Genomic DNA, 116,474 nt, shown 5'->3' on the forward strand with positions numbered 1-116,474 from the left:
GAAAACTGAGCTAAATTTTCCTGATTTCAGCTACCAAACGTTGACAGGTGGTTTTGCTAATTTTTTAAAAAATACATGTGCTGGCAGAACTCATGTAAACCCTTTTTTTTTTTTTTTTTTTCCCTGTAAAGAGATGACATCAGCGAGGAAAAAGGAGGAAAAAGCCTTTGAAATTTGCTTTTTTAAGGGCTGCAAGGAGCAGGTTTGGAAGGATAATTGTGGGTTTGGTGCTCGGTGAGGAGCTGCAGGCAGGTTCCTCCCCGCTGCTGCCCTGGAGGGTTTTTTCCATGATTCCTCCTGGCTGCTGGAGGATTTTTAACTCCTCCAGCTGAGGAAGGGATTTCAAGAATAATGAGAAAACCCGGAATTCCAGAATAAAGAGAAACCCCAAATTCCAGACTGAAGAGAAAATCCAGAATAAAAAGAAAAACACAAGATTCCAGGATAAAGAGAAACCCCAAAAATCCAGAATAGTGATAAAACCCAAAATTCCAGAATAAAGAGGAAACCCAAAAGTCCAAAATAAAGAGAAGAATCCAGAATTCCAGAATAAAAATAAACCCCAGAAGTCCAGAATAAATAGAGAACCCAAAATTCCAGAATAAAGAGAAAATCCAAAATTCCAAAATAATGATAAACCCCAAAATTCCAGAATAAAGAGGAAACCCAAGAGTCCAAAATCATTTTTAGTAAGTGAGGATTTCTGAGCTCCTTCACCTTCCCCAGCTGGAGGAGGTGGGGATAACTCAACGGAACATCCATGAGAAAATCAGGATCCGAGATGGCTCCTGGAGGGGTCTGGCAGCAAAAGAGGCCCAAGGTTGGATGGGATCCGTGAAAAACAGAGGATTCCAGGAGATTGGGCACTGGGAATTTGGAATTGCTGGGCAGGGGCAGCAGGAGGGGGATCTTCATCACCTGGAGGGGCTGGAGCAGCAGGAATGGAGCTGGGAAGGGTTTGGAGCAGTGGGAACAGAGCTGGGATGAGTTTGGAGCACCTGGAATGGAGCTGGGAAGGGTTTGGAGCACCAGGAATGGAGCTGGGATGGGTTTGGAGCTGTGGAAACGGAGCTGGGATGGGTTTGGAGCTGGGGAGTGGAGCTGGGATGAGTTTGGAGCACCAGGAATGGAGCTGGGATGGGTTTGGAGCACCAGGAATGGAGCTGGGATGGGTTTGGAGCACCTGGAATGGAGCTGGGATGGATTTGGAGCACCAGGAATGGAGCTGGGATGGGTTTGGAGCACCAGGAATGGAGCTGGGATGGGTTTGGAGCACCTGGAATGGAGCTGGGATGGATTTGGAGCACCAGGAATGGAGCTGGGATGGGTTTGGAGCACCAGGAATGGAGCTGGGATGGGTTTGGAGCAGTGGGAACAGAGCTGGGATGAGTTTGGAGCACCAGGAATGGAGCTGGGATGGGTTTGGAGCTGGGGAACGGAGCTGGGAAGGGTTTGGAGCACCAGGAATGGAGCTGGGAAGAGTTTGGAGCTGGGGAATGACCTGTGCAGGGATCAGGGATGGGGATCACCTGTCCAGGCATCCCTGGAAGTGTCTGGGCCAGCCTGGAGCCACCTGGGATGGTGGGACGTGTCCCTGCCCGTGGGACTGGATGGGATTTGAGATCCTTTCCCACCCAAACCATTCGGGGATTTTAGGATTGAACCCCTCTCACGCCTCCTGCACCAAAAACGGGAATTTCCAGCAGATTTCCCGAGCTGCTCCCGGGGGACAAACGAGGCCCCAAACCTCGGCGTTTTGGGACAATTCCCATTTGTGCCTTTTCCCCTCAGCCCGGCTCACAAACCCTGAGTGGATTAAAAAGGAGAAAACCAAAGCCCAGCGGTGACTCCCTGACACAAACAGCGCGTGATGGCGTCACCCCAGCGCGCAATTAACGCGGCCCGCTAATTACCCCAACCACCGCGGGTGTGTTAAACGCGGGGTGAAACCTCAGGAAATCCTGGAAATTCTCTCAGGCTGCAAAAAAAGCTGTCCCAGGACACTCCAGAACAACTCTGTTTAATTGATTTTTTAATTTCCCCAATGGAATTTCTGGTAATTTCTAGAAATTTCTATTGTTGTAAATAAGGAATCTGGAATTATCTCATTTTTTTTTTTTTGGGGGGTGGAATTCAGGGGTGCAATGAACCCAGGAGGATTTATGGAAGTGGGATGTAATTCCAGGGAAACATTCGGTCCAATTCCAGGGAAACACAGGGGGAAAAAATAAAAATATTACGGAAAAAAAATAAAAATACTGGGGGGAAAATAAAAATACTGGGGGGAAATAAAAATATTGGGGAAAAATAAAAATACTGGGGGAAAATAAAAATACTGGGGGAAAATAAAAATATTGGGGAAAAATAAAAATACTGGGGGAAAATAAAAATATTGGGTAAAAATTAAAATACTGGGGAAAAAATAAAAATATGGGGGAACAATAAAAAGACTGGGGAAAAAAACAAAAATATGGGAGAACAATAAAAATACTGGGGAAAAAATAAAAATACTGGGGAAAAAAAATAAAATTACGGGGGGAAAAATAAAAATACTGGGGAAAAATTCCTTCAGAGCAGCTGCAGGTCTCTGCTGCCATCGCATGGGAGCTGCTTTTGGAGCAGCGAGGGAAGGAACCTCTCCCAGGAGCTCCAGCTGCTGCCCTGGGAGAGCTCTGCAGTTCCAAACCAGCCGCTCCTGAAGCGGAATTGATAAAAAAAAATTGATAAAAAATTGAATTTTCAAGGCGGTGATGGGGCAGCGCGGTTCTGCTGAGGTGATGGCGCTCCCCGGGGTCACCCCGCTGTGCTGGGCTCCCGCCGGCAGCTCCGCGGGGACAGCTCCGCACTCCTCCAGGGCTTTGGGTGGAAGGGACCTCAAAGGTCCTCCCGCCGCAGCCCTGCCAGGGCAGGGACACCTTCCACCCTCCCAGGGTGCTCCAAACCCTGTCCAAGGGGGCCTGGGACACTGCCGGGGAGCCAGGGGCAGCCACAGCTGCTCGGGGGAGGATGAGGATGGACATGAGCGTGGAGATGAAGGCTGGAGGTGAAGGCTGGAGATGAGAGGTGAAGATGAAGGTTGGAGATAAAGGATGGAAATGAAGAATGGAGATGAGGGATGGAGATGAAGGTTGGAGATGAAGGTTGGAGTTGAATGTTGGAGGTGAAGGTTGGAGATAAGGGTTGGAAATGAGGGATGGAGATGAAGGTTGGAGATAAAGGTTGGAGATGAGGGATGGAGATGAGGGATGGAGATGAAGGTTGGAGATGAAGGTTGGAAATGAAGGTTGGAAGTGAGGGCTGGAGATGAGGGATAGAGATGAAGGTTGGAGGTGAAGGTTGGAGATAAGGGTTGGAAATGAGGGTTGGAAATGAGGAATGGAGATGAAGGTTGGAAGTGAGGGCTGGAGATGAGGGATGGAGATGAAGGTTGGAGGTGAAGGTTGGAGATAAGGGTTGGAAATGAGGGTTGGAGATGAGGGATGGAGATGAAGGCTGGAGATGAAGGTGGGAGGTGGGTTTGTGGCTCTGGGCTCAAGTAGAACCACTGTGCAGGGTGTGGGGTTTTAGGTCCACAGGCCGGGGTCCCAGTACCTTACAGAGAATCCCAGCGCCCTGCAGGTGCCCGTGCTCCCATCCCTGAGTGATGCTCCTGTGGGATCACACCTGTGGAACCCCAAAACCCAGTGACACCCCCACAGCCCAGTGACACCCCACACACCTGTGGAACCCCAAAACCCAGTGACACCCAACACACCTGTGATACCCCACATCACCTGTGATACCCCAAAACCCAGTGACACCCAACACACCTGTGGAACCCCATTCCGGCAGCACGCACACCTGTGGCACCCCATCCCTGCCAATCCCACATCCAAGGTGACCCACACCTGTGGGACCCCACACACCTGAGCCTCCCCGCCCCAGGACACACCCACACCTGTCCTTCCACCCCACGTCCCCACCCGCGGGGCCGGGCCAGCCCTGCCCTGAGGACACCATGTCCCCCCCAGGGACCCCCGATGTCCCCTCGCCCCGCCGGACCCTCCCGCCAAAACACATCAGATCCCTCATTGATTATTCATGAGGGGGGCGTGGCCGCGCGGGCGCGTAACAGGCGGTGCGCTCTTCCCGTTATGGTGAGGGGGCGTGTCTTGTTTAAATATTCATGAGTGGGGCGGGGACATCGCGGGCGGGAAAAGCCGCGCGCGAGCCGCTCGCGCCCCGCCCCCGTCCCCCCTCCCCCTCGCGCCGAGAGCAGGCGCGGGCGAAAAAGCGGGAAAAATCGTTATTACCAAAAATTCGCCTAAATTCACCTAAAAAAGGGCCGGAGTTGCCAAAAACACGAGCGAAACACCGCTGAAGGGGCACGCTGTTGTCGTCCGTGATCATTTCCTCCCTCCAGCGCGTCTGTGGCCACACTGGCAGCTCCCAAATCGAAAGTTGCTGTGTTGGTTTTTAATATTTGCCAACATTTCTGCTCCCGGCTGAGGCTCCCGAACACAGCTGTGCTGCCTGTACACACCCGCCTCTGCTCCTACGACCAGAACGCCTTTTAACCCCAATAGGTAGCAACATTTGACTGAAATAAGGCTTTGAAGAGTTGAATTTAAATAATAATAATTTTTAAATGGCGGTTTGGGGTTTCTTTCCCCCTCAGGGAGGTTGGTGATCCCGCACCCCCATCCCCTGCTGCTCCCTCAGAGCTCGCTGTGGGCGCCCGGCCGGGGCTGTTTGTGGAGAGGGGGTTTCCCTGAGGTAAAAAGCGGCTGATAAAGTGTTTTATGTGAGTACCATCAACTGTCAGACATCCTCTATGAATTTTCTGTAGGTTTTTGGGGTGCAGGTCCCCCATTTCAGCCCTTTAGCCACGAAGTTTGGGAGCTTGGGGGGGAGAGGGCTCATGGCAGAGGACACAGCCTGGCCCATCCTTTGGCCTAAAGCCTGTCCAAATCTGACCCAAAACCACAGGTAAAAGGCCAAAAATAACCAAAAACAACCCGTTTCATCAAATATTGAAGCCTGAGGAGCAAATCCAGCCTGGAGTGAGGGAAAAAGGGGCAATTTTTAGTGTTTTCCTCCTCTGTTGGGAGCCAGTCCCCTCACACAACCTGGGCGCCATCAACAACAGGGCCAGGAACCCTCAGCTCTGCTTTATACTCACATTATTCTCCAATTTAGGAGCTTTTGGGACCGATTTCCACCATCAATCTTACACAGAGCAGTTATAAATAAAACCACTCTTTTTAAACAAAAGTTTTCAGTGTAGGTTAAGGGTAACAAGGTAACTGCATGGGTGCACTCAGTGTTCTGTCATCCTCCATTTCGCCTTGTGCTTGAAAATGATTATTTTATTTACTTCTATTTTCTTCCACTCTATTTTATTTCCTTTTTATACCATGAAAGACGAGAGAAAAAACGGGAAAAACAAATGAAAACCCCCATCGAGTTAATATTCAAAGCCACTGGGTTTATGCTCGGGGTGCTGAGGAAGGGAAAGGGAAACATCCCAAACCCATCTCCAGAGTAAACACCTTTTTTGCAATAAATGTTTGCCAAATGTTAACACAGGGCTCCGAGAAATATCAGGACTAAAGTGCATCCATTAGCAGGAGTTTAGCGACTGCTTAAGGCCAACGTGGGTGGAAGTTGATGCTTTCTGCCTTGTAAACAAATTAGTTTATAGCCACAAATGAGATGACCCTTCTTAGCTAATATTATGAGTTTAGCTTGTTAAATATTTAACATTTACCTTTCAATTTCCAGTGTGGATTAAGCAGTTCTCCAAACACTGGTGTCCCCAGCAGCAGCTGGAGATGCACAGCCCATTGCCCCGCTCTGGCTCAACTCCCTAAGAAATAAAAACAAAACCACTTTAAGTCAAAGAGGAAGCAAATGGGAGCTTTCAGGAAAGGCTTTAAAACTGGCTGTTTGCACTCCTTTTTATTGACATTAATTTTATCTAGCTCTGCTCTGCGTCAAAACAGCGATAATCAAGTTAACTTTGACCAGATTGCACAGAAACAGACAAATATTAGACAAATCCTTGCCAAAAACCTCGCTGGGGGCAAAATATTTTCCCTTCCACAACTGGAGAGCCAAGGTAAGATTTTTGAAAAAAAATCACAGGAAAAAAAAAAAATTTAAAAATATTTTTAAAAATCCCCACAGCTCCAGACAGAGAGTGGAAAGAGAAGAAAGTATTTTAGGATTGCAACTTTATTTCTAAAGCCTGGATCAGAAATATGCCCCAGATTTAGCCAAGTTTTGTGCTGCCTGGTCATAAACAGGGAATGGGCTGATTTTTATGTGGCACACAGGGGATTTCTATGGAATCCACAATTCTGTGTGTAAAAAATCCCTGCTTTTAGAAGAGAAACATTTTAAATATAATTTTATCTATAGGTGATTTTTCTTCAAGGCCTTTTGTCAATTTCCCCCTCCTAAACCCCTCAACCCACTCATTTTAGCAGCAGTCACAATTCCTCCCAAGCCCTGTGAAAGTTTCCAGCTGCTTTAGCAAGCCAGAAATGTCCCCAGCTAAATTAAAAACGCTCCCAGCGACACAAAGAATTCCTTAAATATAGAATTCCCAGTGTCCCCAGCTCCTGCCAGCCCCGTGTGTTTTTTCCCCAAAATTCCCTGATTTCTCAGCACCAACAGAGCCCTCATTGTGGACAGTGAAAACTTATTTATTTTTCTTTTTATCGAATAAAAATAAAAATAAATTTTTAAAAAATAATAAAATAAATAATAAAATAATAAAAAATAAATAAATAAAAATAAATAAAAAATAAAAATAAATGTATTGAATAAATTTAAATTAAAAAAAAATTCTTTACTAACTAAATAAACGCCTTTCTTTTTCATTTCTTTTTATATCACATTCCATGAGATGAAGCCTTGCACCGACTCGGTGCTGCAGGAAAAGGAGGGTTTGAAGAGTCACTTCAGTGCTTTTGATCTTTGGCTGGCTCCTGCACAATCAGGAATTATCACTCTGAAGGGACGGTGCTGATCCTTTCAATAACAGCATTCTGCTGTTCTGTTGAATAACGAGTGTGACAAATGAAATGTGAATTCCCCCCCAGAGCTGCTCTCCTCACTTTCTGTGCCCTCAGTGCTTTTGCCTCTTCCTCCCCCAAAATCAGCTGAACCCTCCATTCCCCTAGACATTATTTATGTTTAGTATTTCTTTATTTACATATTTCAACACACTGCAATATTATTATAAATTATAATAATTATATTCGTCATATTATTTATTAAAAATACATAATATTTATTATACATATATACATATTATACATATTTATTATTCATATATATATGCAATAATATATAAAAATGCATAATATTTATTATACATATACATACATATTATACATATTTATTATACATAGATATGTGTGTATATATACCATAATATATAAAAATACATAATATTATTTATTATATTATATATTTTATAAGTTTATATAATATAATATAATATAATATAATATAATATAATATAATATAATATAATATAATATAATATAATATATAATTATTATAAATATAATATATATTTATAATATATATAATATATATTATATTATAAATAATTATAATATAATTATTATAAATATTATATTATGTTATATTATATAATATAATATAATATTATATTATATTATATTATATTATATTATATTATATTATATTATAGTATAGTATAGTATAGTATATTATATATATTATATTATATATATTATATTATATTATATTATATTATATTATATTATATTATATTATAGTATAGTATAGTATAGTATAGTATATTATAGTATTATGATGCATTATCATATATTATTATATGTTACATATTGTATATTATTATTAATATATATTATTCTATATTTTGTACTATTTATGCTATAATATATATTTATCTCTTATTTATTTTATATAGTTTATATTATTATTAGATATTATTATATATTATTGTTATAAATGAGTTAGAACACATTTTATTCTTCACGCACTCAAAGTTATTCAGCAGATTGCTTTCAGTGAATCCAAGCAGTTCATCCCGCGGGATTTTCACTCTCAGTGTCTCCCAGGCAGTCGTTTCCTCATTCTGGGCGCCTTTCCCTCCATTAATCACATTTAATGGGCACCGTTTGGTCTCTCCCCAGGCCCGGCTGATGGGAGCGCAGCAATGACCCCGAGCGCGGGCAGCGGCCGCGCCCCGCTCCCCCGGCAGGGGCCCAGGCGGAGCCGCCGCCGCTCCGGCCGCGCCCCGCGCAGCGATTGCCCGGCCCTGGCCGCGCTGGGGGACTTCCAAACGCTTCCCTTGGAGATCTTCCAGATGGTGTTGAATTACCTCTCAGGTGAGGGCCTGATCAGAGACATCAGCACCTGAAATCTACCTTTTAGCTATTTATTTATTGTAAATGTACGTAGCGCTATTGTCACTTTTAGGTCGTTAAAATAATTTCATGTGGTTTCAGATTTTCAGCTTTTTAAGTATGGAAGAACAACCGACCAAGAGTGCAATGATATTTGAACAATATATATTTGGCAATCTATTTGAAGTTGTTTTCTGCCTCTCAAATGTGAAAATTACTCCTTAGATCTCTCAGTTTCTAATCACTCCAGTTCGCTGGCAAAGCAAACCAACAGTAATTAATTTCGGTTTTATTTATAAATCTCATTTCTTGGCCTTGTTCTTTTGAAGCTAGACTGGTGATCAGCACTTTTTCCCTTGCAGTGGGGATTTAGGAGTGTCCTGGGTGTGAAAAACACCAATCACTTGTTTTTTAAAAATCTTAAAAGTTTATTAGTAATAAAATAGTTATTTAAAAAAATAGTAATAAAATTAGAGTAATAAAAATTTGGGCGATGAGGATTAGGACACCAGGAGACAATAAAAAGCAAAGAATTTTGCACGTCTGGATGTTTTTGGGCACTGAGCTGCCAAAACCACGCCTTGTGAACAAAGGAATAACCCTTAAAAGCAACAGCCTGTTGCATATTCATAGATCTCATACCTCATGCATAAATTCCTTGCAAATTAAGATTTTTTTCTGGTTTTTGTCAACTCCTTCCCCTTAATCCTGGTGGTTCATTGGAGAGAAGGTGGAAGAATGTCTTTTCCCATAAGGAGGCTGCAACTCTTTGGGTTTCCTGTCGCTGTTATCTCTGTGCTAAGAGTTTCTTGTTTACCTTTTCTTGAGCTAGTAAAAAAAATATCTCACATCGCAGAGTTTCTATTTTAACATTATGTTATAACCTAAAACTACATTTAACACACTACTTAAGAGAATCAATACAGCACAACTTTCTAACATTACACATCGAATATTCATTGTAATATTTATGAAAATATTTGTGAAAATATTTATGGAAATATTTGTGCCAATCATAAAAGATGCGTTTTTTCACACACTGGGCTTTGCTTTTGCAGTGAAGGACATCAGCATGCTGAGCATGGTGTCCAAAACCATCAGTGGCCGCCTGATTAATTACATCTCCACCTCGTCAGGGAGCCGCCGGCTGCTGCTGCAGGACTTCCACCAGGAGCTCCCTGCCAGGAGAGGAGGAGCCTCCATCCTGGAGCACTACCGAGCTCTAGGTGAGAGCAAAACTCCCTCCAAAGCTGTCTCCTGGCACGTGTATGAACACGGGAATGCTGAGGGTGTGGCCAAAAAAAAAAATAGAGGAGAAAAAAGAATCCCTTCCAGCACTGAGGAATTGCCTGGAATTCTTCCATCATTTCTGAGTTATGGAAAAAAAAAAACCAAACAAACAAAACTCTGCTTGTCACGCCCCTTTGGGTGTCTCAAAATTTCTATGGAATTCACAATTCTGTGTGTAAAAATCCCTGCTTTGAGAAGATAAACATTTTAAATATAATTTTATCTATAGGTATATATTTTATCTATAGGTATATATTTTATTGAAAAAACCCTGCTTGTCCCTCTCCTTCTGAGAGTCCCAAAATTTCTGATTTATTGAAAGAAACCCTGCTTGTCCCACCCCTTCTGAGAGTCCCAAAATTTCTGATTTATTGAAAAAAAACTCTGCTTGTCCCACTCCTTCTGAGAGTCCCAAAATTTCTGATTTATGCAAGAAAACCCCTCGTGTCCTGCCTCTTCTGAGTATCCCAAAATTTCTGATTTATGGAAAAAATCCCCTGCATGTCCCACCTTCTCCAGGTGTCCCAAAACCTCTGATTTAGGGGAAAAACACCAGCTTGTCCTGCCCCTTAAATAAAGGCATTAAATACATTCAATAAAGGCACTAAAGACATTAAATAAAGGTGTTAAAATCCATTAAATAAAGGCATTAAATACATTCAATAAAGGCACTAAAGATTAAATAAAGACATTAAAATATATTAAATAAAGGCATTAAATACATTAAATAAAATCACTAAAGACATTAAATAAATGCATTAAAATACATTAAATCAAAGCATTAAATACATTAAATAAAATCACTAAAGACATTAAATAAATGCATTAAAATACATTAGATAAAGGCACTAAAGACATTAGATAAAGACATTAAATACATTAAATGCATTAAAGACATTAAATCACACAAGGTAAAGGAAAGCTGTTCAAACAATTTCGAATAAAAACCTATTGTAAGCAAACCATGGAGGTTTGGAGGTATCTTAAAGTACCTTTTAATATTTATCTGAGTATTTCCTCTTTAAAAGGAAGCCTGAAACCTTGTAATTCTTTAAAAGAAATCAGCATTGCTTTGTAGTAATCTCACCCAAAATGGCACCTTGTTATTTAAATGTAGGTGTGAGCCCACCCCTGCAGCAGCTGTAGAACACAAAACACATATTTAAAAATATATATATATATAAAATTTTTGGCTGTGTCACAGTGGGAGGCTCAGGGGAAGGTTCCTGGTAGGGCTGGCTGCAAAATCAATATTTACACTGCAGCAGGAATAAACTGCTGGCAAAAAAATCACCTTTGGCTCAGCCCTTTCTTGTCCTCCACACGGTTTTCCCCTGGTGGATGGCTCTGGTGTGGAGCTGAGCTGTCCTAGCAGCTGCTCCTCGGGGAGCTCTCCAAAGCCTGAGCCAGCCCATAAAAAATGGACTTGGCTGAGCTTTGGGGCAGATGAATAAATGATGGCTGTCTGCAGGAATGCTGACACGCTCTGAGCCAGGCGAGAGTCACTTCAGAACCACAGCAAATCCACAAGGTGCTTTCTGACCTTGGGAAAAAATGATGGGGTTTTAGGATTTTTTTCTTCTTTTTTTGAAAAAAATATTTTTTTTTCTTTCTTTCCCCTGGGAAACTCCAGGCTTTTCAGTGCATTCCTTGATTAATTAACAAGCAGTATATATATATTTTATCCTGGTGAAAGGCTTTGAGTGCAAGCTGTTAACCCAGTTTCTGTCAGGAGTGTAGAAGAAATTCTGCTCAACAACCAGCTGTTCCTCAGCATAATGAGCTCCAGACTCTGACATGCCAAACACGAGAATAAATTTCCCTCTCTGCTATGTTTTACATGAAGGAATTTCAGAATATTTGCTTCTTAGAGCATGTGGCTACCCCGAAAAAAAACTGGGGGATGATGTAAGGGGAAAACCAGCACAGAGGTGCAACAAGTTAAACATTCCTGCCAATATTTTGAACAGCTGTAATTCCCAAACCAAGGCAGGAATTTTAATACAGCTCCAACTGTGAGTAACAGGGGCTTTAAACACCACCACGGACAACTTAGAGCGGGTGCAGGGAGCTGGGAACTCCCTGCAAATATTCCTTTGGGAAAAGAAGGCCCTGCTACCCCTGCTCCAAACAAAAATCCCTGCTTCTTCACCCCGTGTTGGGAAAGATGAACGTTTGACAAGAAAGTTTCACAGATATGTGTGGTGTGGGTTCTCTGCTTGTTTTTCCTGCCTCTGGCAGGGTGGGGATTGAGGCACTTGAGAGGATGGTTTGTGTTCACACTCAGGTGTTCATTGTTCCTTCTCAGCGTTCCAGCCTCACAGCACTGAGTTCTGCACTCTCTCATTAGCAAGGCACAAAATGGCCAACTGTCTCTTGCTGCAAGGTCTTTTAAGGCTAAACTAGCCAGTTAAGAAATGACACCTAAATTATTTTCACTTTTAACCCAATCCCAATTATTTTAACCCAATAACTGACCACTCAAAGCCAGCACTGTGGACTTCTCTGTGCAGTTACAAAACACCACCCAAACCCACGGAGAAGAAGGAAGAAGAAGGTGATGAAGAAGGAAGAAGGAGGTGAAGAACAACCTGTCTCCACCCTAAAACCTCCATCTCACCCCATATTTATTTCTATATTCTAAAACCCCAAACTCTACGTTTCCCACCCTGTGCTGTCTCACACTCCTAACCAACTCCACACCCGTAACCCCAGTGCTGTCAGTCAGTTCTGGAAGCTTTCTCCACAGCCTCAGGTCAAGTGCAGTGCTCTGCTGTGGGTCTGTGCCTTTCAGCACAGAAAATTTAAAATTCTCAGCATCCAGAGCTCCAACGGTATCCCAGAAAGATCCCTGGGTGTAGAGAATAGAGATGGAAGCAAGTTTTGATACAGAAGAACAATAAATGCCTAAATTGACAATTCCTGAGCCAGTCTTGCTGGACAACTAAGAAAGCAAAGCTTAAATCGAGTTGGAAGGAGGTTTTATGACCAGAGCAAAGAATATGTTGGCCACAAAGAAAAAAGATGTTTTTACCAAGCAGAAATAGGTCTTAGGAAAAGCAGAAAGATACCACAGGCAAGCAATCATGTTGATGTGGCAAGTAGAAAAAAAAGGTCTAAGAATTTACCACTGTAAGAAAAGAGAAAAACAACTTAAAGCTTAAAGTGTAACTCATGTGATTGGACAATATTGACCATAATATGGTAATGATAGTAGTTGTGATAGGCTAGAGGTAACAGTAACGGGATTGATTGATTGATTGATTGATTATGGATTGAGATGCTCAGCAAAGGAAAATATGTCATGCAATGGAACCAAAACTAAAGGGTCTTCAGGCTTGCCTATAACTGCAGTTAGATATGTATACATGGTTATATATAGGCAAGTTTTTAATATATATATATATAGTTATATATAAGGGTTTTTCCTCCCTGAAAATTGAGGGTTTTCACCCTTGAAAATGAAGATTTTCCTCCCTGAAAAATGGGGTTTTCCTCCCTGAAAATTCGTCTTTTTCCTCCCTGAAAATGATCTTTTACTCCTGGAGTCCCCCATCTCTGGTCACAGGCTCTTACAACCTCGGAGCAGCAGCATTTTCTCCGTATTTGCATTTTCAAGCTGCATTATTATTTTTTTAATTAGTTTAATCTCTGTATCTCCATTTCCAGGCTGTATTACTATTATTTTTTTTCCCCTGAGGATGCTCCAGCAGTGTCTGAGCACCCCCAGAGCTGTGTGTTGCCCCCCTCTGCCACAGGGCTGCTGCTCAAGAGGTGCACGCTGCTGCTGCCCACCAGGGACAGGCTCAAGTACGTGCACAAGGTGCTCTCAGGGGTAAGTCTGAGGCCAAGATGGGTTTTTTTTACCTTTTCTTTTATATACCTTTCATAGAAATCTTATTATTATTTTATATCCATATTCATTGTATTAATTTTATAATTAAAATTCCATTATTTAAAAAAAATTTAAATTTTAAAATCCTTTTACAATTTATTTATTTATTTTAATATTGATTTAATAGTAATATTTACATTAATATTTACATTGATCTTCACATTAATATTTATATTAATGTTTATATCAATATAAATATTAATATGCAATCCAACATTTATATTAATTTTTAATTTTATATTACTATAATAATGTACTTTAAATTATAATTGTCATTATATATAATATATATAGTTATAATAATTATAATTATTAATTATATTAATATTTTTTTAAAATCAGAGATTTGGCCCATGCAGGGGGGAATTCCATGGATTATCCATGAGATATCCATGAATTATTTGGCCCATCCAGGGGGAGATTCCATGGATTATCCATGAGATATCCATGAATTATTTGGCCCATTCAGATGGGAATTCCATGGATTATCCACAGAATATCCATGGATTATTTGGCCCATCCTTGTTAGAGCTGCTCATTTGTAAGGTCTATAAATTTATTCTCCATCTATGGCGTGTGTGCATTTTGGTGCATTCCACCTTGGTGAAGTGGATCCTTATTAAAATCCTGAGGTAAAACCCCCTTATCCATGTTCTGGTGCCTTTGGTTTGTTAATTTGATATTTTGTTAATTTTGAGATTTTTTTTCGGGTGGTGTATTCATGAGTGTACACAAATTTTTGGGTTTTTCCTCCCTGAAAATTGGGGTTTTCTTCCCTAAAAATGGGCTGTTTTGTCCCTGAAAATTGGGGCTTTCTTCCCTAAAAATGGGCTTTTTCGTCCCTGAAAATGGGGGTTTTCATCCCTGAAAACTGGGTTTTTCCTCCTTCAAAACTGGGCTTTTCCTCCCCAAAAATGGAGGCTTTTCTCCCCGAAAATTGAGTTTTCCACCCTGAAAATTGGGTTTTTCTTCCCCAAACCCTTTTGTCACTGCCAGTTTTGACTCAAACCCCTAAAGCACCTCCCATAACCCATTCCAGTACCTCATTCCCACAACATTCCCATAGCTCACACCGAGAGGGGAGGGAATCCTGCTGCACCTCTCTGAACTGAGGAACTCGAGGGCCACGGAGCATTTCCAATCAGGGCAATTAATGATTGACTAATTAGGACAAACCACGGCTCTTTTTGCCCTTGCAGGTTTCCTGTTTCAAGCTGAATGGTTGTGCCAGTCCCCTGCACTGCCTGGGGCTGCAGTGCTACGGGGTCTTCTTACAGGTACAGTATCCCCATGCACACAAGGCAAGTAGCACGAATAAAAAAAGAAAATTCATCCATTTTTCTAAATTATTCTGTGTTTTGCAAGATTTTTTTAAAGCATAAACTGGTTGGTTTTTTTTTTTTTTTTTTTTTTTTTGTGTGTGTGTTTTGGGGTGATGTTGATTCATGCAGTTCTCTGGGTTTTCCTTCCTGTGCTGGAAGTTGCTGATTTGACTGCTGAGGATTTCTTGGCCTGGATTTCACTCCCAGCCAGTCTGGGTTTTTTTAATTAGCAATTTATTACCTAAGAAGACAGGGGAGAAAGGGAGAATTTTATCACACAGCCCCAAATTCACTGGTCAAGAGCAGAGATGCTTTAGCTTCCAGGGAAATGGCTCCACACATCAAAGGCCAGAACAGTTTCTGCTTGTGGTAGCTTAAAATGAATGTAAACCAAACATAAAAATTAAAATCCTGTCTTAGAAGAGCAGGGGATTATTAGTGCTGGGACATTTTGTAGCAAACCCCGTCCACATAAAAGGCCACAAATCAGATTTTAGGGCACTCTCAGCAGTTTTTGATTCTGGGAGGCATCAGGCTGATGAATCCCTGCTTTCTAATGCTTCAAATCATATTAGAAAGTTTATTTTCTGGCCAATTTCACTATCAAATCCTTAAGCACCACCTGATGAATCCCTGCTTTCTAATGCTTCAAATCATGTAAGAAAATTTCTTTTCTGGCCAATTCCAAGTAAGCACCTCCACTCAGGTATGACCCAGCCCTCCCTCTCCTGGGAGACTGCAGGATAAAATTGGGTTTATCTGCTGGGAGTGATGGCTTCGGGAACGGAATTTCTGCTCAACCTCCTCAATTCCAGCCCGTTTCCCCTCCAGATCCTGACCGCGGGCTGGGATGAGCTCGAGTGCCACCGGGTGTTCAACTTCCTCTGGGAGCTCAGCAATTTAGCCCGGAAGGTGCAGACGGTTGTCAGCAGCAAACCAGGTAACTCCGAGCAGCCAGCAGCCCCAAAAACCCAAAAGCGCCAGCTCGGAGAGGGGGAAACGGCTCCTGGCTGTGGGATTGAGGGTGGTTTGGAACTCCCTGACCCCGCTGGGAGTTCTGTGGGCATCCTACAGCTTCACCTGATGGACACGGCTCCTCCCCAAGAGCAGCTTTTGTCTCTGAATTGATTTGTCTTGAGAGGCCTTTAGGGATTTTAAGTCATCCCGTTATCAATGCAAAGCGCCGCTTGTGTCTTCACGTCGGTTGTGGATTTGAATCTTTCCTACCCTACAACAATGAAGTCAATGGGAAAGGAATTAGAGATAAAAATTAGCAATAAAATGAAGCATAAAAAGTGAGGTTTAACGTTTCTGAAGCCCAGCACGGATGGGACAAATGCCTCTCAAGGAATTCTCCCATTTCCCAACAGAGAACAAGGGATTTCTGAGGAACCCTCCATCCACAGCCACACCACCCTTCCTCCCACTGCCAAACCCCAGAAACCAAACCCCGCAGGGGAAAACACCAAAACCCAGGAAGCGAGAGACAAAACCCGAATTAAGCACGTTACAAAAACCCCCTCCTTTCCCTGCTGTGCAGGGAGGCAGGGCTGGGGAAGGGCTGAGCGCCGCCGGTGTTTTCCAGGCAGTGCCCGGCGGCTGGAGCTGCGGATCCGCCTGTTCTGCCGGGGGGTGCTGCTGTCGCCCGGGAGCCGCCGCAGCGACTGCGCCTTCTGGCTCACTCGCATCCTCAAGCCCTGGCCCATGGTCAACCAGGCCCGCCTGCTCTACATCATCTTCGGGCCCGTGTCCTCCCGCGATGGTGAGCAAAGGGAGCGCCCCCGGGAGGAGCTTGTCTGGGCAGGAAAGCCCAAAAGATGGGATTGTGTTGGAATGGTGGAGTCGTGGAATGGCTTGGGGTGGGAAGGGACATTGAAGCTCATCTGGTGTCACCGCGGCCGTGGGCAGGGACACCTCCCACTGTCCCAAAGCAGGGCTGTCCCAAATGGGGTGCTCCAAACCCCATCCAGCCTGGCCTGGGACGCTTGCAGGGATGAGGCAGCCGCAGCTGCTCTGGGAAATCCATCCCAGCCCCTCACCACCCTCACAGGATCCCCCCGTGAGGATGGAAGGGAAGGAATTCCTTCCTAAAACCCAACCTGAACCTGCCCTCTGTCCATCTTGAAGCCATTGGAGCCAATGCATTGCCTGGGAAAAAATTGTTCTGCTCAACCAGACATCACTTACATACAGAAAATATATTTATATAAATATTTAAATATCTAATAATAATATATTTTAAATTATATGTTTTCACACAGAAATTATATAAATTATGCACACAAACACACATATCTATAAGTTACAATTCAATGAAGAAATGAAATGACACCTCTGTTCCTCTCTTCTCCCTACTTGGGGAGACTTGACTCAAATCCATCTCAAAGGAGCACCCATTTCCCTGCAGGAAAACACGTTTTTTCACTTCATTATTAAACCTGGGTTTCTTTAAGTTGGACTCACTGTCCCTACTGAAGTGACAGATGGAAAATAATCACAAAGCCTCAGTGGTGTCACCTGAATTCCTCTCCTCTGCCTCTGCTGTGAGGCTCAGTTTAGCACCTTCCTTGTTTAAAAACTGTCACTCACTAGCAGTTGTGATTGATATATCACCCAGGACACGTGGTCTGGCAGAAAATGATAGAAGGACCAACAGACGAGACCAGTCTGAAGGGTTTAGCTGATGCAATTAAGCTGCTGTATGGTACAGAAGCTAGAGAATGGACAGCAGATGATGTTATCAGTCTTGTGGATGAGCTGTCAGGTGTGTTTTTGCTTTTATCATTAATCCCTGGGATTATGGATCCTCACGTCCTCCAAACCCAGCTGTGTGCTGCAAAATTCCTCTCAGTAGCTGTGGCTTAGCTGGAGAAGTCATCACACTGGGAAGCCAGGCTGGGATGAGACAAACCCAGTTTGTTTTACACATCCAGGCTGTCTTTCCCCGTGGAGAAATCTTTTAAGAACCCATGCAGACCTTTAAAACTCAAATCTTGCCTTGAATTATTCAGGAAACGTTGTCCAAACACGGAGTTTGCTCAGGCAAAATTCTCCTGAGCAATTTTTGCCAGCTACACTGAGAGTTTTGGCTGTGTCCCAGAGCTGGTGGGGAGAGCTCCAACCATCCCTGGTAGGGATTATTTGTGCAATTTCACTGCTCCTTTTCTGCTCAGAGGTTGTTGGACTATACCCTTTTCTGACCCAGAGATGGAGCAGCTGAGAGGTGTTTTAAGAACTTTTATTCTATTTTTAGTTTCATGAGAAGGGTGAGACAATACGGGTGGTATAATTCACCCCATTACAATTAGAAGCCAACTACTTCCTAATTAAAATACACTATAAATGTTTTTTACCCTATCAGCTTTAGCCACACTATGTTGTAAATGTCTTAAAGCTAATTATCTAAAATTACTCCTTGTAGGTCTTGGTACAAAACATCTTTGGTAATTCCATTTCTCTAAAATATCTGCTCTTATAAATAAGACCATCCTTCAAAACTTATTTCTAGTTCCATTTTTCTCTCAGCACTGTCTTATTCTATAGCATTTCTAAGTTAATATTCCTTATCTCAAAGTTTGCATACAAACACACACTATGTAAACCTTCTGTCAAGTTCTGAGCATTTTCTCTAAATCCATTTGGCTGAAATCCTCTCTCCCCTCGCTCCAAAGTCGTTCCCCAGGAGTGGCTGATGGAGAACAACGCTCGGCTGCTGCTCCTGAGTGGGAACAGCATCTGCTTCACCTTCATGGCCAGCAAAGCTGTGAATGGCAGGGCTGTGGAGCTGGCCAGGCTCATGGTCTTCATGGTTCTGGTGAGTACAGCTCAGCCTCTTTGCCCCACATTTGCTGCCTCAGGCTGGAAAAATCTTTCCCTCACTGCTCCCATGCCGCACTATGACACAAAATAACTCACACGCTCACGCTGGATGCAAAAGAGGGGGAAAAAGAGGAAGTTTTATTTCTGACTGTGGGAGTCCAGGACATCCCTCTGCCTGCCCTGGCTGGCTCGAGACCCTGGCACGAAGGCAAAAACACCTGTGGCTTTGATTTTAGCCCGTGGAAAAAACTGCCAACTCTGTGTGAGGAATTACAAACCACAAGGGTTTGAGCAGTGTGGTAGTTGAATTAACAAAGGGTGGAAAAGCAGAATTTTGGGGCTTTTTAGAATGGGGTTCAGGGGACAAGATGGAGAGATTTGGGCATGTCCTGACCTTCTTCTCCTTTTTGCCCTCCATGTCTCGCTGTGCTGGTGACACTTTTCATTGGTTTAAGGCACAGACACACTGTCCAACATCAATGACAGATATTGGCACGTTACTGTAACCACAGCACACGGAGTTTTTGGTATAAAATGTGAACACTGCCCTGAGGGCAGACAGAATGCCATGGCCGAGCTGCTGGACAGAGCTCAGCAGGGCAGAGAGAGAATGTTCTAGATAAAAACTGTGGTTTAAATCCTTCCTCTGCCCTCCAGGTGTGTGAGAAGGACTTGTACTGCATGGACTGGGCAGTGAGGATGATGCAGAAGGTCTGCAAGGTTTTCAGCTCTCCCTGGGAGAGGAACAACTTCCTGCAGTGCCTGGAGAACTCCTTTGCTCGCATGCTCATGGACATGCTGCAGGCAGTGCTGGCTGGTAAGGCTCACTTTAGCACCAGGAATGTGCCCCTGTTGACACAGTGACCAAATTATCCTTTGGCTCCTTAAAAAGGCAAAAAGCCCCGAAGTTTCTCTCCTCAATTTGGTAAAAAGACACCTCATAAGACCTTTAAGGCTTCACCTCAAACCTGAGGCTTGGTCCTTTGGCCAATTGGACAGAGGCCAAAAAGTCCCACCTCAGTAATTCACTAAGAAAAGAAGAAAACAAAGGAAATTATCTCTTTTGTGGGGTGTTTTTAGCAAGAGCAAAACCCTCTTGTCCCTAGTTTGGTTTTTCTCTGTAAGAGCTTTGTTATTTTCCCTTTTATTAAAACCTTTTCTGTTCCCAACACTACCTCAAAAACCATCCTAGTGGTTTGATGCCATTTGAAGTAGCTGGGCTATCTCAGATGTGGTAAGTTCTCTGAGAGCTCACAAGACCCAGCTTGAAGAAAAACTTATCCCTGGAGCAGTTCTGGAGCAGTTCTGGAGCAGTTCTGGAGCAGTTCTGGAGCCAGCTGTGGCATCCAGAGCAGCCTGGAACCTCCCTCCCTCCCCAGGCAGGGCAGTCCTGCAGAGCCTCAGGGGTTGGAGAACTTAAAATGACAGATCTCCAGAATTTCAGAGTGGTTTGGGTGGGAAGGGACCTTGAAGTTCATCCAGTGCCAGCCCTGCCATGGCAGGGACACCTCCCACTGTCCCAGGTGCTCCAAGCCCTGTCCAGCCTGGCCTTGGGCACTGCCAGGGATCCAGGGGCAGCCACAGCCAATCTGGGCAACAAAAATAACCAAGCAAGTGTCATCTTTGGGAAGAGATATTTATTTAAAATTTATTTTAAATTATTATATAATTATTATATATTATATTTTCTTATATTAATTTTAATATATTTATTATATCACTAATATTATTATTACTCTTATTAATTTTAAACTTATTTTAAATTACTACATTTTTAAGGGATTCCTGGTGCCACGGATGGTGAAACCAGCAGTGGTTTAAAATCTGTCCCACCACAAAGCTGGGCCCAAGGTCCCTTTGGGCTGAGCCTAAACCTGCACCAGCTGCAGCTGCTGCCTGTCCTCAGCCCTGCTGGAGCCTCAGGGCTCAGCCCAGCTGAGCTGGAGTGAGGAACACCTAAGGGAGCTCAGCTCAGCCCAGCCCAGCCCAACCCAGCCCAGCCCAGCCCAGCCCAGCCCAGCTCAGCCCAGCCCAGCCCAGCTCAGCTCAGCCCAGCCCAGCCCAGCCCAGCCCAGCCCAGCCCAGCCCAGCTCAGCTCAGCCCAGCCCAGCCCAGCCCAGCCCAGCCCAGCCCAGCCCAGCCCAGCTCAGCTCAGCTCAGCCCAGCCCAGCTCAGCCCAGCCCAGCCCAGCCCAGCCCAGCTCAGCCCAGCCCAGCCCAGCTCAGCCCAGCTCAGCCCAGCCCAGCCCAGCTCAGCTCAGCCCAGCCCAGCCCAGCCCAGCCCAGCCCAGCCCAGCCCAGCCCAGCTCAGCCCAGCCCAGCCCAGCTCAGCCCAGCCCAGCCCAGCCCAGCCCAGCCCAGCCCAACCCAGCCCAGCCCAGCTCAGCCCAGCCCAGCTCAGCTCCTTGTCCTGGCTCTTCCAGGAGTTCCTCCTGTGCTGCCTGGGCCGAGGCTGAGGATAAAGCCCAGCCCAGAGCTCAGGCTGCTGCCCCCCTCTGCTGGGAGCTGTGCCTCGGGGGGATTCACCTCCTGAGCTTCCCTGCGTGAATTCCTTCATTTCACTCCTCCTTTTCTGTGCCCTGCCAGGGGACAGGGATGAGGAGGACAGCAGCTTCCTGAACCTGTTCCACCTGATGAATGCACAGGCCAGCTTCCACAAGGAAATCCTCTCCGTGGCCATGGGCAGCAGCAGCAGCAGCACCTGAGCTCCACGGAGCCCTCCTCTGTCCCTGCCTGATTCCTCTTGCTTTTCCTTTGAACTAGTGCAGAGAAGTCTCGGGTTATTCCTGACATTCCCATCCCAGTAGGAGCTGGGGTGGCAGAGGTTGGGCCCATCCGTGCCAGGCCAGCTGAGTGAGCTCATGGAGGGCTTGGGGAGTGGAATTCCATTCCCTGTGCTCTTCTCCTCCAGGGAACAGGGCTGGGAACACAATCTGCATTCTTTTCCCACTGTGCATGTTTGCACACACAATAAAAATGACATGGTTTCCACAGCTGATGTGCAGACACCAGCTGAAGCTCATGTTGTCTTAGCTCAGAACCCAAAACATTCTGAGCTCTTAAATTTCTTTTCTCTTGGGAATCTGAGGAGAAAGGGAGGGATGGGATTTGAGGAGCTGCATTTTTCCAAGGTCTCTGACTCAGGCTCTGTGGCAGAAATGCTCCGTAGTTTGTACATTCAGCTTTGGGGAAAGGTGATTTCTGAAAGCAATTCCAGTGCTTTGATCAACCAAGGCATTTCCTCCTCTCAATCTCCAGGTTTTATAAAGCAAAAGAAACTTCAAATCTCTCCCCCTGCCCCAGGTAGCAACTGTTGAAGTGTTTTAGGATTTAGCCAAGTTGAAGACACCCATTAAACACATTAAATTAGAACACTGGTTCATTAATGGATAAATGTTTGCTGCTCAGAGAAGGGTTTGATTTTCTGCTCTGTTGCCTTCCAGACAAACCCCTGTGCTGGCAATAAAAGGCTCTCACGCTCTCTGTGCTGTTTGCAGCCTCCAGGTTCCTGAAGAGCCGCCTTCCCCACCCGAATATTCCCTTCCCAAGCCTCCCAGGCTTCCCTCAGCACTTCCCACATTTAGCTCGGGAATTGCGGGAACAGCTGCAGCGGGGCCGGTTTATCCCAGCTGCCCCCACCTGCCCCCATCAGCCGCAGCCTGGGAGCAGCTCGGGAACTGCTCCGAAGTTGGTGCGCTCAAAATCCCGGCGGCGTTTGTGGAATCCACAATTCCAGGCAGGATCTGGCTCCGGGACATCCCTCGGCGGTGGTGCCGGTAGATGGCAGAGGTGAAACCTTCCCTGAGCGCGACAGCTGCTGGAAAACGCTGCGAACATCCCTTTTTTTTTTTTTTTTTTTTTTTTTTTTTTCCCTGGCTGCTCGAAGGTGACGTTTTAAGGGCGCTGCAACGCTGCACGCTGTACGTGATTTCTGAAGCGAGAGAAATTCCAGGCTCTGCTTTCCACCCGGGGAACCGAACGTGTCCGGACTCATTCCCAGTGAAGCCGAAATTTGAGGATAAAACAGCCGCGATGTGAGGCCAGCGACGGGAAAACGCCGCCAGGAATGTCCAGCCCAGATCCTTGTCTCTCCCTCCATCCTCAAGAGCCGCTCCCGGTCAATAATCCCGGATGGGAGCAGGAGAAGGAGCAGAGCCCGGCCCTTTGTGTGTCCCCGTCCCGCCGTGTCCCGGGTCATTCCCGGCCAGAAGCAGCCAGAAATTCCAGCCCGGCACAAGGGGGGCCTTTATGAGAGCTCAGCCAGGGGAAGAGGGAGCTCTTTGATTCCCTGGAGCAGCCGGCGGGGCTGGAATGTCAGCCCGGCTGCTGCTCCTGCTGAATTATTGATGGCTTTATTAATTGTCATTAACTGCTCTGGCTCTGGCACTCCCAGCGCCTCGGGGAGGCCTTGGGCTGCCTCGGAAGGGACATTAAAGCCCATCCAGTGCCACCCCTGCCACCTCCCACTGTCCCAGGATGCTCCAAGCCCCGTCCACGCTGGCCTGGGGCACTTCAGGGATGGGACATCCCTGGTGGCAGTTTTTTTGCCACATTTCCAACAAACAGGACTTTCCTTCCCAAAGGAGTGAAGCCCAGCCCCGCTCCCCTGCCCAGTTCGGGGTGAACTGGGAAATGCCCCCAGCCCTGCTCCCTCCTCTTCCAGCTCCCCCTGGATCAGCCCAGACACTGACAGGATCTCAGGCGAGCTGGGATGGGGGTACTTGAGAAAAGGGTGATTTTCCTCTTGCTGCCAAATTTTTATCTGCTGCAGAGGAGAGTGGGTAAAAGGCAGGGCCAGGAGCAAATCCCCCCGTGCCAGGGGCTGGGCTGGATCCCGGCTGCAGCCTGAGCTGCGCACGGGCACTGTCCCTGCCCCCTTTGGCTGCCTGCAAACCCCTCTCCTGCCCTGGTCGCCTTTTCCCACCCCTCCCCAGCTTCCAGCACGGAGCTGGCGGGTTTGGGGCCTGCAGGAAGGGATTTCTCTGCAGAGCTGGCAGCTCTGCGAGGCCTGGGAGCCAGAGGAAAGGATCGTTCCTGCTTTCACACTCAGCTGAGTTTCCATTCCACGCATTCCTCCTCACTCGCTCTGCCCTCATCCCTGCAGATGTCGGCTCCCGAAGGACGGGAGGTTATTGAGAAGCCACTTGTGCCTGCAGAAATTCCTCCCGGAATATTTCAGGCTCCCGATTCCCGGCTATATTTGGTGCTGGAGAGAGGGAGCAGCGCTTCCTCACCTCGGGGGCTCAGCGGGAGGGATCACCCTGGGCGGCTCCAGGAAATCCCCAGCCCGGAGTTTCTCTCGGGACTTTGACTGACAGGAAATGGCAGTGTCGAGCATTCAGCTGGCAGCGCTGACCACATCCAGCATTCCCAGGCTCTGAAATCTCTCTTTTTTCCCCCCTCTCCTGAAAGTCACAGCAGCCCATTCCAGCATTTCCTGGCCCCCTGCTCTCCCTGGATCCCCTTCTCTCACACGCTTGTGTGGTGCTTCCAGGGATAGCTGAAGGGGCACAAAGTTTTCCCCATTATAGATATTTCAGGTGTTTATTGCTTAAAAAAAAATAAAACCCTGGGAGACACCAGGAATGTGAAAATTTTGCCTTCTAGGAGGGTGAAACTTTCAGTCATTGCCTGTGGGAGGGCAAGGATGGATGCAGGGCTTCAAAAAAGGACAGGAAAAATCCTCCTGATGCCCCAAACACCTCCCCACGCATCTCCAAAGGGGGAAAAATGAAGCTCTGAAATGTTCTTTCCATCCCACAGAAATTTCCATCGTGCCAAAAGTGTTCCTTTTCCTATCCAAGGCCTCCTGGAGCTTCCCCAAACACCAGGGAGGGACCTGAGAGAGGGGTGGGGAGGCTCAGGGAGGGGACAGGCTGGAGCAGGGGGACACAGAGGTACCTCAGGCTGGATTTCGGATCTTTCAGCATTCCCGGGATGCCCTGGATCCCTCTGCACTCCCGGGCTTTGTCCCTGGAGCCGCGTGTCCCCCACCCCCATCCCTGCAGTGACACCAGAGCCATCTTCCCTCTCCTGTGTCATTCCTCTTTATTCCACTCCCTGAAGCCACTTCCTAAAATTAAGCCCAGACGAGCGGCCTCGGACCGAGGGGACACGACACAAGCGGGGGGACAGGACCCCTCTCATCCCCCTGGGGACACCGCGTGCGTCACCGGGAGCATCGCAGGTCCCGGCCGCGGGAAGGACACGGGTCCTGACAGGGGGAAGGACACAGGTCCTGACAGGGGGATCAGCCGCGTCCCGGCAGCGGGACAGCCCCTCGGAGCCCCCTCCCGTGTTCCCCCATTCCCGTCCCCGGCCCCGCCGGCTCCGTGACCGCTCCGTGCTCCGCGCCGGGCTCGCAGGGGTTAACGCTGTTCCAGAAGGCTCCGAGGGACGCGCACCGGGCGGAGGCTGCGGGAGAGGAGAAAGGAGAGGCCGGTGTGAGCCGGGCCCGAGCTGCGGGAAAACAGGGATGGAGCAGCTCCGTGCGGGAGAACCGGGATGGAGCAGCTCCGTGCGGGAGAACAGGGATGGAGCAGCTCCGTGCGGGATCTGCGGGGATGGAGCAGCTCCGTGCGGGAGCTGCGGGGATGGAGCAGCTCCGTGCGGGAGAACAGGGATGGAGCAGCTCCGTGCGGGAGCTGCGGGGATGGAGCAGCTCCGAGCAGGAGCAGCCGCCCCCGGCCCCGGGAGCCTCCTTTGGCTCCTTGGGATGACGCAGCCGGGATCCCGCCCGGCCTCTCCCCGGAGCTGCTCCATTTTCCCCCGCTCAGGAGCCAAAGCCACCGGGCCGTGCTCAGGAGCGGCTTTTCCAAGCGCGCTGATCAACCCGGCAGGGAGAACCCGGCAGCAGCTGCGCCGTGCCCGGGGCTGAGCGGCCTGGATTGTAAAATCACCCCCGCGTCCCCTCCAGCCCAGGCGGCCACAGCCAACAGCACCGACCCCCAACCTGCCCCCTGCCCCCCTCCCGGCACTATCCTCCCTGGAATTCGCACCTGGAGGGGCGAGGAGCTCACCTGGCCGCCTCTCGGCTGGCGAGGCCGCTGCTGAGCCGCATCTTCCTCGGCGGCGGCTCTTCAGAGCATGTAAATGATGTAGGACAGGACCACCAGGCCGATGATGGCGAAAAACATCAGGATGAAAATGTCCAGCATGGTGAGGGAGGGAGGGAGGGGGTGGCGGAGCAGGGGCTGCGGGGCTCCGGGCAGGGCTCCGGGAGAGGCTCGGGGCTCCGGGCAGGGCTCCGGGAGGGGCTCGGGGCTCCGGGCAGGGCTCTGGGGCTCCGGGCAGAGCTGCTGGGCAGAGCCGCCCCTGCGTCCTCCCCTCCCCGCCCGAGCGCGGCTCGCTCCGCTCAGGATGCAGAGACGATGCCGGAGCTGATGGAGCCGCGTTCCTGGGGGGGATGAAGGGATAAACCCCGGCGGCAGCCGGGCCCAGCCCAGCCCTGCCGCTCGGGGCCGTCTGTCCCCGCGGGGGTTGTTCTGTCCCAAAGCGCTCCCCACTTCAGGGGGTGCCCACGGGGATGTGTCCCCCGCCCCGTCCGCAGCTGGGAACGGGCCCATCCTTTGGGGAAAGGAGGGAAAATGAGAAAATGAGCGCGGCCCCATCCTGAAGTCACCTTGGCTGGAGCTCCTGGGGTGCCCCAGCACCGCCCTTCGCCTTCCCCGGCACTGCTGCTTTGTTTTCCTGGCTTTTTTTACCGGAGCTGTTGATAAACAACACCCGTCCCTACACACCCGCCAGACGTTTATTAAACACCGCTGGAAATCCCACCTGCATCCCCAGGGCTCCACGGAAAGCCCTTGGCTGAGGCGGGGGCTCCAAAACACATCCCTGGCCTTTCCAAAGGCAGGCGAGGAGCCCAGGAGCTGCAGCCCAGGAGGATCCCCGGGGATGCCGGCGTGTCCCAGCTCAGGGGAGATGAAAACCCCAGCTCTGGAAGCTTCCCTGTCCCCTCCCCAGCTCTGGAAGCTTCCCTGTCCCCTCCCCAGCTCTGGAAGCTTCCCCGTGTCCCAACCAAGCAGGAAAAGCGGCTGCAATCAAAGCCAGCACAATCAGCAGGTAAAAATTAAACTTTTATTTTCAATCCAAGAGAATTGGTCGGGTTGTTCCATTCCGTGGGTTTTCTCTTTTTTTTTTTTTTTGGATAAAAAGGCCAAATAACTTTTTAATTTTTTTTTTTTTTTTTACTGGTGGGTGCTCAACCCAGGCAGGAGGACACAAGGACAAAACCCCAAAAGAGCGACGGATCCCAAGGAAAACACGTTCTAAGCTCAGCACTGAGACACAACCAGGGAAGCTGGGATGGACGAGGTCTATTTTACACGTGATGAGAAGCAATTATTCAGCTTTTTAATTGTTCTTCCTCCTTGTAATTTTTTTTCTTTTAAACTCTTTTATTTATTCATTTATTTTAAATACAGGTTCAGGTGCTTTTCAGCTATGAAAAAAAAAAGGCAAAAAAGTGCATAAAGTTGAGAGAAAAGGCAGAAATCAAGCAGTAAGAGGTTTGTTTCCCATGGTGGGGGTGAAAGGGGCACGGGAGGGGAGAATTTAGGGACAACGGTTCCGGGGGAGGATTAAAAAAAGGTCTGTATCCCAAAAGGGAATTTCCTGTGTTATTTGGTCCATTAGAAAAGGATTTATTCACATTGATGCTCCCCCCATTCCCAGACAAGAACGTGATTAAGAAGAGGATTTAGCAGGGCGAGGAGGCTCCCCCTGCCCTTGTGCTCCCTGTTTTAGCACCAGCCGGGATTCCCACCCCGGGCAGCCCATCCTGGCTGCTCCTGCCCCGGTGTCACCCCGAATCCCTGTCCCCATCCCACCGCAGCCGGAATTCCCTTTTCCCGGCGGGTCTCCGCCCCCGGCCCCGCTGTCCCCAGTCCCAGCCCCCGAGGAAGGGAGGTGTCCCCAAGGGTTTGTCCCCGGCAGGAGCAAGGAATGTCTCACTCGGCCGCTTTGGTCCCTTATTCCCGATTTTCCTGCGGGAACAGCAAAGGCGGCGCTTCCCCCTGGGAGCCTCCCGGCCCCACAGCGCAGCCAGCGCGGGGACACCGCTGCTGTCCCCGGGTCCTGGCAGGGGGACACTGCTGCTGTCCCCGGGTCCTGGCAGGGGGACACCGCCGCGGTGCCCGGGTCCTGGCAGGGGAACACCCCCGCGGTGCCCGGGTCCTGGCAGGGGGACACCGCCGCGGTGCCCGGGTCCTGGCAGGGGGACACCGCTGCTGTCCCCGGGTCCTGGCAGGGGGACACCCCCGCGGTGCCCGGGTCCTGGCAGGGGGACACCGCTGCTGTCCCCGGGTCCTGGCAGGGGGACACCGCTGCTGTCCCCGGGTCCCTGCTCCTCACTCCCTGCTCGGTTCCAGTTTGTCCCGATCCCGCCCCGAGGCCTCCGGAGCGCGGAGGAGAAGGGGGCAGGGACGTGCTCGGTTTTGGTCCATGACGTGATCCCAAAGTGGTCCCAAAAAGCTGCCACCAGCGCTGGGAATGAGGTGCGGGGTGGCTCGGGGTGCCACAGCACCTAGGGGACAATCACCCCGGGCGGGCCCAGAGGGGTGGCAGCACTCAGCAGCAGCAGGAGAAAAACAGGAACATTCTGGGTGGGGGGAAAAGCTCCCCCAGAGGACCCCCAGACCCCAGCCCAGAGCGAGCTGGAGCTCTGGGGGGCTCATCCCAGGCTGGGGGGCTCATCCCAGGCTGGGGGGGCTCATCCCAGCCCAGCCCTCCAGCCAGAGCAGCCGCCCCCAGGAAAAGCCCCACGGCTGCTCTGCAGGGCTCGGGACATCCCAGCCCGAGGCAGGAGCAGCCAGAGCTCCTCGAGAGCTCGGAACGCCGAGCAGAGAGGTTTTGCTGGGGGTTTGAACCGAAGCTTTCCTGCTCTGAGCACTGAAGGGAGCGAGGGTGGGCGGGAAGCAGCGCCGGGAGCAGCCGCGGGATGAGCCGAGCAGGGGGAGCTGCCAGCCCTGCCAGCCCACCCCGAGCCCCGGGCACCCTCGGGGTGGGCACCCTCGGGTGAGCCCCCCTCGCCTCTCCTACCCCACAGCGGGAATTTGGTCCTGATGTGGCCTCTCCCCCCCTTTCCTGGGATCCCGGTGGCTGCGGAGCTTTCCCTGGCCGGGAGGGACAGGGGGGACAGAGGGGACAGGGGCAGGAACGCCCTGGGGCTTTGATCCCCACCCCGCACAGCCCCGCAGCCCCCTCGGGGCCACCACGGAGCAGAACTGGCGAGAGAAGCTGGACCCAGAGGGGACACGGGGACACGGCTCCGAGGGCGGAGCGGGCGGGGAGGGGACAAGAGACGCACACACGGGGAGGGGACACGGGCGGGGCCGTGTCCCCGGGCTCAGATGGCCTCCACGTAGTTGGCCGGGAGCATGCCCGTGTCCCCCGTGCGCTCCACCGTGCCGTACATCCAGCCGTCATCGATCTGCTGCACGTTGATGATGGTGTCCCCGTCCTGGAAGGACACCTCGTCCTCGTCCGCCGCGTTGTAGTCATAGACGGCACGGAAACGCTTCTGTGGGGACACGGGGACATTGTCACAGCCCCAGGGGACAGCGGGGGGGGTCATTGTCACAGCCCCAGGGGACGGGGAACAGCCCCAGGGGACAGGGGGGTCACTGTCACAGCCCCAGGGGACACGGGGGTCGTGGCACAGCCCCAGGGGACAGTGGGGGTCACTGGCACCTTTGGTCCTTCCCCAAGGCCAGAGGGGTCACAGCCCCTCCCCAGGGACAGGCTCGGAGCTGGATCTGGGCAGTTCCCAGGGCCCAAACCGAGCCTCCAAACCCCCCAAAACCGAGCACCCAACCCCCCCAAAACCGAGCCTCCAATTCCCCAAAACTGAGCACCCAACCCCCAAAACCAAGCACCCAACCCCCCCCAAAACTGAGCACCCAACCCCCCCAAAACTGAGCCTCCAAACCCCCCAAAACCGAGCACCCAACCCCCCAAACCGGTTTCTCCTGGGGCTGAGGGAGCACAGGGACCCCCGGGGTGGGAGTTGGGGGCTGGGCTGAGCTCACCCCCCCTCCGGCCGGGGCGCTGCGCTGGGACGAGGCCGGAGCCGCCGGCTCCTTGTAGCCGTAGGACTGGGATGGAGGCGGCTGCTGCTGCTGGTAAACTGGGGAGGGAAAGGGAATGAACTGGGATGGGAGGGACAGGGGGTCCATGGAGGAATGGGGATCCTGATCTGGGATGGGGAGGGACAGGGGATCCTGAACTGGGATGTGGGTGGATCCTGCACTGGGATGTGGATGGATTCAGTCACTGGGATTTCAGTGGATCCATGAACTGGAATTCAGCTGGATCCTGCACTGGGATTTGGATGGATTCACTGGGATTTCAGTGTATCCTGCAATGGGATTTGGGTGGATCCATGAACTGGGATTTGGGTGGATCCTGCACTGGGATTTGGGTGGATCATGCACTGGGATTTGGGTGGATCAGGCACTGGGATTTGGGTGGATCAGGCACTGGGATTTCAGTGTATCCCGCACTGGGATTTGGGTGGATCATGCACTGGGATTTGGGTGGATCATGCACTGAAATTTGGGTGGATCATGCACTGAAATTTGGGTGGATCATGCACTGAAATTTGGGTGGATCATGCACTGGGATTTGGGTGGATCCAGGCACTGGGATGTGGCCGGATCCTGCCCTGGGATTTTGGGATGTGGGGGATGCAGAGCAGCCCCGGGGCTGTCCCCACCCACCTGTGGCTCCGGGCTGGCCGTGGTGCTGCTGCTGGGGCTGCTCTGCTCTCCGGTAGCCGCCGCTCTCCTGGGAATTGCGGCGCTCGGGCTCCGAGCCCTCGCCGGGGCTGGGGCCCATCCGGCTCCGCTCGAACTCCTCGTGGTACTTGATCTGCAGGGAGGGGGGCACGGCTCAGAGCTCGGCCCTGCAGCTGCTCCTCCCAGGGGAGAAGGGCTGGGACACGGAAACGGCCTCAGGGCAGGCTCGGATTGGAAATTGGGGAGAATTCCTCCCAAAAAGGGAGTCAGGGCTGCCCCGCGGAGCCAGCGTGCCTGGAAGGGTTAAAAGCCCACGTGGGCTGCTGCTGAGGCAGTGCTGGGCTCATGCTGGACTCGGTGGCTTTTCCAGCCTGAAGGATTTCGGGATCCTGCATCCCCTCATCCCAGCTCGGCTCTTTTTGCCACCCCAGGAAATCCTGGGGGGCTCCTTCCCCACCCCCCAGCACAGGGACACCTGCCCAGAGCACCCCGAGGCACAGAGGGGACAGGACAGGACAGGACAGGAGGAGCTTCCCGAGGCACAGAGGGGACAGGAGGAGCTTTCCGTGCCCTGGGGGTGGGCTGAGGAATTGTTCTGGGATGAGACTCAACCCCCAGGAAAAACCTCCCATTCCCTGCCCAGGGTTTGGTGAATCCATCACACCCAGGGGATGCAGGGAGCAGCACAACGGGAGCAGAAAAGGAGGGAATAAAAATCCCTCTCCTCCCACCCTGCTGGGGCTCCCTGGGTTTTTGTGTGAGCTCTGGCTGTGGCACATCCCCCCCCATTCCAAGGAGCAGCAGCAGCTCCCAGGCAGGCTCTGTGTCCCCTGGGCAGGGAGGCTTGGGGATGGAAAAGCAGGAGCAGCTCAGGGAGCAGCTCAGGCAGCGCCCAAGAGGTTCCTCAGGGAGAGGAGTGACAGAGCAGGGAGAGCCCAGCAGGAGAGGCCAGCCCTGCAGCTGCAGGGGAATGAGCTCCCTCCCTGGCTGGGAGATTTTGGGCAGGGGCAGCCACGCCCGCTGCTCCTGGGGATCCCAGGGCATCCCTGAGCCTCCCTGTCCATCCCAGAGCATTCCTGAACATCCCAGAGCCTCCCTGCCCATCCCAGCACATCCCTGTCCATTCCTGCCCATTCCTGCACATCCCAGAGGCTCCCTGATCCTCCCTGTCCATCCCTGCACATTCCTGAGTACCCCTGAGCCTCCCTGAGGATCCCTGCAAATCCCAGAGCCTCCCTGACCATCCCAGAGCCTCCCTGTCCATCCCAGATCCTCCTTGTCCATCCCTGCCAATCCCAGAGCCTCCCTGTCCACCCCAGAGCACCCCTGCCCGTCCCTGTCCCTCCCAGGACTGCAGGAACCCGTGTCCCCAGGCTGTTTGTCCCCTCCCCGCTGCCCCGGAGGTCACAGCAGGGACGAGAGGCCACTCACGTTGCTGATCTGGTCCTGAGTCTTCCTGATCCTCTGCAGCTCCGGGGTGTCGGCCACCACGCTGAAGCCTTTCCCCTTGTTCTTCTCAAACTCCTCCTTGTAGCGGATCTGGGGGCAGGAAAAGGGATTGGAACAGGGCCAGAGGAGGGACAGGGCACAGCTGGGCCTGCCCAGCCCCCACTGCCACCCACCACGGCTTCCCCGGGGCAGCAGCTCCTGCCAGGGCTCCTGCCTCGCTCAGGGGCACCCCCTGTGCATCCCTGAACTTTCCTCAGCATCCCTGAACATTCCTGAGCCTCCCTGAACATCCTCGATCATCCCTGAACATTCTTGAGCACCCCTGCACATTTCTGAGCCTCCCTGAACATCCCCAAGCCTCCCTGAGCCTTCCCAGGGAATTCCTGAACATCCCTGAGCCTCCCTGAACATCCTCGAGCATCCCTGAACATTCCTGAGCCTCCCTGCCCATCCCTGAGCCTCCCAGTGGATCCCCAGTGAATCTCTGCACATCCCTGCCCATCCCTGAGCCTGCCTGCACATCCCTGAATACCCCTGTGCCACCCTGTCCATCCCTGCACATCCCTGCACATCCCTGAACATCCCTGAACATCCCTGAACATCCCTGAGCCTCCCTGAACATTCCTAAACATCCTGAGCCTCCCTGCACATCCCCAGTGAATCTGGTTTTTCACCCTGCTGATGTTCAGGACACAGGAATTCAGCCCTCAAAACCCACCTGGCAGCATCCCCATGACAAGGACAAGAATAATTTAACGAATTAATTAACCCCACACTTCATTTTCCTGGGGGAGCTGCTCCCTCTGTGCCGTGACTCCGAGTGCATCCGTGAGTTATCCAAAGGGAGCCAGAAAAACCCTTCAAAAAACCCTTCACACAGCACACCCTCCCCTTTTTGTCCCCAGCACCGAGGTGACACTGCTCCCAGAGGGGCTGGCACAGCAGGGACAGGAGTGGCACTGCCACCCCCACACGGGACCCTCGGGCAGGAAGGGCCGTGCCCAAATCCCACCCCGGGAAAGGCTCGGAAAAGGAGCCCCAGGATGGGAACCTGCAATTTCCCTGCCACACGTGGGCTGGGAAGAGCAGCCTGTGGGCACCAGGGTGGCACTTTGGGGACACTTTTGGCCTCACAGGACATCATTATCCAGCAGCTTCCCGTGAGCGGAACGGGAGGCGCCTGCTCGGGGACACAAATAGAGGGGACAGAGGAGTGGCACGGAACCACTGCTGCCACCCACCCTGTCCCTGGCACCCTGCCCCTGCAGGTGTCCCATCCCTGTCACCGTGTCCCTGTCACCCGTCCTTGCAGCTCCTCGTCCTTGTCACCCCATCATTGTCACCCATCCCTGACACCCCACCCCTGCAGGTGCCCAGTGTCCCACCCCTGTCACCCATCCTCGTCACCCACTGTCCCATCCCTGCCACCCCAGTGTCCCCGAGCCTGGCAGGCCCCGGGAGCTGGGCACACCTGGCACAGGGGCTGAGCTGAGGTGACCATGGAACAAGAGCCACCCTCCCTGCAGGGCCGTGCCCCACCCAGCTCCCGAGGGGCTGCGAGTCCCCCCGGGCCAGGAGAGCCCAGGCAGAGCTCAAATCCCTCCCCAGGCAGAGCTCAAACCCCACCCAGGCAGAGCTCAAACCCCACTCAGGCAGAGCTCAAACCCCAGCCCAGGCAGAGCTCAAACCTCAGCCCAGGCAGAGCTCAAACCCCACTCAGGCAGAGCTCAAACCCTCCCCAGGCAGAGCTCAAACCTCAGCCCAGGCAGAGCTCAAATCCCACCCAGGCAGAGCTCAAACCCTCCCAGGCAGAGCTCAAACCCTCCCCAGGCAGAGCTCAAACCTCAGCCCAGGCAGAGCTCAAACCCCACTCAGGCAGAGCTCAAACCCTCCCCAGGCAGAGCTCAAACCCCTCCCAGGCAGAGCTCAAACCCTCCCCAGGCTCTGCTTTCATCACCAACACCCCAGGAAAAGCCTGGAGACTCCAGCACTGGAGCAGCAGCAGCAGCAGCTCCGTGGTTGCCATGGAAAAGCCACGGTGTCCCCCTTGTCCCTGTCATCCCCTGTCCCTGTCATCCCCTGTCCCTGTCATCGCTGCGTGGACACAAATCCAGCCCCAGGCTGGGCTCAGCTCTGAGCCTGAGCCAGGGATCTGCTGGGCCGCTCCCAGGGGGAAGGGCTGGGACAAAAGCTGAGCTTTGGGGACAAAAGCTGAGCTTTGGGGACCCCGTGGTGGCCCCGGCCCCGCTCCCCCATCCTCCCCCTCCTCCCGGATGCATTCCCATGGATTGGCTCCTGGCACTCTCAGGATAATGGGAAGAGAAGGAAGAAGGTCACAGCATCCTTCAGAGCATGGCAGGCAGGGATCTGATCCCAATCCCAAAAACCGACTGGAAACAGCAGGGAAAACCCCAGAAAACAGCACGGGAAATCCCAGAAAAGAGCATGGAAAAGCCCAGGAAACAACACGGGATAACCCCAGAAAAAAGCACAGAAAACCCCAGAAAACAGCACGGAAAAGCCCAGAAAAGAGCATGGAAAACCCCAGAAAACAGGAGGGAAATCCCAGAAAACATCACAGGAAAACCCCAGAAAACAGGACAGGAAAACCCCAGAAAATCCCACCCCATCCCGAGCTCTCCTGGCTGACAGGGTCGCCTCTGGATGGGATTTTTGGGCTGGCATCAAAGCTCACCCACGGCTCAGGAGATTCCAGAGCCCAGGAAAATGTGGAATTGTTATGGCTGGAAAAGCCCCGTGAGCTCAGAGTCCAACCCTGCCCCCATTAACCCACTGGGGCTGGCTGGGGACATTTCCAGAAATCCACACTGCCCCGGGCAGCTCCTTGCAATGCTGGACAACCCTTCCAGTGAATGCTTTTTCCCTAAAATCCACCTTAAACCTTCCCTGGAACGACCTTCCTCTCATCCTGTCAATTTGGGGAAAAGCCTGACCCCCAGCTGGCTCCTCCCAGGGATTTGTGGGGATTGGGAATTCCTGATCCTCTTCTTCCAGAGCCTTTTTCCCATCTCCCTCAGCCTCTCCTGGTGCTCCAGCCCCTTCCCCAGGCAGGCTCACCCCCTCCCCATGCCCATTCCTGCACTTCCAGCAGTTTTCCTACCAAACTGATGCTCCCAGCCCTTTCCCCAGAGCTCTGGAGCAAAGGGAAATCCGGGATCACCGCAGGGACAATCCCAGGGCCACCTGCAGGGGACAAAGCAGGACATGCCTGGCCAGCAGCCTGTCCCCCAGGCTCTGCTCTTCCCAGAAAAACCAGGAATTCTCCTCCAGGCCCTCTCCAGCTGTTTGTTTCTCCCTGTGAAATTTGGTTTTTCAGGAAACATTTGGAGGGTGCAGGTGGGAAATGGATTTTGTGGGAAATGGATTTTGTAGGAAATGTTTGAAGTTTGGCAGAGCGTGTGCCTGTGTGTAAACTCTGAGACAAGAAATGTTGGCTTTGGGAATGTTATGGAACAGGATTAGGAACAGAATATTGTTGAGAGAGAAATGAAATTAGAAATAAGCTTTAAAGGAGGGTTTTGTAAATAAGGCTAGGTACTTTGGAGAAATAGAATTATGAAAGATGTGGTAGGACTTACAAGGGGTACTTTTAGATGATTGGTTTTAAGGTATTTATTTTTTTAGTGTGGTTAAAGTTGATAGATTAAGAAATGTTTATAGTGTAATTAGGAGATAGCTGGCTTCTGATTTATATATGAATTTATATTCTGATTTACATGGATTATACCATCTGTCTCACCCTTCTCATGAGACTGAAAATGGAATAAAAGTTTTTAAAACACCTCTCAGTTGCCCCATCTCTGGGTCAGAAAAAGGCCTAATCCAACAGGTGCACACCTGTCCAGGTGAGGATCCTGCCCTTTCCCACCTGGAATCCAGCCAGGAGAAGGCAAATGGGAGTGGGAGAGGCAGAATCCCCCTCTGGGAACAGCAAACACAGGTGAGGCCTGAGAGGAGGGAGCTGCACCCCAAACCTGCCTCTGCCTTCCCTGTGGGAAGCACCAGGGCTTGGGAGGGGTTTGGGAAGCAGCCAGAGAATCATGGAATTGTCAGTCATGGAGTTCCAGTTGACTTGGAATTGTCAATTCCAAGGCTGGGAGGGCCCCTCAGGAGAGGGAACGCAGAGAAATCCCAGAATATGGAACCCACTGAGACAGAAACACAACAGGGAAAGGTCAGGGTGGGATTTTCCCATGGGAATTTTGGGAATTTGAGGAGCACCCAAAGAATCCAGGAACCGTCAGGGCTGGAAGGGCCCCTCAGGAGAGGGAACGCAGAGAAATCCCAAAATATGGAACCTTCAGAGACAGAAACACAACAGGGAAAGGTCAGGGTGGGATTTTCCCACGGGAATTTTGGGAATTCGAGGGGCTCACCTGGCTCTGGAGCTCGCTCTGCTGCTTTAGGCGCAGGTTCTCGGGCGTGTCTGCCACCATGGTGAAGGATTGCTTCGGGTAGTGTCTGCCGAGGGAAGGACAGGGTTAATGCCACTGTCCCCTGGCCCCACCTGCCCAGGTGCTCCAGCAGAGCAGAGCAATTCCCACCCTGGAATTGTGGAATTGTGGAATCTTTCAGGCTAAATTCCTCAGCTGTCTTCCCAAAGCTGGGGGTCAGCACTGGACACAGCACTCGAGGCGTGGCCCCAGCAGTGCCAAGGACAGGGGAAGGATGAAGGGTGACCCCCACCCTGCTCCTGCTGGCCACTCCATCCCAATCCATCCCCACCCTGCCAGCCGGGATCTCCCATTGCCATGGCAACCGCATCCCTGCCCATGGCAACCGCATCCCTGCCCCGGGCACTGATAACGCCGAGCAGAGCAGCCAGGCAGAAATCCAGCCCTGTGGAGCTCAGGAGGGCTGGGAAAGGCAGAAATCCAGCCCTGTGGAGCTCAGGAGGGCTGGGAAAGGCAGAAATCCAGCCCTGTGGAGCTCAGGAGGGCTGGGAAATGGAGAAATCCAGCCCTGTGGAGTTCAGGAGGGCTGGGAAAGGCAGAAATCCAGCCCTGTGGAGCTCAGGAGGGCTGGGAAAGGCAGAAATCCAGCCCTGTGGAGCTCAGGAGGGCTGGGAAAGGCAGAAATCCAGCCCTGTGGAGCTCAGGAGAGCTGGGAAACCACGGGAGGAGGAGGAGGGGATTAAAAAATAACCCAGACAACAACAAGCAGCCCGGCTGGATTGAACACAGCGCCGTGTCCTGCTCCAGCCCAGCCTGGGGGAGCAGCAGCCAGCCAGGGATGAAGCTGGGATTAGGTTTCCTTTGGATTGTGAGGAAATCTCCCAAGGATTTGAGGCAGCTTTTGCTCAGCCCTGAGTCAGCAGGCAGGAGGGATCCATCTGTGCCGGGTGTGGGATGAACAAAATTCGGGATCCTCCCCCGGGATTGGGAACCCCAGCTCCTGGGGGCTGCTCCCTGGGGAGGAGGCATTCCAAAGGCATTTGGGAATTTGGGATTCAGGATCCTCCAACAGGACTGGGCACCACTTTTTCCCCCAGCTCCCTGGGGAGGAGGCGTTTCAGCCCTTCAGGGATTGGGGACAGGACCTGGGATCCAGGGTGGGACCCAGGTTTTGGTGGGTGCTGGGTTGGTGCTGCTGAGGCTGCTGCAGTGCCCAGGGGGGTGTGAGGAGCCCAGGGCTGCTCCAGCACCGGCCAGACACGGATTATCCCAGGGATTGATGGAGAGGAGCCAACAGACTGCAGGGGGGACTGGGTGGGGAACCTCGGGGTCTCTCCTCACTGCTGGCATCCATCCATCCATCCCTCCCTGCAGTCTGCACACAATTCCCTGATGGAATTGCTGTCCTGTAGATCCTAGGGACACACAGGGATGGAGGAGCAGGAAAACCCTCCCTGAGCTGCAGCTCCACAGGATCCCGGGTGGGTGAGGAAACCTAAGGAAAAGTCACCTCTGGATGCAGCTGGAAAAGTGAGGGGAGACTCCTCAGGGGCTGCAGCTCCGATCTCTGTGACAGGGACAGCACAAGGGAAGGGCTGGAGCTGTGCCTGGGAGGTTCAGGCTGGATTTTGGGAATTTTTTTGTCCCCCCAGAGGGTGCTCAGGCACTGGAACAGCTCCCCAGGGAATGGGCACAGCCCTGAGGCTGCCAGAGCTCCAGGAGGGTTTGGACATCGCTCTCAACGACAGAGTGGGATTTTTGGGGTGTCTGTGCAGGGATGGGAGCTGGATTGATGATCCCTGTGGATCCCAGAGCCCCAGGAATGTTTGGACAACACCCTGAAACAGGCTGGGATTGCTGGGGGTCCCTTAAACTCAGGATATTCCAGGATTCCACACACAACAGCGCAGGGCACGGCAGGGACCCCAAACACCCCCAAAACCCCACAAATCCCCACCAAACCCCGGCTCCTGAGCCAGCAGGGGAGCCCCGGGAGGCCCAGACCAGGCGGCTTCTGTGGCGCTGCTAAATCAGGTCAGAGGAGTCTGGCGCCGGCATTAGGGGCGGGCTGAGCCCGGCAATTCCCGGGGATGGAAATTCATCCCGGCAATTCCCGGGGGGTGGGAATTCATCCCGGCAATTCCTGGGGATGGAAATTCATCCTGGCAATTCCTGGGGATGGAAATTCATCCCTCGGAGCCCAGCAATTCCCAGGGGATGGAAGTTCATCCCTCGGAGCCCAGCAATTCCCAGGGGATGGAAGTTCATCCCTCGGAGCCCGGCAATTCCCCAGGGGTGGAAGTTCATCCCTCCAGGAGAAGGAGAGGGCTGAGAGCACAGCAGCTCCCAGAGGGATGGAAGTTCATCCCTCTTGGCAATTCCCCGGGGGTGGAAGTTCATCCCTCCGGGAGAAGGAGAGGGCTGAGAGCACAGCCATTCCCAGAGGGATGGGAATTCATCCCTCCAGGAGAAGGATCCAGCTGCTCCCGGCAGCCCCACGGCCACCATGTGGTAAAGGGCTCGTTTGGGGGCCACCAGCAACTCCTGCATGTCCCCAGGCAGGGAGAGAAATTCCATAGGGATGTCGGGAAGTGAATCCAGACCTTCCTTCCCACAGCAGCACCGTGCCTGCTTTCCATGGGATCCCTATTCCCTGTGTTCCCACCTTCCCTGCCCCACAGCAGGAGAGAATTTCCAGATCGAGGTGAATCTCCCAGCACTCGCACCCCATTCCATCCCAGTCCTGCCCTACAAGCAGCATTTCCCCCAAAACCTCCCATCCCAAGCAGCAGCACTTGAGCTGCTCCCTTTGGAGCTTTTCCCAGGCTGGAAATGAGGATAAATCCTGGAACACCACTAAAAACTCCTGGGAGTGCAGCCTGGCATGGCCCAGCTGCTCTCCTGAGACAACTGATGGAATTTGGGAGCAGACTCTGCAACCCCAGCACGGCCCAACCCCGAATCTGATCCCAAAAAAACACCAGGGATGATGTGACAGCCGCCAGTGTTTGGAAAAACCTCGGGAGCTCCGAGTGTTGCTTATATTGAGGCTTCAAACCAGATTTTGGCAGACTGGTCCATCAAGGAGCAGCCCTGGATTCAAACATTCCCTGTGCCTGCAGCTCCCAGGGGTGACAGCCACCCCCCAGCTGGGGCAGGGATCCGGGAACCATTCGGGAAAGATTGGGCAGAGGAGATTTGAACAAAGGAAGCAACTGGCTGTGCTCTGCCAGAAGGCTCCGAGGTCACATCCTGCCTCTCAAAGGGCTGCTGCTCCTGGGGACGAGCTTAAAAAACAAACGGAGCCTTTGTCAGCACCGGAATCAGCCCCAGCCCGCAGAGATCCCACCGGGAATGGGCGCAGGGAAGGGCTGGGATCCTGCCAGGATCCCGGGATGGCTGGGGCAGCCCCCTCCAGAGAGCCCAGCAGCAGCCTGGCACAGGATTTCTCCAGGATTTGTCCCAATGTCCCAGTGCCAGGGCTGCAGGGGGCAGGAGAGGCCAATGCCATGGCCAGGCCAATCCCAAATCCAGGAACCACAGCAGATCCCTGGGATCCAGCAGGGAAACAACTCCAATCCCAAATCCAGGAACCACAGCAGATCCCTGGGATCCAGCAGGGAAACGACCCCGATCCCAAATCCAGGAACCACAGCAGATCCCTGGGATCCAGCAGGGAAATAACACCAATCCCAAATCCAGGAACCACAGCAGATCCCTGGGATCCAGCAGGGAAACAACCCCAATCCCAAATCCACAAACAGCAGCAGATCCCTCTGATCCAGCACAGGAACAACCCCAATCCCAAATCTAGGAGCAGGAACAGATCCCTGGGATCAGGGAACCAATCCCAACCCCAGAACCAGGAACAGCAGCAGATCCCTGGGATCCAGCAGGGAAACAATCCCAAATCCAGGAACCACAGCAGATCCCTGGATATTCACATTTGAGCCCTCATCCAGGATTTTCCAGGTGGGATTTGTGCTGCACAGGGGGATCTCCCTGATCCCTCAGCCTCAGCACAGCGAGTTTAATATAAAAATATATCTTCATATATAATATCTACTTTAAAAAAATTATATATTTTATAAATAAATACAGTTCTATATTTATAAACTAGATGTCTATACCTATAAAATCTAATTTTATATATTTATAAAATACGATTATGCATTTATAAAATATGATTATACATTTATAAAACATACACTAATCTATTTATAATATAGATGTTAATCTATTTATAAAATAGATGTTAATGTATTTATAATATAGATGTTAATCGATTTATAAAATACATGTTTAATATAAAAATCTCTATAAAATGTGTCTTTGGGAGCAGCTGGAGCCTGCAACTCCAGCCTTGCCTGTCTCTTGTATCCAACTTTTCCCCACTTTTCATCTGGAAAAGCCTCAGGCTTCCTTGGATTTTCCCTTCTTCCACTTTCAGCTCAGTCCAAGAGTGCAGCCCAGCCCTGAATGTCACTTCCAGTGAGCCACCAGTGCCACCAGTGCCCAGCTGGAGCCAAGGAGGGGACAGCGAGGGGGGTGGGGACTGTCCCATCTGCCTCCAGGCCATTCCCAAAGATTTCTCCTGGATTTATGGCTGGGGCAAAGGCAGGGCTGGAGGAAGCCCAGCCCTCTTCCTCCTGCTCTCCCAGAAGAAAGAAACTCAGGAATTTGGCAGGGGCCCAGGGCTGGAACAGAGAGGAGCCTGTTTGGAGCAGCAGCCTCTCCCCTGCCAGGATAAACGTTGCTTTTCCACCCCCTTCTCCCAGCACGGAGGATCCTGTCCCTCCAAACCCGGCAAATTTGGGGATTTATTTTTGTTTTTCTGCGCTCTTCCCGGGATGTCCCCAGCCAGGCACATCTCTGCTGGAGTTTCTGCTCTCCCAGGATACTCCTGGGAGCAGCTGAGAAGGAGCCAAGCCCAAATCCAAGCCTGGAGTTTTCCCTGCTCTCCACATCTCAACCCCCTGGAAAATCCTCCGGGAACTCCCAGCTGCTCCCACTTCCCCTTTTGGTTTATTTTAGACAAGGAAAATGGGAAGAACAAAAGGGTTTTGGGGGCAGTTTGTGTGCTCAGTGCCGGGCTGGGAAGGGTTAAAGCAGCAGCAGCATCAAAGGGAGCCCCGGGAGAGGGGGGTGAGAAGCCGGGCTTGCGCAGACTCCTTGGAATGTCAGGAATTTCCCATTATTATCCCACTTCCCCGGCAGGGAGAGCACAAGAACAGGACCCTGAGCCTGGGGATGGGCAAATCCCACGGCCCAGGGGGGAAAGTTTTGGGTCAGGACACTCGGGACAGTTGGGGAGGGCTCAAAATCATCACCCCCAAAGGCAGAGCCCGCCTGCCTCAGCACAAACATCTCCCCCGTCAAACGACCCCAAAATTTCCTGCTTTCCCCCCAAAAGATGGAGCTCCAACGGTGTTGTTCGCCCACAAAAAAAAAAAAAATTTCAATCAGTTCTTTTCATTGTCACCCTGGGGGAGACCCCAAGAAAAGCCATTCCCTGCCCAAATTGGGATTTAACAGATTTCCTCTCAAAATTCCTCTAGATTTTGGATGAGCCACAGCCACCCCCAGCAAAAACCACCAAAAAAAAAGGAAAAAAGAAAAAACCCCACGGAAATGGGAGGGTCTGGCCAAGCCCCGCTCTCACCACTTCTCCTTTCCGTGGAACTCAGAAAAGTCAAATTTAAAGAGCAAAAGTAAAAACTTAAAGAGAATAAAATCAGGAATATTGGGAAGAAATCCCTCCCTGGGTGTAAGCCTGGTTTTACACCAGTATTAACTGGGGTGTAAGCCTGGTTTTACACCAGTATTAACTGGGGTGTAAGCCTGGTTTTACAGCAGCACTACCTGAGCCTGAGGCTCCTCCAGGCCAGGCCTGCCCTCCCTCCCGGGGCGCTGTGGGTCAGCGGGGCAGAGCTCCTGGGGGGCTTGGGGTGCCCCCAGAGCCCGTCCCAGGCTGGGCACGGGGCTTGGAGAGGGGAACATGCAGGAGACCCCACAGGATCCCCCACAGGATCCCACAGCAGAGCCCACAAAATCCGACAGCAGACCCCACAAGGATCCCCCATGGCAGGAACGCCCACAAAATCCCACAGGAGATCCCCCACCAGAGCAGGAAGAGGATCCCCCCACAAGAGAGACCCCACAGGAGGATCCCCCACAGCACAGGAGAGGCCCCACAGCAGGAGAGGAGGCCCCAAAGGAGATCCCACACAGGAGGGTCCCACAGGAGGAGATCCCCACACAGGAGGAGATCCCAAAGGAGGAGATCCCACAGGAAGGGATCCCACAGGAAGGGATTCCCCCCCACACACACACACAGGAGGAGATCCCCAAGGAGGGTCCCCCACACAGGAGGAGATCCCACAGGAGGAGATTCCCCCCCACACAGGAGGAGATCCCACAGGAGATCCCACATGCAGAAGGAGATCCCAAAGGAGGAGATCCCCCACAGGAAGGGATCCCCAGGAGATCCCAGAGGAGGAGATCCCCCACAGGAAGGGAATCCCACAGGAGGAGATCCCCCACAGGAAGGGATCCCACAGGAGGAGATCCCCCACACAGGAGGAGATCCCACAGGAGATCCCACACACAGAAGGAGATCCCAAAGGAGGAGATCCCCCACAGGAAGGGATCCCCCGGAGATCCCAAAGGAGATCCTCCACAGGAAGGGATCCCACAGGAGGAGATCCCAAAGGAGGAGATCCCCCGGGAGATCCCAAAGGAGGAGATCCCAAAGGAGGAGATCCCAGAGGAAGGGATCCCCCGGAGGTCCCCGGGCCGGCACTCACGCGTTGCAGTACGGTTTCTTCTCGTAGCCCTTGTAGTTCTTCATGTTCAGGGTCATCTTGCAGGTCTCGCAGTGGAAGCAGGATTTGTGCCAGAACTGCAACAGAAAACCCCAAGCATGAGCAGCAGGGACCCCAAAACCCCGCTGGAACCCCACAGCTCCCAGCACTGCGAGCCCAGGACAACGGGATTTTCCTGTGCTACAAAAATGGGATTTCCGAGCTCGTTTTCGGGTATTAAGAAATATTTTGGCTCCACAGAGCTCGGGACCGGTCAGGAAAGGGGAGCACAAATCAGGATCCTTCTGGATAAAGGGAAAAAAAAAACATTGGAAGGTTGGTTAAATGAGCACAGGGAATATCCTGGTTAATTTAGGATCAAATCCCATCTCTCCTGATCTTCCCAATGCATTTATCCCAGCCAGGGGAGGTTTTTTTCCCTTCCATAAATCCAGGAATTCATGGATAGGAAAAGTTCCTCCTGCGAGCGACACCTCAGCAGAGGGAGCAGCTGTGTTTGAAGGTTCAAAGCTGCTGCTTTGGGTTTTTATTTTTATTTTATTGCTGCGCTTTGCCTGGTGCCAGCCAGAAGAGCAGGTCAGGTGAGGCTGCACGAGCCAAGCAGGAAAAGGTTCTCATGGGAAGCAGACATGGATCCAAGGTGAAAGAGACACAAAATCCCCAAAAATCCAGACCCTGACCCCACACCCTGGGCTCTGACAAACCCTAAAAAAAGAGTTTGATGCTTCTTTTTTTAGGGCTGCTCCTAAAGAAATTCTTCCCACCTGGCTCTGAGCTGGGAGGAGCCTGAGGAGAACAGCTCAGAGCTGGGCTTAAAGGTCAGATTTGGTGATCTGGGAAATCTTTTCCAACCCAAATTATTCTGATTTTGTGATTCTGAGGCGGCACAGACCAAGTTCAAAGTCCACTTTTCCACGGGGATTTGTGGGCTCTGGCGGGAATTCCCAGGGCACAGAGAGGAATGGGAATTTCCTCCTGGAGCAGGGGAAGAGGGAAAGCACAGCCTGGAGCAAAACCTTCACCCCTGGCAGCCAGCTCTGCCCTAGGGCGACCCCCTCAGCTCCCAAACCACCCCAAAAAATCAGGGAAAGCTCCGCCAAAAGCCCAATTAGCAGCTCCAAGCACTAATTAGAGGACAGGCAATCGTCCTTTGACACTCAGCCAGGGTGCCCAGCTGCTGCTTCTTGCTGGGATTTCCACTTCAAAACCTCCAAGAAGCCGATTTCCCTCTCCAAGCCCAGCCTGGATCTGTGTCCCCGCAGGGACCAGGCCCTGCTGTCACCTCCCCTGGTGCCACACCCCGTGCACAAACACTGCCAGGCTCTGGGGAGTGACTCAGCCTGGAGAGGACAATTCCCCTCCTTTTTAATTGCTCTCAGCAATGGATTTGTTCCTCCCCTCTGCTCCAGTTCCTCCAGCTGGAGGGGCTTTGCTCCTCTGCCCCTTCCCAGCTTTTGGGCTCCTGCAGGATGGAGCAGCAGCTGTTTCCTGAGTTTTTGGGGTTTGTTGGAAGTGCCAGGCTGTTGTGGGGGGGTGAAGGGCCCCTTCCAAGCCCTTCCCAGCAGGGGCTGCCAGGGGTGAACTGAGAGCCAGCACAGCCCCAGAGCCTTCTCCCCAAGGAATGTCCCAGCTCCCAGGAGATCTGGCACAGCCAGCAGATCCCTGGGATCCAGCAGGGAAATAACCCCAATCCCAAATCCACAAACAGCAGCAGATCCCTGGGATCCAGCAGGGAAATAACCCCAATCCCAAATCCATGAACAGTAGCAGATCTCTGGGATCCAGCAGGGAAACAACTCCAATCCCAAATCTGGGAGCAGCAGCAGCAGACCCCTGGGATCCAGCAGAAGAAGAACCCAAATCTCAAATCCACAAACAGCAGCAGATCCCTGGGATCAGGGAAACAACCCCGAATACCAAATCCAGGAACAGCAGCAGATCCCTGGGATCCAGCAGCAGAAGAACCCAAATCCCAAACCCAGGAACAGCAGCAGATCCCTCTGATCCAGCAGGGAAAGAACCCCAATCCCAGAACCAGGAACAGCAGCAGATCCCTCTGATCCAGCAGATCCCTCTGATCCCACTCCCAGCCCAGCTCTGTTCCCATCCCAGCATATTCCCAGCACCTTCCTGCCCCATTCCCACCAGGGATTGCTCAGCAGTGCCATTCCCAGCCTGAGGCTCTCCCCACAGGATCTGGGATGCCCCTGGAGCACTTTTTTGGAGCACTTTTCCCTGGCCCCAGCCTCGCTGCCACCGCTCTCGGGCTCACAAAGAGAGTGGAATTACTGCTGGATGCACAGAATCGAAGGCAGTGCTGAAGGGAGGCTGGAGCAGGGCTGGACACAGGGGACCAGCAGTTATTTCAGCTTCCAGGAACGTTCTGCTCGCCGTGGAAAGAGGACAGCACCCAAATGGGGTTTTAGAGGAGCATGAACGCCCTGTGCTTCCCAATCCTGAGCCTGGAGGTGCTCCCACATCCCAGCAGGCAGGATTTTATTTCTAGGTGTGAATACATATTTTGGAAGCTCTTCTGACCTACACATCCTCTCTGGAAAATCAGAAATTTAAAGGAAAACAGCTCTAAAACTTCCCAGGTTATCCAGGTGAGTGGGTCAGAGATAATCCATGCTGGGGAAAGAAAGGATTCCTTGGATTTATAATCATGGAATGGTTTGGGATGGAAGGGACCTTCAAACTCATCCAGTGCCACCTCCTGCCATGGGCAGGGACATTTCCCACTGTCCCAGGCTGCTCCAAACCCTGTCCAGCCTGGCCTTGGACACTTCCAGGGGCAGCCACAGCTGCTCTGGCTCCCACCTGGCAAAGCCTTTGCTCCACACCTGGGGCAAACCCCACAACCCCTGGAGAGGGCAAACCCCACACCTTGGGGGCAAACCCCACAGCCTGGAGCCCCCAGGATTTGAGGACAACACCCAGAGGAAGCCCTGGGCTGGAGCAGACAAGGCCTGGGTGAGGCTCAGGGCCCTGCAGAGCTCAGGCTGAGCCCAGCCCAGCCTCGGGTGTCACTTCCCCTGCGGAAGCCAGAGCCAGCAGTGGCACTGTCCCCGTGGGGGCAGGGACAGCGATGTCCCCTGAGCCACTTGGGCACCTCGGGGCTGTGGGGAGGGGGCCACGCTCCGGGTTAAAGGGGTGAGTTTTCCATAAATCCCAAAGGGAAGCGGAGTTTCCCTGGTTCTGGGGGCAAAGCCACATCTCAGCCACCCCTGTCCCCTCCTCTGCCAGCACGGCCCTGCTGCCCTTCGGACTCTGCCCGGGGTGGCAGGGACAGGGAGAGGAACTCCAAGGGCTGGGAAAAGCAGGGACAGAGGAAAAGCAGGGACAGAGACATTCCAAGGGCTGGGAAAAGCAGGGACAGAGACATTCCAAGGGCTGGGAAAAGCAGGGACAGAGGAAAAGCAGGGACAGAGGAATTCCAAGGACCAGGAAAAGCAGGGACAGAGGAAAAGCAGAGACAGAGGAATTCCAAGGGTCAGGAAAAGCAGGGCCAGAGGAATTCCAAGGGCCAGGAAAAGCAGGGCCAGAGGAATCGCAAGCAGGAACAGAGGCACTCCAAGGGCCTGCCCAGGGTTTTATGGGAACTGGGGCAGCGTTCCGGGAAAAGGGCAGCCGGAGGCGCTCCGGGGCGGGCTGAGCTGCACCACGAGCCGGCCGAGCCTCGGCTGTTCGGAAGAGGAAGTGGGTGAGGAGCCCGAGGAGGACAAGATGGTGACTGCGGGCTCCTGCCTGCTCCCCACAGCTGGAACACAGCCCCTCCCGCTCCCCACAGCTGGAACACAGCCCCTCCCGCAGCTCACGGAGCCCACGAGCACCAGGGAGCCACGGCTCATCCCCTTCCCTGCTGGCAATCCTGGGATCCCCCTTCCCTCCCGGGTCAGCCTCAATCCCAGCACCCCTTTCCCTTCCAAATATCCCCAATCCCAGCACTCCCTTTCCCCTTCCTGTGAGCCCCAATCCCAACACTCCCCTTCCCTTCCAAATAGCCACAATCCCAACAATCCCAAACCCCTTTCCCTCCTAAATATCCACAACCCCAGCACTCCTTTTCCCCTTCCAGTTATCCCCAAACCCCTTTTCCTTCCAAATTTTCACAACCCCCAAACCCCTTTTCCTTCCAAATATCCACAACCCCCCAAACCCCTTTTCCCTTCCAGTTATCCCCGAACCCCTTTCCCTTCCAAATATCCACAAACACCAAACCCTTCCAAATTTTCTCAGTCCCAAAACCCCCCTTCCCTTCCTTTCATCCACATCCCCCAATCCCCTCTTCCCTTCCAGTTATCCCCCAACCCCTTTTCCCTTCCTGTTATCCCCAGTCCCAACACCCAGCAGCTCCTGGAGGCTCGCAGGGCGCAGAGCCACCCGCAGCCCCAAATCCCAGGATTTAGGGGTGATAGTTCAGCTCCGAGCCATTCCCGGCCTCAGGAAGAAGCATCATCCCCTAAAAATGCGAGCAACAGGGTCTGCCGGAGCTCAGGAATGCCGCTGGAGAGCGGAGCCTTCTTCCCAGTTACTTTTTTTAGTCCCTAAACTGGTTGTCCCAGAAGCCTGGGAGAGGAGGGGGAGGAGAGGAAAGGAAATCCCATGGGAAGAGCAGCGGGAATGGAGCCCCACCATCACCTTCCCCAGCTCCAGCTTCCACCAGAGCTTTGGTTTTGAGGGGAAAATACTCAAAAAAAATATTCCGGGTTAAGGGAGGCAGCCCCGGAGTGTAGGGATGGGATTTTGGAACAGAGAAGTAGCAACTAGGATGGAAGATTTAGGGAAAAAAAAAAAAAGGGAAAAAGCTCGATAATGGAAACCAGATGAGGTTCCCGGCTTCAGGGAAGCGTTAACTGTTGCTTTCCTTGGGCCTCCACACGGATGTGCTGCCTTTGAATGGGAGATATCGCAATAAAAAGAAATATTTGCCATGGAAGGAAGAGCTGGGGACGCTGCCGGAGCCCCCCGGGCAAAGAGCTCCAGCCCTGTCCCCTCCCTGGGGACCCTCGGGACCCCCAGGACACGGGGGGGGAGGGCAGCGTGGAAATACCCCCGGGAAAGGTGGGGGGAGAGACCCAGATTCCCTGGGGTCCCACCGCCAGGGGATCCAGCGTGGAAATACCCCCGGGAAAAGCGGGGTTTGGAGTGGGAAGCGCGGAAATATTCCCGGGAATCGGGCGGGGGGAGAGCGCCCATAAGGAAGTGGAACCCGCCGGGGGGGGTGGGGGGGCTGGAATCCTACCAGAGACCCCCCCCAAAATAACGGGATCCCGTGGAAAACCCCGCCGGGAATGGGGGCGAGGGGAAAATCCATCCCATCCAGAGGGGGAGGGGGGGGGGGGGGGAAATTCCCAAATCCACGTCGCACTCCCCACGTGCGACCCTGCGGGACTCACCTTATCCAGGCAGTTCACCTTCTCCGTGGGGTACACGATCTTCCCGCAGCGCGCACAGTTGGGGTTCATGGCTGAAAACTCGCGTGGAGGGGAAGGGAGGGAGGGGGGAAAAGGAGAAAAAAAAAAAAAAAAAATCACTCCCACCCTCCTCCGCCGCCTTCTTCTTCCACTGAGCCGCCGCCCGCGATGTCGCGACTTTAAATAGTCGGGAAGGGGGAGGAGGCGGTGGGGAAAAGGAAAGGGGAGGGATCGCGGGGGCGGGGGCGCGCCCCTACGCGTGCGCGCACACGTAACGCGCGCGCGAGCGCGCACACGCCCCTCGGGGGGCAGCGCCGAGCTGAGACACCCCCAAAAAGGGCGAAAATCGGCGTGAAAACCGCAAGAAATTCACATTGAGGGCGCGGCGGGATTCGAACCGGCGACCTCCGGGTCCGCGGCGCCGGTAGAGCGGACTCCTGGCGGGAGTACGCGGTGGGCGGGGGTATAGCTCAGTGGTAGAGCATTTGACTGCAGATCAAGAGGTCCCTGGTTCAAATCCGGGTGCCCCCTCAGCGAGTGTTTTAAACCTTTTTTTACCCGTTTTTGTCGGGTTTTTACCCTTTTTTTTTTTCCGTTTTTTTTCGGTGTTTCCGGGGGAGGGGAGGGGGATTTGAGACAGACGGGTCGCATTTGCCGAGCAGGCGCGGAGTGAGCCATAAAGGATCACCCAGCGAGCAGGTGTTTGCAGCGGGGGTATAGCTCAGTGGCAGAGCATTTGACTGCAGATCAAGAGGTCCCCGGTTCAAATCCGGGTGCCCCCTCATTTTAGTTCTTTTTTTTTAATTTTTTCCCCCCTTTATCCCAAGTTTTCTCGCCCCAATCATCCCGGGTCGCTCTTTCCGTTGCCGCCGCCCCCTCCCGGCGCTCCCGGTACCGGTGAGGGGGCTCGCGTTTCCCGCCGCCGCTAGGGGGCGCCGCGCGCGGAGCGAGGCGGGGCGGGCGCGTCACGTGACATCCGCCGCCTCTTCCGGCGCCAAGATGTCGAAGCGAGGTGAGGCGGGCGCCGCTCTCCGCCGCCATCCGGCTCCATCCGCCGCCACCCGGTGTCCCCGCGCCCGTCCCGGCGCAGCGGGGACCCGGCGAGAGGCGCCTGAGCCCGGGCGGGAGCGGATGTCACGGGTGATGGCGCCGTCGCCCTCCCCGTGAGGCGCAATCCCGGGGCCGCGCTGGCGGCGGGCGCTTCGTGAGGCGGTACCGGACTCTTAACGCTCTTCTCGACCCGCAGGACGCGGAGGTTCGTCCGGGGCCAAGTTCCGCATCTCCCTGGGGCTGCCGGTGGGGGCCGTGATCAACTGCGCCGACAACACCGGTGAGTGCGGGGCGGGAGCCCCTCGGGAACGGCCCCCTCAGTAACCCGAGGGTGAGGCGCCAGATAAATTCCCAAAGCTCCGTTTTCCTTCTGGAATCTCTGGTAGCGGCGGCGCTGAGGGGTGTCCCTGCTGTGGGACGTGTCCCCGGTGTCCCGGGATAACGGCGGCGCTGCTCCCGGCTGTTAAAAATAAATGAGAAATTATTGTGAAATGGTTGATAGTTGTTAGTTTGGTTATGGTAGAAGGGGTTTAAAGGGGCGGTTGTCAGAAATGCGGCACTCTACATACCATAATACACCTAAGTATAAGCGCACCACCCCCAGGCCTGGACAGAGCTGTAACGAGCCAATCAAGCGCCTTAAACCTTCATGCAAATGAAGGATCCAAAAAGAAACCAATCCAGAGGGACAAAAACCAGGATAAAAGGGGGGCTCCTGACCCACTGAACCCGTGCCGCTCCACCTGGAACGTCGGGGACATCGCTGCTCAGGAGACCCAACAATCCTCGATGGCAACGCGCCTGCTCAGCCCTTGCTTTAGTCCTTTATTTTATGACAATAAATGCTGAAATCACTTTTGTTCCCGGGAGCGTGGTCCCGTTTTTAACGCGGCTCTCCCGCAGGGGCCAAGAACCTCTACATCATCTCCGTGAAGGGCATCAAGGGCCGCCTGAACCGGCTGCCGGCGGCCGGCGTGGGCGACATGGTGATGGCCACGGTGAAGAAGGGCAAGCCGGAGCTGAGGAAGAAGGGTGAGTGGCACCGCTGCTGTCCCGAATTGTCACCCCCCAGCCCCTTCTCTAAAGCACTCGTTGGGTCCCTGCCGTGGCCCAGGGAGTTGTCGTGGAAGGGCAGAGCAAAGGCGCCGCTTTTGGGTGAAGTGGCAGCTGCTGGTGCTGTTGATTTCAATCAGCGGTGGGACAGCGGCTTTGGGGATCCTGGAGTGGGCTGGGAAGGGACCTGCCGTCCCATCCGTGGGCAGGGACACCTTCTGCTGGCCCAGGTGGCTCCAGCCTGGCCTTGGACACCTCCAGGGATGCAGGGACAGCCACGGCTGCTCTGGGTAACCCGTGCCAGGGAGGAATTCCTTCCCTAAATCCCCTCCTGAGCCCAGCCGTCCGTCAGTAAAAGAGGAGTGATGTCACATGGATCTGTGGAATTAAAAATTATGGAATGGGGAAGGAACCTTAAATCTCATCCAGGTTCACTCCTTGCCGTGGGTTTGTTCCTGCTCCAGAGGAGTTTTTGCTGAATATTGTTTGCGAATTAATAATTCATTTCAAAATAAAGGTGCAAAAGTTGGGAAAACCCTGGATTTTCCAAGCGTAGGTGCAGCTGCAGGTGTTTCATGGTCAGTTTCAATGGGACTGTTGACTATAAAGTGTAACTTCAGAGTAAAACACCACAAATACAAGCTGCTAACCAAAACCCACCCCGAATGTGGGTGGATTCCTGGGGGATCCGTGTGGAATGTGCTTGTCCTGAGGGCTGTGTCGCTTTTCCCTCGCAGTGCACCCAGCAGTGGTGATCAGGCAGCGGAAATCCTACAGGAGAAAAGATGGGGTGTTCCTGTACTTCGAGGACAACGCGGGAGTGATCGTGAATAACAAAGGGGAAATGAAAGGTGAGCCTGGGAATTGTGTCCCACAGGGGGAAAGGACTCAAGATTCCCCCCCAGAGAGTGGAATTTTTTGGCTGGGAAATGCTGCCCTGAACCATCTGTGAGATCTAAATCACGGAATTCCAGAATGGTTTGGTTGGAAGGGAGCTCAAAGCTCATCCCAGGGGCATCTCCCACTATCCCAGGGTGCTCCAGCCTGGCCTTGGACACCTCCAGGGGCAGCCATAGCTTCTCTGGGAATTGCATCCCAGCCTCTCAGGGATGAGGTCAGCCTCAGTGACCCTGTGGTGTTGTCCCTGTTTTCCAGGCTCAGCCATCACAGGCCCCGTGGCCAAGGAATGTGCAGATCTGTGGCCCAGGATCGCCTCCAACGCCGGGAGCATCGCCTGATCCCCATCCTGCCCCTGGCCAGGGACACAAAATAAAAACTCCTTGTAGCAACTCCGTGGTGTTTTCATTGCCAGCCAGGAGCAGGATTGTGCTGGGAAGTGTTTCTATGGAGCTCCAGCTGGAAAGTGGGATTGGGCAATGATTTAACAGTTCTGGTTTTCAGGCAGGTTCCTGAAGAATCCCTGGAATAGGTTAAATTTTAGTGATCCTCAATTGATGCCTTGTCTGAGGGGAGCTGGGAGGGGTCTGTGCCTTTGTGCTGGAGCTCCCAGAATTGGAGAATTCCCAGAATTTTCTTCCAGAATGGGCAATTGAACTGTTCACAGTGAAGTAGTGCCTGAGGCTGAGCTGCCCTGGGAGCTGCAGGGTTCCTGCAGGACAGGGGGACCTGAGGAATGTCCCTTGGCTGGGGACAGGGGGAGGCCACTGCTGTCACCTGGAGAGCCTGGGCTGAGCTCGGGATCTGCTGGGAGCCTTCAGCAGAGTGGGAAGGGATGTCCAGGGAGAAGCTTGTGCTGTTTGTTCCTGGAGCAGAGGAAGGAGAGGTTTGGGTGGGAGCTGTGATTTCCTGGCCCCACAGGATGGGGGGAGCCTCATCCCTGGACCCACAGGACACTGGGGTGGCTTTGGGGCCCTGGTGCCTGGAATTCCTGCCCCGACCCCAAATCATGGCAGGAGGAAGGAGCTGCTCCCAGCACTGCAATTCCCACCTGCAGCTGGCACCGAGCTGTTCCCTGCTGCACTTCTGGAGATTCCCGATGTTCCTGTGCCACTCAGGATGATTTTGTGCCACTGTTCCTGTGCCATCCCTGATGCTGTCTATGCCACTCCCGATGCCTTCTGTGCCACCCCCATGATTTTGTGCCATTCCCACTGTTCCTGTGCCACTCCCAATGCCTTCTGTGCCATTCCCAATAATTTTGTGCCATTCCCGACATTCCTGTGCCATTCCCGATGATTTTGTGCCACCCCCCATGTTCCCGATGGCCTCTGCTCCAGCTCAGCCTTCTCAAGGCTTCACCCCAATAAAGCCCACCCCAGTAAAGCCCCAGTAAAGTCCCAGTGCAGCTGCTCTTGTTTGGTGTTGCACTAATTCCTGAGCCAGGCTGGGCACACCCTGAGACCAAACCGAGCCTGCGCCGACACTTTGAAGTCAGCGCTGGAAACGTTCCTTTCCTTTGGCCACATTTGGGGTGTTTTTAGAGGGAATCAGGTGGGAATTCAGGACCTGCCTTACCAGGAGCGTGGTGAGAGCCCTGGCATGAGGGCTGAGAGCAGCTGGCACACGGCAGCCATCCCTGGCATGTGACAGAGCCATGTCAGTGGCCACAGGAGCCTCACCTGGCCACAAGGAGCCTCACCTGGCTGCCCTGGCCAGGTGGGGGTATAGCTCAGGGGTAGAGCATTTGACTGCAGATCAAGAGGTCCCCGGTTCAAATCCGGGTGCCCCCTTCTCTTTTCCGTCTTTTTATCCCCAAAAAGGTGGGTGGGAGCCTGGAATTCCCAGGTTTCCCCCCCCCCCACCCATCTGCGTGCAGGCCCCATGCTGATTCCCAGCAGGGCAGAGCAGCAGCAGGGAGCGTTGGTGAGGAAAGGGATGAGGATTTGGGGGGGATGTGGGTTTTGTCCTGGGATTAATTAGCTGGGATGGTAATGAGCAGGGAATTCCTGCTGGGAATGCACATGGGAAGCTCAGGGGGAGAGGAGAGCGTTTGCAGATCAGGAGGTCCCTGGCTCACCCCCAGGTGCCCCCTCTTTTCTCCTCCTTTTCCTCTTCCTTCTGCCCAAATCCTTCCGGGGATGGTTGGGGAGCTGCCGTGGGACGTGGGGGTTGTGCTGGGCAGGGAATGTGGGGTGGGAGCAGCGAGGCCCGGAGGGGAAGCACCCCCGGGAACCCCTCCCAGGAAATCCGGGCCTGCCTCAGCCTCCCCTGGGCTGAATTCTCTGTCTGGGGAAATTCCGTCGGGAATAACAGGGAAAACGGAACCGGGATCTGGGCTGGATTCAGGGATGGGGAAAACCGGGACAGGAATCTGGAATGGGGGAAAAACTGAACCTGGATTCAGGCTGGAATTGGGGATGGGGGAAAAACCGGGACTGGATAAGGGTGGGATTTGGAATGGGGGAAAACCAGGACTGGATCCGGGCTGGAATGGGGAATGAGGGAAAATCTGAACCTGGATCTGGACTGGAATCCAGAATGGAGGAAAACCAGGACTGGAACTGAGCTGGAATCTGGAATGGGGGAAAACCGGGACTGGATGAGGGCCAGGACACGGAATGGAGCAAAACCCCAAAACCCAGACAGGATCAGAGGGGGATACAGAATGGAGGAAAAACCCGGACAGGATAATGGCCAGGATATGGAATGGAGGAAGACCTGGACTGGATCACAGCGGGATTTGGCCTGGAGAAAAACCTGGACTGGACAAAGTCTGGAATATGGATTTTTGGGGAAAACCTGGACTGGATTACAGCTGATATATGGACTGGGGGAAAACCCGGACTGGATTACGGCCAAGACCTGGAAGGGAGGAAAACCTGGACTGGATCACAGCTGGAATATGGATTTGGGAGAAAATCTGGACTGGACTGCAGCTGATATACGGAATGGGGGAAAACCTGGACTGGATCAGGGTGGGATATGGTAGGGAGGAAAACCCGGATTGGATAACAGCCAGCATATGGAATGGAAGGAAACCTGAACTGGATCCGGCCAGGACATGGAATGGGGAAAATCCCGGGCTGGATCAGGGCTGGGAAATGGAATGAAAGGAATCACATTTGTCATTTTTTATCCCATTTAACTCCCTGTACCTTCACCAGGGACATTGGGCTGCACAGGAGCTGTTGAGTACAGGGATCCAACCCACAGAGGGAAAAACTTCTCTCTTTCCCAAGGAATGTTTTTAGCTGTCTCTGGTGCAGGTAGCATCCCAGGGGGTATAGCTCAGTGGTAGAGCATTTGACTGCAGATCAAGAGGTCCCTGGTTCAACTCCAGGTGCCCCCTCTTTTCCTCTCCCTTCCACCTTCATTTTGCCAAAATTTTGCCACAGGAAAAATCCATGGAGCTTGTGCTGTGCACTCAGTGTTGCTTCTGAGCTCCAGCATGCAAGGAAGGAGGCCCTGAGCGTTGGGGAAGTGCAGGGGTTGTTCTTTGAGTGACCACTCACTGTCTGTGTGAGCTTTGCCTGTCTTCAATTCACTGCAGACATCAGATCTACCAGAATTTCTCATTTTTACCCTCATTTAAGCCCATGTACATCCTTTGGCAGGTACATTGAAATACAAAGGGTGGTGTCAAGGATTCCTGAACAACAAATCTTTTAAATTTCCCAAGAAATGTTTTTAAATCTGCCTGGTGGAGGTGGTGTGTCAGGGGGTATAGCTCAGTGGTAGAGCATTTGACTGCAGATCAAGAGGTCCCTGGTTCAACTCCAGGTGCCCCCTCTATTTTTTTCTCCTCTTTCCACATTCCTTTTGCCCAAATCTTTCATGGAAAACACGTGGCGAGCTCGTGCAGGATGTGTGGCCTGGCTCTGTGCACTCAGTGCTGGTTCTGAGCTCCAGGATGCAATCCCTGGGTGCTGGGGGAGTGCAGGGGCTGTGCTCAGTGTGAGAACCCCTCCCTGTCTGTGTGAGCTTTGCCTGTCTTCAATTCGCTGCAGACATCAGATCTACCAGAATTTCTCATTTTTACCCTCATTTAAGCCCATGCACATCCTTTGGCAGGTACATTGAGGTACAAAGGGTGGTGTCAAGGATTCCTGAACAACAAATCTTTTAAATTTCCCAAGAAATGTTTTTAAATCTGCCTGGTGGAGGTGGTGTGTCAGGGGGTATAGCTCAGTGGTAGAGCATTTGACTGCAGATCAAGAGGTCCCTGGTTCAACTCCAGGTGCCCCCTCCTTTTTTGCCTCTTTTCACCTTCCCTTTGCCAAAACTTTGGCACAGGAGAAGTGCCTGGAGAGCTGTGAGCTTGTGGGGCGTTGGTCCTGAGCTCCAGCATGCAAGGAGCAGAGGCTCTGCTGGAGAAGTTTTGGGCTTGTGCTGTTCTCTGTCCTTAATTCTCTGGAATCAGCGTGAGAATTTCTTTAAAAATGGTATGGATGAAATGATGTGATAGATTTGAGGTATGACAGCTTTATTTCAGTTCTTCAGTGTTATTAAAATTGTAATTTTGCCCATGATGGATGGCCTTTATGTCCCTGTGCGTTTAGCAGGGACTGCGTGGAGCTGTGAAGAAATCCAGTTCCTGGCTGAGAGTGATTTGAATTTTGCAAGGAATGTTTTTAGCTGTCCCTGGTGGAGGTGGTGTGTCAGGGGGTATAGCTCAGTGGTAGAGCATTTGACTGCAGATCAAGAGGTCCCTGGTTCAACTCCAGGTGCCCCCTCTTTTGCTGCTTTTCCCTGGGGATTTTGGGGGGGTTGGACACCGGGAATGGTAGCTCAGCCTCTCCTGCTCAGTCCTTCCCCTGTTGCAGCCAGGGATGGAAGCCAGAAGAAAACAGCCCAGACTCCAATTGGTGAGCTGTTGCCCCGATTTTTAAAAGTGTTTTCTTTTAGAATTCTTTTGAAAGTTTTAAACTTCTCATAAAACTTCTTCAGCCTTCTGATGTTTACATATTTCTACTGGAGTTTCACATAAATAATGATTGTTTTGCATTCTTCTTTGCAGGAGGGAATTGATGGGCTGTTGGTTTGAGCAGTGTGGCTGGAGAGGTGGCAATTCCATCCTCCAATCCACGGCCACTTTTGGAATTCTATAAATACCAGATGCTCAAATAAAACTTTCTCTTTTTTTCTCTTTTGAACTGACCAAGCTTCTGTGTGCTCATTTCGTGTCCAACAGCGACAGTCAGCAGCTTTCTTGCCAATTATTGATCAGTGACGAGTCGTTATCCTGTATTGATTGGCCACTCCAACTCTCTGTGTGTCGCTTGTGAGAGGCAATTTGCATTTCTCTATTTGTGTGTAAAAGCAGTTTGCACTGGTGTAAGTTGTTTTTTCACCCAGGAATCGATTGTTGTGTTGACCAACTGCTCACGCCAGGATTGCTGTCACATGGGAACCTGCGAGGTGCCAGCTTCCCTCAGGAGAATGGCAGGATAACAGAGCAGGCCTGCTTTTATCAGGCCTCTTTCTTATAATTTTCCCACTTCTAATTTTCCATTTTTTCTTGTAATTTTTCCCAGGAAGTGAAGGGAAGGAGCTGGGTTGGAAATGGCCCAAGGCCTTTATGATTTTATGAGGCCTTTTTCTCATATTTTTTCCACTTTTTTCCACTTCTTATAATTTTTCCACTTCTAATTTTCAATTTTTTCTTAGAATTTTTCGCAGGAAGGGAAGGAGCTGAGCCAAAGCCTTTATGATTTTATGAGGCCTTTTTCTTACAATTTTTCCACTTGTAATTTTCCATTTTTTCATGTAATTTTCCCCAGGAAAGGAAGGAGCTGGTGAGGAAGTGGCCAGGGCCCTGTGTAGGAGTGCAGTGACTCTGTGGCTGCTGCTGCCCCACAGATTCTGCAGCAAGAACCAAACCCTCAAAGCACAGAAAACTCAGGGATTTGGGAAAAACATCCTTGTTTTATTTTGCCAAGGAGCTACCAGGGGGTATAGCTCAGTGGTAGAGCATTTGACTGCAGATCAAGAGGTCCCTGGTTCAACTCCAGGTGCCCCCTCTTTTCCCTTTTTTTTTTTTTCTCATGAAAAAATCAGGAAGATTCCTCCTTTTTTATACCCCCAGTGTCTGTGCCTGCACTGACACAAATCACAAAAAATACCTGAATGGCTTTGGTAGGTCCCTGTTTGCATTTTGTATCTCTTCCAAAAAAAAAAGAAATGCAGAATTTGCCTTTGAAAGCCTTGAAGATCTTCTGAAGTGGGAAATTTTTGTGAAGCTAAGATGAGGATTTGATGCCATTGATTACTTAGCCAGGTGTTACTTTCCCTGCAAGCTCTAGGAGGACTAAAATAAGCACTTAATAGTTTTATTCCTTAATGAGAGCTCATTTTGTGGCAAAAATAGGGAATGATGTCTCATGTTTAAAGCTCTTGTGTGGTGTTCATTTTCCTTATCATGTAACAATGAAGGGCTGGCAGCTCCAGGATTAAAAACTGAGCTCTCCACTAGGAAAAATCCTGCAGAAATCCAAATTTTGGGGTGGTGACAAAGCCCAGACTCAACATTTGTTTCTGTGCAGAATTTGGCTGGGACATTTTCCTGCAGTAGGAATAAAACTTGAGCTGGGTTTAAGGGATTTTATTGCTCTTTTTTTCTGTGGGTTAAGACAGGGGGTATAGCTCAGTGGTAGAGCATTTGACTGCAGATCAAGAGGTCCCTGGTTCAACTCCAGGTGCCCCCTCCTTTTTTTGCCTCTTTTCACCTTCCCTTTGCCAAAACTTTGGCACAGGAGAAGTGCCTGGAGAGCTGTGAGCTTGTGGGGTGTTGGTCCTGAGCTCCAGCATGCAAGGAGCAGAGGCTCTGCTGGAGAAGTTTTGGGCTTGTGCTGTTCTCTGTCCTTAATTCTCTGGAATCAGCGTGAGAATTTCTTTAAAAATGGTATGGATGAAATGATGTGATAGATTTGAGGTATGACAGCTTTATTTCAGTTCTTCAGTGTTATTAAAATTGTAATTTTGCCCATGATGGATGGCCTTTATGTCCCTGTGCGTTTAGCAGGGACTGTGTGGAGCTGTGAAGAAATCCAATTCCTGGCTGAGAGTGATTTGAATTTTGCAAGGAATGTTTTTAGCTGTCCCTGGTGGAGGTGGTGTGTCAGGGGGTATAGCTCAGTGGTAGAGCATTTGACTGCAGATCAAGAGGTCCCTGGTTCAACTCCAGGTGCCCCCTCTCTTGCTGCTTTTTCACCCTTTTTTCCTCCAGAAATTCCTCACACACAGACCACGGGGAGCCTTTCTTACCCCTCTGAGGTGCTGGAAATCACTCGGTGATCTTTTGCCAAGCCTGAGCTCCCACTTTGCCACTCTACTGTGCTGAATTCTGCAGGAAACACACAAATTCAACAGCTGCAGCTCCAGTTTTTCCTGTTGGGAGTAACTACCCTTAATTTCCACAGTGAATTATGTGTACAACGCATTTCTAGAAGTCACTTTGGAGTAATTACCCTTAATTTCCACAGCGAATGATGAGTATAACTCGTTCCTAGCTCAGCTGTTCCCTCCAGGCCGGTTTGGTGGGTGGCTGAACGCCACAGCTCATCGTCTGGGCAGCCCCGGGGCTCGAACCCGTGACCCACGGCCCCGCAGGCGGCGGCGCTGCCCCTGAGCCACGCCCCGGCCGCGGGCGTGGGGGGGGCGCCGGGGGCGCCGCGGGAGGGTGGCGCAGGGGCAGCGCGCCGGGCTGGGAACCCCGAGGTCACGGGTTCGAACCCGGACTGGCTCCAGAGGGGAGCGGCGGGGTCTGACCGAGGAGATCACAGCCTCCAAACTGGGAGATCAGAGCTGGTATCCCGGGAGATCAGAGCTGGTATCCCGGAGATCAGGGCTGGTATCCCGGGAGATCAGAGCTGGTATCCCGGGAGATCAGGGATGTTATCTCGGGAGAGCATAAGCTCCAAACTGGGAGATCAGTGCCATTATCCCATGAGATCACTGGTGTTATCCCAGGAGATCACTGCTATTATCCCGGGAGATCAGGGCTGCTCTCCTGGGGAAATCAGGGATGTTATCTCGGGAGATCACAAGCTCCAAACTGGGAGATCAGTGCCATTATCCCATGAGATCACTGGCGTTATCCCATGAGATCACTGGTGTTATCCTGGGAGATCACTGCTGTTCTCCTGGGGGATCACTGCCATTATCCCAGGAGATGACAAGCTCCAAAGTGGGAGATCACAGCTGTTATCCTGGGAAATCAGTGCCATTATCCCAGGAGATCACAGCTGTTATCCCAGGAGATCACTGCTGTTATCCTGGGAAATCAGTGCCATTATCCCAGGAGATCACAGCTGTTATCCCAGGAGATCACTGCTGTTATCCTGGGAGATCACAGCTGTTATCCCAGGGGATCACTGCTGCTATCCCGGGTGACCACGGCTCCATCCCGGGACACCACCGGCCCTATCCCGAGAGATTCCTCAGCTCTGTCCCGGGGAGCCGCCAGCCCTGACCCGCCCCGGCACAGACCCTTCCTCCCCACCACGGCCTGGGAGCTGCCAGGTTCTGCCCCTGCCGGGGCACCGCCGGAGGTGACGGCAGCGGCCGGGCTGTGCCCCGGGCCGGGCCGTGCGTCACGGGGCTCGGCGCCGGAGCGCTTTGGCACGCCGGGTCCGAGCCGGAGGCGCTGCCCGCGCCCTCCGCGCGTCCTCGTGACGGGCACAGCCCGACAGACTCGTCCCGTGGCTCTGCGTGCCTTTGGAATTACTCACTTCATCATTGCCAGGCGCGTCTTTGGCAGTGCTGCGAGCAGCCCCATTTGAAACGGGCTCAGGTCTTGTCTGGATCCCCGGGAGCGCCCAAGGCCTGGCAGGGTGGGAGCTGTGCCTGCCCACGGCCACGGGAATGGAGAACTTTGGGGTCCCTTCCCACCCAAACCATTAAAGGAATAAAAACACCCGCAGGCCCGGTACCGAGGGGCCTCCCCGCCGGTTCTGCCTCTTCCTCCTTCTACTGCGCGCCGCCATCTTCCCCGCAGCCTCAGCGGCGCGCCGGAAGTGTCGCAAAGGAGGAAGTAGCGGGGAAACCCAGCGGCGGCACGCGGTGGTGACGTATTTCCTGTCCCGGTAGCGGCGGGGGACGCGCTCGCCCGGCGGCCGCGATGGGGGGGGGAGACCTGGTGAGGGGAACCGGGGGGGGCTGAGGGGAATGAGGGAACCGGGGGGAAACCGGGCGGCTACGAGGGGAATGGGAGAACCGGGCGAGGGACCTGGTATGGGGAACCGGGGGGGCTGAGGGGGGAATGAGGGAAACCGGGTGAGGGGAACCGGGGGGGTGAGGGGGGAATGAGGGAAACCGGGTGAGGGGAACCGGGGGGGCTGAGGGGAGGCGAGCGCTGAGGGGGCACTGAGGAGTCTGAGGGGCACCGCGGGGGCTGAGTGGGACCGGGAGGGGGCTCGGAGGGATCGGGTGGTCTGAGGGGAACTGGGGGGGTGAGGGGAGACTGAGAGGGGCCAGTGGGCGCTGAAGGGGCCGGGGCTGTGCGAGGGGCCCTGGGGGGGGGGGGGGTCGGAGGGGCCCTGGGGGGCTGAGGAGGGGTCGGGGGGGCCGCAGGGCCGGGATGTGCGGCTGCCCCGGGGCTGAGGCCGCTCCCGGGGCCCGCGGGAGCCGCGGGTCCGTTCTCCGGGCCCGGCTGCCGGCATTGCTGGGCTGCCCTGGCCCCTCGGTGCCAGTCCCGGTGCTGGGGCCAGTGCCAATCTGGGTGCCAGTCCCAGTGCCGGTGGCAGTCCTGGTGGCAGTCAGGGTGCCAGTGCCAATCTCGGTGGCAGTCCCAGCACCGGTGCCAGTCCCGGTGGCAATCCCAGTGGCAGTGCCAGTGCCAATCCTGGTGGCAGTGCCGGTGCTGGTCCTGGCACCAATCTTGGTGCCAATCCCAGTGCTGGTGCCAATCCTGGTGCCAATCTCAGTCCCAGAGCCAATCCTGGTGCCAGTCCTGACGCCAATCCCGGTGCCAATCCCAATCCTGGTGCTGGTCCTGGTGCCAATCCCAGTCCTGGTGCCAATCCTGGCACCAATCCCGGTGCTGGTGCCAGTCCCGGTGCCAATGCCAGTGCCCACCCCTGCTCTCCACAGAACCTGAAGAAGAGCTGGCACCCGCAGACGCTGCGCAATGTGGAGAAGGTGTGGAAGGCGGAGCAGAAGCACGAGGCCGAGAGGAGGAAGATCGAGGAGCTGCAGCGGGAGCTGCAGGAGGAGCGGGCGCGGGAGGAGATGCAGCGCTACGCCGAGGACATGGGCACCGTGCGGTGAGGGCACAGGGACACGGGGACATGGGCACCGTGCGGTGAGGGCACGGGGACATGGGCACTGTGCGGTGAGGGCACGGGGACACGGGCACCGTGTGTGACAGCACAGGGACATGGGCACCATGCGGTGAGGGCACGGGGACATGGGGACATGGGCACCGTGTGTGACAGCACAGGGACACGGGCACCGTGTGGTGAGCGAGGGCACGGGGACATGGGCACCGTGCGGTGAGGGCACAGGGACACGGGGACATGGGCACTGTGTGTGACAGCACAGGGACATGGGCACCTTGCGGTGAGCGAGGGCACGGGGACATGGGCACCGTGTGTGACAGCACAGGGACATGGGCACTGTGTGGTGAGCGAGGGCACGGGGACATGGGCACCGTGTGTGACAGCACAGGGACATGGGCACTGTGTGTGACAGCACAGGGACATGGGCACCGTGTGTGACAGCACGGGGACATGGGCACTGTGTGTGACAGCACAGGGACATGGGCACTGTGTGTGACAGCACAGGGACATGGGCACCGTGTGTGACAGCACGGGGACATGGGCACTGTGCGGTGAGCGAGGGCACGGGGACAGTGGCACAGGGACACGGGCACTGTGCGGGGAGCCAGGGGACAGTACAGGGGACTGCACAGGGGACAGTACAGGGACAGCATGGGGACTGCACAGGGGACAGCACAGAGGTTGGGGTGGAAGGGAGTGCAAAGCCCAGCCAGTGCCACCCCTGCCATGACAGGGCCACCTCCCACTGTGCCAGGCTGCTCCACGCCCCAGTGTCCAGCCTTGGGCACTGCCAGGGATGCAGGGGCAGCCACAGCTGCTCTGGGGTTTCCGTTCCATCCTGTCCCCTCCTTGCCAGGGAGGAATTCCTTCCCAAAAGCCCATCCCACCCTGCCCTCTGCCAATCCAAACCCATTCCCCTGGTCCCAAATCCCTCTCCAGCTCTCCTGGAGCCCCAGTCAGGCACTGAACGACCCCAGGCAGATCACCCCAAAGCTTTTCCAGGCTGAGCAATGCCATCCCTCTGATCCCATCCTCTGGGCCGTGTCCCACAGCTCCAACCCCAAACCATTCCTGAGCAAAGGAGACTCAGGGTGACCCCAGCACAGCTCCTGAAGGGTGGCTGTGCCCAGCTGGGCTTGGGCTCTTTCTCCAGGCAGCACTGGCAGAACCAGAGCACACAGCCTCGAGCTGCACCAAGGGAAATTTAGGCTGGATGTCAGGAAGAAGTTTTTTAGAGAAAGGTGGTAAAGTTCTGGAATGGGCTGCCCGGGGAGGTGGTGGAGGCACCACCCCTGGAGGTGTTCAAACAAGGCTGGAGGTGGCACTGGGTGCCAGGGTTGGGTTGAGGTGCTGGGGCTGGGTTGGACTCGATGATCCTGAAGGTCTCTTCCCACCTGGGGATTCTGGGAATTTTGGGAATTTGGGGGAATTTGGGAATTCCCAGGGACTGGAGAGTGGTGGAGTCACCATCCTTGGATATGTTTCAACAAGGCTGGAGGTGGCACTGGGTGCCAGGTGCCCAGGTCAAGGTGCTGGGGCTGGGTTGGACTTGATGATCTGGAAGGCCTCTTCCAACCCAGTGATTCTGGGAATTTGGGGAAATTTTGGGAATTCCCAGGGACTGGGGAGGTGGTGGAGTCACCATCCCTGGAGGTGTTCAAACAAGGCTGGAGGTGGCACTGGGTGCCAGGGTTGGGTCGAGGTGCTGGGGCTGGGTTGGACTCGACGATCCTGAAGGTCTCTTCCCACCTGGTCATTGTGTGTGAATTTTGGGGTTTTTTTTGGCACAGGAAGCGGGAGGAGAAGCTGGAGTGGATGTACCAGGGCCCCGGGGGCATGGTGAACAGGGACGAGTACCTGCTGGGGCGCCCCGTGGACAAGTTCATCCTGGACAAGGTTGGGGACAGGGACCCCGCTGGCTCCGGGGACACGGGGCTGCTGCCCGGCTCCATCTTCGCCAGGGCCGGGGCCAGCTCCGTGCTGGACATGGCCACCAAGATCCGCGAGGACCCGCTCTTCATGATCAGGTGTGGCACAAAGCAGGGCCCCTGCAAACACTAACATGGGCCTCTATCAAACACGGGTCAGTGCATTAGGAGTGTTATGTTATCCTGTAAAAATAAATGGATTGTAATATTATATATTTGATCAATGGATTAGGGATGCTATATTATCCTGTAAAAACAAATGGAGAGCAGGGTCCCTGCAAAAATTAACATGATCCTCTATCAAACACAGATCAATGGATTAGGAATGTTATATTATCCTGTAAAAGCAAATGGATTGTAATATTCTATATTTGATCAATGGATTAGGAATGTTATATTATCCTGCAAAAATAAATGGAAAGCAGGGTCCCTGCAAAAACTAAAATGATCCTCTATCAAACACGGGTCAGTGCATTAGGAGTGTTATGTTATCCTGCAAAAATAAATGGAAAGCAGGGCCCTTGCAAAAACTAAAATGGTCCTCTAACAAACACAGATCAATGGATTAGGAATGTTATATTATCCTGTAAAAGCAAATGGATTGTAATATTCTATATTTGATCAATGGATTAGGAATGTTATATTATCCTGTAAATATAAATGGAAAGCAGGGTCCCTGCAAAAACTACAAATGATCCTCTAACAAACACAGATCAATGGATTAGGAGTGTTATATTATCCTGTAAAAGCAAATGGATTGTAATATTATATATTTGATCAATGGATTAGGAATGTTATATTATCCTGTAAGTATAAATGGATTGTAATATTATATATTTGATCAGTGGATTAGGAATGTTATATTATCCTGCAAAAATAAATGGAAAGCAGGGTCCCTGCAAAAACTAAAATGATCCTCTATCAAACACAGATCAATGCATTAGGAATGTTATGTTATCCTGTAAACACAAATGGATTGTAAAGATTGTATTATCCTATAAATATATATCCTATAAGTATTCTAATGTGTCTATATATATTTTTTAGGATTATATATATCCCAATATATATTTTATATTATCCTGTATCAATTATAATTGATATTGCTAATTTATAACTTGATCATTTATAATCAATATAATCAATTGATTATAAATTATCCTTCATCGAAAGCACTTAAATTGATTATAAATGATCCTGTATGAAAAGCAGTTCAATTGATTATGAATATTGTATTATCCTATAAATATAAATAGATTATAAATGTTGTATTATCCTAAAATATATATATTCTATAAATATCTTTATATATTTTTTTTTTTACCATATATATTGGGACACATATATGTATATATATCTCCTAATATATATCTTCTATATTATATATATATATAGTCCTGATCAAAAGCAGTTCAATGAATTGTTAATTATCCTGTATCAAAAGCAGTTCAATTGATTATTAATTATTCTGTATCAAAAGAAGTTCAATTGATTATAAGAAGAGGGGAAATTCCTCCTCAGTTTTGCTAAATACACAACATTTCTCTTTTTTCCTCTTTTCTGTTTTTTAGACCTTGCACTTGCTGCATCCTCTCTGTGAAAATGTGATTTTAAAAACTGATTTTTTTTTTTTTCCCTGCTTTAGGAAGAGGGAGGAGGAAAAGAAAAGAGAAGTTTTGAACAATCCAGTGAAAATGAAGAAAATCAAAGCCTTGGTAGGTGTGAGGCAGGGGAGGAGCAAAAATCAGAATAAACTTCTCAATTTTGAAAGTTAAATGAGATTTTCTGGCTTGAAATCTATAAATGGCTGTAAAGTTTTATAAATACCTCTACATTTTTATAAAGATTTCTCTTGCAAAGACATTTTTTACACCTTTAAATAGAAAAATTCTGCAAATATCTTTAAATTAAAAATGTCTGTAATTTTTAGAAATGTCTTCACATTTTTTTTATTTCTTGTAAACAGTGTAAAGATTTTTTTGGCCCAGGTTTTGAGCACAAAAATCAGAATTTTTATTGTCCAGGACAAGGAGCTGAGCTCTCTTTGCTCCTTAAACTCCTCAATTTTGAGAATTAGACAAGATTTTCTGGCTTGAAATTTATAAATGCCTGTCAAATTTTATAAAGGTATTTAACACTGCAAAGACCTTTTTTTACACCTTTGAACAGAAAAATCCTGCAAATGCCTTTAAATGAAAAGAAAAATTTTTGAAACATCTTCACCTTTTTATATTTTTTGCAAAGATTTTTTGTGTGGCTTTGTGTTTTGTGCTTTTCCCACGTGGAATTCTGCTCTTTTCCCTGTGGTCCTGAGGGAATTTTTGCCTCTGCAGCTGCAGAACAGTTTGGATAAAAAGGAGAGGAAGAGGAAGAAGGAGAAGAAGAAGAAGCACAAGAAGCACCGGCGGCGCAGCTCCAGCACCTCCAGCTCCAGCTCTGAGGAGGAGAGGGCCAGAAATAAGTGAATTTTATTTTATTTTTTTGCTAAAACCACCTCCATTCCTGCTTGTTTTTCACCTGCTCTCTCTCAGCTTTTTGTCTAATTAATGCTTTTAATTAAGTGTTTCATTAAATTGTTGTTTAGTTGGTTTTGCACTGTTAACGTGTGGTAAAAATGGATTTATTCTTGCAATTTGCTTGCTTCAAAAGGACTTTATTTTCTTTTTAGGTCTCAGAAGAGGGTGGATAGTTCCTCCTGGAAGGCTGCTCCTTCCAAAATCCCGGGATATGGCTTACAGGTACACCCTGGGAGGGGGAAAACCAGGAGTTTTGGGAATTGCTGCAGCAGCTGGAACAGGAATTAATACATTTTAGATTTAATTTGGAGCCAATTAAGCCTTGAAATTCAAATTACTCTAGATTTTTGCTTGGAGTTCAGGATAAGGTTTGTTCAGATGCTCCTCATTATGCATGGAATGTCTCCATTCATTCCATGTGAGTGGGAGAGGAATGAATAAATTTTAGGTTCAATTTGGAGCCATCTAAGCCTTGAAATTCAAATTACTCCAAGCTCGGATGGAGTTTTGCTTGGAATTTGGGATAAGGAATTCAGGAATTTGGGATAGGGTTTGTTCAGATGCTCCTCATTATCCATGGAATCATGGAATGCTTCCATTCATTCCATGTGAGTGGAACATGATTTAATACATTTTGGATTCAATTTGGAGCCATCTAAGCCTTGCAATTAGAATTCTTCCAAGCTCGGATGGAGTTTTGCTTGGAATTTGGGATAAGGTCTTTTCAGATGCTCCTCATTATCCATGGAATTAATTCAATGAATCATGGAGTGGCTGGGAAGGGACATCAAAACCCATCCTGTCCATGGGTTCCCACTGGGACACTTCCAGGCATCCAGGAGCAGCCACAGCTCCTCTGGGAATCCCTCCCTGGGGCGGAATTCCCTCCCTCAGCTGTGCCACCCCCAAACCTCACCCCCTGTGCCCTGTGGGAGAGCTGCTCCCACCCTTCTGTTCCCTCTGAATTCCAGGTGAGGGACCCCGAGGCGGGGCCGCGCTCCCGGGGCTCCCCGGGCCAGGCCAGGGCCCCCCGGGAGCGCTCCCGGAGCCCGTCCCGCTCTCCCCAGAGACATTCCAGCAGGAGGAACCCCCAGAGGAGCTCAGCATCTCCCTCCAGGCACGGCAAACAGTGAGTGGGGGAAGCCACGGGAATTCCCTGCAATCCTCTGGGTCCTCTGCTTGTTTTTCCTGCCTCTGTCAGGGTGGGGATTGAGGCACTTGAGAGGATGGTTTGTGTTCACACTCAGGTGTTCATTGTTCCTTCTCAGCGTTCCAGCCTCACAGCACTGAGTTCTGCACTCTCTCGTTAGCAAGGCACAAAATGGCCAACTGTCTCTTGCTGCAAGGTCTTTTAAGGCTAAACTAGCCAATTAAGAAATGACACCTAAATTATTTTCACTTTTAACCCAATCCCAATTATTTTAACCCAATAACTGACCACTCAAAGCCAGCACTGTGGACTTCTCTGTCCAGTTACAAAACACCACCCAAACCCATGGAGAAGAAGGAAGAAGAAGGTGAAGAACAACCTGTCTCCACCCTAAAACCTCCATCTCACCCCATATTTATTTCTATATTCTAAAACCCCAAACTCTACGTTTCCCACCCTGTGCTGTCTCACACTCCTAACCAACTCCACACCCGTAACCCCAGTGCTGTCAGTCAGTTTTGGAAGCTTTCTCCACAGCCTCAGGTCAAATGCAGTGCTCTGCTGGGAGTCAGAGTCTCTCAGAAAGTTTAAAACTCTCAGCATCCAGAGCTCCAGCACAATCCCATCCCTGCTGTCCCATTCTGCCCTGGAGCTCTCTGGGTGCTCCCAGGAGGGGACAGTCCCAGTTTGTGTTGGGGACACCCTCTCCAGTCACACCCCTGAGGTGTTGCTGTGACTGGGGTTTGCTTGGGCTCCCAGTTCCCTTCAAACTGATCATTCACAGCTGTTAAATTGCCTTTATTTAATACAGATAAAATTATAAAAGCAGGCAATTGGTTGTTTGCTGATGAAATAATTAAAAAGTAAAGTCAGGGTTTATTCAGATGAGGATTGTTCCTAGAGTGGCCAGGTAACAGCCCTGCAGCTGTGGGAGCCACCTGAGCCTCAGGACGTATTAAAACCCCCAGGAAATGTTTATCAGTGTTTATAAATGTGATCAAGATGAAATCAAACGTGGATTTGGGTGCTAACAAGGGTGATTTTGGGGTTGCAGGCACAGCAGCCGGGAGGAGAAGGGCAGAGCCAGGAGCCCTTCCCCCAAAAAGAGCTTCCGGCGCCAGCACCCCCCGGGCTACACCAGGTCAGTGGGACCCTGTCCTGTCCCTGACCCTGTGCTGGGGGACAAACCCCGGGGGGACACCTGGGCAGCAGATTTTCCTCTGGTGGCTGGAGTGGGGCAGGTGAAATATCCAGAAAATCACACACAGGGGCCTCAAGGGCTCACCTGGTGCTGCTGGCACCTTCCCAAAGCAATGCTCGGGGTGCTGCTTCTCCTGCAGGGCAGGAGGGGCAGGTCTGGGTCTCTTGGAGGGTTGGTTGGTGCAGTCAGCACCCCTGGAGGTGTTTCAACAAGGCTGGAGGTGGCACTGGGTGCCAGGGTTGGGTTGAGGTGCTGGGGCTGGGTTGGACTCGATGACCTTGGAGGTCTCTTCCAACCACTACAGAAAAACTCCTGTGCACCTGCCTTTGTCATTTAGATCAAGAAAATGAATGAATGTCCTCCCAGAAGTGTTGATAGGTCTTTGGCAATGCTAATTAATGAACATTCAGTTTTCCCTCTAATAAAGATAGATTTGCCCTATAGACTCTTCAGGAAGATTTTTGACCTCTCTTGTGGCTACCATCGATTACTCTCTTTTATTTTGATATTTCCATCAAAATAAACCCTCTTCTCATTAGGATATTAAAGGCTGGTGGGAGTTCTCTATGTGATGCTTCTGTTCCCTCTCAGAATCTAACTAAACAATCACTGATTTTGCCTTTTTTAATTAATCTCACTCCTGCAAGTGCCTTACTTCAGTTTATAGTTTGGCAGATTTTTGTCTCTGCCGAAAATGGTTTTATGCAGTGATGTGTGTGTCTCTCCAAACAGGAAGATCTCTCCTGAGGAGCTGGAGCGAAAACGCCAGGAAATGATGGAAAATGCCAAGTGGAGGGAGGAGGAGAGAGCCAACAACCTCAGGAAGCACCGCAAGGAGGAGGAGCTGGAGAGGGAGCTGGAGAAACTCGACGCCAGGGATGGGAAATTCTTCCAGTGAGTCTTTTACTCCTTCCTCATCCAAGGGAATTCAGCTTCTGAGGGGTGGCCTCGGTGCCTGGGGTGGTTCAGATCATGGCCTTGCACATCTCCCCTGTGCCTGACAGAACTGCTCTTCCCAAATTTTCCCCCTCAACCCAAAAAACTGATTCTTGCTGACTGGGAGTCAGACCCAAGATGGGCATTGCTGATGTTTTGCCACTCTGGGAGTGTTTTATATGCAGGTAATAATTTAGAAATTATTTTATAAATTATAGGTTTGTATTTTTATTTATTTATTTATTTATTGTATTTATAATTAATATCTATTTTTATTCTATTTATAAATTATTAAGAATAATTTAGAAATTCTCTGGTTTTGGGAGTTTGAGGCCTTCAAGTCCCTGTGAATTTGTGGGACTGCAATCTGTGTTTGACAATAAAACCTCTGAACACAGGTGGGAATTTAATCCCTTGTGCTGGTGGCTGCAAAACCCTGAAGCTGCCCAGAGCTGGGATCACAAAATCCCAGAATCCTGGAACGGTTTGGGTGGGAAAGGACCTTAAACCCCATCCAGGGCCACCTCCCCCTGTCCCAGGCTGCTCCTGGGACACTCCTGGGGATCTGTCTTCTCTGGGAATCCCATGGCAGCCCCTCCCCACCCTCCCAGGAAGGAATTCCATCCCAGTCTCCAGTCTCTGATGCAGAGCTGCTCTCCATCAGCGCCAGGGTTGTGATTTGTGTCTCTGCCCCTGTTCCCTGCAGCCGTTTGAAGCTGGAGAGTGCCTCCACCTCCAGCCTGGAGGATCGGGTCAAGCGCAACATCCACTCCCTGCAGAGGACTCCTGCTGCCCTGGAAAAGAACTTTATGCAGAGGTGAAGCCTGTCCTGCCCCTGGCGTGGGCAGGAGCTCGCTGGATGTTGGTTCCCAGAGGTGAGAGCTCTCCAGGAACAATTCCAGCTCCCAGAGAGGATCCCGGAGCCGAGCGCTCGGGGCTCTGCGTTTGGGGCCTTTGTGTTCCACTCCCAACCTCCTACCAGAGCTTCTCCTCCTCTCCCCACCCCGACTGGTGTCACTTTTGTACATTACTACCAAGCTCTGCTGGCTGGTCACTGCTTCCTGCTGTGCCGGGGCCGAAGATCTATTTTTGTTAATCCTTAAAATCCAGAGCAGAAGCGATCCACGCGTGAGGTAACCCCATGGAATTTGGGGTTACACGAACCCTGTCCCACACTGTCACCCTTTGCCCCCACACCTCTCAGCGGGGTGTCTGTGGCTGGCATTTGGTGGCTCGCAGATTTATCTCATTGATCTTTGACCCCAAAAGGAGCAGTTTCTGAGGAGGGGGGGGGAGAAAGGGAATGAGCAGAGCGTAGCTGGCACAGCAAACGTTTCTCTGGGATTTTGTAATGTAAGTAATGTGTATATGTACAGCAGTGTAGATTTATTTTACCTTTTTAATTAAGAAACTTGGCTGTCGTTTGTTAAACGTCCTTTGTGGCTCTGGGGGGGGGGGGTGGGAGGGGCAGGGGGGGACTGGCTGGGGGCGGGAAGGGTCGGTGAGGGTTCGGGGGGCCGCAGCAGCCCCTTCCCGGGTGTGTCCAGCCCGCAGGACGCGCCCCGGGCCCGGGGGGTCCCCGTTGTCCCCCCGAGGCTCCCGGCGGGGTCCCCCCGCAGCCGCGGGCCCTTTAAGCGGCGGCGCGTGACGTGCGTAACAGCCCATTCATAATTCCAGCCGCCTCGCTGCTGATTGGTCCGTTCCCGGCGGGGCGTGGCTCTGGCGGGCGCGTCACACCAGCTGGGCGAGACCATCTCCAGGAGGAGGAGGAGGAGGGAACGGAGCTTTTTCCCCCCCTCTGTCTCCTTCTCCGTCCGTTATCCCTCTCCGCTGTTCCCTCTCGCAGCGCAGTGCGTGCCGCGGCAGGAGCGGGAGAGCCGCGGCTCTCCCGCCGGCAGCGCCCGCCGCTCCCCCCGCTCGGGCGGGACATGGCACCTCCCGCTGCCCACCCCCTCAGCCCGCCGCCATCTTGGCGCCTCCTCGGCGCGGGGCCGGAGCGGGCTCGGCCGGCCGCGGCGGAGCGAACCACCGCGGGGGCGGGCGGGGGGGGGGGGGTGGGACGGGGACCGAACCACCGCGGCAGTGGCGTGGGGGGGGAGGGCCGGCGAGCGGAGAGCTTAACGGGCCGGGGCTGCCGGGCCGGGCCGTACCACTGCGGGAGGGGGGGTGGGCCAGCCGGGCCGGGCGGAACCATGCGGAGGCGCTGGTAGGGGGGCGCGGGGAGGGGGTCGGTCGGGTCCGCCATGGCCGCGAACTGCGCGGGGGCCGCGGGGACGGCGGCGGGAGCCGTGGCCGCCGTGGGCTCGGCCCTGAGCGCCAGCAAGACCAAGACCAAGAAGAAACACTTCGTGTGTCAGAAGGTGAAGCTGTTCCGGGCCTCGGAGCCGCTGCTCAGCGTCCTTATGTGGGGGGCGAACCACACGGTGAGAGCGGGCGGCGCGGCCCCCCCCCCCACCCCACCCCAAAGCCCCCGGCCCTCAGAGCCGGGAGCGGGCCCCTCACAGCGCCCGGGAGCGGCGCCTCGTCCCCCTCGGCAGTGCCCGACCCCCTCACATCCGACCCTTCCCCGCTCCCCCTCAGGCTGGGCCTTTTCCCTCCAGAGCGGCTTTTTTCCCTCATCCCCGCTGAATGCCAGCCGTCCCTCCCTACCCATCCCACCCCTGATCCAGCCCCTCGCAGGGCTCTGTGTCCCCAGGCGCTTTGGGGACCCCCAGGTCGGGGTGTCCCTGCCAGTGTCCCCTCCCCTGACACCTTTCCCACACCCTTTCTCCCAGGACTGGGCAGGGGGACTGATGCTTTTTTGGGTGATGTTGCTGTGGCACAATCCTCCCTCTGGCACTGGAGGGGACACGAATTTGGCACCCAGAGCCCTGTGCCAACCCCTGGTGTCCACCAGGACTGTCCCTCTGGCTGTGCCAGGGAGGGATTGGCACAGCCCAGAGGGGACAGCGCTGTGCCTCACGTGGACAATGTGTGTGTCCCATCTCCATCCCCCAGAAATGAGGGGTCTGGCCCTGGCTTTGTCCCCTTTGCTGGCAGGACTCGGGCTTTGTGTGTCCTCTTGGCCTCAGTTCCTCTGGGACCAGGTTGTGAGAGGGTCCCTTGGGGATGTCTGTGACGGCTCAGCTCTGATCCACCTCCTCTGGGGATTCCTAAGAGCATCCCTGTGTTTTCTCTGGAAACTTCTCCCCGGTTTGTGATGGCAGGCACGAGGATTGATCCTTGGATGTGCCTGCTGGGTGCTGTTCTTGGTGGCCAAAGAAGCCAGAAGCCTCATCCTCAATTAATCCACTTTTAGGGCTCAGACACACCTATTTCTCCAGTGGATTAGTGGATGTTTCCTAGAGAGTGAAAGGGATTCGGGCTCATTTTTTTCCCAAAACAAATAACACATCAGGAATTAAAAAAAAAAAAATCCTCCTTGCATTCCTGGCCTGGCTGGCTGGAGCGAAAGCTTCCAAATGTGGTTCAGCACCGTGCTGGCTTTGAGGCAAAGGATGTTCCAAGTGCTCCCAGCCTTGCCCAGGAAGCAGGATAATGAGTTTAATCAGCCTTTGATCAGTGGTGCCATTAGCAGCCCTGAAGAAATGGAAATTGTGGGATTTTTCCGAGTTTCATTCCTGGCCTCATAGTGACGGTTTGTTTGCTGGCAATTGGCCTTTTTTGGTTTTTTTTTTGGTGTGTTTTTCTTTGTTGTAGCTGTCTGGGCAGTAGGAGCCTGGCAGGAATTTGAGGCCCTGGATGAGGACAGAGTAACTTCGGGAGCACTTGGCTGTGAGATATTTGGGCAAAGGGAGGAAGGCGAGCTGAGCTGACACTAAGCTGGTAATGAGATTATATAGGATGTGTATTAGGAAGAAATTGCTGCCAGGAAGGAGCTGAGGGGCTGGGAAAGGGGGTGAGAAAAGTTCAGCTGTGACCTCCTGACCTTTGGGAAGGCGTTTAGGATTTCCCAGGAAATCCCTCCAGCTCTCTGCCACGTTGGGGTGAGGGTTTGGTGGCAGCTGTGGCTGGGAGATGATCCCAGTGCCTTGCTTAGGTGGGAATTGGAATTAGGTGCCTCCATCTGAGGGGTTTGGAAATAATTTTGGGAATACCTTTAAGCTTTGTTGGAAATCCTGTAATTTGTTTAATATTTGGCTGCGTTGGACAAGGAGGGGTGAGTGAGGAGGCTCTGGGCTGTGTCCATGGAGTTCTGCACTGGGATCCTTGCAGTGGGAGGAGGGGAAAACAGCTCTCAGCACAAGCCGGGGCCGTGCCAGGAGGATCCTGTCAGAATTGTTTGGATCTGGGGTGAACTTGGAGAAATCAAACAAACAACCATTTTGTCAGAATTGTTTGGATCTGGGGTGAACTTCTTCACGGAGAAATCAAACAAACAACCATTTTGTGCAACGTGCTGCACAAATCCCCGTGGGTCCCTTCTCCCATTCTGGATCAGCCCTAAAGAGGCTGCTGAGCACAGGCAGGGCTGGCTCTGGAGAGCATCAGGAGCACCCCAAGAGCAGGAGCTGCCTTGTGGATCAGCAGTTTGGAGTGTTTCAATAACGGGTCCTGGTGGTCCCAGCAAGGGTTGGGGTGGGGATTGGGGTGGGGCTGGTGTGAGCAGGGCCAAACGGGGGTGGTATGACTCAAACAATTTGAATTTTGGACCAGAAAAGCACGGAGGGGAGGGGAGAACTTGTGTGGAAGTGGAGCCACCGTGGCTCAGGCTCGATTTCTGAGTTTTCTGTCAGACCCTGAATCCAGCAGACGTGGGAAAGGTTCCTGGGGAAGCTTCTCCTGCCGTTGTCATGGCACTGTGAGAGGAGCTGCAGCTCCTGGTGGTTGGGTCTGAGTGTGGTGCTCCAGGGCTGGTGCTCCAGGTGTGTTTTCCATGCCCTGGATGGGTCCACGTGCACGGGATGGGAAAGTTGGGTCGGTTCTGGAAGGGAGCAGCCACCTCCCAGCCAGAGAGATGAACAGAGTGTTGTGTGATGCTCTGGGAACCATGGAAACCATGGTTGTAAGGTGCTGCTGATGGAAGGCTCTGGGATCCCCGGGAGGGGATTGGGGATCTGTGTCTGTAGGGAGGGAAGGAGATTGTGGATCTGTGTCTGTAGGGATGGAAGGAGATTGTGGATCTGTGTCTGTAGGGAGGGAAGGAGATTGTGGATCTGTGTCTGTAGGGAGGGAAGGCTCTAGGATCCCATCTGGGATCCCAGGGAGGGGACTGGGGATCTGTGTCTGTAGGGCTGTGATGCTGCTGCCAGCTCCTCAGCTGGAAAAGATTGCAGTGGCTCTGGCTGCTGGCAGGGGAAAGGCACAAACATCCCGTTCTTGTGGGAATGGGGAGATCCACGGATCTTGCCCGAGGCAGCTCCAGAGGCTCCAGTTCCTGGCTGGAGCAGCAGCCATCTCCCAGGCCCTCAGGAGCAGTGCCAGCAGGAGCAGAGCTCGTTAGTATTCCAGGGAAACAGAAGTGCTGGGAGTGGAGCACGGCGCTCCCCGCTCTGCAGCCTTGCCTCCCGTGCTGCCAGAGCAGCATCTGCCACATATCAAACACTCAGATCCCAGGAATTGCTCCTGGCACGGTGGGAACAGCCTGGATCTGTCCCTTCCCAGCCCGGCTCTAATTGACCTCTGGAGAGAGCAGCATATGGCCAGGGCCGTGCCAGCCCCTGGAAGGGTCGAGGGCCTGGCTGCCAACTGCTCACCCAGGAGCTCCTGTTCAAATCCCCATTCCAGGAGCTTTTTCCCATTTACATCCCAATTCCAGGAGCCTTTTCCCGTTCACATCCCAATTCCAGGAGCCTTTTCCCGTTCACATCCCCATTCCAGGAGCCTTTTCCCGTTCAAATCCCCATTCCAGGAGCCTTTTCCCGTTCACATCCCCATTCCAGGAGCCTTTTCCTGTTCAAATCCCCATTCCAGGAGCCTTTTCCCGTTCACATCCCAATTCCAGGAGCCTTTTCCTGTTCAAATCCTCATTCCAGGAGCCCTTTTTCTGTTCAAATCCTCATTCCAGGAGCCCTTTCCATGCTCAAATCCCCATTCCAGGAGCCTTTTCCTGTTCCTCAGCTTTTTTTGAAGCATCAGCCTTGCCCACCTGTGAGAGGACTGGGAGAACTGGGAGCATGGATGCTTCCCAGTGACCCTGGGGCTGACAGGACTGGGGACAGGAGGGTGGCACTGCCTTATCCCCATCATGCAGCCAGGAATCCTTTCCAGCAGCTTTCCAAGTACATTTTTCAGGAATAGATGGGTCTGCTTTCGCCAGGGGATGGTTTTTTTCTCCATCTTAAAGCATCCTGGTGTCCCCAGAGGAATTACTGACTGCAAGATTCGCTCTTCCCTCGCCTTGCACGGGGGGTTGTTAGCGTGGATACTGATTAATCATGCTCTAATTCATGGAAAACAGGGTTTTTCCCTCAAACCATCACCCAGTTGCTGCTCTGTGCTAAGCAGCAGCGAAGCTTTGCCACAGCTGTGGGTTTGTCTCCATGCTAAAGTGATTTTCCCATGTGTCTTTTACCTCCTTCCCCAGAGCATAATGAAGTTTAACTAATACTCACCGAGATGCCTGATTGGAAAGCTTGGAGGGGAACAAAGTATCTTTATTTTCCTGAGCAAATTCCTGTGGCAAAGAATCCCTGAGAGTGGGCTCACACACTCCATCAGCTGCATCTTGTTAGTAAACAAATGGCATTTTCCCATCAATTTACTAATGCTAATTGCCACTTTGAGGCTACAGTCAGGTTTTGAAACAAAATTGTGCCTGGCCCGTTCATCCCAACAGCTGTCCCTGAATGACACAGAATATTGATGTGGCTTTTATTGGGAAAGGAACCGGCTTTGGTGGCGAAGAGAAATCATCAGGCCAGAGTCCTGAGTGCTGCTGCTGGAGAATTCCAGTGGCCAGGAAGTAAAAGTTTGGCAGAGAGAGAGGGAGGAGGTGTTTTTGCAGCCCTGCAAAGCTGGATTGTGCTGAGGATGAAGGGTCTGGGCAGTGGAAGAGGTTTTCCCTCCCTCACTTCCTGCTTTGGATCCCTGATTCTTGTTGGCATCCAGCTGCTTTCCCCTCTGCTCCTGTGGGATTGGGCAGCTTTGATCCCTCTGTCCTTGCGGGGTGGCCCGGGACATCGGGAATGGCTCCTTTGTTCTCAGGACGTGGCAAAACCAGGGAAAAACGGGCAGGGTCTGTGTCCCAGCGGGTTTGTCTGGATTGTGCCTCGGTGTGAAATGCTGAGAGCCCCCGGGGCGTGTCCGAGCCCTTCGTGGGGCTCCGGCGGTGCCACCCCCGCCGTGTCTGCCCCGGAGGGGCAGCAGCCCAGCCTTATCTCTGCCAAACTGCAGCTGGCACAGACAAAAAGCACTTTTTGGTGGTGCCCTCGGCCTGGGCTCGTCCCTCTCGGGGGTCTGTGCCGGGGAAATGGAGAACTCTGGGCAGGAGAGGAGTGGGCAAAACCGGGCTGATTTTCCAGGGGATTCGAGGGCAGATCTGGGCCACAAAGTGAAGTGGATTTGAGGGCAGATCAGGGCTAAAAAGTGAAGTGGATTTGAGGGCAGATCAGGGCTAAAAAGTGAAGTGGGTTTAAGAGCAGATTGGGGCTAAAAAGCTGGAAGGCTGAAGGGAACCCAGCATCGTTCTGGGTGTGGCTGCAAATCCCTGAGTGTTCTGTCCCCACTTCGGGGACCTCTGATGTGGCAGAGGTGTGGCACAGCCTGCTGCTCCTGTGCCTTGCAGTGGCTGTGATGCCAAAAGCACATCAGGGCCCAGGTGTGTGTTTGTGGTGCTGCTGCACCTCTGCCCTCTGTCCCTGCCTCCTCCAGAACCACACCCAGCATCTCCCTGGTACCCACATCCCCAGAGATCCTGGTCCAGGCAGAATTTTGGGGTTTTGCCCTTCTTTTTGGGCACAGATCCCTGGGAATGTGCTCCCTGGGAGCTGAGCACCTCCCTGGCATGCACCTTGCTGTGACCTTGCCTCCTGGAGCACAAATACCCCGGGACACACTCACACACACACTCTCACACACTCTCACACTCTGCTATATTTAATTTGCTGCTCCACGCCTCTCCCCGGGGAGCAGGCGAGAGAGCAAACATGTGCCAGGCGTTTGTCACGTTGCTCCCTCCAGGAGGCTGCTCAGATTCCCTCGGGATGAGCCCGAGGAGAGGATCCCTCTGGAGAGGTGATAGGTGCTGCTGGCCAGGCTTTCCTTTGGGAAGGACTCCTGGTGTTTCAGGATTTGGCTGGATAATCCTTGGGAAGGGGGCTGGATGCTGAGGGCTGTGCTGTGAGAAGGGTGGGGCTGGGATATCCCTTTCCCGAGATGTGTGGGGGCTTTTTGTTCCTCTCCCTTGGGAAAGTGTCAGGCATGGGTGTTGCTGTGGGAGCACACGGTGCTTAAACAGCAAAAAATGTTAAAAAACCCAACATAGCAACAAAACTAAACTAAATAAATATGTTTTTTTTTTTCCAGACTGGTGCCAGGAGCAGAGGCCCAGTGACCACTGGCCTAGAGCTGCCTTGGGGGTGGGCAGGTGGACAGTGCTGGGTCTAGAAATGACCAGTCCAGTCCTTCATCCTCATCTTGGTGTCCCTCTTCCTTCTCTGTGCCTCCTTCAGAGCCAGAATCCCAAATCCAGCCCTTCATCCACATCCTGGTGCCCAGCACAACCCCATTCCTTCTCCAGAGCTAGAATCCCAAATCCAGCCCTTCATCCACATCCTGGTGCCCAGCACAACCCCATTCCTTCTCCAGAGCTAGAATCCCAAATCCAGCCCTTCATCCACATCCTGGTGCCCAGCACAACCCCATTCCTTCTCCAGAGCTAGAATCCCAAATCCAGCCGTTCATCCAGATCTTGGTGCCCAGCACAACCCCCTCTCTTCTCCGTGTCTCCTCCAAAGCTGGATCCCAAAGCATCCAGCCAGCTCTGCTGGAAGGGGGGAAAAGCTTCCACAGGGAGGATTTTTTGGGCTGTTTTATCTTGTGAGGAGCAGTGGCACCTCTGAAACGATCCAGAGCTCTGCTGGTGCACCATTTCTGCCACTCAGGTGCCTCGCAACAGGTCCCACACTCGCTTTGAGGTTTGTGCCGTGGCAGAGACGAGAAACGAGGGCACCCAGCGAGGCCTCAGAACATTTGTGTCTGAATTGCTGCCAGCGAGGAGGCAGCCTCGGAATCGCTGTTCCCTCTCAGCCGTCAGCACCCTTCCTCCGCTCGGCAAGGAGCTGATAATGGCTTGTTTGTGCCTTCCCCACGCCGGGAAGAGGGCTGGGAGCAGGCTGGGATGGGAGCAGGCGTGTGGCAGGAGCTGTCAGGCTTCCCCTCCTGGTAGACAGCAATAATTAGTGGCTGGAGGCAGCGCCTCTGTCTCGGTGCAGAGTGAGTTGTTTTCTCCTCACCCCGAGGGGAAATCTCCGCGTGGGACTCTGATGCAGCTCCCTGCAGTGGCTGCGAGCTGGGAGATCCCTTCCTCACCTGGAGTCTGTTCCCTTTTCCCTCCCCTCTGGCTCAGGGGTTGGCTCGGTGCAGGACTGAGCCCAACCGGGGGGGGCATCGGCCTCTCCCTGCTCGGGGCTGCTGCCGGTGGGGGATGTGTGCTGTTATTTAGTTATTTATTCATTAATCTGATTGGGGCTGCTGCTGGTGGGGGATGTGTGCTGTTATTTATTTATTTAGTCATTCATCTGTGCAGCGTTTTCCATACATCCCACAGCGTTTGTGGCAGTGCTGTGATGCCTTGGGCTGGATGCCTAGAACAGAAGCTAGACAGAGTTGGAGAATAAAGTATTATAAAGGTATTTATTAAAGGCTTTAACAGATACACCTTGGGCAGTGCAGAGGCTACTCCTGAGATGGATGACAGTCACGAGTTTTTTGGGATCTCAGGGGTTAATTGTCCAATTACAGCTTCAGGTAACGAAGTCACAGTCCCCCAGTTTGCTCTCCCTCTCTCCCATTAATTTTTGTTTATACTTTTCGGGCCTGAGGCTGTGATGGTGACTTTGGTTCTCAGGCCTGGAAGGATTGTTCTGTCTGACCAAACTGTGATGACAGCTTACAAACACTCTCTGTGGAGTTCAGAGTTGTACCCTAATCCAGTACAGGATGTGGAAAATAGAAGAGCTAAAACGTAAGGCATCGGCTGGGTGCTGCAGGGCAGGGCTTTGCAGAGCTCCAGCTCCGCTCAGGAGCCACGGCCGCTTCACTTCCTGCTTCTGTCTGTTGTGTGGGATGGCTGGCTCTGAAAATAGCCACCTTCCCTCCTGGCACTGGGATGTGTCTTTCTTCCCAGTCTGACGTGTGTTAAATCTGGTCTGGATTTTCCTGGTAACGATGGAGAAAGGGTGGGATAAACACGGGCTGCACGGAATTGGTTCACGGCACGTCCTGTCCCCGGGGCTGAACCCTACAGAGCCCAGCACGGATGGGGCAGCACTTTGGGCAGTGCTGTGTGTCCTGCTGCACACAGGGAACGGGGAATCCCAGAGCTGGATCCCTTTGCTGTGCCTGGCCCCTGCTCCCAGCCAGTGGGGAAGTTTTCCAGCAGCTTTCCCAGTGTGCTGGGAGTCACTTGACCTGCCGGAGGTTTTGGTGCTGGGAACAGCCCCCAGAGCTGACTCGGAGCCAAACCCCGCTGGTGCCAGCGTTGTCTGCCTCCCTCTCCTGTGCTACCTGCTTGGCACAGCAGTCATGGGGACAGAGCTGGAATGGAATTGCTTCCTAAATCCTGGCTGTTAACAGCAGTTCAGTGAGATGGGGCTGTGGGGAGTCCCTGGGAGGGGATGGCACTGGGGCTGTGCTCAGAAAAGGCAGCTCAGAAACCTCTTGATTCTGGCACAGCCTTGTCAGTGACTGCAGTGACTGGAACAGGGCAGCCAGACACAGTCCAGAGATGGATCTTTATTATTATTATTATTATTATTATTATTATTATTATTATTATTAATGCTGGCACTGCTGGGTGCTGTACAATAGTAGCTGAACATTCATTCTTCTGCTTCCCCGTGTTCCCGTGGCTGCCACACATGACTAAGGAGCAAAAACAATCTAGTGAGTGACTCATCCCTCCAGAGAAGGTGGGATGGGAGCAACAGGAGACAGCCAGGATGGAAACAGCATCCACGGGGAGCTGTGCTGGGCTGCAGCAAAGGCTTTGGTCATCCTAGTTTGTAGCAGGAATGATTAACATTGGGACATTTTCTCAGCAAGGTGGTTAAGTTAAAACACAAAATCTGCTGGTTCTTGGCCTGTGGGTTTGTCTTGGATGGTCGGTGGAAGGGGAAAGGTTGTCTCAGGAGGATTCACCACATCATGGAATGAGGTGCTGCTGTGGCCTGGCACCACAGTGTTCCCCAGCTGCTTCTGTCTGATGGGTCACGGTGCCCCAAACCATCCCCTGGGGTGTTGGGCATCCCTGCAGGTCCCCAGGGCAGTGGGACCTGGGGTTTGAGTCTCCCTTTCCTCTCTCTTGCAGATCAATGAGCTCAGCAATGTTCCCGTCCCCGTCATGTTAATGCCCGATGACTTTAAAGCCTACAGTAAGATTAAGGTGGACAATCATCTATTCAACAAGTAAGTAAGAGCTTCCCAACCTCTCTGTGGTCAGAGCTCTGTGCTGTGAGGCAGACTGGCCTGGGGGAGGCCTTCTGGGTTGTTCCTAGCTGTACTGCCAGGAGGATCCATGCCCCGTGCCCTGCCCAGACCCTGCTGTGGTCATTCTGTCACTGAAATACTCTGTGGTGGTTGGTTTGCATCCTTTGGGGGATTAAACTGTTCACAGGAGGCAGCTCTGCAGCTGTGCTGTGCTCATGGAGTCTCTCTGGAGTTACCCCTGTCTCCTTTTCCCAAAAAATCCATTTTTGGAAGCTGTTTTGAAGTTGTGGTTGTGGCTGGTGCTCAGAGCTGCGTTCTCCACCCCGGCTCTGCAGGGCTGCAGTGCTCCCTGATTAATCCTTTGTTTTCCCCAAGTGTCACAGGGATCAGCTTTGCAGAGTGGGAGGTGATTGGGAAGTTTGTCTCTCCTGGCATGTCCAACGTGTGGGATCTGCTCTCCCCCTTCTCCTCCAGAGGAGATCTGAGCTCCCCATGTGTCACTGCAAGGCTTTCTCATTGAGAAGGAGCTGCCAGATTCTCCCACTGTGTCCAAGCAGGACCAAACTCTGCTTCTCTCCCTGGGCAGGATGAGGGCTGTGGGAGGAGCAGGTGCAGCTCCCTCAGTGGCAGGGAATGCTGTCACTGTCCCCTGTCCTGTGCCTGGGGGCACCCTGGCAGCAGAGCCAGGCTGGAGCCAGTCCCCCTTTCTTGGGTGCTGTGGCTGAGCTGGTCTGTGGGGCCTTGACCCTTCTCGTGCTGTGATGGGATCTGAACCCAGAGCTCCTGCAGCTCTTGCTGGTGTGCAGGGACAGCAGGGACAGTGTGTGTGGGGACAGCTGTGTGCAGGGACAGCTGTGTGCAGGGACAGCTGTGTGCAGGGACAGCGTGTGCAGTGACTGTGCAGGGACAGCTGTGTGACAGTGTGTGCAGTGACAGTGTGTGCAGTGACAGTGTGTGCAGGGACAGTGGTGACAGCATGTGCAGGGACAGCCGTGTGCCAGTGTGACAAAGCCACCGAGGAGGGCACAGGCAGGGTGGCTCCCTCAGAGTGGGCCTGTGGCAGGGTTGCCCTGGCAGCCACACGAGCTCCACGCTCCCATCCCATCCCCGTTAGCCGGGATCCTGCTAATGGAGTTCCCTGGGAGAGATGGGGTTTGTGGGCATCCAAAGGAAGGAGCTGCCCTGCCCAGGGGACAGCAGGGCTGGGAGGTCCTGGGGGGCTGGCAGGGAGGGGGAGCCAGCGTGGCATTGGGTGGCACTGCTGACGTCTCTGCCCTGCCCTAGGGAGAACCTGCCCAGCCGCTTCAAATTCAAGGAGTATTGTCCCCTGGTGTTCCGGAACCTCCGGGAGAGATTTGGGATCGATGACCAGGACTACCAGGTACCCTCTCTTCTCTTCTGGGACAGAGCAGCCACCCTGGCAGAGAAACCATGCTGCAAACACTGCTGCCAGCAGCTTTTCTGGGTTTATAAACTGGGGTTTGAGTGCTTCCACCATAACCACAGCAGTGCAGTGGATCTTGCTGTCCCAAGCACAGGGCAGTAGGAGGAGAAGGTGATCCCTGTTCCCAAGGCATGAAACAGGGGCACAGGTGGCTGTGGGCAGGCAGGAGCTGGAGGATAACAAGGATTCAGCATGGAATATCTGCAAGGAAAACGAGTCTGTGGTGTTTGTCCAGATTCAGGTGAATCTGCTGCTTTCAGCCAAGTGTGTGTTGTTGAATTGGGTGTATCAAGGTGGCTCCTGCTTTTGGATCCATCCCCTAATGCCAGAGGGGCAGATTTTCTTGGAAAGGAATCTGCTGTTAACACTGCTGGGCTCAGCTCTGGGGACAGGGAGATGTCACAGCTCTGGCTGCTGCAGCAGGGCCACCCTTCCTCAGCCAGCTCTGAGCTCTGGGCACGAGGAGCTGAGCAGAGGCAGCTCAGGGCTGGGAGATCACACAGAGCAGGGCCAGCGAGGCCAGCCCTGAGCACGAGGAGCTGAGCAGAGGCAGCTCAGGGCTGGGAGATCACACAGAGCAGGGCCAGGGAGGCCTGGTGGCCACGTGGCTCCAGGCAGGCCGGGTGTCAGAGAGCTGGAGTGTCCCCAGCACACAGTGACAGAGCAGGCACGGTGCCAGGGGCATCCCCTGGAACACTCTGACTGCAGAGGCACGTGGGGGAGTGCTGCAGCCTCCCTGCTCCCTCCACGTGCTCCCTGCCTGGTGGGGAGAGCAGCTGGAGCAGGGCTGGTCCCACTCTGCCTCCCCCTGTGCCTGTGTCACAGCCCTTTGTGATGACACCCTCCCCAGGTGTGACCCACACTCTCTGTAGTTCGTCATTTACACTCCCCCTGTTGTTCTGAGGGATTGCTTCCCCCATCTCCAGGCTGCTTTTGGCTTTTTCAAAAGTGCCCAGCTGGAACAGAAAACGTTAATTGAGCTAAATTCAGGTGCGTAAACTGTGGTGGCTCAAGTGGGAAGGGAGCCAGGAGGCTGAATTTAACAGCCCAACTGTGGCAGAGGTGGGAGTGACAGGAAGGGAGCTGAGGGCTGCGAGTTTGGTACTGCTCTGTGTGGTCACGATTTCTGCTTCCCAGCTCCAGAAGAAAAGCTCTGTGGTTTTGAGGTGAGGGCTGATTAAACTGCCTGGCACAGACCCCTTTGCAAATGTCAGCGAGCAGCAAAGGGGATTTTTATGTTTGCCTTTATTTTCCTGATGCTCTCTAAAGCTATTGGCAGCAGCAGAGTTTTCCCTCTGCTTCATTAAAGTTTTAAAAGCTTTAAATGCTTCATTCTGAAAGGAAACCTCTGGGCTCACTTGCAGCATGACGTGGTAAATCTCTCTCTCAGAGCAGGCTCTGCTGTCAGAGCTGAGCGAGGGAGACACAGCAGTGCCACTGCCACCTAAAAAAACCCCCAAATAATCCAGCCTGAAATGCAATCTCCAGCCCAGAAATGCTGGAAAACTTAAGGATCGCTGTTGGTGCTGCTGTGTTTCAGAGCCCTCCCCATCTGTGATAAGGAAATGCTGGTGAGAGGTTGTTGGTTGATAAAATGACTTGTGGGCAGGTGGAGGGGACAGCCAGAGGACAGGTGACAGCTTGAGGTGTGAGCAGCAGTGGCTGGGGCTGCGGGAGGAGCTCACAGCAGGCCCTGCTGCCTGTGGAGAGGCAGCAGAACAAAGAGCTGGTGTTGAGGCTCAGGGAATTGATCCCTGCTCTGCAGTTTTCCTGGGATTTTCCAGCCCTGCTGCACTGTCTGGTTGCTAAGGGTGGAGACAGGGATCTAAAGGCAGATGCTGCTGGTTGTCAGAAGAACAACCAAGCTATTTATACTCATCCTGTACGTCCAGGAGTAAGAATAGCAGAGCCTGAGGGTGGCTTTTGGTACAGGATGACCTGTGAAGAATCCCCAAACACTGAGATTTTAGCCAGACTAAGCTGCTTTTTTGATGGAAAAGCCAACAGGCCATTTCATTTGTTTTGGTCTGGTTTTTCTTAAGCCTTAGGAATATCCTGACTATTCTTAAATCCCTGAGAGGAAACGCTGAGAGCTCTTGGACTGTGTATCCTACACCCTAAAAACCCTTTAGTAAAAAACACCTTCCAAAAACACCCCACAGGCGTTGGAGTAAAACCTGCCAGCAAATCACGGGCCCAGCTGGAAGCCCTAAAAACACATCCAGACTTTTAAACAATTGGGTTTTACCCTCAGCAGCACTAAACTTGGAGTTCACAGCCAGAGTGGGATCCCTGAGCTTGGTCCTGTGGGGATGCCCCTGCTTCCCAGAGCTGCTCAGGGGTTCCTGTGGGGCTTTCCCTGCTTCCCAAGGGGTTCCTGTGGGGCTGGCCCTGCTTCTCAGGAGGTTCCTGTGGGGCTTTCCCTGCTTCCCAAGGGGTTCCTGTGGGGCTTTCCCTGCTTCCCAAGGGGTTCCTGTGGGGCTTTCCCTGCTTCCCAAGGGGTTCCTGTGGGGCTTTCCCTGCTTCCCAAGGGGTTCCTGTGGGGCTTTCCCTGCTTCCCAAGGGGTTCCTGTGGGGCTTTCCCTGCTTCCCAAGGGGTTCCTGTGGGGCTTTCCCTGCTTCCCAGGGGGTTCCTATGGGGCTGGCCCTACTGCTGAGGGAGGTGACAGCTCCTGGCACCGTCCCCACGCCGTGTGTGTCCCCCAGAACTCGGTGACACGCAGCGCCCCGGTGAACAGCGACAGCCAGGGCCGCTGCGGCGCGCGCTTCCTCACCACCTACGACCGGAGGTTCGTCATCAAGGCCGTGTCCAGCGAGGACGTGGCAGAGATGCACAACATCCTCAAGAAGTACCACCAGGTACGGTGAGTCTGGAGCCCCCCCCCCGTGCACACCTGGGCATCTGCTGGGGGTCTGGAGCTTGGATTCGCAGCTGGCAGAGCTTGCACGGAGGTTTTGTGGGGAAAAAAATGGTCCTTGGGGTCTGAGGGATGAAAATCTTGAGGGGCAAAAATCTTGAGGGATGAACATGTGAGGGGCAAAAATCTTGAGGGATGAAAATCTGAGGGACAAATATCTGAGGGGCAAAAATCTTGAGGGATGAAAATCTGAGGGACAAATATCTGAGGGGCAAAAATCTTGAGGGATGAAAATCTGAGGGATGGAAATCTTGAGGGACAAATATCTGAGGGACAAAAAGCTTGAAGGATGAAAATCTTGAGGGACAAAAATCTTGAGGGACAGAAATCTTGAGGGATGAAAATCTGAGGGGCAAAAATCTGAGGGACAACCCAGCAGCTGTTTGTGGTGCTGAGCCCCATCCCAGCTCATCCTGGCCTTGTACCAGTAAATTATGGATCCCTGGTAGGTCAGAGCTGCAAACAGGCTCCTCATTCGTTGCCTCAGACCTTCCAGAGGGGCTGGAGGGGAGCTGGGAAGTGGGGTCACAGTGGGACAGCTGGAAATGTCCTGGCCCACGTGCTGGTTCCAGCCCATCTGCTCTGCAGGGTTCTGAGCAAGGGGTGTTGAACATGCCCTGAGTGCCAGGCACACCGGTAACCATGAGAAGTGAAGCTGGGCAGTGCCTGGACACACATAGGGTCACAGGATCCCAGGATTGGGAGGTGTGGTATTTACATCCTTTTTTACAATAGGGAGGAACCCTGGAGATCTCCCAGCTTCACACACAGAATCCCAGGATTGGGAGAAACCTTGGAGATGTCCCAGCTCCACACACACAGGGTCCCAGAATAGGGCTGGAGGAACCCTGGAGATCTCCCAGCTCCACACACACAGGGTCACAGAATCCAGGACTGGGAGGAACCTTGGAGATGTCCCAGCTCCACCTTCTGCCATGGGCAGGGTGGCACTCCCTGGGCCAGCTTGCTGAGGGAATGGGATTCTCAGATCCTCACTCCTTTCCTGGAGACCCCAGGAGCTGTTCCAATGCTCCTTTCCCTTCCCACGGGTCCCTTGGCTGCAGCACCTCCCGGAGTTTGTGTCCATCAGAGCTGGGCTTTGTGTGACACAGCTCTGTCCCCTCCCTGCTGTGCCACAGTTCATCGTGGAGTGCCACGGGAACACGCTGCTGCCCCAGTTCCTGGGCATGTACCGGCTCACCGTGGACGGCGTGGAGACCTACATGGTGGTCACCAGGAACGTCTTCAGCCACAGGCTGACCGTGCACAGGAAGTACGACCTGAAGGTGAGGGGCTGGGGGGCTGGGGTGAGGCCTTGTCAAGGCTGACCTGGAGCAGAGGCCTGGCAGAGTTAGAGAATCAATTTATTAAAAGGATCTCCTCCATGGAGAGATTGGCCAGGCAGAGTTAGGGAATCAATTTATTAAAAGGATCTCCTCCATGGAGAGATTGGCCAGGCAGAGTTAGAGAATCAATTTATTAAAAGGATCTCCTCAATGGAGAGATTGGCCAGGCAGAGTTAGAGAATCAATTTATTAAAAGGATCTCCTCAATGGAGAGATTGGCCAGGCAGAGTTAGAGAATAAAGCAGAGGCCAGGCAGAGTTAGAGAATCAATTTATTAAAAGGATCTCCTCAATGGAGAGATTGGCCAGGCAGAGTTACAGAACAAAGCAGGGATTCACTAAAAGGATCTCTTCAATGGATCCACCTTGGGCAGCACCAAGAGCCCATTCAGGGTCACAAAATGGTCACAAAATGAACCCAAAATGAACCAAAATGGTCATAAAATGCATGAATGCTCACAAGGTCTCTCACTTTGATCAGTTCTGCTCCATTTGCATATTGGAGTTAATTGTCTAATTCCAGCTTTAGCCCATGAAGTCCCATCCTTGTTTTTCTCTCTTCATTCCATGTTGTTTGTGCTCTTGGGCCTGAGATTTGGATAATTTCTCCTTGGTCCCCAGCTAGAGAAGGAATTTTATCTCCCTACTCTGTGAAGAGAGCTCACCATCCCATAATAGGAAACCCAGACCCACACACTAGAGCAGCACAAAATGTGAAAAACAGAAAAGCTCAAACCTGAGGCATCAGAACTCTGGAAGTTGGGCCTGGAACCCCCCCTTGGCAGGGTCCTGGGCGTTGGGGTTTGCCCAGGGGATCAGGTTTTGGGAGGCTGTGTGTGCAGGCTCAGTGTTGGTCCATTCCCCTGCCCCAGGAGGTCACCAAAAGGGGTTGAGCACTGATTTTAAAAATGCTTCCACTGCTTTCCTGCATGGAGAAATTAAATGGTGTCAGTTAATTCATGGGGAGTGTGACCCATAGGGCACTAATGATATTTTCTTTATTTGTTTTGCTTTCATTGTTTTCCTGCATGGAGAAATTAAATGGATTCGTTGGGAATGTGACCCAAAGTGTAGTAATGATGTTTTCTTTATTTGTTTTCTTTATCAGGGCTCAACAGTATCCAGGGAAGCAAGTGATAAAGAGAAGGTATGGAGCCATCCCTGGCCAGCCTTTCCTTCCTCCAGCTGCTTGGAAGCAGACAGATCTGAGTTCCCTTTTCCACTTTTCCTTTTCCTTTCCATTCCCTTTTCCATTTTCCCTTTTCCTGGGTACTGAGCAGGGGGGGTTCCACAGGCCCTGAGTTTGCCCTGTCCCCCCTTTCAGGCTGGGAAGGAGCTGGCTGTGCCTGCCCTGCTGTGTGGTGGTGGCACTGCCAGGGCTGTGGGGCACTCCCTGGGGACAGTACCAGCAGAACCAAACCCCCCCTGAGGGCAGTGCTGTCCTAAGGAGGGGTTTCCTCACAGCACCCCAGTGCCAGCCCCAGGCAGGTCAGGGATTTATTCCACCAGGTTTATAAACCATCCTCAGTGGATTTTGGGCACCCCAGAAGCCCAGACTGAGCAGGGGCTGGTGCTGCTGGCAGCTCCGTGTGCCAGCCCTGCCCTGGCAGCGGGCTGGGGAATTTCACCTCAGCCTTTTTGCTGCAGGCCAAGGATCTGCCAACGTTCAAGGACAACGACTTCTTGAATGAGGGGCAGAAGCTGCACGTTGGGGAAGAGAGCAAAAAGAACTTCCTTGAGAAGCTGAAGCGGGATGTGGAGGTAATTTCCTGGGGGACAGCCCTGCTCTGGCCCTGCACTGACTCCATGATGCACAGAAGGCTGAGAAATCTCATTATAATATCATAATCTTATAATGTCATATCATAATCAAATCATCTAACATATCATATAACATAACATTATCACATATCATATCATATCACATAACATTAAATAACATTACATTATATTCATATTATACCATATTATATTTTACATTATATTCTATTCTATTAATATCATATTCATAATATATCATATCACATAATGTCTTTATTCTATTCTATTCTATTCTATTCTATTCTATTCTATTCTATTCTATTCTATTCTATTCTATTCTATTAATCTATAATTATCCCATTGCTTTTACAGACAGTTACAATACAGGTGGACCTACTTGGTCCTCCAGTCCAAACACCATCACCACTGGCTAATTAAGAAACCACCCTTTGGTAAACAAATCTGCATAACACATTCCACTTGTTCACCATTGTGGGAATCTTTAAAATCAGAGGATTTTGGGAAAGCTGCAAAGAGACAGCAGAACTGCAAGTAGAGCTAAGCAGTAGCCATAGGATTTATTAGCAGAAAAATTATACAAGAAGTGGAAAATTAAGGACAAATAGAAGAATGGTCAGTGTGTTAACACTTGGATAGAATAACTCCCTAAGCTACAGGAAAGTGAGATATTAGGAAGTTCTAAGGTGAATAATGGAGCTCTGTGCATTGTGTTTTAAGGCTCACAAGCAGGTACTGTATTCAAAATGTGTGAGCATTGTTTTAACCAAAGGTACGTGTGCCTATAATGGTTGGATAAATCTACCTTCAATATGCTTTTGCTTTGTGTGATTGGTCAAAAAGCTTTTAAAGTGAGTTGTAACATTAAGTTCTTTGTCTACTACCAAAAGTGTGAGCTGCTGGCACCTTCCCATTGTCATAACCATGTAACGAGGCTGATGCTGGAAAACAAAAAGCTCCAGACGCGTTCCCCAGCAATCCCATCCCCAGCCACCCATTCACAATAACAGCTGTAACAAGTTAAGATAGGAATTATTCCTCATTCTTTTCTCACAGCCTTTCCCCAGAAGGGCCTGGGGAAGTTGTCTGTTGCCCTCTGTGGCTGGAGAGCTGCTGCCACAAGGATGCTCACCGCTGCTGCAGGGCTGCAGAGCGGCTCCTCCTGCAGCAGCCTGGTCCTGCTGAGGGCAGGGGGCTGTGCAGCCCCTCCGCAGCCTCAGGAGGGTTCAGCTCTCACTGCACCCGCAGGGAGGCACTGCAGGAAGGGCTGAGCCTTCCCTGTGGCAGCAGGGAGGCACAGACTAAATCAGGATTCTTCCTGAGAGAAGCTGGAAGAGAAGCAGAGAAGAGAACCAGAACAATTCCTGTCTCTGCTCGTTGTTGTGCCCACGTGGAATGTGTTTGGAGATTGCTTGGCCAAGGTGATGGCTGGGTTGGATTCTGGTGATGGTGTTTGGATTCATGGATCAGTTGGATCCACAGCTGTGTCAGGACTCTCAGTAGAGAGTCACAGGTTTTCTAGTTACTAATTAGTGAGAGCTCTTGCTACTGTAATGTAATGTAGTGTAGTGTAATGTAATATAATGTAGTGTAATGTAGAGTAATGTAATATAATGTAATATGTAGAATATACTATAAGATTATATAATATAGTATAATATAATATAAGATTATAATATATTGTAATATAATTAGATACATTATATATATTATATATTATATATTATATATTATATAGTCTAGTATCTATTATATAATATATAATTCTAGTAGAATATACTATAAGACAATATAATAAAACAGCTGATCAGCCTTCTGGCCATGGAGCCCCTGCTCATTTGCCCTGGCTGGGGGCCTGCAGCAGCACTTCCCCCCCGTGCAGTGCCAGGTCTCAGTGCTGCCTCTGTCGCAGTTCTTAGCCCAGCTGAAGATCATGGATTACAGCCTGCTGGTGGGCATCCACGACGTGGACCGGGCCGAGCAGGAGGAGATGGAGGTGGAGGAGCGGGCGGAGGACGAGGAGTGCGAGAACGACGGCCTGGGGGGGAACCCCATCTCCTCCTACGGGACCCCCCCCGACAGCCCCGGCAACCTCCTCAACTACCCGCGCTTCTTCGGGCCCGGAGAGTTCGACCCCTCCGTGGATGTGTACGCCATGAAGAGCCACGAGAGTGAGTGGGGGGCTGCGGAGGGCACGGACGGTGTGGGGGAGCTGGGAAGGGCTGGGGAGGAGTTTTGGAAGGCAGGGAAGGTGTGAGGGAGCTTTTGGGGAGCTGGGGAGGAGTTTTGGAGGGCAGGGAAGGTGTGAGGGAGCTTTTGGGGAGCTGGGGAGGAGTTTTGGAGGGCAGGGAAGGTGTGAGGGAGCTTTTGGGGAGCTGGGGAGGAGTTTTGGAGGGCAGGGAAGGTGTGAGGGAGCTTTTGGGGAGCTGGGGAGGAGTTTTGGAGGGCAGGGAAGGTGTGAGGGAGCTTTTGGGGAGCTGGGGAGGAGTTTTGGAGGGCAGGGAAGGTGTGAGGGAGCTTTTGGGGAGCTGGGGAGGAGTTTTGGAGGGCAGGGAAGGTGTGAGGGAGCTTTTGGGGAGCTGGGGAGGGCAGGGGAGCTGAGGAGGAGCTGGGGAGGAGTTTTGGAGGGCAGGGAAGGTGTGAGGGAGCTTTTGGGGAGCTGGGGAGGGCAGGGAGGATGTGGGGAGCTGTGGAGGAATGATGGAGAGCAGGGAGGGTCTGGGGGGAGCTTGTGGGAAGCTGTGGAGGGCAGGGGAGATAAAGAGGAGCTTTGGAGGGCAGGGAAGATGTGAGTGAGTTGTGGAGGGCAGGGGAGCTGAGGAGGAGCTGTGGAGGGCAGGGATGCCCAGAGGATGTTTTTGGAGAAGGGGGATGAAGCTGGCTGTGCCCAGGGCACTGAGCCCCTGCTGTGCCTGCAGGTGCCCCCAGGAAGGAGGTTTATTTCATGGCCATCATCGACATCCTCACGCCCTACGACACCAAGAAGAAAGCTGCACACGCTGCCAAGACAGTGAAACACGGGGTGAGCCTGTCTGGGCTGGGGGCTCTGGGGCTTCTGCTCTGCAGCATCTCCTGGGCTGGGAGGTGTCCCCAGCACGGATTTTCCTGCCAGGGTGGGGATTCTGCAGCCCCTGTGCTCAGCACTGCCCTCAGCGTCTCCTCAGGGTTGGGGTTTCCCTCTGCTTGCTTGGGATAATTTGTATTTCCATCCCAGTTTGGGAGGTGCTGGAGGGATGGACTGGATGAAGGGTGACACCTCTGGGTCACTGCTGTGTCCTGGCAGCCAGGGTGACACCCCTGGGTCCCCCCTGTGTCCTGGCAGCCCCCCTGGGCTCCCAGCAGGGCTTGGGAAAGCCCAGCCTAGCAGCACGTGCAGTCAGGGCATTGCTGATGCTGGAATTCCCTTCAAGGTGGAGTCCAGCCCAGCCAGCAGCCCCGGGGGGTTTGTGTGGGGTCCTGGGATGTGCTGGGCTTGGGGGACCCATCACAGACCCCAAATCCCACCCTGGCAGGGCAGGATTCCCCATTCCCTGGGGAGCTGTTCAGTGCTCAGAGCCCCTCTGGGTGCAAAACCTTTTCCTGAAATCCCTCCTCACCCTCCCTGAGTGAGCTCTGGGAGCTCTTTGTGCTCCTAAACCTGTGAGCCACCAAGGTTCACAGTGCTCTCACTCTGCACGTGCAGCTGGAGCTAGAATCACTTTCCTTGGGGATTTCTCCACACCTGCTGGGTTTTCCCTTAGCCATGGAACCTCCCCAGCAGAGGGGCTGTGCCCCTGCCCCCTCCCTGCCCCCTCCCTGACCACACTGACCCTTCCCTGACCCCTCCCTGCCCATGCTGAGCCCTCCCTGCCCTCTCCTTGCCTACCTTGACCCCTCCCTGACCACTCTGACCCCTCCTTGACCTCTCCTTGCTCACCTTGACCCCCCCCCACCCTCTCTGCCCCCCTGCCCACACTGACCCCTCCCTGCCCCCTCCTTGACCTCTCTGCCCCCTCCCTGCCCTCCCTGACCCTTCCTTGCCCACACTGACACCACCCTGAGCCCTCCCTGACCATCCTGGCCACGCTGACCCCTCCTTGACCACCCTGACCCTTCCTTGCCCACCTTGACCCCTCCCTGCCCTCTCCTCTTTGCCCACACTGACCCCTCCCTGACCCCCCTGACCACTTCTTGCCCACCTTGACCCCTCCTTGCCCACCCTGGCCCTTCCCTGCCCCCTCCCTGCCCATGCTGCCCCCTCTTTGCCCCCCGTGCCCCTGCCCTGCTGACCCCTCCGTGCCCCCCACGCTGACTGCGCCGTCTCTCCGCAGGCCGGGGCCGAGATCTCCACGGTGAACCCCGAGCAGTACTCGAAGCGCTTCAACGAGTTCATCTCCAGCATCCTGGCATAGTGCTGCAGGGCTGCAGGGCTGCAGGGCTGCAGGGCTGCAGGGCTGGGGGCTCCTGCAGCCCGGGACAGCACAGCCACTGCTGCAGCAGCAGCGGGGCGCGCGTGGCACCGCGCCTGGCACCGCGCGACAAACCCATCCTCATCCTCGCTGCGCCTCTGGCCTCTGGTGTGGCACAAGTGCCCGGATCTCACATCTCTGAGGGCTTTAACAAACAAGCCAAGTGCATTGTTCCAGCCCTGCCCGCAGTGCCCAGGGACGTTTCCTCCTCTTGCTGAGGGGCTGGGACACGGGTGGCACTGTCCCCAAGGGTGGCACTGTCCCCAAGGGTGGCACTGTCCCCAAGGGTGGCACTGTCCCCAAGGGGCCGGTGGAGCAGTGCCTGACTCACCAACCACTCCTTGTTTTTTGTGTTGTTGTTGTTGTTGTTTTATTGGACTGGCTTTGCCAGAAAAAGAAAGAAAAAAGAAAAAAAAAAAAAAACAAAAAAACCCCTTTTATTTCCCTCTCGGTAGGAATTGGAAGGAAAATAGCTCACCATTTCAAGGATGGGAAATAGAACTCTGATAAAAAGGAGGAGTTGCTGAACTTTAGGTAAATTCAGACTGGGACACTTTATATTTTTTTGGTTAATTTAAGGAATGGGAAAAGAAAAAGGAAAAAACAACAAAAAAAAATCACTTTTTTGTAACTGCACTTGATTTACAAGAAAGATGAGGGAAATGAACATCTACCAAAGATGATCTCTGAAAAAATAAAAAGGTGTAACTCCTAAAAGCTAAAAACAAGCAGAGAAGTGAGAGAGGCATTGACCAACCTCAGCTCATTATGTGCTCAGACCTGGGCTGATTTCAGTTGGCCAGCTCTGAAGATTTCCTAAAAAGAAAAGGAAAAAAAAAAAAAAAAACATTTAAAAAAAAGGCATTTTTGTACCTGTAGATCCAGGCTAAGATTTTGGGCCACTTCCTCAGCCAGGAGTGGCTCTGAGGTCACCATCACAATCCTGCCAGTGTTAATTAGCTAATTAATCATTCAGTCTTCCTTCCCCACCCCACCTGCAACAGGTACTTGAATCTGTGTCCTGACAGAGGTTGCTGGGTTGGTTTTTTTGTGTTTTATTTTTAAAAAAAATGTGACTTGCACAGAAGGAATTGGCCTGGCTGCCAGGGGGCAGTGCTGGGAGCTGGGCTCATCCTGCTCCACCCCCCCGGGCGACCCTCCAGGAGTGGAAATGGTGGAACTCTCAGCCCAGATTTCTTTTCCAGCCCCCCCTGAAGGATTTTGGGACTGATTGGAGTGACTGAAATCGTCCTGTTTTGTCTCCTTTAACCCTTTCACAGCCATGCTCGGCAGCCTCGCTGTGGGTTTTGTTAGCTCTGCTGCACAAGAGAACTTTCAGTTCTTTGTTTTGGGATTTGTTGTTTGTTTGTTTTTTAAATTTTGTTTTCATTTCCTTTCTCTTTTTAAGCAGGATTTAGAGTTTTGAACAAACCTCTTTGCAGTTGAAACATGTTGCTTAATCTGCCTTGGAACTGTTTTTCACACATGCCTTTGTTTGGGGAATAAGCTCTTGGGAATGTCAGTCCTGTGCTGTGACAGTTCTTGCTGTGTGGAATTTTGGTCCTTTTTGAGACATAACTGGTGCTCATCACATCCTGGTAATTCCCCTAAATTAACCCTGCCTCTGGGCTGGATTCTGAATGGGGCTTTGGGGTTTTTTTTTGGTTTTATTTCCTCTTCACCCCCTCCCCATTTCCCCTTTGTGACATGAATCCCCCACAGGTCTCACCTCAGGAGGGGCTGGAATTGGAGCCCCCGAGGGTGCACTGTAAATAGAATTTTGGAGAAATGAAAAATTAGGGGTCCTGATGGGATTTGAGGGTTTTTGGTTGTTCCCTTTGGCGTGGCACAAATTTCAGTTCCTCCTTTGCTGTGGAGGGGTCTTAAGGTGTGGAGCTGGAAAAGCCACGACCCAAATGCAGCTAAAAAATACTTTAAAAAAATCAAAAAAGAGGGAGGACTTAGAGGGCATCATCAGCTTCGTTTTGTGGGCATTATATTGGTTGCTTCTCTCTTAATAAGCACTTAAGTTTACTGCTAATTAGGAATTAAACACCCAATTACTTTTTATTCCTGACAGTTTAAAAAAAAAAAATCTGCATTGAATCTGCAACTTTGAGCTGGTAAGTTTGCCCTTCTCCTTTTGGGGAAAGTAGCTTGGAATTTGTTTTATCTTGAAATCATCTATTTAAAAAAAAAATAAATAAAGAGGAGGAAAAAAGGGGGGAGGAAGAGAGCAGGAGGTGGGTGAACACCACAGAGCAAACCCAGAGAAAGGGGAGTGAAAGTGAAAATAGCAAAAAAAAAATCTCCTTTATTGAATTGCAGAATAATGAATAAGGAATCCAGTCAAAAACCAGAAACCCTCACAGAGTTCTGACAAAAATGAAGAGCAGGGAATATTTTCTTACTCCAGACTCCTGCTGGGATTAAATTTGGCTGTTCCAGGTGGTCTGGGGGGGGTCCCACAAAGATTCTGCCCCTCCTGCCCAGTTGCCATATTGTGTTCAAAGTGATTAAATGCAATTTTCTCACCTAATGATGTATTACCCAGCTATGTCACTTTGTTTAACAGAGGCATTTTTGTATATTGTTTACATTTGGAGAAGTAGCATTACCTTAAAAATGCTAATTTTTGTTTCTAGACAGTATTTTTTATTACCAGAACAAGAAGCTGCAAATATTTTGATTTGTTTTTAAAAGGGACTTCTTCTTTCTGTTTGTTTTCTTTTCTTTTTGTTTTGCTTTGTTTTGTTGGTTTTTTTTTTTTTAGTTTTAAATCTTGTTTTAGGTCACTTTTTAAACTTAAGTATTTAAAAAAAGAAAAAAAAGGAAAACCCAGCCCTTTCACTTCTGGTTTTACAACTGCTTGTGCTAGTTTGTTTGGTTCTGGTGTGGATTTAGTTCTGGTTTTTGCTCAATGTAGATATTCCTGTCCTTGGTATAACCCTGCAGAACACATTTAACTGACAGGATTTGCAGCAGACTTCAGGAATTTTTTTGGCCAAAAAGCCCCAAAATTCAGTCCAGTGGAGCTCCAAATAATCAGTGAACAGCACCTGCCCCTCTGAGGCCAGGAGGAGCTGCAGGATCCGAATTCCTGAGGGATTTAAAACCCCAAAATCTGCTCTGAGCTGGGAATTCCCACCTTGCCTGTTGAGCCAGCCCCGAAATGAGAGGGGGAGAGGGGAGGCAGAGCCAGCTGAGCTCCAGAAGGGCAAAAAACCCTGCAGAGCTGCTGGGAGGGAACTGGAGGGAACTGGGAGGGAACTGGGAGTTCCAGGGCTGGCATGGGGCTGGGATTTGGGGAGCAGCCCCAGGAGCTGTGGGAGCCTTCCCTCAGTCCCCCCTCACCTCGGCCTGGGCTCATCCAGAGCCACAATCATGGAATTAACTGGGAATTCACCCCATGGGGATGGAATTCACCCTGTGGGGTTGGAATTCACCCCATCAGAGGGACAGAATTCATCCAGTGGGGACAGAATTCACCCCATTAGGGACAGAATTCACCCTGTGGGGTTGGAATTCACCCCATCAGAGGGACACAATTCACCCCATGGGGACAGAATTCATCCTGTGGGGACAAAATTCACCCCATTAGGGACAGAATTCACCCTGTGAGGTTGGAATTCACCCCATCAGAGGGACACAATTCATCCCATGGGGACAAAATTCATCCAGTGGGGACAAAATTCACCCCATCAGAGGGACACAATTCACCCCATGGGGACAGAATTACTCCGTTAGGGCAGCAGGGGGAGGCCACACTCCAATCCCAGACTCCAATCCCAGCTTGGAGTCTGGCTCAGCACAATCAGCAAGGAAAACTGAACCACTTTGAGTCTTATTTCCTTTTTTTTTTTTTTTTTTTCCCTTTTGTTTTGTTGTTGTTACTGTTTTCTGGGAGGAAATCCCTGCTTTCCCAGCCCGGGCAGGCTCAGGGTGGTGAGGAGGTTGTGGTGGTGGATATTCCCAATCCATGACTACTATGCAGTCCTTTCCCAGGCCTCCCTTCCAGCTGCACCTGGAATTTCACCCCCAGCTGAAGGATTTTCCCCCAAAACCAGGGGGGTGTCCCCAGCAGGGCCACAGCCCCAAATCCCCCAGTGTCCCCTTGCTGCAGAGCCACTCCCCGTGTCCCCCTCAGCCCTGCCCGTTGTCCTGGCTCTGTGGGGTGGATCCCATGGATAACTGGGGTGGCAGAGCTCTGGACACTTCGTTTTTAGTGGAAACCACCCCAAATTTCTCCTGCTCTGGGGCCGCCCCAGCAGCTGGATGGGAGTGGAGAGAGCAGATTCCACACACAGGTCATGAGGGTGGGCAGGGCTAAATCAGTGCAACTGAATTGAAACGAAAAAAAAAAAAAAAAACAATGTGAATAAATTAAGTTTAATCTAAAAACTAAACAAAAAAAATTAAAAAAAAAAACTAAAAAAAAAAATTTAAAAACTTAAAAAAGGAACATTCTAGGTTTTTTCACTGCTGTTTTTTAAATAGGAATTTGAAGTCCTCTGTGCTTGTCTGTTTGCTAGGACCAGTTTGAGACACTGTTACTGTTTTGAAATGCATGCATGTTACAAGATGAGTCTCCAACCAGAGAAAAAAAAAAAAAAAAAAGAAATAAAATTAAAACTTTGTGTACATCTGGGCCTTCCCTGCTGTGCTCTTTGAGGGGTCACCCTCAGCTGCGAGTCCTGGGGGGACACGATGGGGAAAATTGGGAAAGGGGCAGGGTTTAAATGGGATTCTGGGAAGGAATTCCCCCTGGGAGGGGCTGGGATGGAATTCCCAGAGCAGCCTGGCTGAGCCATTCCTGGAGATGTCCCAGGCCCGGCTGGAGCACCCTGGGCCAGTCCGGGGGTCTCTGTCCCAGGGTGGGCTCTGAGGTCCCTTCCCAGTGGGCGGCCGGCTCCAAAAATTCCGGACGGTGCAGGATGTGTCCCAGACCCGAGCTGCCCCCACCTCAAACCTGTGCTGCCCTGACAGTCCCAAGGGAACCCTACAAACTGACATCAGGAACCTGGGCTGGCCACTTTTCTTTCCCAGGGAGAAGGGCCAGTGTTTGTGCTCAGGGGCCTGTGGCCGGCCGCCTCCTGGAATTCCGGATGGCGCAGGATGTATCCCAGACCCAAGCTGCCCCTTCCTCAAACCTGTGCTGCCCTGACAGTCCCAAGGGAACCCGACAAACTGACATCAGGAACCTGGGCTGGCCACTTCTCTTTCCCAGGGAAAAAGGCTGATCTTTGCCTCCAGGGGCTTTTGGCCCTGAGGGGCCGGACGCCTCCAAAAAATCCGAATAAACAAGGATGTGTCGCAGAGCCGAGCTGCCCCAGCTCAAACCTGTGCTGCCCTGACAGTCCCAAGGGAACCCTACAAACTGACATCAGGAACCTGGGCTGGCCACTTTTCTTTCCCAGGGAAAAGGGCCGATCTGTGTTTCCAGGGACTGGCCGGACACCCCCAAAAATCCGAATAAACGAGGATGTGTCGCAGAGCCGAGCTGCCCCAGCTCAAAGCTGCGCTGCCCTGACAGTCCCCGGCGCACCCCGCGAACCGACATCAGGTGTCGCCATTGGACACGAGGTAAGCGCGCACACGCCTGGCAAGTGCAAAGGCCAAGAAAAGAGAGCGTTTTTTCTTGGAGCATCTGGTATTTATAGAATTCCAAAAGTGGCCGTGGATTGGAGGATGGAATTGCCACCTCTCCAGCCACACTGCTCAAACCAACAGTCCATCAATTCCCTCCTGCAAAGAAGAATGCAAAACAATCATTATTGACATGAACAGCGCGGGAGAAACTCCAGCAGAAATATGTGAACATTATCAGAAGAAGTTTTATGAGAACTCTAAGACTTCCAAAAGAACTATAAAGGAAAACGTAACACTTTTAAAAATCAGGGCAACAATCAGGAACCTGGGCTGGCCAGTTTTATTTTACAAGGAAAAGGGCCAGCGTTTGTGCTCAGGGGCCTGTGGCCCTGCATGGGCTTTGCCTCCAAAAATTCCAGACAGCACATGATGTGTCCCAGAGCCGAGCTGCCCCCACCTCAAACCTGTGCTGCCCTGACAGTCCCAAGGGAACCCTGCACAGTGACATCAGGACCCTGGTGTGGCGAGTTTTCTTTCCCAGGGAGAAGGGCCAGCGTTCACACCCAGGGCCCTGTGGCCACGAGTGACCTCTGCCTCCTCTCGTTCCCAGGATTTCTAGTTCCCAGGATCTAGTTTGCAGGATTTCTCCCGAAGCAAAACTTCCCCCACTGAGAACTCGGGCTGCCCTGGCAGTGCCCTGTCTGACAAAGTGTTGGGTGTATTGGCAACCTGGTAACTCGGGTGAGAGCACAGACAAAGTTCTCCCTTCCCCTGGCATGGCATATTCCTGTTCCAACTTGCTGAGCATCATTTCCTCAAAAATACTGGGGCTAACCCCTCCTGTAGAAGGAAGGAGGGATTGGCAGACTTTCCTGGGGAAAAGAATGGTCTCTAACCATTTCTTCCTGTCCCAAATTAGGTGTTAAAATATGTTGGGAGAGACTTATCAGGAACTTGGAGATGGGATTATTCAGAGAGGGAAAACGGTATTGGTCAGTTCACTGGTGCTGTTTGAGTTTTTTGGGAAAAGCAGGGTGTTCCTGTTTCTGTTAGGATTCAATGTTAAGACAGGAACTATTGCCCTTCAGTGAACATGGAATTATAGAATCACAGAAAAGTTTGGGTTGGAAGGGACCTTATAGAACATCCCTTCCACCTTCCACTATCCCAGTTTGCTCCAAGCCCCATCCAACCTGGCGGGGTTCCCACAGCTGTTCTGGGCAACCTGTTGCAATGCTTCTCTTGGAATGCTGCAGGACCTGATTTTGCACTGACTTTACTGTCTGCCATTCAGGATCCGTCCTTTGATGCCTTTTGGGCCAATGCCAACAATTGCTGATTTTTTTTTTCCCTGCTGAAGCACATATTTTCGTAGTGTGTGATCGGTAGAAAATATTGAGGCGCCTTTAGTGCAATCTGTACACCCCAGTGGGGAACTGGAGAGTTAACTACTCTTTTTTCCACCTTTAAATGCACACCTTTGTGTATAAACACAAGTGCTGTACACACAGTGTACACCAAAGCCTTTGACCTTCTGAACGCCGTTATTGCTGGAGTGTTTCACTCAGCCAAGGCCAGGAGCTCTGCGAGCTCAGCACAGAAACCACATCAGCATTTAACAAAGGATTTTATGCAGAGCAGAGATAAGAGACAGGGCTGTAGTCAAGGTCTTAACAACTGTAGGGATATCCTTCCCCATGGAGAGGATTTGGGGTCCAGTCATCAATTGTATATCCCACTCTGGGGCAGGGGTGCCTCCAGGTTAGCGAAGGGACTGAATTAAATTATTTTGCATGGGAGGGCCTTCATTAATCAAGTCTGTCTGTGATGCACAAAAGGTTTTATCCAGAATGTGGTAAAATACTTGGGAAAAAATCCTTAGCGTCAATCTTTGCAGAATAAATGTACTTGTTTCATTGCACCCATTGAGGCTCTTTCTCTCCATCTCGTTACAATGCTTGGTAGATGTTCTTGTAGTGAAGATTATGACAGCTGAGGCTGAATTTTAGCTTGAACCGAATTCCAGCAGTTCCTTCATAAAGCTATGCAGAGGAGACAAAGCCACACAGCAAAAAAAAAAAAAACAAAACATTTGAAACTAATCCTGTACGACGATGCATCAATCTAAATGCCAGTGCTACTGTTTTTATTTTGACATGCCATTTGATAGCACAGCTTTAAACTCCAGATTCGCCGGTGGGCCTCTAAATTAAAATTAACAGTGAAATATCCACCAGCTGTGCCAGGGCTCACTTCCCCTTGTTTAAAATATCTTGTGCTGCTTTGTTCAGTAGGTTCAGGTTCCTGATCCCTTCCATTCCACGACCCAGCTCATCAAGGTCCTGTTGAGAGCTCTCTTCTGATGTGTATCAATATTGCCTTTGGCATCCTGAGTCCTACACAGCTCACGATCCTTCTCTCTCCCCCTCTTTTCTCACTGCTACTGGCTTTGTGCTTTTCCCTTTGTTCTAATCCAGAGTTCACAAAGACCCATTTTTTCTAAAAATGGTTCTTAAAACTGACCCTATTCCATGGCACTTTCCCACTCAAAATGCTGCCCTGCACCCCAGTGTGTTTTGTGTTGATTTTTGAGCTCCTTTGGTGCTGTCAGACCGTACATTTTTGGAGCTGCCTCTTGTTTGCACAGTGCATTGTACCTCGTGCACATTGCTGTGCTCAGCCCCAGCTCTCTATAAATAATGAAAACACGCAGGGCTTGCTGGCACAAGTCAGTGCAGCATTTCCTGAGGCTCTGCTGCGCTTCCGGGAGCTCGACTTTGCTTTTGAGTCTGCTGTGTGAGTATTTTCTGTAAAGCTGCACGAGAGCGTCATCCTGCAGTTCCTCTGCTGTGGGACACGTGGCCCTGTGTTACACCAGTGCATGCAGGATGCAAAAAGGGCTCAGCCGGCTTCCTGTCCCCTCCCATTGCCCTCTCAAATGCAGAAATGAATCAGAGCCCTGCCTGGAGCACAGGAGGGAACACTGACATCCCAAATGATGGGGGAGGAAGGTGAGCCATCAGCCCACAGACCAGGGCTGGCCAACAGACAAGCTGTGTGCCTGAGCTCTCAACAAATACCTCTGTGGAGTGGCTGGAGTTGTAACTTTAGGACACAAAGCAAATTTGGGTAGAAAAAGCCAGCCTTAAGGAATCTGTTTGCCACACAAGCAGCATCTGAAGTCATGGGCAGCAGCAGCAGCCACCCTCCTGGGTGTTTGCCAAGTGGAGTTATTTTTGCATTGTCAAGTGTCTTCAGATAATTCTTCTGAAGGGTGCTACGTAAATAAAACAACTGCCTGATTGATTTAAAGTGAATCTCTTTGAATTTTTGCTCCCTCATTCTACAAATTACATGTATAAATTTCCCTGCTTCAAAAATTAAACCAGATCTATCGTGGGTAAAATTAGATTAATTTTATTAAACACAATAGTTCATTAGTGAAGAGCAAGAAATTTTGTGTATTTATGCATAGTCTGCACAGAATATTTTACTCTTTCAGATGTAAATAAAATATAATGCTCATTGAATTGCTTTTTTAGCCAGCATAGAGTGATAGAGAGCGGCTGTGGTGCCGTGCTAGCTTACTTGTGGCAAGCACATTTCTCTCTCTTTCCCTCTCAGGATTTTTCATAGAGGATCACAGAGAGAAATGAAAGAGAAAACAATTTCTATTTCTGCTCCTTGTTTTTCTCTTGTGGAATGTGTTTGGAGAATTGTTTACCTGGGGTGATTGCTTGGTTGGACCATGGTGGGTGGATTGTTTGGGCCTGATGGCCAATCCAACCCACCTGTGGCTGGACTCTGGAGATCAGGGTCACGAGTTGTGAGTTAGATATGGTAGTGAGAGAAAGTAGCATGTAGTTATTAATATCCTCGTTTATATAGTATATTAATGTATTATAGCATAATTATAATAAAGAAATCATTCAGCCTCCTGAACTGAGTCAGACATCAGCGTTCTTCCCATTGGGTTTGCTGACATCTACGACCGTTACCTTTGGGAATTCCAAGGGAACGGAAGGAGGAAATCGGCCCTGGGGAGCAAACCCATACACCCAGGGGCAGGGTAGTGTTGGGAGCACCTGAAAGATGATGGAGGTGGTCTGATGATGCTGCTGGAGGGGATGCTGAGGCAGGGGGTTGGATCATTGCATCCCTTGATGAAAAGCACAGCTGGTCCCATAGCAGCGCCGAGCGTGGCGCGCTGGGCGGGGGCGGGCCAGGGCAGCGAGCGTCCCCTGCGAGCTCCGCAATCCCAGTATCGGCGGGTTCGGCACCGGGACAGACGGACACGACGCGGGTTGTGGGGGAAACCAGAGTGCATTTATCCCATGGACAAGCTGCAGCCCCAAGATCCCCAAGGCCAAGCTCGGGGAGGGGCGTGAACAGAAATTTTATACAGTAGCTTAGGAGGAGTGGTGTGGGAACATGAACCAGTGAGGGTAAGGCTGGGTCTAAGGTGGGAATAACATTTTATAAACCTATCAGGGAGAACAGGGGAGGGGAATAACACAAAGTAACGAATGGGGTGTCGAGTATAACAAAATAGACAGGGAACACCCTGGAAGAAGGGGTAGGGATAAGGAGGATTGACAAGGAACATTCTGGAGAAAGAGGTGGGGAAGGGGAGGACTGACAACTTGGAATGGAGGGGGTTAGGGAAGGCCTTGGGAAGATTGGCAGCTCAGGAGAGGAGGGGATTAAGGAGGAGAACAGGGGGCAGACATGAATTGAAACAAAACACACGACAACATTGTCCTTTGGAGAGAGAACAAGGAGCTCAGTCCTGGAGCCCCAGGAATTCAAACAGTGACTGAGCCTGTGCAGCCACCACCTTGCCCAAGTACCCTGGGGGTTTCTCCAGCTCAAACCAGAGCAGACCCTGTGCTGGATGCTGAGGAGGTGAATGAGCGTTGGATGAATTCTCAAGGAGTGGCAGCCATCTGTTGGTGGCTGCTCACTGAAATTCCTCCTGTTCAATCTCACAACATTTGTGTGCCTGCATCTGTTTATGTTGAGTAGGGACCTTCTGTGAATAAGTTTGGTGTTCCTCTGACACCACAAGTATCTTTGTAGCCCAGTTTATTCCTGTGTACATCAGAGCAGGTGGGTGAGACCACGAGACCTCTCAATGGCAATCCCGAGTCAGACAGCAGGATCGACGTTTTGAGGCAGTTCCATCTCTCAAGTGGCTGATCACAGGAGCTGCACAAAGATTTCTGCTCCTGGAACTGAATTCTTTGTGATTATGTGGTAGCCTTGTGTTGAGGCACAATTAGAGGAGTTCTTCCTAATCCTGCCTGCCTTTGCTGTTATTTTCAGATCTCTGTTTACTGGTAATAAATACACATAGCCTCTCGGAAGACACACAAATGGTGACGATGAAATAGTGTATTTTTCAGCTAATTACAGCATAAACCTGTGCAGCTTCGTTTGGTGCAGGTCTCATTCTTTTCTGCCCAGAGCTGTTAAGGATCTGCAAGGTGACCTTCTGCCCTGTGCTGAGGCCACCAAACTCCCACGTGCTGGGCCATGGAATAAATAAATCCGCCTGTCCAGGTGTCATTGCTGGGCCTGTTTAGCCCTTTGGACTCACTTGACCACTTTATAGAGCCTTATAAACTTGATTTTTTCCCTTAAGAAATAATAAGCCTACCTATACTTAAGGCATGAAGTGGACATTATCTTCCTAAAAGATACAGCCAGGGAATGGTTAAGCCTTTCAATATCCTCAGGTGGGAATTAGGGAGCAAGAATGGATGCTTTGTAAGGAATTACTGGTTATTATTACAGACCTCTGAAAAACAGACATGAAATTAGCAGTTGTGTGTCATTTCATTACTGCTTTGGCAGTCTGCTTTCTTTTCCTTTAAGGCTAAGATGGTTGCTAGGGCTTTGTAGTGAATAACCTTTTTGTGTTCAGCTCAAGGCAGAGTGTAATTATTTTATAATTTTGGTTTGTGGGGCCATTTTAGAGGTTTACAGAGAAAAATAATTCAGCTTTTGTTAACCCCCTTCATAGTCGGCTGCCAGTCACTGGCGTGTCGCAGCACAGACAGAGGAGCTCTGTGTCTGAGCTCATCATTTGCACTTGGTACTTGCCTGAGGATCTGGCACCAGCCATGAGATGAACACGGAGCTGACGTGGTGACACACTGGCACTGACTGACTTTGAAAAGTGAAGCTCCCTGTCGAAGTAAGTGTCTGGTTTAGTGGCAGGATGTCTGCGTGGAGGAGAGGTCGTGGACAGCAGCTGCTGGAGCCAAGGACGTGCACTTTGGGTTAAGGCTGACATGCTGCAAAGTGACTGAACTCTTTCACTTCAGGGCAAAGACTTCTGGGAGTCAGTAAACTCACTCTTCTACATGGCTGTAGTAAGAGTTTCCCCCATCAGACTGTTTTTGTAGGATATGGAAGCTCTTTAGTTAGTTTTTATGATCAGAGGGCTGGTACACCTCTGTTATGGAGAGAGACCGAGAGAGCTGGAAGTATTCATCCTGGAGCAGAGAAGGCTTTGAGAGACCTTAGAGGCCCCTCCAGGGGCTACCAGGGTCTCTGGGAGAGCAGAAGAGGGACTTTGGACAAGGGCCTGGAGTGACAGGACAAGAGGGAATGGCTTTCCACTGCCAGAGGGCAGGGTTAGATGGGATATTGTGAGGGTGGTGAGGCCCTGGCACAGGTTGCCCAGAGCAGCTGTGGCTGCCCCATCCCTGGAAGTGTCCCAGGCCAGGTTGGACGGGGCTTGGAGCAGCCTGGTCTCATGGAAGGTGGAATGAGATGGGCTCTAAGGTCCTTCTAACTCAAACCATTCCATGATTCTATATAAGTTTGTTACAGCTGTGCACAGAGGGGCGCTGAGAGAGCAGCAGGACAGGTTCTCAGCTCAAAGTGGGTGTCTTGTACACAGGTATCTCCATCTGACCTGTTTATCCTGTGTCACTCAGGGGTCCTGAAGAACAAATTCATGGTCAATCATCCCAGAGGTGTGATTTGCTCCCCTGCAAAATAGGTCCTCCCTGCTTGGTCAGTTGTTTCAGGCTTCACCTCTAGCCCGTGAGGACTCGACCCATGGGCTGAGAGGCAGCAGACACCCTGTCTGCTGCAGATGTCTCCTGTGGGCCAAAGATCCCACCTGTGTGAGGCACAGGTGGACCTGCACCTGTGAGGTGAGGTGCTTCTCTGCTGAGCCCCTGAAGGGTTTTCTGAGCCACAGCCCCTCTGGCACACGGTCCCTGCTGCAGCCTCGGTGCAGCTCACACCTGCAGGGAGAAACCTCTGCTCTGTCCCTGAACGCCCTGTGTGGCTGCAGTGACACGGCTGCTGTGCGAGCACTGAGGGTTTGATGGAGGACTGCAATCCAGGGCTGCACACTTCATGGTTTGGCTTTTTTCCCCCTTGCCAATTGCTTTCCTCCACGTACAAATTCCCAACCGATGGGAATGCTGACAAAGCCCCCGGGAGCCAGCCTCGCTGGGAGCTGCTCAGAATGGCAGACACCACGTATTTATGGGTTGGGAAGTGTTTAAAATGACAGGAAACATCTTTTTGCTTAAGGTGTGTCTCTAACTTGGGATCCATCACTTGCGCATGTTGCTGTAGCAACGCTGCAGTGGCATGGGAGCTGCTTTTAAGGCTGATTTCCGAGCAGATCGTGGCAGGAGCTGTTACCAAGCAACCCACTCCTATGCTCCCATAACTAGGAAATGCAGCCAGTGCTTTTTAATATTGCCCAGGAATTTGAGCATATGTTCATTTTGCCAACTTTGGTCTTTCTGGTGCAAAATAATTGCTGTGGAGTACTACAGAAAGATCCCTGTTTTGTGGGGACCTCCCCATCCATGGTTTCTCTCACATGAATTTTCAGTATGGGAACATTCATAGGAAGGCAAAGACAACAGTCCATTTCTTTACCAAAAAAACCCAAACAAACAAACATTGTATTCAACATATGCTGCTGAAGAATAATTAAAGGCAGCCCATCTGCCAGGATGGAAAGAGCTGCACCCTCTGCCCCTTTGCTTCCCAGGTCTGCACCTGATCCAGTGTCATGTTCCAGGACAAGCCTCCCAAAATGCAGGTGTTGAAATGCTCTTTGGAAGTTTCTCCCAGTTTCTGCTCTGATTCTCATTCCTTCTGTTTTATCTCCCCAGTACTTAGAGGGATTTTGATAACAATCTACTTGTGGAGAAGGATGTGAATTATAAAGGATAGGAAATCATGAAGATGGTGATGATCCATTTAATGGATGTTCTGAACTCAAGAAGAGCCCTTAACTTTGGCCAGGGGATTCGTGTATGCCAAAGCCTGAGATTCATTTGTGCTTGTGCTTCTTGAGGCAGATGTAAACACTATATTTGGTTGCACAGCTTTTATATTGAGTTTGGAGGATTTTTTAGCAGCATGTGAGAATTTGTTTGGATAGAGCAAGAAGGCTCCTAGAATGATTGGAGCGACCTGATCTACTGGAAGGTGTCCCTGCCCATGCAGGGCGTTGAAACAAAATGATCTTTATGGTCACTTCCAACCCATGGGGATTCTGTGATTTCATTTGGGATCGTTCTGCCGTCCTGAAAGAGGCAGTACCAGCTTGTGACACCAACTGTAGACATGATCCTTCATATCTGGTATCAATTTTCTTTCAAATAACAATTATACCTGCCCACAGTGATATTTAACATTACTCAATCCTTGTAAAAATGACAAACTTAACATCAACTCTAAAGAGACTGTGATTAGTCCCATGTCAGCACCAAGAAATGGTGACACTTAATAATGGCCTGTGTGCTCTTATTTAAAATTTCCCATTAAGTTGTGCTGTGCTCCCCCCAGAATGCTCGTTGTCAGGAGAAGTGATTTGACATTCCACCTATTTAGCAAACAGATTGTGAAAGTTGATCTTTGTTGTTTTGAGAAAATAGATTTTTATCACCTTCACAAAAATGGACCCTTGTTATTTTAATGAAGTGTGTCACAGCCTCAGCGAAGCAGAGCAGATTCCTGTACCTGCACAGCTTCAATCCAGTCTGTTGTCAGCTGTAACTGGTTCTTTTTATCTTCTGCAGTAAATGCCAGTGATGAAGGGACAGCTCCAAAGGTAACAATTTCCCATTTGTCCACAATCTGTGTATACAGGAGTGGATTCTGGCTGCCTGCGAGTGACCAGCACTGTAAATCTGATTGAAAATCTGGCTTGTTTTATACTTCTGGAGGGATTCTGCCCGAGCAGTTTTAGATTATAAAGGGTAACATTGCAATGATTTGTTGCCTGGAGAAGCTGTGGCTGCCCCATCCCTGGAAATGTCCAAAGCCAGGCTGGATGGGTCTTGGAACAACCTGGTCTAGTGGAAGGTGACCCTGCCCGTGGCAGAGGGTGGAAACAAGATGAGCTTTCAGGACCCTCCCAACTCAAACTGTCATATGACTTAACCTCAACATTCAGTACATTATTTTCATTTTAAATATTCTATCCCAGTGAGGCTAAAGATGCAAGACCAACGTGATGAGATATGAACGTGCTTTGCAAATTACTGTAATGTTTAAAATGAATCACTTGCAAAAAAAAAAACTGTACATTTGTGGGAAAATGACAACTGCATGTACACTGCATTTCAGGCCTGGATATCACACATTGCTTACGATGGAAGCTTGGAACAATGTGAGGATGTGGCACTCGAGGAGATGGTTTAGTGCTGAACACAGTGGTGTTTAGCTGATGACCTTAAAGATCTTTTCCAACCTTAATGATTCCATGATTCTTTCTAGGAAAGGAATATCAGCTCCAGATGTGAAAGAGAAGAGAAAGGTTAAGGTCAGTGGCTGAGGAGCTGTGCTGGCACGTGTTCTGCAGGGCTGTCCTTCCCCATGTGCTGTGGGATGTGAAGGCACTAAACTCACCTCTTACAGCAACAAAGCTACAGTCTGGATTGCTCTTGTGTTTTAAGCTGTTGAGGGCGGCCTTCAGCTATCTGACAGAATGTGGCTTTTAATGCTCAATTTCCCTCCTTTTGCCTCTTTCTGTTTGGGTGTCCTGTGCAGGGCCAGGAGTTGGACTTGATGACCCTTGTGGGTTCCTTCCAACGTAGGATATGCTAAGATTCTATGAAGAAACAAAGCTGGAATAAGGGTGTGGGAGATTGACCTGTCTGTATAAAGCAGGTTGTGCCTTTATTTACTGCAGAACTTTCAGTCTGTCTATGCAGTGAGTTAATGCTGCTTCAGATGGGACAAGGCCTTGTGTCTGTATGAGCACATCTGCTCTGCAGCGCTGGGTTCCTTGCGATTCCTCTGCCACCAATCCCTCTCAAGAGTCAGAATCAGATTTCAAAAAATATGCCAAACATCTGGTAAATCAGGACCCTCTGAGTTTATTTTGAAATATTTGTTCAGGAGGAACACGGCTATGCCAGGTGGTGATTGCTGTGGAAAACCTTCTCCTACTTCAGGCTGTGTGTTATGGCATTCGATCCTTTTAATCCACCTGTAGGGCAGCATCTTCTCCTCTCTGGGTTATGCTGAGAGAATCCATCCTGCTCAGACATACTCCTGTGACTGAATTATATTTACACTCTGTGTTCTTTGTATGTGCTGATCTGTGCACCCCCCCTGCCCCCTGCCCAGTCATCTGAACTCATTTCAGGTTATTTGGGAATCTCTTTATGGCAAAATGTTGATTTAATGAATTCTGAGAAAGAGAAACAAAACATCAGAAGCCGGGACACATGGGGAATAAGTGACTGGAAATGGAGTGCTTAATCCAAGGGAAAATAATAATAATAAAAAAAGAACCAGGACAGATATTTACCTGCCATGTTTTAAAGGATTCCTTTTCTTCTCAGACATGAAGCAGTTGGTGTAAGACAAACATGCTAGCAGCTACTACCCATGTTAGCTCCCTGTTGTGCTCAGGATGGCAAGGAAAGAAAACAAAACCTGCATGAATCATTGTTTTCCAAAGATGCTGCTTCCCCTGCGGATATTTACAGGTTGTTTTTTAGGAAAACTTTGCGTTCACACACTGCCCACTGATTTTCCATTTTTATGGCAGGGTCATACTGCATAATTCATCATGTAATCACATAGATCTGCACTTGATTTGATTAAAGAAAAAAAATGCATCAGCTACTCTTAAATTATTATGTCTTTTAGCACAGTGCTTTAAGAAAATCCAAGAATCATTGCAGATGGAAAAGACCTTCAAGTTCATCGAGCCCAGCCTGTGACTGACTCCCACCTTGTCAAGCAGATCAGAGCACTGAGTGCCACGTCCAGTCATTCCTTTGCCACCTCCAGGGGTGAGAACTCCACCACCTCCCTGGGCAGCTCCTTTCCAGTGGCTGACAGCCCTTTTCTCCCAAGAAATTGCTCCTGATGTCCAGCCTGAGCCTCCTGTGGCTGAGCAGTGCAGCTGTATCTGTGTGCTGCAGAGGTGGTGTTCTCCAGCCCCGTGGTGCAGCTGACCCTGGAAGGTGTTGATGTCCCCTCCTGTAAACAGCCTCTTTGCCATTTCTAGAAACGTGGCTGTTCTTCTCGAAGAGCTCTGGAGCTTCTTTGGAGCAGGACCCTGACATTTTGTACCCAAATAGCCTAAAAGACCTGCACAACCTCGGGGTTGTGCACTCAGCCATTTTAAAAATGAGCCCATCAAACACTCAACACCTGGCAAGTGTTACTTTCAAAACTGAAAGTTATTTTAATTGGAAAAGTGTTCCGTAGCTTGACAGCATTTCCCACATATTTCTACTGTCTTCCAGCTGGAAAATTTTGGAAAATAGTAGAGAAGTGTGCATGTATGTCAGGAGGGAAAGCTCACTCTGCAAAAGCCTGGAAACATCTTTGGAAGCAACCTTTATCCAAGTACAGTTGAAATAAAATAAAATTAAACTAACCAAAATCTTACTTTTCAAAAACAGTTGCAATTAAATTAAATCTTATTTTCCTAATAATAATACTTCTGTAAAATTTTTCTGACCCATTTAAATTCTCCTATAGGGGATGGAGCATTTCCTTTTCCTGTTCCTCTAAAAATAAAAAAATAAAAAAACCAGGAGACTCCAGGAAATTATATTAAGCATTAAATGAAAATGATGTTAGAATTGCAAAGCCAAGGATTTAAGCTTAAGAAATGAGGAAATTTAGGCTCCTGTTTGATTTCATTCATTATTTAGTCCTGAGCTGTCCTTGCTACACATTTCATTTTGCTTTCCATCACCTGCTGGGTTCTTACTGACGTAGGGCCAAGTGTGCACCAACCCCCTCCATGTTACTGCTGTAGGAATTCCGTAGCCTGACTACACAGGAATAACTCAGTGTGTGAAGCAGAGGTAATGCTGCACTGGACTCATGTCTCCAGCTGTTCTCTGTTCATTATTCCTTTAACCTGCATGCCTGCAATTGCGTGTTTACACTGAGCTGTCAAAGTCCCAGCATGAAGCTGGGATATTTCCAGTGGAGCTGTGGCAGGCGTGGCTCGATGGCTGGCGTAAAAACCTTTGGCTTTTTACAGTTCTGAACAGATCTGTGGCAAACACTCAGCCAAACAGCATCTGGAAAGCCAGTGGGAAGCAATGAAAAAGGGGAAAACCTTTACTGCATGTGAATAAAGTGTTGGCTGAAAGGCAAATATCTGCTAGATTGGCAGCTCCTGCCCTCAGCTGTCCCGACAGCTCAGCACTCTGATCCACAATCCAAGATTTTTTGCTGTGTTGCTGCTGCTGAGGTCAACGTGTCACTCGTGCTATCATAGAACCAGAATGGTTTGAGTAGGAAAGGACCTTAAGGATCATCCAGTCCCACCCCCTGCCGTGGCAGGGACACCTTCCATGAGACCAGGCTGCTCCAAGCCCCAGTGTCCAACCTGGCCTTGGACACTTCTGGGGACGGAGCAGCCACAGCTGCTCTGGGCAGCCTGTGCCAGGCCTCACCACCCTTAGAGGGAACAATTTCTTCCCAGTATCCCATCTCACCCTGCCCTCTGGCAGTTTAAAACCCTTCCCCCTTGTCTTGGCACTCCAGGCCCTTGTAAATGATCTCTCTCCATCTTTCTCGCAGGCTCCCTTCAGGTACTGGAAGGTGGCAATTAAGTCACCCTTGGTCTCTTCCCCAGGCTGAACAATCCCAATTCTTTCAGTCTTTCCACACAGCAGAGCTGCTCCATCCTTCTGATCAGCTTGGTGCCTCCTCTGGACTCACCCCAACAGGTCCCTGTCCTTCCTGTGCTGGGATCCCAGGGCTGGATGCAGCTCTCCAAGTATTAATGGCAAGTGAAATACTTACCCCTGCAGCCCCCTGGAGCTACCAGGCCAGCCCAGATCTGAGAGAGCTTCGGGGGGAAATATTTCAGGGTTAAGGCAAAAGATTCCAAAAGAGGCTCTAACCCCCGATGCAGTCCAAGACGTTTTTTCCATGGGAGGAAGAGGGAAAGAGTGTGAACCAGGAAGGAGCAGGGCATTATCCAGACCCCTGTTCAGGAAGAGCCAATTGGTTCCCACCCAACTGGGTCCATAAAGGAAGAAAGGGTTAAACGAACATGGTTACACCTACAGGGGTCTCTGAGGGGGAAAAACCATTTCCCAGAGCAATGCAACAGGCAAGTGAGCTCCCAAAGCTTCCTCAGAAGGTTTAACTTTGGTTGTCTGAACAGAGAAAAAACCAAAAGGAATGCTGCTAAAATTACCACTTCTTTTATAACCAAGTGGGAATGGCTGGGGGAGCTGTGACAGGCAGTGGGATCTCCCACTGGTGGTGAGCATGCCCCCTCTCCCCTCAGCATCCCTGTGGTGGATTAAACAGACTGCAGGAAATGTCAGCAGTAACTGAATAAACAATCTGTGTTTGAATAGTGTTGGCTGAATAAATGACTGGTTTGATGGCAGCCACTGGGGAAGGGCTCCGTCAATAACAGCAGCACTCAGGTATGTAAATACGGAGATTTGGGATTGTACTATCAGCATTTGTCAGCTTATGGATTTTTCCTCTATTAAAAGGGAATATAAAAGAGGCAATGTGGATGTGGGACAGTTTGAGCATGGTCAGCACAGCTGGGGGCACGTGGTGAGGAGCAGGTCACATGGGGCTGCCTCTACCCCGTGCCTCACCTCGGTGCACGTAATCTCTGTCCCGGGAAAAGAATCCTTCTGCTTCAGCAAATGACTGGTTTTCAGCTGATTTTTTTCTTTTTTTTTTTTTTTGAATCTGAGATGTTTTTAACATTTACTTATTTTTCCTATTCTAGGAAGTCCAGCCTTGATCAAATAATCTCGGTCTCTATGTATTACCTGTATGTAGCAGACATAATGCTCCACCACAATACACTGAAATCATAGCCTATTCCCAGCAGGCATTTTCTAGTTCCTGCTCAAACAGTGCTTAAGTACTATTTCAGGCTTCTTCCTTTCCGGACCACCTTGAGTACTTGAATGATTAGAATTTGTAATTTTTTTTTTTTTTTACCTTCAAGTTAATTTTTCTAACTTTGATTTAACTTTTAATTTACTGCACCCAAATTTTCCCAGGGCACAAGCCCTGAAGTTCTAGCTCTGAAAGATGGAGGACAAGGTTTCTTTTGCCCCTCAGGTCACACTATTTGGCAGGTTTATTATTATTGTGACCTGAGAAATACTTTAAAAAGTCAATCATTAACTGAGTATTAGAAGGTGAGGCACTTCTGTGAAAATGAGTGTCTGGGGGTAGGACAGTTCAAGAAGTGGCACAGAGATCAGCTGCAGGCACTGCCCACAGCAGGGTATTAACTCTGCAGAGGGTTGTGCTCCTGGGTCTGTGGTGTAAGGACTCATCCTAACCAGCTCAGGGTGCTGTTTGTAGCCCTGGGCCCTACACCTGCTGCTCTGCAGCACAAAGTCCTCTCAGCCTTTCACTAACAGCAGGAGTTTATACATTTCCTGTTTGGTTTTGCCTTGCTCTTGCCTTTTCCCCCTGTTCCAGACTCTGCCTTTGAGCTGGGCATGTTATCATGGAATTCTTTGTTTTGGTACAGTCAGCGTTCCCTGTGCATGCTAGTGGAGAGTGCTGGTAGGGACAGCCGGGGCAGCTCCTCTCACTCCTCACGTGGAGTGAGAATGATCTCCACCCCTGGTAAAAGTGAGTACAACAACCCAAACCGTTCCAGGATTCTGTAACTGTGCCCATTTTCACTAGAGCGGAGATTTTTTTGAACTCTTTATAATGACTTCAGAAACGTTCCCATGGTGATGCTGGTCATGCCAGGGAACTGCCATATGAGCAGAAGGCTGCACGGACTTGTCTGCAGAGGCTGGTGCTGGGGCTGCCAAATATCTTCACTCAACAGCTGAGACTACTGCAGCTCCTTTCCCAGCTGCAGCCAGTGCTCTGGCAAGCGGGGCTGGGGACCCTGCTCCCCTCATTAGGTCCCTGGGGCTCTGCCTGCCCATCTCACTCTGCACCTCCTGTGTGTGTGAGATGACTGTTCTATAGTGCTCATCTTTATAATGAGGATTAAGTGCCTTTGTCTTTGACAGGATGAGAGGGAATTGTCTCAAAGTTGTGCCAGGGGAGATTTAGATCAGTTATTAGGGAACGTATTTTCATAGAAAGGGTTGTAAAACATTGGTACAGGTTGCCCAGGACAGTCATGGACTCACGTCCCTGGAAGTGCTCAAAAAACACGTGGATGTGGCACTTGAGGATAGGGTTTAGTGGCAAATGTGGTGGTGCTGGGCTGACAGTTGGATTCGATGATCCTAGAACCATTAAAGTTGGAAAATCAAATGATCTGAGGATCATCAAATGATCTGAGAGGTCTTTTCCAACCTTAACTGGAGCAGCGCCGAGCGTGGCGCGCTGGGCGGGGGCGGGCCAGGGCAGCGAGCGTCCCCTGCGAGCTCCGCAATCCCAGTATCGGCGGGTTCGGCACGGGGACAGATGGACATGACGCGGGTCTTGGGGGAAACCAGAGTGTAGGTGGAGCCCCAAGATCCCCAAGACCAATCCTGGGGTGGGCATGAACAGAAATTTTATACAGTAGCTTAGGAGGAGTGGTGTGGGAACATGAACCAGTGAGGGTAAGGCTGGGTCTAAGGTGGGAATAACATTTTATAAACCTATCAGGGAGAACAGGGGAGGGGAATAACACAAAGTAACGAATGGGGTGTCGAGTATAACAAAATAGACAGGGAACACGCTGGAAGAAGGGGTAGGGATAAGGAGGATTGACAAGGAACATTCTGGAGAAAGAGGTGGGGAAGGGGAGGACTGACAACTTGGAATGGAGGGGGTTAGGGAAGGCCTTGGGAAGATTGGCAGCTCGGGAGAGGAGGGGATTAAGGAGGAGAACAGGGGGCAGACATGAATTTAAACAAAACATACTACAAGACTTAATGATTCCCTGGCTCTGCGATTTTGTCACCTAACCAAACAGTGTCTGTGCAGAGATGCAGAGCTGTGTGTGAGTGAAGAGCCCTTGTTCAGTCCGTCCTCTGCTGTATCAGGGTGTCCGTGGTCAGGAGCCTGACGATAAATTCCTGGCTGGAATTGCACTACCCAAAGAGTTATGAACCTCTGGACGTTTTCAGCTGTTCAAGTCACTCCAGCAGCTCTTGCTGCCTCTCTGCTTAGAGTGATCTGACCACTTATTGAAAAGGTTTAGTGGAAATCTAGTCAAGAGCTATGTGATCGCTGCACATACACCAAAATCCTTCCTGGTAAGGGACTGTGGAGGCTCAAGCTATGCCAGGAGCACCAAGGACCCAAAGCTGACCAAATGTTTTCTGTGCTTTTCTTGCTGTGCTTTGCTTGAGTAATCAGGACAATTCTCTGTTAGGCATAAAATGAAAGTAAATTATTGGAATAAAGATGTGCTGAGCTACTTGACAAGGCTTGAGTACAGGGTACAGAATCTGTGGGTGTTTGGCACAGCCCCAGCACTGCAGATATTTTAGCTCCTGCTTATTTTTGATTCTGTTCAAATATGATTTACCTTTAAAAAAAATTAGTTGCAAAGTATCTGCTGTTACACAACAGATATTCATGATTAAAAAAAAAAAAAAAAAAAGGCATGGCAAAGCTCTAGGCATGAGCTGAAAGGTTCCAGTGGTGGTCTGAATTATTCTGGCAGTCCCTGTTTGTGCACAGAGTGGTTTGGTCTATCACATCACCCTCTTTCAGGGAAGAAGCACCACAAAAGGCTCTGGAGTGGCACAAGCCACACAGCCACACCAGTTCCTGTCACTTACTGTCCTCTGTGGACTTCAAAAGCAACGAGGATGGGATGCTGAGGACAGCAATGCTATTCCCACAGGGATCAAGGGAGGCAGGAGGGTATAGATCTAGAGGAAAACATTCCTGGACGATTTCCCTACTGTAATTTGCTGTTTAAGTGCTTGTTGCACTGTTTCCTGTGATGCTGCTCTCCTGTGAAGGCAAAACCCAGCGACTGCACTGACAGATAATGTGGATGACAATTCTGCATTCCCTCTGATCCCAGCTTCATTCCAGAAACTTGGCATCTTGTTCATCAGTTCTGCTACAAATATGCATAAAACCCAAAGCAGAGTGCTCTCTGGGTTTCATTAACACCTCCTAGGTAGGATTCTTTCTATTGCAGTTTATTTCTTGTACAAGTCATTTTCTTGACTCACAACTGAAGATTACCCTGTTGCTTCATTTATTTGGTGATTAATTTGGCACTGTGGGCAGATGTGATGTAAAGCTCTTAACCATCCTAGGGTGAGATGGAGGCAAGCAATCTGCACCCAGGAGGTTTAATGAGGCATCCATCCCAAGGGAGTGGACATAATTTAATTAAAGAAAACATTT

General features: G+C 51.5%; 6 protein-coding genes and 10 non-coding genes across 20 annotated transcripts; 14 read left to right on the plus strand and 2 right to left on the minus strand.

Annotated features, from left to right (window-relative positions):
* The first annotated feature begins 4,191 nt into the window (after nucleotides 1-4,191).
* FBXO47 (F-box protein 47) lies at nucleotides 4,192-22,201 on the plus strand. Of its 4 annotated transcripts, none has more exons than XM_054000143.1 (12): nucleotides 4,192-4,565; nucleotides 4,658-4,783; nucleotides 8,178-8,372; nucleotides 9,449-9,616; nucleotides 13,439-13,515; nucleotides 14,775-14,852; nucleotides 15,729-15,837; nucleotides 16,483-16,659; nucleotides 17,515-17,661; nucleotides 18,569-18,711; nucleotides 19,374-19,533; nucleotides 21,302-22,201. In XM_054000143.1, the coding sequence occupies exons 3-12, from the start codon at nucleotides 8,201-8,203 to the stop codon at nucleotides 21,418-21,420; spliced, it is 1,350 nt and encodes a 449-aa protein (XP_053856118.1). In that variant the 5' UTR covers nucleotides 4,192-4,565; nucleotides 4,658-4,783; nucleotides 8,178-8,200; the 3' UTR covers nucleotides 21,421-22,201. The 4 variants fall into 4 exon arrangements, with proteins under 4 accessions (XP_053856118.1, XP_053856119.1, XP_053856121.1 ...); XM_054000144.1 differs by having other exon boundaries at nucleotides 4,658-4,755; XM_054000146.1 differs by lacking the exon at nucleotides 17,515-17,661.
* Nucleotides 22,202-24,245: 2,044 nt separating this feature from the next.
* On the minus strand, nucleotides 24,246-28,161 carry LOC128819649 (uncharacterized). The gene is made up of 3 exons (XM_053999887.1): nucleotides 28,070-28,161; nucleotides 25,735-26,219; nucleotides 24,246-25,129 (listed from the first exon to the last, which is right to left on the minus strand). Exons 1-3 carry the CDS (start codon nucleotides 28,159-28,161, stop codon nucleotides 24,966-24,968), a joined length of 741 nt encoding a protein of 246 aa, XP_053855862.1. The 3' UTR covers nucleotides 24,246-24,965.
* On the minus strand, nucleotides 26,781-48,745 carry LASP1 (LIM and SH3 protein 1). Its single transcript, XM_054000151.1, has 7 exons — nucleotides 48,541-48,745; nucleotides 43,124-43,218; nucleotides 36,300-36,384; nucleotides 31,885-31,992; nucleotides 30,436-30,586; nucleotides 29,746-29,843; nucleotides 26,781-29,237 (listed from the first exon to the last, which is right to left on the minus strand). Exons 1-7 carry the CDS (start codon nucleotides 48,607-48,609, stop codon nucleotides 29,064-29,066), a joined length of 780 nt encoding a protein of 259 aa, XP_053856126.1. The 5' UTR covers nucleotides 48,610-48,745; the 3' UTR covers nucleotides 26,781-29,063.
* A 272-nt stretch (nucleotides 48,746-49,017) lies between these two features.
* On the plus strand, nucleotides 49,018-49,089 carry TRNAC-GCA (transfer RNA cysteine (anticodon GCA)). The gene has a single exon. It is a non-coding gene; the product is annotated as a tRNA-Cys (tRNA).
* A 179-nt stretch (nucleotides 49,090-49,268) lies between these two features.
* TRNAC-GCA (transfer RNA cysteine (anticodon GCA)) lies at nucleotides 49,269-49,340 on the plus strand. The gene has a single exon. It is a non-coding gene; the product is annotated as a tRNA-Cys (tRNA).
* A 133-nt stretch (nucleotides 49,341-49,473) lies between these two features.
* RPL23 (ribosomal protein L23) lies at nucleotides 49,474-51,950 on the plus strand. The gene is made up of 5 exons (XM_054000155.1): nucleotides 49,474-49,570; nucleotides 49,805-49,888; nucleotides 50,512-50,640; nucleotides 51,399-51,512; nucleotides 51,817-51,950. The coding sequence occupies exons 1-5, from the start codon at nucleotides 49,558-49,560 to the stop codon at nucleotides 51,897-51,899; spliced, it is 423 nt and encodes a 140-aa protein (XP_053856130.1). The 5' UTR covers nucleotides 49,474-49,557; the 3' UTR covers nucleotides 51,900-51,950.
* Nucleotides 51,951-53,279: 1,329 nt separating this feature from the next.
* Nucleotides 53,280-53,351, plus strand: TRNAC-GCA (transfer RNA cysteine (anticodon GCA)). The gene has a single exon. It is a non-coding gene; the product is annotated as a tRNA-Cys (tRNA).
* Nucleotides 53,352-54,838: 1,487 nt separating this feature from the next.
* On the plus strand, nucleotides 54,839-54,910 carry TRNAC-GCA (transfer RNA cysteine (anticodon GCA)). The gene has a single exon. It is a non-coding gene; the product is annotated as a tRNA-Cys (tRNA).
* A 368-nt stretch (nucleotides 54,911-55,278) lies between these two features.
* Nucleotides 55,279-55,350, plus strand: TRNAC-GCA (transfer RNA cysteine (anticodon GCA)). Its single transcript has one exon. It is a non-coding gene; the product is annotated as a tRNA-Cys (tRNA).
* Nucleotides 55,351-55,735: 385 nt separating this feature from the next.
* On the plus strand, nucleotides 55,736-55,807 carry TRNAC-GCA (transfer RNA cysteine (anticodon GCA)). Its single transcript has one exon. It is a non-coding gene; the product is annotated as a tRNA-Cys (tRNA).
* Nucleotides 55,808-56,222: 415 nt separating this feature from the next.
* On the plus strand, nucleotides 56,223-56,294 carry TRNAC-GCA (transfer RNA cysteine (anticodon GCA)). Its single transcript has one exon. It is a non-coding gene; the product is annotated as a tRNA-Cys (tRNA).
* Nucleotides 56,295-57,509: 1,215 nt separating this feature from the next.
* TRNAC-GCA (transfer RNA cysteine (anticodon GCA)) lies at nucleotides 57,510-57,581 on the plus strand. The gene has a single exon. It is a non-coding gene; the product is annotated as a tRNA-Cys (tRNA).
* Nucleotides 57,582-58,193: 612 nt separating this feature from the next.
* Nucleotides 58,194-58,265, plus strand: TRNAC-GCA (transfer RNA cysteine (anticodon GCA)). Its single transcript has one exon. It is a non-coding gene; the product is annotated as a tRNA-Cys (tRNA).
* A 416-nt stretch (nucleotides 58,266-58,681) lies between these two features.
* TRNAC-GCA (transfer RNA cysteine (anticodon GCA)) lies at nucleotides 58,682-58,753 on the plus strand. Its single transcript has one exon. It is a non-coding gene; the product is annotated as a tRNA-Cys (tRNA).
* A 1,875-nt stretch (nucleotides 58,754-60,628) lies between these two features.
* On the plus strand, nucleotides 60,629-70,980 carry CWC25 (CWC25 spliceosome associated protein homolog). Of its 2 annotated transcripts, XM_054000148.1 has the most exons (10): nucleotides 60,629-60,697; nucleotides 61,651-61,823; nucleotides 63,629-63,865; nucleotides 65,412-65,481; nucleotides 66,100-66,227; nucleotides 66,435-66,504; nucleotides 67,254-67,411; nucleotides 68,487-68,573; nucleotides 69,366-69,527; nucleotides 70,276-70,980. In XM_054000148.1, the coding sequence occupies exons 1-10, from the start codon at nucleotides 60,680-60,682 to the stop codon at nucleotides 70,388-70,390; spliced, it is 1,218 nt and encodes a 405-aa protein (XP_053856123.1). In that variant the 5' UTR covers nucleotides 60,629-60,679; the 3' UTR covers nucleotides 70,391-70,980. The 2 variants fall into 2 exon arrangements, with proteins under 2 accessions (XP_053856123.1, XP_053856124.1); XM_054000149.1 differs by lacking the exons at nucleotides 60,629-60,697; nucleotides 61,651-61,823 and adding an exon at nucleotides 62,040-62,051.
* Nucleotides 70,981-71,805: 825 nt separating this feature from the next.
* Nucleotides 71,806-94,614, plus strand: PIP4K2B (phosphatidylinositol-5-phosphate 4-kinase type 2 beta). The gene is made up of 10 exons (XM_054000147.1): nucleotides 71,806-71,992; nucleotides 81,040-81,137; nucleotides 82,443-82,539; nucleotides 85,309-85,461; nucleotides 86,660-86,806; nucleotides 87,974-88,012; nucleotides 88,513-88,626; nucleotides 90,557-90,815; nucleotides 91,563-91,666; nucleotides 92,955-94,614. The coding sequence occupies exons 1-10, from the start codon at nucleotides 71,813-71,815 to the stop codon at nucleotides 93,033-93,035; spliced, it is 1,272 nt and encodes a 423-aa protein (XP_053856122.1). The 5' UTR covers nucleotides 71,806-71,812; the 3' UTR covers nucleotides 93,036-94,614.
* The last annotated feature ends 21,860 nt before the right edge of the window (nucleotides 94,615-116,474 follow it).

The sequence above is a fragment of the Vidua macroura genome, chromosome 27 (genome assembly GCF_024509145.1).
Source record: "Vidua macroura isolate BioBank_ID:100142 chromosome 27, ASM2450914v1, whole genome shotgun sequence".
Lineage (NCBI taxonomy): Eukaryota > Metazoa > Chordata > Aves > Passeriformes > Viduidae > Vidua > Vidua macroura.

Excerpts from the sequence above, each read along its gene's own strand:
- FBXO47 (XM_054000143.1), top strand. The coding sequence starts at position 8,201 with ATGACCCCGAGCGCGGGCAGCGGCCGCGCCCCGCTCCCCCGGCAGGGG. Across the intron at positions 9,617-13,438 it reads GGAGCACTACCGAGCTCTAG|GGCTGCTGCTCAAGAGGTGC; the intron begins GTGAGAGCAAAA and ends CCTCTGCCACAG. Across the intron at positions 19,534-21,301 it reads GCTGCAGGCAGTGCTGGCTG|GGGACAGGGATGAGGAGGAC; the intron begins GTAAGGCTCACT and ends GTGCCCTGCCAG.
- LOC128819649 (XM_053999887.1), bottom strand. The coding sequence starts at position 28,161 with ATGGACCAAAACCGAGCACGTCCCTGCCCCCTTCTCCTCCGCGCTCCG. Across the intron at positions 26,220-28,069 it reads AAACTGGAACCGAGCAGGGA|TGGGGAGCGCTTTGGGACAG; the intron begins GTGAGGAGCAGG and ends CACCCCCTGAAG. Across the intron at positions 25,130-25,734 it reads GCCAGCCGAGAGGCGGCCAG|CCTCCGCCCGGTGCGCGTCC; the intron begins GTGAGCTCCTCG and ends CCTCTCCCGCAG.
- LASP1 (XM_054000151.1), bottom strand. The coding sequence starts at position 48,609 with ATGAACCCCAACTGTGCGCGCTGCGGGAAGATCGTGTACCCCACGGAG. Across the intron at positions 43,219-48,540 it reads AGGTGAACTGCCTGGATAAG|TTCTGGCACAAATCCTGCTT; the intron begins GTGAGTCCCGCA and ends TTTCTGTTGCAG. Across the intron at positions 29,238-29,745 it reads GCGCCCCGGCCGGAGGGGGG|AAGCGTTTCCGTGCCGTCTA; the intron begins GTGAGCTCAGCC and ends GTGTCCCCACAG.
- RPL23 (XM_054000155.1), top strand. Across the intron at positions 50,641-51,398 it reads GCCGGAGCTGAGGAAGAAGG|TGCACCCAGCAGTGGTGATC; the intron begins GTGAGTGGCACC and ends TTTCCCTCGCAG. Across the intron at positions 51,513-51,816 it reads TAACAAAGGGGAAATGAAAG|GCTCAGCCATCACAGGCCCC; the intron begins GTGAGCCTGGGA and ends CCTGTTTTCCAG.
- CWC25 (XM_054000148.1), top strand. Across the intron at positions 61,824-63,628 it reads GAGGACATGGGCACCGTGCG|GAAGCGGGAGGAGAAGCTGG; the intron begins GTGAGGGCACAG and ends TTTTTGGCACAG. Across the intron at positions 67,412-68,486 it reads CCCTCCAGGCACGGCAAACA|GCACAGCAGCCGGGAGGAGA; the intron begins GTGAGTGGGGGA and ends TTGGGGTTGCAG.
- PIP4K2B (XM_054000147.1), top strand. The coding sequence starts at position 71,813 with ATGGCCGCGAACTGCGCGGGGGCCGCGGGGACGGCGGCGGGAGCCGTG. Across the intron at positions 81,138-82,442 it reads GACAATCATCTATTCAACAA|GGAGAACCTGCCCAGCCGCT; the intron begins GTAAGTAAGAGC and ends GCCCTGCCCTAG. Across the intron at positions 90,816-91,562 it reads CGCCATGAAGAGCCACGAGA|GTGCCCCCAGGAAGGAGGTT; the intron begins GTGAGTGGGGGG and ends CTGTGCCTGCAG.